Below are 144,179 nucleotides of genomic sequence, written 5' to 3' on the forward strand. Positions count from 1 at the left end.
CGGGTCGAGACCCTTCCTCATTTATAAATAGTTTGTACAAGTTAATTCTGAAGCTACCCTTATCTATCAGAAGCACATATATTCACCAAAAACAATAATGTGAATCGGACCAAAATATAGTACAAGAATCCTACCCACACATTAGAATGGGTATTTCAAATACAACCAGCATTCATGGCTTCCTTACTTCCATAGGAAGCACTCGAACGGATGTTCTCTGCGGATGTTACGAATTAAATCACATCTCTCCCGAAGTAATTAGTAATGTCAGCAATCTAAACAATATCACAAAGGAAACAGATATAATGTGTTGTTTAACTGCAATATTTTATTCGACATCAATTCCTGGACAACAGGAACAACAGAATACTCCGTTACGAAGTATACACCTTATTCATTGTAGCGAAAATTAAGGGGCTATTAAATAACAACGAACTTATTAACCCATTAAACCAGGTCCCAAACCCAACGACACGTCCTGTAAACAGTTCGCGGAATTCCTGATGTGGAGGGTCTAGAGTTCTTGGAATGCGGGTTCAGCTGCCATGTGGTATCCAGTCCACCAGTGATAAACAGTTTGGAGATCCAAACATCTGTGGAAACAGTCAGTCCAAAGAAAAAACACTGAGTCCAAAGGGAAAAAAATAATCAAGGGCAGCGTTGCAACGACCTTGCGGTGTCAGGCTCTTCCAAAACAAGCACCAGACGGCGTGATTTTCTCTTGTAAACATGTGTAACCACCGTTGAAATAAAACTGCAATCGTTAGACTGAAATAAACATCCAAAGGGTTACTCTTGGTTTTTGCATTGTTCGTTTAAAAAATAAACACTGTAGTCATTGGACTGGTGCAAAGATGGATCCCAATGGCTTCATTTAGAATACCATACAGTACGTTAAGACAGATCATTGTTTTTTTGTTGTTTTTTCGGGGGGGGGGGGGGGGTGAGGCTATTCGTTTCACAGCGATATCGGTGCAGTGGTGGTGAATGTTTCTCTCCATGATAAGCCACAAAACAGCCTGCAGTTAGTTTTCCACCGGTTACAGAACAAATAATAATAATAACGAGTGGCCCGTCTTTACTCACCGGCCGCCACTATCTTCTTCTCCACGTAGAAGGGCGAGTAGCCGTGATCGATGTGAAGGCGCCTCACCGCCTCTTTGATCAGGTTGCCCGAGGAGAGGAGCTGCTCCAGTTTCTGCTGGGCGCTCAGATGGTAAGCCGACGACCTCCTCGCCGTCTTGCCTCTGTTGGCCGGCGGTGCCGAAGCCTGGCCCGAGTTTTGCAAGCGGGCCGGCACTTGGTAGGGCTTGTTACGACCCGGTGCTTTCAACCGGTCCATGCAACATACGCCGCACTTGGCGGAGACATGAGGTGGCTGTTGCTGTTGTTGCTGCTGCTGCTGCTGGTGGTGGTTGCAATGCTGTTGTTGTTGTTGTTGTTGTGTTTGCTGGTTGCAATGCTGTTGGATGCAATATTGCTGGTTGCAATGTTGTTGGCTGCAATAGCTGCAGTGCTGCTGGTTGCAATACTGCTGCTGCGTTTTGCCGCCGGCTCCGTCGGACAACCGCTGAAACTGCAGCGTCTCCCCGATTTTCGCCACCAGAGCATCGATCTCCTTCGGGTCGACCGTGACGGCCTGTTCCAGCAGGAGGAAGCTCTCCCTCCGCGGCCGCGGCATCTTGTCCTCACGGCTTTTGTCTCGTCGTCGCTCTCCCTTCTCCCTCACTTCTGTCTCCGGCGAGCTGAGGAAACGCATTTATCGTCGAGTGCACATTGTTCTTTTTTGTTGTTGTTGTTGGTGTTGTTGTCAGGGTGTGCACTAGTTGGGAGTGGGGAGACGAAAGGAGAATTTTAGAGGGGGAAAAAAAGGGGAATCTACTTCTTCCTGATGAGAGGGGTGGGTGGGGGAAACAAAGAAAGATTCGTCTGGAGTGAGGTATGGACGGTGCTGAGGTGAATGTTGTTGTTGTGGTGGCGGCGGCGGCGGCAGCGGCAGCGAGCGGGCGAGGCGACACCGTGGACGACCCCGCGCGCTCTGCTCTGACTGTCTCATTCGCGCCCTCCCCCCTTCGGTTGTAAACAAAGGCCCACGTGATCGCGGGAGCGCCCATTCCACCGCCCGCCCGCCTGCAGAGAGGGAGGGGCCGGGGGGGGGGAATCGATCCACCCCCGACATTTTTACACTCAATCGGCCGGTGCGCTCGCCCGCCCGTGGAGGGAGAATGAATCAATGGTGCGTGACGTCACCGGCTTCTCCGGGGGCGCGCGGCCGGGAGGGATGTGCGCGTGGCCGCGCGCGGGGACTGTTGCTGCCGGGCGGGCGCGCGCGTGTGTTCATTCGAAGAGCGGCAGTTGGCGAGCATATGCGGGTGCGCTACCTTATATGGACACCGGCGCGTCCTTACAACTGCTCTTGCAATTCATATTTAATTTCCCCTCCCTCTCTCTAATATAATCATAATTGCACGTGTTTTTTTTTGCAAACAATGCAAAACGTCCCGTTTTCCCCCCTTTCGACATGTGCAAAGTTTAAATTTGACTGGGAGAAGTCCTGCTGCATGCAATTGTCCAGAGAGTGAAAGGAAAATAGTGTATATCTTGCCAAACAAGTAGATATAAATCTACAAGTAGATATACTTGTTTGGCTTGGTTGTAAAATAAGTTGTGAATGGGATTTTTTTTTTTACGGGAATAGTTTGTCCAAAATGTGAATTAACCGCAAGCAGATAGTCAGTTAAAGTTTATTATTCCTTTCTCCTTCCCGTAATTGGCCTACGTGACTCAAAGTTGACTTAAAACGAAAGTAGGGATTGTTTATTGCCATTAAACAAGATCAATCTAGATAAAAACAAGTCAGGAATCGTTAGTCATAATGATAAAGGATTGTTTTTCACCATTACGGTTTTTTTTTCAATAACCTTTGAAACCTCAAGATTTTATTTTTATTTTTTATTTCATTTCTGTTCAAGATCACCAATGCACAAACGTTGATGCTGTTCTAAGGCAAGAGTCCATCGGCTAATTTATGTACAGTAAGTTCTCAATAACTTCAGTTTTTTAATAATAAACAATTAAATTGAATTGTTTTAAAAACAATTTCAGGCATTTTGATTGAGAAGAGCTACTCGTCATATTAATTTTGCATATTCTTAATGCAAAAGTATATTCTTCATAAACTGCTGGAAGAACTCGGCAGATCAAGCAGCATCTGTGGAGGAGAAAGGATTGTCTTTGGATTGAGACCTTGCATCAGGGAAGACCACCAGAACAGGGGAAGGTGAGGCAGAGGCTGGCACGTGAAGTTGGGATCGGGGGCAGATAGGAGTAGGTTGAGGGTGTAGGAAGGAACTGCAGATGCTGGTTTAAACCGAAGATGGACGCAAAAAGCTGTAGTAACTCGGGGGGGAGAAATATTCTTGACCCGTAACGTCACCTATTCCTTCTCTCCAGAGATGCTGCCTGTCCTGTTAAGATACTCCAGCTTTTTGTGTCTATCTGAGGTGACAACAACCTACAGATGTGCCACTGTGCCAACCTCACTTGTTCATTCATATCATCCAGCTTCAATTGTTGTAGATGATAAGTCAGTCAGGATACTAAGAGAATTTCAGAGAGATAGGCACAAAATGCCGGGGGTAACTCAGAGGGGAAAGGCAACATCTCTGGAAAGAAGGAATGGGTGACGTTTCGGGCCGAGACCCTTCTTCAGACTGAGAGTCAGAGGAGAGGGAGACAATAGGTGCAGGAGTAGGCCATTTGGCCATACAAACCAGCACCGCCATTCAACTTGATCATGGCTGATCATCCCCAATCAGTACCCTGTTCCTGCCTTCTCCCCATATTCCCTGACTCCGCTATCTTTAAGAGCCCCATCTAGCTCTCTCTTGAGACATAGAGATATGGAAGGGTAAGGTGAGAAAACACAGATCAAATGGGACGACGATCAAGGAAAATGTAGAATGGTTCATTGTTGGCTATGGGGAAGGTAAGAATAAGGCACACAAACAGTTACATTTATTCAGGAAGACAGTGAAACTAGTTGGAGAACTAGGATGGGGGGGATGGAGAGAGAGGGAAAGCAAGGGTTACGTGAATTAGATAAATCAATATTCATCTGGTAGACACAAAATGCTGGAGTAACTCAGCAGGTGAGGCAGCATCTATGGAGAGAAGGAATGGGCGACATTTCGGGTCGAGACCTTTCTTCATACTGCTGGGTTGTAAGCTGCCCAACAAACCTCACAGAGATTGAGCCTGAATCTCCGATCATGTTAAAGATATTGTGCAGAAACTGGACAATTTATTTTGATCTGAAACTGTTAAAAATAGCTGACAGCTATAGTCTGGGACTAGAAGCCAGAGCAGTGTGAGAGAATGAGTAAGTACATAGTTTCACTTGGGACGTACCTTTTCATTAAAGCTTCGTGCTCTTCAGTCAATTACTATTGTTGCAATGACCATCAGACGCCACAGTTTTGTCATTTTAAAACAATCAAATATCTCAGTTGTCAAAAAAGACATATTTTGACACCCAAAGAGTTGCAGTAACTCAGCGGGTTAGGCAGCATGTGTGGAGGGAGAAACGAGGAACTACAACTGATGGTTTTAGACAATCGGTGGATCACCAGCTTCCTGACAGACGGGAAGCAGCATGTGAGGCTGGGAAAGCACATCTCGGACACGCAGACCCTCAGCATAGAAGCCCCGCAAGGCTACTTACTCTCCCCTCTCTACTCTCTCTACATCAATGACTGCACCTCCACTGACTCCTCTGTCAAGCTTCTCAAATTTGCAGACGACGCAATCCTGATTGGACTGATCCAGAATGGGGAGGAATCTGCCTACAGACAGGAAATTACACAGCTGGTGTCCTGGTGCCATCGCAGCAACCTGGAGCTCAATGCTCTTAAGACAGTGGAATTGATTGTAGACTTTAGGAGAGCTCCCCTTCCCCTCCCCCCACTCACCATCAACAACACCACAGTCACATCTGTGGAGTAATTTGAGTTCCTGGGAACCATCATTTCCAAGGACCTTAAATAGGGGTCCACCATCGACTCCACAGTCAAAAAGGCGCAACAGAGGCAGCTGAGGAAACACAAGACGCCACAGGCAATGATGGTCCAATTCTATACGGCCATCGTAGCGTCTATCCTCACCTTCTCCATCATGGTCTGGTTTGGCTCAGCCACCAAGCATGACATCCGGAGGCTGCAGCGAATCGTCCGATCAGCTGAGTAGGTTATTGGCTACAACCTTCCCTCCATTGACAAACTACACTGCAGAGGCCTGGAAGCGAGCGGGTAAGATCATCTCTGACCCCTCTCCGTAATCTTCTCAGGAAGTAGATGCGTTATAAACGGGACTGTGGGTCCCCATCCTACCCCTTCCGAAGTCCACAATCAGTTCCTTGGTTTTGCTGGTGTTGATAGCCAGGTTATTGTGCTGGCACCATATGGACAGTCGCTCGATCTCACTTCTATACTCTGACTCATCCCCATCAGTGATATGTCCCACAACAGTAGTGTTGTCAACGAACTTGATGATGGAGTTCGCACCATGTCCGGCTACGCAGTCATGAGTATAGAGTGAGTACAGCAGGGAGCTGAGCACACAGCCTTGAGGTGCTCCCGTGCTGATTGTTATCGAGGATGACACATTTCCACCAATACGGCCGGATTGTGGTCTGTGAATGAGGAAGTCGAGGATCCAATTGCAGAGGGATGCGCAGAGACCCAGTTCTGAGAGGTAACCAGTTTGGAGGGGATGATGGTATTAAATGCCAAGCTGTAGACAATGAATAACAGCCTGACATATGAGTTTTTGTTGTCCAAGTGGTCCAGAGTGGAGTGGAGAGCCAGTGAGATCACATCCACCATTGATCTGATGTGCGGTAAGTGAACTACAGCAGGTCCAGGTTTTTGTCGAGGTATGTTGATTTGCGCCATGATCAGCCTCTCAAAGCAGTTCATCACCACAGACATTACTGCCACTGGTCGATAGTCATTGAGGCACGTCACCTTCCTCTTCTTACCGGTATTATTGATGCCCTTTTAAAGCAGGTGGGAACCTCAGACCTCAAAAGTGAGAGGTTGAAAATGTCCATAAAAACTCCAGCCAGTTGGTCCGCACAGATTTTTAAAACACGCCCGGATATACCATCCGGTCCAGGCGCTTTCCGAGGGTTCACCTCTCTGAAGGATCTTCTGACGTCAGCCTCCGTGACTGTGACCGAAATACCATCATGGCGAATGGGGGCTCTGGAAGGCACATCAGTTTTCTGATTGAATGGCGGAGTAGACTCGATGGGACAAATGGCCTAATTCTACTCCTATAACTTGTGGGAAGTGTAAGGGATTTATGCACTGCATGGCAATGGTAAGGGCAGACAGATGTTTGAATAAAGATGAACCAGCACATTGACATGCGGGTCTGAAGAAGGGTTTTTGCCCGAAACGTTGCCTATTTCCTTCGCTCCATAGATGCTGCTGCACCTGCTGAGTTTCTCCAGCTTTTTTGTGTACCTTTGATTTTCCAGCATCTGCAGTTCCTTCTTGAACACATTGACATGCAAATTGATACTGCCTCCGACCGTTGGATAATGAGTCAGGTTCAGCTACAAGCTGTTTACGGAAAATACTGTCAAACTGAAATCTTATTTTGGTGAGATTTTTCGGGTGTTTGGGCGAACGGAATGAGTAATGCCACACCCACGGCAGCTCAAAACAAGGCACAGCCTCAGAATAAAAGGACGTTGAAGCACTCTATAACCTCATCCTTTATGAGGAGGAGTTTCTTTCTTTATATGTAGCAAGGTACTGCAGATGCCGGTTTTTAAACAAAGTGCTGGAGCAACTCAGCGGGTCAGCAGCATCTCTGGAGAAAAGGAATAGGTGTACGTTTTGGGGCAGAACCCTGTTCAGATTGAAAGATTGAGGTTGGGTGGGGGAGGGGAACTGGAGACGAGAAAAGGGCTGAAAAAATCATGGCTGGCAACAGGTGATTAAAAGTTAAGAATAAGGGGTAAGCCATTCAGAACGGAGATGAGGAAAAACTTTTTCACACAGCGAGTTGTGAATCTGTGGAATTCTCTGCCTCAGAAGGCAATGGAGACCAATTCTCTAGAGGCTTTCAAGAGAGAGATCTCAAAGATAGAGGAGTGAAGGGATATGGGGAGAAGGCAGGAACGGGGTACTGATTGGGGATGATCAGCCATGATCACAGTGAATGGCGGTGCTGGCTCGAAGCGCCGAATGGCCTACTCCTGCACCTATTGTGTATTGTCTATCTCAGCAGGGGTGGAGTCCATAATGGCCCATTGTTGGCTGGGGAAGATGTGCTTACGAGAGGGATAAAAGGATGCGAACAGTGGAACCTGTAGGATGGCGAGTGCGGAGTGGGGAGGGGGGGGGGTGTGAGGGAAGCGGTGGGAATGCAGCAGTAACTCGGAGGATGATGAATCTGTGGAATGCATTGCCGCAGCCGGCTGTGGAGGCCAAGTCAGTGTGCATTTTTAAAGCAGAGATTGATAGGTTCCTGATTAGTAACGGTGTCAAAAGTTACGGGGAGAATGGGATTGAGAGGAACAACTAGATCAGCCATGATCGAATGCGGAGCACACTTGATGGGCCAAATGATCTAATCCTGATTTCATACGTAATAGGAGCAGAATTAGTCCAGCAAGTCTACTCCACCATTCAGTCATGGCTGATCTATCTCTCCCTCCTAACCCCATTCTCCTGCCTTCTCCCCATAACCCCTGACACCCGTACTAATCCAGTAACTATCTACCTCTGCCTTAAAAATATCCATTGACTTGGCCTCAGACCATCAGCATAGGAGCACCGCTAGGCTGCATACTCTCCCCTCTCCTTTACTCTCTCTACACCAACGACAGCACCTCCACAGACACCTCTGTCAATCTTCTCAAGTTTGCAGACGACACAACCCTGATTGGACAGATCCAGGATGGGGAAGAATCTTCAGACAGTAAGTGACACAGCTGGCGTCCTGGTGCCATCGCAGCAACCTGGAGCTCAATGCTCTTAAGACGGTGCAATTAATTGTAGATTTTAGGAGAGCTCACCCTCCCCTCACCATCAACAACTCCACAGTCACATCTGTGGTGTCTTTTAAGTTCCTGGAACCATCATCTCTAGGGACATTAAATGGGAGGCCACCATCGACTCCACAGTCAAAAAGGCCCAACAGAGGATTTACTTCCTGCGGCAGCTGAGAAAACATAATCTGCCACAGGCAATGATGGTCCAGTTTTATACTGCCTTCATAGAGTCTGTCCTCACCTTCTCCATCATGGTCTGGTTTGGCTCAGCCACCAAGCACGACATCCGGAGGCTGCAGCGCATCATTTGATCAGCCGAGAAGGTTGTTGGCTGCAACCTTCCTCCCATCGATAAACTGTACACTGCAAGGGCCAGGAATTGAGTGGATAAGATCATCTTTGACCCCTCTTACCCTGACCACAAACTCTTTGAATCATTTCTCTCTGGAAGGCGACTCCGGACTGTCAAAGCTGCCACAGCCAGACATAAAAACAGCTTTTTTCCACGAGTAGTAGCTCTACCCTACAGCCAAACGTCTATAGTCTCCTTGTGCTTTGGTATTTGATTTCATTCTTCACATGTTTAAATTATAATGTTTTATTTTTAATTGTCTACTGTGTATCGTGTTGTTACTTGCGAGCAAAGCACCAAGGCAAATTCCTTGTATGTCTACATACTTGGCTAATAAAATGTATTAAATTCAATTCAATTCTCCACAACCTTCTGTGGCAAAGATTCTGAGACCTCTAATCCTAGACTCTCCCACCAGTGGAAACGTCCTCTCCACATCCACTCTATCCAAGCCTTTCACTATTCAGTACATTTCAATGAGAACCCCCCCTCACTCTTCTAATTCTTATGATCCTATAATTTCCATCTTATAAACTCTGCATTGGAGTATAGTGAATAAAGGATGATTTTGTTGGAAGGATCAGCTGATGCAACCCAACAAAGATGGGAGAAACACTTTCAGTACTTATTCTTCAAAGATGGACGTATGAAAGATGATGCAAGGAAATAGTTTTATATCTTTCATTTTGAGTCTTTGCATCATTTCCTGCCCTGGAGAAAACCCTAATAAGCGAGAATCAGGATGAGCAATAAGTGTAAAACACAAAGTGCTGGAGTTACTCAGCGTGTCAGGCAGGCAGGCAGTCATCATCTGTAGTTGTTTGACTAAAGCATGAGTATTAATGGTATAAGAGAACAATGATGTGAGATTCAAAGTGGAACAACTGTTGGAGCCGTAGCTTCATGTCATCAGTGACTCAGATTCAATCCTTATTTTTGGTGATGTCGGTGTGGATCTTACACATTCTCCATGTTGCCAAGTGGATCTCATGTGCTGCTGGAAGACCATCAGTTTGGTGAAAGACGCCTTTTGGTCTGCACGAACCTTGGTCTCCCAGCACAGCGAGATGTCCATCAGTGAATGTTGCCGACTGGTCTGCTCCAGACTGATGGAGTACATACTGAGGGACGCACTGAAGCTGGGCGCAGGCAATGCCACGGCTCTGTGGGGGAGAACCACAGCCTAGGATCCTTCCACTGCTGGATATTGAGTGGTTGTGTCCGATATGGACACTTAAACAAGGGAACGGATATCAACCCAGTAGGCTAGATAAGTGGCAAGGGTATTTTGTGTTAAGGCAGGTACTTATTGAAACATATAAGATTGTTAAGGGTTTGGACACGCTAGAGGCAGGAAACATGTTCCCGATGTTGGAGGAATCCAGAACCAGGGGCCACAGTTTAAGAATAAGGGGTCAGCCATTTAGAACGGAGATGAGGAAACACTTTTTCTCACAGAGAGTTGTGAGTCTGTGGAATTCTCTGCCTCAGAGGCCAGTTCTCTGGATACTTTCAAGAGAGAGCTAGATAGGGTTCTTAAAGATAGTGGAGTCAGGGGATATGGGGAGAAGGCAGGAACGGGGTACTGATTGGGGATGATCAGCCATGATCACATTGAATGGCGGTGCTGGCTCGAAGGGCTGAATGGCCTACTCCTGCACGTATTGCCTATTGTACTAAGACTACTGACTATGACACTGGCAATATTAAATATATAAGAATAGTCATAAAGTCATACAGCATGGAAACATGCCCTTCGGTCCAACTTGCCCACACCGATCAATATGTCCTATTTACAGTAACCCCACCTGCTTGTGTTTGGCCCATATCCATTCAAATCTGTCCTATCCATGCACCTGTCCAATGCTTTTTTAATGTGATGATAGTACCTGCAAGTACTATTTTTGTGATACGATAGATCTTTATTTATCCCAGGAGGGAAATTGATCTGCCAACAGTCATAAAACACAATGTACATGAAACGTGAACTTTAAGTGACGAGTGAAAAGGATTGGGGATGGGCAAAGATTTTGGGGGGGAGTCGGTCTCAGTCTAGCCCACGACAGAAGGGGGAGTAGTTGTACAGTTTGATAGCCACAGGAAAGAAGGATCTCCTGTGGCGTTTTGTCCTGCATCTTGATGGAACCACCCTGTTGCTGAAGGTGCTCCTCAGGTCACAATGATAGTAATTGTATCTTGTTTTTATTTTTCTTTTTTTATATTTAATTACAAATAAAGTTTGTTTTTGAAATAAATAAAAGGTCTTTCTCACGTTCCAAAACAAAAACCAAGTCAAAGAATGTTTTGTCGTCATATATGTCCCAGAACAGAAAAATTGAATTCTTATTTGCAGCAGCACATTAGATATATAAACTCAGTGGACCACACAATAAACGACAACAATAAATAATCAATATATAAAATCAAATAAACAACATAGTGCAACGAGAAAAACAAAGTTCCAAAATCCCTAGTGCATTCCAGGCAGTTTGTAGTTTGTTTAGTCGGAAGTCCCCAGTGTTCAATAGTTCAATAGTGATTTGTCACAAAAGCAACAGAAGAGTGAAATTAATTTTGCATACAGTACACATGCTGGCATTTTTCACAAGTTCACAAATTTATAGGAGTAGAATTAGGCCATTCGACCCATCGAGTCTACCCTGACATCTAATCATGTCTGATCTCTGCCTCCTAATCCCATTTTCCTGCCTTCTTCCCATAACCCTTGACACCCGTTCTAATCAAGAATTTCTCTATCTCTGCATGAAAAATATTCACTAACTTGGCCTCCTCACCTCCTTTCTAAAAGAGCGCCCTTTAATTCTGCGGCTATGACTTCTGGGCCTAGACTCTACCATCATCCTTTCCACATCCACTCTATGCCTTTCATTATTCTGTAAATTTCAATGAGGTCCCCCCCTCAACTTTCTAAACTATAGCGAATACAGGCCCAGTGCTGTCAAACACTCATCATATGCAAACCCACTCATTCTTGGGATCATTTATGTAAACCTCTGGACCCTCTCCAGAGCCAGCACATCCTTCCTCAGATATGAGGCCCATTTTTGGCGCCATTATTTTAAGTCCAAAGTCGAATTGGACCACGCGCTTCATGTACTGGAGCAGCTTCCGCGAACCAACGTCCCTCTCCTCTCCTCCCGCGGCCATCTTTGTGTCTTAGCGGCGCCTCCTGCAGCCGATCTTGAAGGCTCGCAGAACAGACACAGACCCCGCTCGCAGAACAGAACACAGCCCCCGCTCGCAAAACACAGATCCCGCTCGTACTTTGCTCACTGCGCTCCTTCAGCTTTATTCTCACGGCCGGTGATTGATAGCGGGTGCCGGAAGGGGCGTCACTGTCCTGGCGAATAACAGTCCAATAACTTTTCTAATATTTCACCGATCGGAACAAAACCTATTTCACTTGCAGCAGACGAGAATGGTGAGTAAGGTGGCGAAAAATCGTAGCGCTATGGGGGATCGTTTTTGCGCAAATTTAATTACATCGCAGACCGGAAGTGGTCAAGATGAGAGTTTTAGTAAAAGTATAGATAGATGGAACAAATAATATAATTTTAAAAAATCATTGGTAATAGGTAGTAAAACTGAATGACGTTTCAGCAGTGGCTTGGATCTAAACCAAAAGTTATTCACAATCTGGGTATTTCCAGAGACACCAACATTGAAGATATAGAGCTCTATATCTTGATTAATAAGGATGTCAAGGGTTGTGGGGAGAAGGCAGGAGAATGGGGTCAAGAGGGAAAGATAGAAAAAAGGTTCAAAGGTTTATTTATTGTCACATACACCAATTGGTGTAGTGAAATTCGAATTCGAGTCAACATTAAAGAAGAATTTAACATAAAAACATCCCCCCACAATGGTTTCCACTGTGGGGGAAGGCATAAAGTCCAGTCCTCGTCCTCTCGTTCACCCATGGTCGGGGCCTATTGAGGCCTCCGCAGTCACCGCTATGGCGGCTTGATGTTTCAGGCCCTCCCGCCAGATGATGGAGCTCCGGCGTAGGGAGAACTCTCTTCAGCGGCTTGGAATACCTGGTACGGCCGCTTCCTTACCGGAGACCGTGGCTCCCGAAGCCAACAGGCCGCGCTGGTCGGAGCTCCAACACTGGCGATCTTGCCGAGAGATCCCAGGCTCCGCGGTGTTAAAGTCAGCGGCGCCGCCCGCGGCTGGACGCTCCACAGACCCGCAGCTCCGCGATGTTCCATCGGCGGACTCCGCATTCCGGAGCTCCAGCACGGCGACCCGGGCAAGGCATCGCCCGCTCTGCGATTGTGCTCCAGCGCTGTGTCGCCATCGAAGCCAAGGTTCCCGACAGGAAAACGCCGCTCCAGTCCTGATGGTAGGCCGCTAGGACGGGGTGAAGATGCGGCCCGGAGAAAAGCCGCCTCTCCGACCAGGTAGGGACTGAGAAATGCAGTTTCCCACCCCCACCCCCCCAACTCCCCTCATAAAAAGAATAGACCTCCAAACAAAACACTTTTTAACATCTTAAAAATAAAAGGAGTGAAAGGACAGACCGCTGCAGGCAGGGCAGCTATACCCAACTAGACGGCGCCCCTTCATCAGCCATGATTGAATGGCGGAGTAGACTTGATGGGCAAAATGGCCTAATTATGCTCCTATCGCTTAGGAACCTATCATGGCTCCCAAACGGGATGACTCTCTGCGTGCTGGTCCCAGAAGTGTATCTGCAACCATTCATTACAATCACTCCACTCTTTTAAATCTCTACTCCTGTCACTGTGGATGGCTCGATTGTAATCATGTATAGTATTTCCACTGACTGGATAGCACGCAGCAAATGATCTTCACTGTACCTCTGTGCACGTGACATTAAATTAAACTAAATTTAAAAAAATACAATAATATTGTGTTTGATATCATGACCACATTGGATTTGAGAAAAGACTCTACATGAATTGGGCAGCACAGTTGCACAGCGGTGGAGTTGCTGCCTTACAGCGCCAGAGAATCGGGTTCGATCCTGACCACGGATGCTGTCAGTGTGGAATTTGTCCATTCTCCCTGTGACCGCGTGGGTTTTCCCCAGGTGCTCTGGTTTCCTCCCACACTCCAAAGACGTACAGGTTTTTTTGGTTAATTGGCTTTGGTAAAAATTGTAAATTGTCCCTGGTGTGTAGGATAGTGCTAGTGCTAGTGTACGGGGATTGTTGGTCGGTGCAGACTCGATGATCCGAAGGGCCTGTTTCCGCGCTGTATCTCTAAACTAAACTAAACTAAAAATGATGCTAAACTGTTCAATGATGAGGAAAAGCATCAGTAGAATCAAAAAGGGCATATATCTTTGGTAAATCAAGTTAGCGTGGCACGGGGAAGATCGACGGGGAGGGGACAAATCTGCTGCTACTTCACCGTCGCCGTCGCGGGGCTGGCCGAGTCCGTAGCGGTTGGAGCGGTGGAGGAGCGATGGAGGAGCGTATGCCGATGCGCTGCTGCTGCGGTGGTAGACTTGCTGCCTTACGGCGCCAGAGACCTGGGTTCCATCCTGACGACAGATGCTATCTGTACAGAGTTTGTACCTTCTCCCCATGACCTGTGTGAGTTTTCTCCGGGATTTACAGTTTTCATCCACACTATAAAGACGTGCAGGTTTGCAAGTTGATTGGCGGGGTATGAATATAAATGTTCCCTATTGTGTGTGGATTAGTGTTAATGTGCAGGATCACTGGTCGGCGCAGACTCGGTGGGCTGAAGAGCCTGTTTCCGTGCTGTATCTCTAAATTAAACTAAAAAGGATGCTAAACTGTGCCGTGATGAGAAAAAGCATCAGTAGAATGAAAAGGGGCAGAAATCTGTGTTAAGTCGAGCTATGAAGAGTATGGACGGAAAGTCTAGGGAGATCAGGAAACACGGTGAATTTTAGGCAGTGAAAGAGAAGAAGAGATGGAATTTGAAATTTTCATTTTGAAATGCTAAAAATGCTTCCAGGTGAATTTTAGAGCTAACAATCAAATGTTAGTTCACATAACATTTATATTACATAACCATAACATAGCAGAAGTTCGATAAGCAATCACAGGCATCTTAGCTGTATGATATCATACCATAAATAGCTCAAACTTCTATAGGATCTTTAATGCATTAGTTCATAAATTCTAGGAGCAGAATTAGGCCATTTTGCCCATCAAGTCCATTCAATCATGGCAGATCTATCTCTGCCTCCTAACCCCATTCTCCTACCTTCTCCCCATAACCTCTGACACCCTTAGTAATCAAGAATCTGTCAATCTCCACCTTAAAAATATCCATTGCCTTGGCCTCCACAGCTGCCTGTAGCAATGAATTCCACAGATTCCCCACCCTTTGACGAAATGAATTCCTTCTCATCTCCTTTCTAAAGGTATGTCCTTTCATTCAGAGGCTGTGGCCTCTAGTCCTGGACACTCCCATTTAGGGAAACATCCACTCCACATCCACTCTATCCAGGGTTAAAAAAAAAAGCTACTTAAGGAGGCTGATAAATTGTTGACAGCTATGACTCATTTTGTGCAAATGTATCAAAAATGTGCTTCAGAAATATGGTTGGATATGGTCCACTAGTTCTGTGCTAACTGTAACCACTCATTCATACTAATCATACAGTGAATCCCACATTTTAATTCTTCCCACCGTTCATCTGCACGCCAGGAGCAAGTTACGGTGGCCAATCAACCTGCCAATCCACGAGTCCTTAAAGATGCGGGAGGAAGATGGAGCACCTGGAGGAAACCCACACGGCCATAGAAAGCACGTGCAAACCACTAAGGCATCATTCAAGTTCAAGATTAAACACTGGTCTCTGGCGCTGTGAGGGTATGGTTCCACAAACTGCACCATTCTACAACCTCAATCTGGGCCATTGTTTGGTGATTCGGTGAATTAGGACACGTTAATCCTTTAGTTTAGTCTAGTTTAGAGGTACAGCGCGGAAACAGATCCTTCGGCCCACCGGGTCCGTGGCGACCAGCGATCCCCGCACATTAACACTAACCTACACCTACTAGGGACAATTTTTACATTTACCAAGCCAATTAACCTACATACCTGGACGTCTTTGGAGTGTGGGAGGAAGCCAAAGATCTCGGAGAAAACCCACGCAGGTCACGGGAAGAACGTACAAACTCCATACAGACAGCACCTGTAGTCAGGATCGAACCCAGGTCTCCCGCGCTGCATTCGCTGTAAGGCAGCAACTCTACCGCTGCGCCACCGTGACCACCCTGATGGGGAGAGAAGAGCTATTAAAAAAAATAATGATAAATTATTGTCACTAAGAGCTGGAGTAACTCAGCAGGTCAGGCAGCATCTCCAGAGAACATGGATAGGTGATGTTTTGGGTCAGTACCTTCTTCAGACTGAAAGGTGACCCGAAACGTTATCTATCCATGTTCTCCAGACCTACTGAGTTACTCCAGCACTTTGTGTCTTGTTTTGTAAGCCAGCATCTGCCGCTCCTTGTTTTTACATGATAAATCTTGGTCTGGCTTAGGATAAAGGATAAAGATTTCTTTGTTGAAACTGGTACACCAAACTGCTCACCTCTGTGTCAAGAAAGCTATACAGTCTGCATCCAAGTTATTGTTCAATTTGGAAAAACCCATGATTAAATAGGTTAGGCAAGACACAATTACTCACGTTAGAATGAAACAGGTCAGATGTGGTTACAGACAGTTTGCCTCTGATAATTATAATGTTCAGACAAGAAATGTGATAAAAACACTTCCGTAAACAGCATTCTTTTGAGAAGTTGCAGAGAGGGTTGATGAGGGAAGTTAAAAGTTCCTTGATTAAAAGTCATTAGCTAAGCTTTAAAACTATTTTTTTCCCCACAGATGCTGCTTTTTTTCCACAGATACCACCAGGGAAGCGTTACAATTGGCAGCCTCGCCAACAGTCTGTCAGTTTTCTCATCTTCTTTTTGTTATTTTTAGTGTGTTTTAAAAGTTTATGTGAATGTTCTCTGGTTTGTTTTATGTGGGGGGACAGGGGAGGGGGAAACTTATTTTCAATCTCTTACCTTGCCGGAGATGTGATTGTTTTCCGGATCGTATCTCCGGTCGCTCTGAGGCCTAGCATCATGGAGCTGGATGGAGGCCTTGCTCGGGACTGACTTTGAGCCCCACCGCGGGGCCGTGGACTTACCATCGGAGCCGATCCCTTGCCCGGGATCGCTCCAACCGCAGCTTGCGGACTTTGCCATCGAGAACTCGCAGTTTCGGGAGAGACCATAGATGACGGGAGCTCCAACGACGCAGAAGGCTCGACAAGCCCCGACCTGGGGGCCGATCGCCGGCGTGGAGGAGCTGAGATCCCCAGATGCAGGAGTGATCTGTTCTGTTGCTTTTTATTTGTATGACTGACTTGGCAAATGAAATTCCTCATATGTTGCAAAACGTAGTTGGCTAATAAAGTATTATTGTATTGTATTGTACCTGGCTACCTGGTATTACTGATTATTAAGACCATATAAGACATAGAAGCAGAATTAGGCCATTGGAGTCCAAAAGGTCCGACCTTTAGAATGGAGATGAGGGGGGAGTTTCCTCAGTCAGAGGGTGGTGAATCTGTGGAATTCACAGTCAGCTGCAGAGGCCAAGTCATTCAGTATTTTTAAAGCAGAGATCGATGGGTTCTTGATTTGCAAGGTCGTCAAAGCTTATGGGGAGAAGGCAGGAGAATGGGGTTGAGTGGGAAAGATAGATCAGCCATGATTGAATTCTGCTCCTATATCCTATGATGATCTTATGACCACAAATCAGTAAAGTTGTTTACCTCGGTGTATTGGGCTCCCTTTATCCCCGTAGTTAATGTAATTTAAAAAGGATTATGTTGATTATTATCACTTTGTTGTTCGTGAGAATGTAATGTGCAGGAATTAGACACAAGCGAAGGCAGACGCTGGTTTACAAAAGAAAGACACAAAGTGCTGGAGCAAAGTGCGGAAGTGAGTTGCCCCATCGAGGAACATTGGTGTAATGTCCTGGGCTGGGATGGTGGACCTCCAACAGCCCAAACCATCTTCCTTTGAGCAAGTTAAATCTCCTGCCATTTTAGTACTGAATTTTCAACTTGACGAATGATCCTTTAGAAGGATAGAAACATAACATAGAAAATAGGTGCAGGAGTAGGCCATTCGGCCCTTCGAGCCTGCACCGCCATTCAATATGATCATGGCTGATCATCCAACTCAGTATCCTGTACCTGCCTTCTCTCCATACCCCATGATCCCTTTAGCCACAAGGGCCACATCTAACTCCCTCTTAAATATAGCCAATGAACTGGCCTCAACTACATTCTGTGGCAGAGAATTCCACAGATTCACCACTCTGTGTGTGAAATTTCTAAAATACTTCCCCCTTATCCTTAAACTGTGACCCCTTGTTCTGGACTTCCCCAACATCGGGAACAATCTTCCGGCATCTAGCCTGTCCAACCCCTTAAGAATTTTGTAAGTTTCTATAAGATCCTTCCTCAATCTTCTAAATTCTAGCGAGTACAAGCCGAGTCTATCCAGTCTTTCTTCATATGAAAGTCCTGCCATCCCAGGAATCAGTCTGGTGAACCTTCTCTGTACTCCCTCTATGGCAAGAATGTCTTTCCTCAGATTAGAATACTGCAGGTGTGGTCTCACCAAGGCCTTGTACAACTGCAGTAGAACCTCCCTGCTCCTATACTCAAATCCTTTTGCTATGAATGCTAATATACCATTCGCTTTCTTCACTGCCTGCTGCACCTGCATGCCTACTTTCAATGACTGGTGTACCATGTCACCCAGGTCTCGCTGCATCTCCCCTTTTCCTAATAGGCCACCATTCAGATAATAGTCTACTTTCCTGTTCTTGCCACCAAAGTGGATAACCTCACATTTATCCACATTATACTGCATCTGCCATGCATTTGCCCACTCACCCAACCTATCCACCTTGCAGCCTCCTAGCATCCTCCTCACAGCTAACACTGCCCCCCAGCTTCGTGTCATCCCCAAACTTGGAGATGTTGCATTCAATTCCCTCGTCCAAATTATTAATATATATTGTAAATAGCTGGGGTCCCAGCACTGAGCCTTGCGGTACCCCACTAGTCACTGCCTGCCATTCTTAAAAGGACCTGTTTACTCCTACTCTTTGCTTCCTGTCTGCCAGCCAGTTCTCTATCCACATCAATGCTGAACCCCCAAATACCGTGTGCTTTAAGTTTGCATACTAATCTCTTATGTGGGACCTTGTCGAAAGCCTTCTGAAAGTCCAGATATAACACATCCACTGATTCTCCCTTATCCACTCTAATAGTTACATCCTCGAAAAATTCTATAAGATTCTATAAGATTGATAAGATAAGATGAGTGAGAACCTCATTGAAACTTACTGAAGACTAAAAGGCCAGGTTAGAGTGAATGTTGAGAAGATGTTTCCACGAGTGGAAGGGTCTAGGACCAGAGACCATAACCTCAGAAAAAAAGGACGTACCTTTAGAGAGGGGATGAAGGTAATTCCTTTAGTTAGAGGGTGGTGAATCTGTGGAATTAATTGCCCAATGAATATATTTATGGTGGAGATTGACAGATTCTTGATTAGTACGGGTGTCAGGGGTTATGGGGAGAAGGCAGGAGAATGGGTTGAGAGGGAAAGATTGATCAGCCATAGGTAGACTAAAATGCTGGAGAAACTCAGCGGGTCGAAACCCTTCTTCTGAAAAAGGGTTTCGACCCGAAACGTTGCCTATTTCCTTCGCTCCATAGATGCTGCCTCACCTGCTGAGTTTCTCCAGCATTTCTGTCTACCTTCGATTTTCCAGCATCTGCAGTTCCTTCTTAAACGATAGATCAGCCATGATTGAATGGATGGAGTAGACTTGATGGGCAGAATGGCCTAATTCTGCTCCTGGAACGATGCAAGTTGAACAGGGTTCCTTGCTAAGCCCACCTGTTATCCAGTCCTTCAGCCTTTGCTTTTAGTGACTGGAGATGACGTGTGTGGTTCTCGACTGGAGGGGCAACACTTGATCCTTTACTCCCTTCGATAAATATCCCCCTCAAAGTGAACCAAAGACTATATCAACAGGTGGAAATAAGCATTGGTTCTAGGAACCATGTTAAAAGGGCGCCAGTGTTTAACGGAGTCGGACAGCATTATGTGCAGCACTCGTGCGGGGGAAATTCCGGCTGGAGACAGGGGTTAGTTTGCAACTTGTTACTGTGTGACTGTTATGTTGCAGTTTGCACCTTGATTGTTTACCGCGGACGCGCTACCAGTCTTTTGTGAAGGGCGACGGGTTGCTTAGCGTGCGTTTGTTTACAAGGTTGCAATTGTGGTGTAGATTGATACAAGCTGCCGGCTGGAGTGTGCATTGGTTGTAGCAGGGCTGCTTTTGGCTTCTGCAACTTCAAGAAAGCCTATCTATTCACACACTGAATAACACCTGGTAGACATCTCTTCCCCGCACCCCACATAGGCTGCACCCACGCAATCTCGATTGAGTCTCATTGTAGGATTTCCCCCATGAATGTGAATGCAACCCATAAATTGAATCTCAGGTGTAACACAGGAAGACTGGGTGAGTACTGTCACTTTTTCGCTTCCTGTACTGGTGCAAGTACATAGAAACAAAGAAAATGGGTGCAGGAGTAGGCCATTCGGCCCTTTGAGCCAGCACTGCCATTCAATATGATCATGGCTGATCATCCACAATCAGTACCCCGTTCCTGCCTTCTCCCCATATCCTGTTAGCCATAAGAGCTACATCTAACTTGAATTCATCTTAATATATAGGTTTAAGGTGAAGGGGTAAAGATTTAATAGGAATCTGAGGGGTAACTTTTTCATACACAAGGGCTTCGTTCGCTCGTGTGTCAGACGACATGTAGCTCGCTGTCGGCTTCTGAAGTCGTCCAACATGTTGACAGAATTGGTCGTCTGTTTCTGGGGATTGCCACGAGGGGGCTTCTGTCATGACCCCCACATAAGGGGTGGTGGGTGTGGAACGAGCTGCCAGGGCATGTAGTGGAGGCAGGGACTATCCCAAAGTTCAAGAAACCTAGATAGGAGAGGTTTGGAGCGATATGGACCAAACGCAGGCAGATGGGACGGGTGTCGCTGGGACATGTTGGCCGGTATGGGCAAATTGGGCTGAAGGACCTGTTTCCACACTGGATCACTATGACTCTTCAAGTAAATCTAGGCTGTGCTGGCAATGTGTGTTGTCAATGGGTATTGCAATGTCTCGCCAATGTTGCAATATACCAATCTCAAGCTTGAATATTAGGAGGTAGACAAAAATGCTGGTGGAACTCAGCGGGTGAGGTAGCATCTATGGAGAGAAGTAATAGGCGCCGTCTTGGGTCGAGATCCGAAACATCGGTTCTCGACTCAAAACGGCGCCTATTTCTTCTCTCCGTAGGCGCTGCCTCACCCACTGAGTTCCAACAGCATTTTTGTCTACCTTTGAGTTTTCCAGCATCTGCAGTTCTTTCTCAAGTTTGAATATTGTTCTGTTAACACAAAACAAGTCATCCGATCTCTAATATTGTGAAGTATTATAATATCCCCCAGTCTGAAGAAAGGTCTTGACCCCGAAACGTCACCATTTCTCTCCAGAGATGCTGTCTGTCTCGATGAATAACTCCAGCATTTTGTGTCAATCCCCCTAATGTGTGCTGAGTTTTGTTTCTTGTCACGTGTACCGAGGTATGGTGAAAAGCGTTTGTTGCGTGCGAACCAGTCGGCGGAAAGACAATACATGATTACACAATCGAGCCGCCCACAGTGTTGGCCTTGTGTTTTGTAATATCTCCAATATGAGATTAGGGATATCTTGTATATTTACAATATTATGGAGATGTCAGTCATGCATCGTGGAAACGGGCCCTTTGGCCTAACTGGCCCACACCGACCAACATGCCTCATCTACACTAGTCCCATCTGCGTTTGGCCCATCCATGTACCTATCTAATTGTTTCTTAAACTTTGCGATAGTTACTGCTTCAACTACCTCCTCTGGCAGCATGTTCCATAAACCCACCATCCTTTATGTTTAAAAAAAAAAAAAACCAGTTACCTCACAGTTACTCTATTAAATCCTGCCGCCTTCACCTTAAACCTATGATGTCCTCTAGGTCCCCTATTCTGTGCAAGAGAATCTGTGTGCCTATCCGATCTATTTTCTCTCATGATTTTATAACCTCTATAAGATCAATTGTAGATATTGTATCTCCCTGATATAATACATGTGTATTGTCATTGAATACATTGGGCGGCACTGTGCTACAACTAGTCCAGTTGCTGCCATACAACACCAGAGATTCAGATTTGATCCTGATCTCGATTGTTGTCTGCATGGAGTTTGCACCTTCTCCCATTGACCCTGTGGGTTTCCTCCGGGTGCTCCAGTTTCCTGCCATATCCCAAAGATGTGTGGGTTTGTAGATTAATTAGCCTGTCCCTGCTATGTAGGGTGTCGATGTGAAAGTGGGATAATATAGAACTAGTGAATGAGCGATCAGTGATCAACACAGACTCGATGGGCCAAAGTTCCTATTTCCATGCCGTATCTCCAAACTAAACAATATTAGGAAGTTATTGCGAAAGTGAAGGGGGGGGGGTGGACAACAACATGGACATGTGTCCGTGCAGCTAACGGGAAAGAGAGTGTAGGAAAGGTTGAGCATTTAAACTAACAGGGCAGGCAGTTGGGACCCAATGCAAGGAGACAGAGGGCCATAAAAGGAGGACTGACGCAAAAGGTAGAAGGGAGATAGGAAAAAACTAACCTGAAAGCTTTGTGCCTTAATGCAAGGAGCATTCAAAATAAGGTGGATGAATTGAATGCGCAGTTAATAGTTGAGGGATATGATATTGTTGGAATTACGGAGACATGGCTCTAGGGTGACCAAGGCTGGGAGCTAAACTTGCAGGGGTATTCGATATTCAGGAAGGATAGACAGAAAGGAAGAGGAGGTGGGGTGGCATTGCTGGTTAAAGAGGAGATTAATGCAATAGCAAGGAGAGACATTAGCTTGGATGCTGTCGAATCGGTATGAGTAGATCTGCGAAATAGCCAAGGGCAGAAAACGCTTCCAATGTTCTCTTGACTCTGGATCAGTTCCTGTGGACTGGAGGGTAGCCAATTTCACATTTTAAGAAAGGAGGGAGAGAGGAAACAGGGAATTATAGACGAGTTAACCTTACATCGGAGGTGGGGAAGATTCTGGAGATGATTAATAAAGGTGTTATAGCAGTGCATTTGGAAAGCAGTGACGGGATTTGGTCAAATTCAGCATGGATTTATGAAAGGGAAATCATGCTTGACTAATCTACTGGAATTTTTTGAGGATGTAACAAGTAGAATGGATAAGGGCGAGCCAGTGGATGTGGTGTATCTGGACTTGCAGGAGTCAACGGAAAGACAATAGAGGATTACAATCGAGCCATCCACAGTGTACAGAGTAAACTTGCTGTAGACATGGAGATTGAATAGAGTGGAGTGATTGTAACGCGTGATTGCAGATCCACTTCTGTGACCGGCACCGAGTCGCTTGCGTTGGGCACCATCTTGATCTTGATGCTGTTGAGCTCAAAGTGGTACATGGTCATTTTATTTATGAAACTGCCTTTACATTGAAGGTGAAATGATAGAGACGAGGAAGAGAAGAAAACCGAAATGCCTGGAAGAATGTGCTGTTCGAGAGGAGGCAAAGCTGGAGGAATCAGCAGCAGATGCGTGCCATGAAGAGTCACCAGTGAAAGATGTGAGTGAACAAACCAGTGCCGAAGAAATCTCCTTGAGGGCTGAAGAAGTGACACCAAATGGCAAGAATGATACAGGAATCAAGGGTACAAAATGGAAGCGTAAGTATTTGTATTTCTTGCTCTAACTAATCCGGCACTGTGGCTTAGAGATTTGGTGCTAAAATATTGTCACAGTTACAGAATAAGTGCTGATAAGAGTGGCAAGGTGGCGCAGCGGCAGAGTTGCTGCCTTACAGCGCCAGGGGCCCAGGTTCGATCCCGACTATGGGTACTGTCTGTAAGGAGTTTGTACGGTCTCCCCGTGACCTGTATGGGTTTTCTCCGGGTCCTCCCACACTCCAAAGATGTGCAGGTTTGTAGGCTAATTGGCTCGGTATAATTTATAAATGGTTCCTTGTGTGTGTAGTAGAGTGTTAATGTGCGAGGATTGGTGGTCGGGGCAGACTTTGGTGGTCCAAAGGACCTATTTCCGCGCTGTATCTCTAAACTATAAGTGGAACTAAATTTTGGGAAGTCAAGTCAGGGCAGGACCTTCTCAATGAATGGCCGGGCTCCGGGGGTGTGTTGTAGACCAGAAGGATTTAGGAGTGCAGGCGTATAGTTCCTTGAAAGTGGCTTGAAAATAAGGTGCTCAAGAAGGCTGGACCACATGCGGTGAGGCCACATTTGGAGAATAGTGTTCAATTTTGGTCACCCAGCTCTTGGATTGATGCTGAGACTGACCTCCCAAACCCCCCCCCCCCCCCCCCCCTCCCCCCACAATCTTTGCATATCCCCCAAGCCTTTCCACTCGTCACTTTAATTTCATGCTTCATGTGTTTTGTGTTTTCATGACTGCTGGCAGATCCATTTCCCTCCTGGGATAAATAAAGTTATATTGTATTGTATTGGATAGGCGCTGTTAAGCCGGAAAGAGTGCAGAGAAGATTTATTAGGATGTTGCCAGGAGTTCAGAGCCTAAGCTAATGGGAGAAGTTGGGGAGACTGGGACTTCACTCCTTACAGTGCAGGATGATGGGTGACCTTAAGATCATGAGGGGAATAGGGTAGGGGAATCAAGAATCAGAGGATATAGGTTTAAGGTGAGCGGGAAAAGATTTAATAGGAACCTGACAATAGACAATAGGTGCAGGAATAGGCCATTGAACGTACAAACTCCCGAGGTCTAGTCGGAGGCTCAGAGGGGATAGAGCCTTCTCTGTTGCTGCTCCGGCACTCTGGAACACCCTGCCGTTGCACATCAGACAGGCCCCCTCACTGTCCATCTTCAAATCCAGTGTTAAAACGCATTTGTACTCCCTGGCTTTTGACCATGCCTGAGGCTTTGCTTCTGTTTGTGGTGTTTTTGATGTTTCTTTATTTTACATGTCTTTTCCTACTATTTCTTTTGATTGTTATTTTTGGTCTGTATTAACTTTTTTGTCAATGATTAGTGATGTACAGCACTTTGTTGCAGCTATGTTTGTTTTTAAAGTGCTCTATAAATACAATTATTATTATTATTATTTGGCCCTTCGAGCCAGCACCGCCATTCAATGTGATCATGGCTGATCATCCCCAATCAGTACCCCGTTCCTGCCTTCTCCCCATATCTCCTGACTCCACTATCTTTAAGAGCCCTATCTAGCTCTCTCTTGAAAGCATCCAGTGAACCTGCCTCCACCGCACTCTGAGGAAATTCCACAGATTCAACATTCACTGTGAGAAAAAGTGTTTCCTCGTCTCTGTTCTAAATGGTTTACTCCTTATTCTTAAACTGGGGCCCCTGGTTCTGGGCTCCCCCAACATCGGGAACATGTTTCCTGCCTCCAGCGTGTCTCAGCCCTTAACAATCTTATATGTTTCAATGAGATTCCCTCTCATCTTTCTAAACTCCAGAGTGTACAAGCCCAGCTGCTCCATTCTCTCAGCATATGACAGTCCCGCCATCCCGGGAACTAACCTTGTAACCCGAGGGGCAACTTTTTCACTCGGTGGGGGGTGGGTGAATGGAATAGGCTGCCAGCAAAGGTAGTTGAGGCTGGTACAATAACAACATTTATAAGACATTTGGACAGGTACATAGTTAGGAAAGGTTTAGAAGGATATGGGCCAAATGCCCATAGGTGGGACTGGTGTAGTTGGGGCATCTTGGTCAGCACGGGCAAGTTGGGCCGAAGGGCCTGTTTCCCTGTTGCATGACTCCAATAATTACCACATTTGATTTCCAAAGATATAATATTGGTTTTGTTCCAAGTGGATGCTTTTGTAAGAAGTGCAGGCTGTGTTTGGGGGGTGGGGGCGGAAGATGAATCTTCCTGTCACAGTCCTTTGCCCTAGAAAAACGACTTTTTGCAGCAACCTTGTATGTTTTGATGAGGTGACTAACATGGGCTGGAGTGCGTCCGAGAAATATCCACACATGCAAGAGCGGGATGTGTACGATGATCTGACCTTTGATCTGACCCACTTTTTTTTTTTGAAGATGAAAACTTCAATCCTCACACAAAAGCCATTGTCAACAAACAGCAATGATCCGTGCACTCTTGTATGCTTCTGATAGAATACTTTATGATCACAAGTGACAAGTCACACTGAAATTCTTTGCTTGCCTACCTTGCCAAGGTATGCAAACAGTCGCTCATAAGGGGCGCTTACAAGTTACAAATACCCGCGCATTGTTCTTACCCCCCACCCCCCCCCCCCCCCCCCCCCCCAGCGCAAGGCGAGGCTCGGGCCCGGCTTCAACAGCAGTTTGGAAGGTGCCGATATTCGGGACAGTGCTGGAGCGGTAGAGATCCAGGTTCGATCCTGATTCCGGAGTTTGTACGTTCTCCCTGTGACCGTGTGGCTTTTCTCCAGGTGCTCTGGTTTCCTCCCACATTCCCAAGTCGCGCAGGATGCAAAACTGGGTTAACCTAGAACTAGTGTGGGTGGGTGATGGATGATCCACGTGGACTCGGTGCGACTGTCTCCACATTGTATCTCTAAACTAAACTAGTGTACGGGTGATCGTTGGTCGGTGGGCCGAAGGGCCTGTTTCCATGCTGTTTCTCTAAAAAGTTAAATATTCGTGACATTGACCCAGTTGCAGGAAGATGAATGATACCCCTGATGTAACACTCCATTCTTAAACCTCTGTCCTCTGAAAATGTTGTCCACTGTTTAGTTTAGAGTCGGTCAGAGGTACAGCATCGTAACAAGCCCTTTGGCCCACTGAATATCGATCACCTGTTCGCACTATTCCTGCATCTATTGACTTTTGCATCCACTCCCTACACACTTGGAGTAATTTACAGAGGCCAATTAAGCTACAAACTGGCCCATCATTGGAGTGGGAGGAAACCAGGGCACCCGGAGGAAACCCACGCAGTCACAGCGAGAACGTGTAAACTCCACCCAGACAGCACCTGAGGACAGGATCGAACCCGGGTCTCTAGCACTATGAGGCAACGGCTCCACCACAGAGTCATTGATCCCATACAGTTTTAGTCCTGGTGTTCAACTCTCAAATATCTGGATAGATGTTCACCAGGGATGCTGCCTGACCCGCTGAATTACTCCAGCACTTTGTGCCTTTTTTTCGTGACGCAGCATGTGCAGTTTCTTGTCTCTCTGAGTTGTAACTTGAGGTGGACATGAATAATGAGTTAATTCACAAAGCTGGACTAAAGTGCATTTGTTTTTCAACATCCCTTGGAGAGAAAAGAAGGTGCCATTAATTGTAAGGTTCCTGTTTTTATAATTTGTATGAGATATTAATGTAAAAATATATAAACGTTGCCTCAGAATAAAAGGACGTGCATTTAGAAAGATGAGCAGGAATTTCTTTAGTCCGAGAGTGGTGAATCTGTGAAATTCATTGCCAAAGACGACTGTGGATATTTTTAAGGCTGAGATTGATTGACCCTTGTTTAGTTTAGTTTAGAGATACAGCGCAGAAACAGGCCCTTCGGCCCACCGAGTCCGTGCCGAGCAACGATTCCCACACGCTAACGCTATCCAACGCACACTCGGGGCAATTTACAATTTTTGCCAAAGCCAGTTAACCTACAAACCTGTATGTCTTTGGGGTACGTTTTATTACGGGCGTCAAGGGTTATGGAGGGAAGGCAGGAGAGTGGGGTTGAGGGGGGAAGATAGATCAGCCATGATTGAATGGCAGAGTAGACTTGGTGGGTCGACTTGCCTAATTCTGCTCCTATGAATAACTTATGAATTTATGAATGTTTTGTGTGAGATTTCTGTAATTTGTATTTGTGTGAGAATTTAAAAGTTTTTTTTTTATCAACTAAATTGTTTTGCAGCTGCCCTTCATCAGTGGGCAAAGGTTTTCTTTGGTAGCTGGGCAGCGATCGCGAGTGGAATGCTGTATGCTGTGTATCTTTCCACATTTCATGAAAGAAAATTCTGGTTTTCCAGCAAACAGGTGAGATTGTCAGTAAATCCGCAGGTTTGCTGTATATACTGATGATGATAATGCCCACTGATGATACAAATTCCACTTGGGTAGCCTACAATGGTGGTGCAGTGGTAGAGTTGCCACCTCACAGCGGCAGTGATCCGGGTTCGATCCTGACTACGGGTGCTGTCTGTATGGAGTTTGTACCTTCTCCCCGTGACCTGCGTGTGTTAATTGTCCCTAGTGTGTGGAGGATAGTGTTAAGGGCCTGTCCCACTTGGGTAGCATTTGCGCGTCACGCAGGTGGCGTGCGAGGATTTTGAGAATCCCAAAATCCTGGGGTGCCACGCGCTACCTTGCGTCACTGTCTTCGCCACCACGTCTCACCACGCGTCATGCGTCGTGATGCGTAAATGATGTCGCGTAAATGACACGTAAATAACGCCCAACTGGGACAGTGTGTGGAAATTGCTGGTCGGCATGGACTCAGTGGGCCCAAGGGTCTGTTTCCACATTTTACCAAAACTAAACTAGACTAAACCCAATGGTAGGAGCAGTGAATTCTCCCAACTTCAGGTAACCTCCACAAAACAAACTCCCCCCTCTACCCCTCCACCTCTCCCCTGAGCCCTGGCTGTCCTGGCCCTGGCTGTCCTGGTCTCTCCCCTCTCCACCTCTCCCCTGAGCCCTGGCTGTCCTGGTCTCTCCCCTCTCCACCTCTCCCCTGAGCCCTGGCTGTCCTGGTCTCTCCCCTCTCCACCTCTCCCCTGAGCCCTGGCTGTCCTGGTCTCTCCCCTCTCCTCCCTCTCCAACTACTCCCTCTCCAATCTCCAATCCACACATCATCAAACCTCAACAGTGGGCAGGTTCTATAGACCTGCACAGGAAGGTAGACGCTCCCACCCCCACCAGTCTCGGGTAGATGGGGCTCGTCAGCCTGGGAAGGCCGTCCACCTAGGAGAGGGAAAACTCTGATTTAAAACCTCCACTGCCTTGTGGCCATATCCAGTCATGGAAAAGGCTCCTGGAGTAAACCTCGAGAAAATCCGGAGTCTGAGCCCTTAAGGCAGTTTGTCGTTGTCTACAACCTCGCTCTGGCAGCTCCTGCGATGGCGCTGGTGCCAAACTGTAATGGCCCGGCTGTTCCTTTGGATCGATCAGCGACGTGGAGAGGGGGGGGGTTGTGCTGCGTGGGCAACAGCCTGTCCTCCATATGACATCGCCCAGGCTTGCATCCGACTAGGATGCATCACCCATGGTCAATCATGACCAAGAGGGGCCTACTACTACTACAATCCTCGACCTACACAATTCGCAACTCATCAATCCTACTGTCTCCCACCGTGCGTGTGTGTGTGTGTGTGTGTCGCGCGCGCGCATCTCTGGTCTTTGTCCAACCACCCAACTTCCCCCCCCTCCTTCTTCCCTGTGTTCACTGATGACCTGTCATGCTTTGATCTGCCTCTCCTCTCTTCCAGCTTTCTTTCCCCCCATCCCGATAATCAGCTCAAAATGTCACCTATCTGTGTGCTCCATTGATGCTGAGTTACACCAGCATTTTGTGTCTTTCCAAAGATTTTCTTTCTCCCACCCCTGGTCCTCAATGGGCCGAATGGCCTAATTCTGCTCCTATGACTCATGAACCAACATGGGGCATGGATAAAGTGGACGCTCAGGGACAGTTGCTTCCCAGCTGTTATCAGGCAACTGAATCATCCTACTAACAACTAGAGAGTAGTCCTAAACTGCTATCTACTTAATTGGTGACCCTCAGACTATCGTTGATTGGACTTTACTGGCTTTACCTTGCACCAAACGTCACGTACCTGTACATTGTAAATGTATCGATTGTAATCATGTATTGTCTTTCCGCTGGCTGGTTAGCGCGCAACAAAGGCTTTTCCCTGTTGCTCGGTACACATGACCATAAACTAAACTGAAAACTGAATCCAATCTAATGAAACTAGCCCAATATGTCAACGGTCTGCATGGACAAGGTGGGCTGAAGAGCCTGATCTGTGCAGTACTGCTAAAGGACACAAATATTTTTTTTGTTCTCTGAACTCTCCTAAAAGTTAGTCTTCCTGCTGTTTAATTTGTGTTTTTGTTGGTCTATGGAAATTCAGAACAAGATTTTATTGCAGATGTCACCTACCAGCTTCCCTGATATAAAGAAGTATGAAGTGATCAAGGAGAGATTTGTTTTATCTTACTTCCAGGTTGTAGTGAATATTAAAACCAAATGTTTGGGAACTCTTCCTGAAAAGGAAACTGGTTAGTTGGTGTAAAATGTCTGCTTCCTTTTTGTAGGCATGGGCTTAGTTTAGTTTAGAGATGCAGTGTGGAAATAGGCCCTTCTGCCCACTGAGTCCGTGCCGACCAGCAATCCCCGCGCACTAACGCTATCCTACACACGAGCGATACTTTTGAATTTTACCAAAGCCAATTAACCTACAAACCTGTGCGTCTTTGGAGGTGGGAGGAAACCGGAGCACTCGGAGAAAACCCACGCAGGTCAAGGGGAGAACGTACAAACTCTATACGGACAGCACCAGTAGTCAGGATCGAACCCGGGGATCTGGAGCTGTATGGCAGCAACCCTTCCGCTGTGTCACAGTGCCACCCCAACCCTTCAAACCCTTTATTTCTGAATATGAATGGTGTTATAAACCTTGCAATCATGAATTGTAATTTGTTGTACAATTATTCATTGTAATTATAAAATCAATAAACCTTGGATCAGAAAAGAACACAAAATGCTGGAGTAACTCAACAGGTCAGGCTGCATCAGGTCAGGCTGCATCTCAGACCCAACGTGGACAGGTGACGTTTCGGAATATATATTATATATATATATATCCTCTCCATAGCCATATCCTGAACACTCCTCTTTTTATTTTTATGCATCCTCCACACAAAGTTATGTAATAGTGTGCACCTTTTGGCTTTATTTGCTGGCCAGTGATTTATTTCCCCTTAAAAATCATTGAAACACACATTTTCAAGTTGTCATTATTAACATTGTTCCAGGAATGATGTCAAATCACGTACTGATCAACTTAATTCTGTGCATAAGGGATAGGAGTCGAATTAGGCCATTCGGCCCATCGACTATTCCGCCATTCAATCATGGCTGATATATCTCTTCCTCATAACCCCATTCTCCTGTCTTCTCCTCATAACCTGTCACCCGTATTAATCGAGAATCTATCTATCTTTGCCTTAAAAATATCCACTGACTTGGCCTCCACAACCTTCTGTGGCAAAGAATTTGACAGATTCACCACCCTCTGACTAAAAAAAATTCTCCTCATCTCCTTCATAAAAGAACGTCCCTCAATTTTCTGAGGCAATGACGAGTCCTACTAGTCACTCCCACTAGTGCAAACATCCTCTCCACATCCACTCTATCCAAGCCTTTCTCTACTTGGTATCATAAACAAGAAATCTCTTTCCAAATGGACTGTGGCTAGTCATAGTGATACAGCGAGGAAATAGACCCTTCAGCACAACCTGCTCACGCCGACCAACATGCCCCATCTACACTAGTCCCACCTGCCTGCATTTGGCTCGTATCCCTCCAAACCTGTCCTATCCTTGAGCCTGTCTAATGCTGCTTAAACATTGCGATAGTCCCTGCCCCAACAACCTCCTCTGGCAACAACCAAGCACCCACCCACGCAATGTTATATAATGGTGATAGTAATTACTATCAATTACTTACTGATCATTTTTGATTTCTCTCTTCTTTAGGAACTTGAACGAGAAATCTCTTTCCAAGCTGACAGTGGCTTGTACTACTATTATTATAAAAAGATGTTGCAGGCAACATCAATCCAAGAAGGTATTTAAAGTTATGCAATGTGCATTAATTTGTTATTTTTGGAGGTAAATCTGTAAATTGGTTGATGACACGTGTAACTTTTAGTAACACTTTTAGCTAGCTGTGAATGCAGTTTTGTTTTCCCCATTGAGAATTCAGCTTGGTATTTGCTCCTGACTGACATGTCTGTGTAAACGATGCTTCACGATCTACATTTTATTGCTGGCTTGCAACCCGTTGGCGTGGACCTTCCTTTGCATGCTTGAGGTAGGGTCCTGCTGGAGACCTTCTAGTGTGGTAGGTCCCTGCTAGAGACCTTCTCACCAAGCTCATCTGATGTGTGGCTGAATGCCTTGCATGGAGGAAGACAATCGGTCAAGGAACATGTGTAAAAGTGCAAGGTAAAGCCAGCAAAGTCCGGTCGAGGATAGTCCAAGGGTCACCAATGAGGTAGATGGTAGTCCACAACCAGAGAGTAGACCTGAACTACAATCTTCAATGCCCTCCATAATGTTTGGGACAAAGACCCGTCCTTTATTTATTTGCCTCTGTACTCCACAATTTGAGATTTGTCATAGAAAAAAAATCACATGCGGTTAAAGTGCACATTGTCAGATTTTATTAAAGGGTATTTTTATACATTTTGGTTTCATGTAGAAATTACAGCAGTATTTATACATAGTCCTCCCATTTCAGAGCACCATAATGTTTGGGACACATGGCTTCATAGGCGTTTGTAATTGCTCAGGTGTCTTTAAATACATCTTTAATGCAGGTATAAGAGAGCTCTCGGCACCTAGTCTTTCCTCCAGTATTTCAGGGCACCATAATGTTTAGGACACAGCAATGTCATGTAAATGAAAGTAGTCATGTTCAGTATTTTGTTGCATATCCTTTGCATGCAATGACTGCTTGAAGTCTGCGATTCATGGACATCACCAGTTGCTGGGTGTCTTCTCTGGTGATGCTCTGCCAGGCCTATATTGCAGCCATCTTTAGCATATGCTTGTTTTGGGGGCTAGTCCCCTTCCGTTTCCTCTTCAGCATATAAAAGGCATGCTCAATTGGGTTCAGATCGGGTGATTGGCTTGGCCACCATTTTTTAGCTTTGAAAAACACCTTTGTTGCTTTAGCAGTATGTTTCCGATCATTGTCTTGCTGTAGAATGAACCGCCGGCCAATGAGTTTTGAGGCATTGCTTGAACTTGAGCAGATAGGATGTGTCTATACACTTCAGAATTCATTATGCTACTACCATCAGCAGTATCATCAATGAAGATAAATGAGCCAATACCTTCAGCAGCCATACATGCCCAGGTCATAACACCCCCACCACCGTGTTTCACAGATGAGGTGGTATGCTTTGGATCTTGGGCAGTTACTTCCCTCCTCCATACTTTGCTCTTGCCATCAGTCTGATATGTTAATCTTTGTCTCATCTGTCCACAAGACCTTTTTCAAGAACTGTGGTTGCTCTTTTAAGTACTTCTTGGCAAACTGTAACCTGGCCATCCTATTTTTGCAGCTAACCAGTGGTCTGCATCTTGCAGTGTAGCCTCTGTATTTCTGTTCATGAAGTCTTTTGCAGACAGTGGCCATTGACAAATCCACACCTGACTCCTGAAGAGTGTTTCAGATCTGTCGGACAGGTGCTTGGGGATTTTTCTTTATTATAGAGATAATTTTTCTGTCATCAGCTGTGGAGGTCTTCCGTGGCCTGTCAGTCCCTTTGCGATTAGTAAGCTCACCAGTGCTCTCTTTATTCTCAATGATAGAAAATAGGTGCAGGAGTAGGCCATTCGGCCCTTCGAGCCTGCACCGCCATTCAATATGATCATGGCTGATCATCCAACTCAGTATCCTGTACCTGCCTTCTCTCCCTACCCCCTGATCCTTTTAGCCACAAGGGCCACATCTAACTCCCTCTTAAATATAGCCAATGAACTGGCCTCAACTACCTTCTGTGGCAGAGAATTGCACAGATTCACCATTCTCTGTGCAAAAAATGTTTTTCTCTTCTCGGTCCTAAAAGACTTCCCTCTTATCCTTAAACTGTGACCCTTTGTTCTGGACTTCCCCAACATCGGGAATAATCTTCCTGCATCTAGCCTGTCCAACCCCTTAAGAATTTTGTAAGTTTCTATAAGATCCCCCCCCCTCAATCCGAGTCTATCCAGTCTTTCTTCATATGAATGTCCTAACATCCAAGGAATCGGTCTGGTGAGCCTTCTCTGTACTCCCTCTATGGCAAGAATGTCTTTCCTCAGATTAGGAAACCAAAACTGTATGCAATACTCCAGGTGTGGTCTCACCAATACCCTGTACAACTGCAGTAGAACCTCCCTGCTCTTATACTCAAATCCTTTTGCTATGAAAAATGATGTTCCAAACAGTTGATTTTGGTAAACCTAAGGTTGGGCTGATGTCTCTAACAGTTTTATTCTAGTTTCTCAGTCTCATAATGGCTTCCTTGACTTTCATTGGCACAACTTTTGTCCTCATTGATAAAAAGCAATAAAAGTTTCCAAAGGTGATGGAAAGACTAGGTGCTGATATACACTGTAAAAGGCTCAATTGTAATCATGTATTGTCTTTCCGTTGACTGGGTAGCAGGCAACAAGAAGCTTCTCGCTGTACCTCGGTACACGTGACAATAATCTTAACTGTTAGTGACTTGCCCTCTTTAGTTAGTTTGGTTTAATTGATTGTGACATGTACTGAGGTACAGTGAAAAGCTTCTTGCTGCCTGCTCCCCAGTCAGTGGAAATACAATACATGTTTACAGTCGAGCCTTTCACAGTGTACAGATACAGGATAAAGCGAGTAATGTTTTGTGCAAGATAAAGTCTGATTAAAGATAGTCTTAGGGTATTCAATTAAGTAGATAGTATTCAGATTCAGATTCAATTTTAATTTCAATTAAGTACAGAGACAACGAAATGCAGTAGTTCACCACTGCTCTCTAGTTGGTGGTAGGATGGTTCAGTTGCCTGATAACAGCTGGGAAGAAACTGTCCCTGAATCTGGAGATGTGCTTTTTCAAACTTCTGTACCATTTGCCTGATGGGAGAGGGGAGAATAGGGAGTGACTGGGGTGCGACTCGACCTTGATTATGCTGCTGGTCTTGCTGAGGCAGAGGGAAGTATAAATGGAGTCAATGTAAGGGAGGCTGGTTTGTGCGATGGTCTGTGCTGTGTTCACAATTCTCTGCAATTTTTTGAGGACTTGGATGGAGCAAAAGCTTAGTTTAGGTTTAAGTTTATTATTGTTAGTATAATAAGGTACAGTGAAAAGATTTGTTTTGCATCCAAACAGATCAGATAATACTATACCTAAATACAATCAAGTCAAACTCGAGTACAATAGGTGCAGCAAAGAGGAAGATACAGAGTGCAGAATGTAGTTCTCAGCATTGTAGCGCATAGGTTCCAGAGACAAAGTCCAATGTCCGCAATGGGGTAGAGGTGAATCGGACAGTGCCCCAGCTTATGGAAGGGCCGTTCAGAAGCCCGATAACAGAGGGGAGAAACCTTTCCTGAGTCTGGTGGTATGCGCAATTTTAAGCTTTGTTCTGCATCTTTGAGTCTGGTGGTGTACAGTTTCAGTGTAAAATGTTATTTTCCATTTTTGGTATGTTGCATAATTTTTGTCTTCCTCTTTGATAGAAAATGATTTTCTTTGTTACCTTTTTTTTTAAATTAGGCTTTTTTGAACTGACACATGATAACAAGACATTATCATTAAGGACCCTTAATTCAGTACAGCAAATCAGTCTGTATCCAGAGGTCTTCACAGGCATCCTGTACCGTATCACTGGTAGTGGGGTATGTAATCTGCCTTGGTGTACTTTACCTTTCGGATACTTGAATGTAATTTATTTTCAATTTTGCATTACTAATTTCAATTAATCAAATGTAATCTCTGTGTATTTAATGGCATCAGAAGAATAATTGTTTGCATTAATGAGTGCATTGCATTAATGAGTGCATTGCATTAATGGGTGCAATGAAAGCTATTGATTACAGCTGTGTTCGATATAGCAAAACTGCGATGATGGGGGTGTCAGATAACAATGGTACACTTTGAATCATTCAGCTCCCTCCTATTCTCCTGCATTCAGGTCAAGAGTCGAGAGTGTTTTATTGTCAATTCTTACTTGCAGCAACACAGGAGATGTAGTTTAGTTTAGAGATAAGCATAGAAACAGGCCCTTCAGACGGAGTCCATGCGACCAGCGATCACCCACCCATACACTAGTTGGTCCCTACACACTAAAGTCAAAGTCAATTTTATTCATCACATGCACCCGAAGGTGCAGTGAAATGAATTTGCCAGCAGCAATACACTTAAAAAAATGAACGCACAATACACAATAGAATTTAACACAAACATCCACCACAGCATTCTTCAATGTGGTGGAAGGCAACAAAGTTCAGTCAGTCCTCCTCCTTTGTTCATCCGTGGTCGGGGACGTAAACCCTTCGTAGTCGCCGCTACGGACAGCCAGATGTACAGGCCCTGTCGTCGGGATGATCAAACTTCTGACGTCGGGACGGTCAAACACACACGCTTGGAGTGCCCGAATCGGCACTTTCCCTACCAGAGTCCGCGGCTTCAGGATGTTATAGGCCGGTGGTCGGCGCTCTTCTCCGGCGATCCCCGGCAAGGGATCCCAGACTCCAGAAGGTAAGTCCACACCACGCCTGCAGCTAGAAGCTCCGCAGACCGCAGCCCCACTGGGGGCGATTTACAGAAGCCAATTCACCTACATACCTGCACTGACTTTGGAATAGTAATGTAGTATCACTCTCTACGGCCCCCCCCCCCCCCCCCCTCCCCCCCCAACCCTAAAAAAGGTGTCTGGTACATTGTGAAAGAAGAATTTTGGTCAAGATAAGCAAAATGCTGGGTGCTGAAGGACAGGATATAGCTTACTGGCCTTGAACTAAAACAGAGTTGTGGAATTGCCACTGTGGTATCTTACACAGAATCTGCTTAACCATCTTGCTCTTGTCCATTTTCTATAACTATGTGGTGAATAACACCAATTATAATTAAGTTCAGTTCAGTTTATGTTCACGTGTACCGAGGTACAGTGAAATGTTTTTTGTTGCGTGCTATCCAGTCAGCAGAAAGTCAATGCATGATTATATTCAATCCATTTACAGTCTCTAGATACATGATAAGGTAACAACGTTTAGTGCAAGGTAAAGCCAGCAAAGTCCGGTCAAGGATAGCAAAGGTGTTTGGTGTTACTAAGTCCCTTTTTTTTTTCATTTTAGGAGGCAATTGAGCCTGTATATTTTTACATTGGTATTATATTTGGGTTGCAAGCAGTTTACGTGACTGCACTATACGTCACAAGCTGGATGCTGAGTGGGACCTGGATGGCAGGCATGCTGACGGTAGTTTGGTACATTATTAACCGGTAAGACTTAGTCCCATCTTGTCATAAAATCATGTGATAGCAGTAGAATTAGGCTATTCGGCCCAAGAAGTCTACTCCCCCATTCAATCATGGCTGATCTATCTCTCCCTCCTAAACCATTCCCCTGCCTTCTCCCCATAACCTCTGACACCCGTATCAAGAATCTATCTATCTCTGCCTGAAAAATATCCTGGCTTGGGCTCCACTGCCTTCTGTGGCAGAATTCCACAGATTCACCACCCTCTGACTAAAGAAATTTCTCCTCGTCTCCTTCCTAAATGCAAGTCCTATATTTCTGATGCTATGACCTCTCGTCCTAGACTCTCCCACTAGTGGAAACTATCCTCTCCACATTCGCTTTATCCAAGCCTTTCAATGAAGTCCCCCTTCATTCTTCGAAACTCAATAAAACATAAAATATAAACACACATGGGTGTAATATCTAGACACGGTGTCAAACAGTAAGTCAGGGCAGGCTGCAAATCCAGCAGTGGTCGTAAGGTCAAAAGTGAAAGGAGCAGAATTGGACCATTTGGCCCATCTAGTCTATGCCATTCAATGATGGCTGATCTATCTCTCCCTCCTAACCTCATTTTCCTGCCTTCTCCCTGTAACCCCTGACATGTAGGGCAGGCTCTGAGACAATGTGACCCGTTGTTTTACTTAATAAATATGAAATTTTAAAAAGTGAGAGGACAATATGAAGTCTGATGGTCATACATCGTCCAGATTAAAATCCAGATTTGTGATAAAGCACATGATCACATTCCAGATTAAAGCAATGACTGACAAAAGCTGGAGGATTGATTCATCAATGTCGAGCATAAAAACAAAATGCTGGAGGAATTTGGTGGGTTTGGTTTAGAGATGGAGCCCGGAAGCAGGCCCTCGGCCCACTGAGTCCGCGCCGACTAGCGACCCCTGCACATTAACACTATCCTACTCAAACACACACGAGACAATTTATATTTATGCCAAGCCAATTCACCTACAAACCTGTGCGCCTTTGGAGTGTGGGAGGAAACCGAAGATCTCGGAGAAAACCCACGCAGGTCACGGGGAGAACGTACAAACTCCGTACAGACAGCACCCGTAGTCGGGATCGTACCTGGGTCTCCGGCGCTGTAAGGCAGCAATTCCACCGCTGTGCCTGTTCAGACGGCATTAGTGGAGGAATGGGTAGATGATGCTCTGGGTTGAGACCCTACTTTGGACTGATTGTAAGGGGGTGGGAAGAGATAGCTGGAAAAGAGGTGTGGGGGCAGGATAAAGACTCCACCTTTTAAATTTATTCATTTTGACCTTGTGTGTAAATTATGCACCAAATGGGCGAGGTTTGTTTCGGCTTGTTTCCTAAATGTCTCGCCCATTGGATCAGCTCTGCCGGTTCAGGTTTATTGTCACATGTACAGTGAAAAAGCTATGTTTTGCATGCTATCCATAGAGATTAGTTAATTCTGTACATAAATACAATCGTCAAACTCAAATACAACAGATAAAGCAAAGAGTAGCCCCAAGGAATGAATGAATTATTATAATAATAATAATAATAATAATAATAATAAATGTTATTTATGGGCACCTTTCAGGACACTCAAGGACACCTTACAGTTAAAATAAGCAAATTACAAATATATAAATAAAATGAAACAAAAGCAATGATACATAATTTGGAGAGAATTTATTATCACGTGTGGCATGTCGTGGTGAAATTCTTTGTAGAACTGCAGATGCTGATTTATGAGAAAAAAACTGCAAAGTCCTGGAGTAACAGCGGGTCAGCCAGCATCTCTGGTGAAAAGTGGCGGATACAGAGTGTAGAATATAATTCTCAGCATTGTAAAGCAACTGTTCCAGAGACTTGTGATTCATCCTGGGACAGATTTCATTGCCATTAATGTTTCCCGTATACAAAATCTTGAGAGGAATACATCGGGTAAATGTACAGTCTTTACCCAAAACAGGGGAATTGAGAACTAGATGACGTAGGTTTAAGACGAGGGGGGGAAAGGACTTAATTGGAACCCGAGGGCCAACTTTTTTTACTCAAAGGATGGTGGGTGTATAGATCGAGCTGCCAGAGAAGGTGGTTGAGGCAGGTACTTTCATAACATTTAAGAGACATTTGGACATGTAAATGGATAGGACAGGTTTAGAGGGTTTAGAGGGTTATGGGCCAAGCACAGGCAGGTGGGACTAGTGTAGATGGGGCATGTTGGTCGGTGTGGGCAAGGTGGGCCGAAAGTCATGTTTCCAAGCTATATGATGACTATACCATAAATGCGTGTGGAGCATTTTTAAATGAACAACAGAAATTGGATCAGAAGGTGGTGATTTATGACTCGCAATGAAATGAGGTATTCAGTCAACTGTTCCACCCATCCTATTCACACGTTCCCAGGTATAGTTTTATGTTTGAAATAATTTGCCATGCATCTGTTCTTGGTAGCGACCTGAGGCTGTGCCCTCTTGTCCTAGACTCTCCCAATAGTGGAAACATGCTCTACGCATGAATGAATGAATAAGTTTATTGGCCAAGCATTCACATACAAGGAATTTGCCTTGGTGCTCCACCCGCAAGTGACAACATGACATACATTGACAGTTGGGAATGACACATAATACATTAAACATTAATAATAAAACATTATCGATTCAACATGTGAATTAAATAAAATACCAGAGCAAAAGGAGGCTACATGTTTTTGGTCATTGAGTAGAGCTACTACTCGTGGGGGAAAAAAAGCTGTTTTTATGTCTGGCTGTGGCAGCTTTTCACAGTCCGGAGTTGCCTTCTAGAGGGAAGTGATTCAAAGAGTTTGGGGCCAGGGTGACCACTCTATCCAGGCCTTTCACTGTTCGGTACGTTTCAATGAGGTCCCCCACTATACCCTGTGGTGAAATTGTCAGGAAGAGTTTCCGATTTACTGTTAGTTGAAGGCTATATGTTGGCTAGAACATATTCCCCGGCTTTAACATGTGTGGGTTCGTGAGAGCATAGTATTTGTCTCGTTTAGTTTAGAGATGCAGCGCGGCAGCAGACCCTTTGGTCCACGCCGACCAGCGATCCCCGCACACTAACACTATCCGACACACGAGGGACAATTTACAATTATACCAAGCCAATTAACCTACAAAGCTGTACGTCTTTGGAATGTGGGAGGAAACCGGAGATCCCGGACAAAAACCCACGCGGTCATGGGGAGAACGCATATACTACGTACAGACAGTAGCCGTAGTCGGGATGGAGCTCGGGGCTCTGGCGCTGTAAAGCAGCAACTCTACCGCTGCGCCACCTGCCCATACCTGCCTCAATCACCTCCTCCGGCAGCTCGTACCATACACCCACCACCTTTTGGTTTAACCACGAATCCTAAAGATGCCGCTTCCAATTCCTCGCTGTCCCGTCATCCTTGTTTACTTGCTCCAGTGTCTGGAGTAAGAGCTGAATCTGAATTGTTGGCTGGGATGCCAAGGCAAGCTTGAAACCAATAAATTGGACTTCACACCTACATGCGTGCCTAGCTAAGGAGGAGGAGGAGGCGCTGTCCTGAACGGCTGCCTGTCCTGCAGCTGTCCGTTTTTTTCCCTTCTTTTGTATTATTTTTAGTACGTTGAGTGTGCAGTCAGGGGGCCAAATTTTTTATGTGTGGAGGGTAGTGGGGGGGAAACTGTTTTTCAAGTCCCTACCTGGTCGGAGGGGTTGCCTTCCTCCGAGCAGCGTCTTCGACCTGTCCTTGCGGCCTACCAGCGGGTCCTGGAGCGACGTTTCCCTGAGGGGACCTGACCAGAACATCGGCTTTGGCGGCAGCGCAGCGCTGGAGCGCTGTCGTGGAGCGCTGTCGTGGAGCGGGCGATGCCTTGTCTGGGTCGCCGCGCTGGAACTCCAGTATGCTGGGACCGCCGATAAGAACATTGTGGAGTCGCAGTTCTGCGGAGCGGCCAGCTGCGACGCTGCACTTTACATCCCGGAGCCTGGGATCTCTCGTCGAGATCGCCAGTGTGTGGAGCTCCGTCCGGCGCGGTCTGTTGGCTTGGAAGCCGCGGTCTCCGGTGGAAAGGCGGCCGTTCCTGGCACCCCAAGCCGCTGGGGGTTCTCCCGACGCCGGAGCACCATCACCCGGCGAGAACATCGGGCGCCGTGGCGGCGACTGTGGAGGCCTCAATAGGCCCGACTTTGGGTGGACAAGAGGATGGGGACTGGACTTTGTGCCTTCCCCCACAGTGGGAACCACTGTGGGGGGATGTTTTGGTGTTGAATTTCTTCTTGAATGCTATGTTGTATTTTTAATAGTCTGCTGCAAGGACATCTGAATTTCCCCTGAATAAGGGGATTAATAAAGTCTAATCTAATCTAATGCCTATCTGCTTTCATTATCTTAGGACTGATACCACGAGGGTGGAACATACTGTTCCCCTGAGGGAAAATTGGGCGTTACCATATTTTGCACTACAGGTTGGAGCCCTCACTGGTTACCTGAAGACCAACATTAATTCTACAATGGAGGTGAGTGTGGAATACAGTAGACTACAAGGAGATCTAATTTGGGTGAGGCCCTTGTGCTATCTTTAATGGGACTTTACTAGACTTTATCTTGCACTAAACGTTATTCCCTTTATCGTGTATCTGCACACTGTGGACAGCTTGATTGTAATCATGTACTGACCGGATAACACAACAATTTTTTTTTACTGTACCTCAATAGACGTGACAGTAAACTAAAAATTTTATGCTGGAGTGACTCAGCAGGATTGGCAACATCTCTGGAGAGAAGGAATGGGTGATGTGTTGGGTCGAGACCCATCTTCACACTGAAGAAGACCGAGTCTGAAGAAGGGTCTCGACCCGACCCGAAACGTCACTCATTCCTTCTATCCAGAGATGCTGCCTGTCTCACTGAGTTACTCCAGTATTTTGTGTCTATCTTTGGTGTAAGCCAGCATCCAACAAACCAGTTGGGCACAAATAGCTGGAGTAACTCAGCGGGACAGACAGCATTTCTGGAGAGAAGGAATGGGTGACGTTTTGGGTCGAAACCCTTCTTCGGAGTGGTTTGGGATAAAGGAAACGAGAGGTATAGATGGTAATGTGGAGAGATAAAGAACAATGATAAAGGACAAAGGACATTTATTGGCACATACACCAATTGGTGCAGTGAAATTTGAGTTGCCATGCAGCACACAAATAATATAAATACAACACTGTAGAATTTGACATAAAACATAAAACATCCCCCCACAGCTAAATCAACGTTTCCCACTGTGAGGGAAGGCAACAAAGTTCAGTCCTATTCCTCTTGTTCACCCATGGTCGGGGCCGATTGAGGCCTCCGCAGTCGCCGCAACAGCGGCCTGATGTTTCAGGCCCTCTTGCCGGGATGATGGAGCTCCGGCGTCGGAAGAAGAACACTCTCAGCGGCCTGGAGTTCCGAAACAGCCGCTTGGTACCGGAGACCGTGGCTCCCGAGTCCACAGGCCGAGCTGGGCGGAGATTCAACACTGGCGATCCTCGGCGAAAGATCCCAGGGCTCCGCGGTGTTAGAGCCAGCGCCGCCCACGGCTGGAAGCTCCGCAGACCACAGCTCCACGGTGTTAAAGTCGGCAGGCACCCGGAGCTCCAACACGGCGATCCCGGTAAGGCATCGCTCGCTCCGCGATGGTAATTCAGTGCTGTGCAACCGCTGAAGCTCTGGCCGGTCTCCGGCAGGAAAGGCCACGCCAATCCAGATGGTAGGCCGCAAGGAGGGGGCGGTGATGCGGCTCGGAGGAAAGACACATCCTCGACCAGGTAGTGACTGAGAAAAGTAGTTTTCCCCCTTCCTCCCCCCCCCCCCCCCCCCACATAATAAAGACTAAAAGACCTCCAAAAACAAACTTTTTGACAGACTAAAAATAACAAAAAGGATGAAAGGACAGACAGCTGCTAGCGAGGCTGCCACACACGATGGCGCCACCACTCAATGAATGAAAGATATGCAAAAAAAGTAAAGGAAACGGGCCATTGTTAGCTGTTTGTAGGGTGAAAATAAGAGGCCTGGGTGGGGGAGGTATAGAGAGAGGGAATGCCGAGGCTACCTGACGTGAGATAAATCAATATTCATGCCACTGGGCTGTTCCCCAGTTCCTTCTTAAACTAAGAACTTGGTGTTCTTCCATCTGACCTCTTATCTTTTCCTACCTCATTTTTTCTGATCAAATCTCTTTCCCTTCTGCAAAGAGCTGCCCATTGCCAGTTCATCTCTGCCACCCTTGCCTCACACATGATGTCAATAGATAATAGGTGCAGGAGTAGGCCATTCGGCCCTTCGAGCCAGCGCCGCCATTCAATGTGATCATGGCTGATCATCCCCAATCCATAATCAAAGTCAGTTTGGCTTCCACTTTATTCAATGGTATTCTAAACATCCTTTTCCACGTCTTTTGAAATATTTCTCAAAGCATTTCACTCGTTTTCCTTTGGCTCCGTTCCCTAATTCTGCTTGCTTGTTCGGCTCCAACAATTGGTATCTTTTTCATTTACCTATTTTGAACTATTTTCTACGATGTTTTCCTCATAGAAGATGCAATATGAGTGTCGGTGTAGGAAGGAACTGCAGATGCTGGTTTAAACTGAAAATAGACACAAAATGCTGGAGTTACTCAGCGGGACAGGCAGCATCTCTGGCGTGAAGAAATGAGTGATGTTTCGGGTCGAAACCCTTCTACAGACTGCTGCCTACTGAGTTACTCCAGCTTTTAATATGAATGTGTAGTAAATCATGTTTTACCTTATATATAGAGATCTATGATCAGATTGTGGATTATAAAAGCTAATGTTTCTATGTTTTTTCACCCCTTGTCCTAGATGTTTTCATATCTCCTGATGTGCGCTTCTGCATTTGCCTTCATAATGATATGGGAGATTAGTCACTATGTGCTGTTTGTGCAAGCCTTCAGTCTTTTCCTGTTGGATTGCCTGGATCTCATTCCGAGTCATAAGGTACGTGGGGGTATGAAATCTTGCTAGGCAGAGGAATTGGAGGAGAGAGAGAGTAGTGCATTCGGCCCTTCGAGTCAGCACCGCCATTCACTGTGATCATGGCTGATCATCCACAATCAGTACCCCGTTCCTGCCTTCTCCCCATAATCCCTTGACTCCGCCCACCGTAAAGGGCCTGTCCCACTAGGTGATATTTATCGGCGACTGCCGGCATCATTGACTGACTTATCAGGCCACCGAAAAATATGCGGCATGACGTGGCGTGATGACGCATGACGCGCGGTGATTTTTCGAGTAGCGCAACATTTTTTTTTGTCGCCGCTGGATTTTGAAATGTTCAAAATCTTTTGGCGACATTGATATTTTCGCCGAGTAGCGCAACAGCTTTATTTTCTCTCTTGAAAGCATAGAATAACCTTTGGATCCTTTGAAATGTTCACAAATCTTTTGGCGACATTGATATGACACCGGTAGTCGCCGAAGAAAATCGCCAAGCGGGACAGTCCCTTTAAGAGCTCTATCTAGCTCTCTCTTGAAAGCATTCAGAGAATACCAGCCTCCACTGCCTTCTGAGGCTGAGAATTCCACAGATTCACAACTCTCTGGGTGAAAACGTTTTTCCTCATCTCTGTTCCAAATGGCCTACCCCTTATTCTTAAACTGTGGCCCCTGGTTCTGGGCCCCCAACATTGGGAACTTGGGGGAGTTCTGCCTCTAGTGTGTCCAATCCCTTAATAATCTTACATGTTTCAATAGGATATCCTCTCAACCTTCTAAATTCCAGTGTATACAAGCCCAGCCGCTCCATTCTTTCAACATATGAGAGACCCGCAGTTCTGGGAATTAACCTCGTAACCTCGGAGAGCACAGAGAAATTAATTGGAGCCTATCAAACCATTTTAACGGTTTAGTTTAATTTAGAGATACCGCGCAGAAACAGGCCAGTGATCACCACACATTAACACTATCCTACGCACACTAGGGGCAATATGACATTTATGCAAGCCAATTAAACTACAAACTTGTACGTCTTTGGAGAGCGGGAGTAAACCAAAGATCTTGGAGAAAACCCACGCACGTCACGGGGAGAACGTACAAACTCTGTAGTCGGGATCGAACCCGGGACTCTGGCGCTGTAAGGCAGCAACTCTACTGCAGTTTGGCAGTTCATAAGTTCCAGGAGCAGAATTGGGCTATTCCATCATTCAATCATGGCAGATATATATTTCCCTCTCAATCCCATCCTCCTGCCTTCTCCCAATAACCCCTGATCCAGGTGGTGGTGGATCGATGGTCAAGTTTGCCTTGAGTTTGGGAGGGTCTACTATCTGAGTAATTGTGGTGTAGTGAATCAGACGCCGTTCCAAAATAACACCAGGAAATGCTCTGCAGATCTGGTAGCATCAATGGAAAGTGAATCAGTTTTATTTAAGATTTTCAGCATCTGCGTTTTGTTTTCATTCATACAGTTTGGAACGGATGAAACTTTGCTGGATCCAGTATAATGATTGGTACTGGTTCAGGCACCTTGTGTTTTACAGTTCGGTTTAGTTTATTGTCACATGTACTGAGGTACAGTGAGCAGCTTTAGTTGCAAGATGACCAGCCAACGGAAATACAATACATGATTACAATTGAGGCATTTACTGTGTACAGATTCATGATATGGAAATAGCTTTTAGTGCAAGGTAAAGCCAGTAAAGTCCGACCAAAGGTAGTCGGAGAGTCCCCGATGAGGTAGATAGTAGTTCAGCACCGCTCTCTAGTTGTGGTAGGATGGTTCGGTGGCCTGATAACAGCTGGGAAGAAACTGTCCCTGAATCTGGAGATGTGCCTTTTCACACTTCTATACGTTTTGCCTGATGGGAGAGGGGAGAAGAGGGAGTGGCAGGGTGCGACTCGTCCTTGATTATGCAGCTGGCCTTGGCCAGGCTGCGTGCGGTGTAAATCGAGTCAATGGAAAGTAGGATGGTTCGTTTGATGGTCTGGGCTGCGTCCACAATTACTTGAGGGGGTTATGTGCTTGAAAAGTGGCGTGTGATTCAAATATACCTAAATTAAACAGATGCTGTCAACAGTAAATTTGAGCGTGTTATTTAAAAAAATACCAGCGTATAAATCATACTTTAGTATGAAATGGAACAAGCACATTATTTCAAAAATGCATAAATCAAACGCATGTAAAACATGAGGTGTCTATTTGGTTTCAGAACATTGTCACGTGTAAAAACTGCCTCATTTAGTAGGTCAATCTAATCCTTCACATTCCAGGAATGAGTGGGTTAGCATAAGATGAGCGTTTGACAGCACTGGGCCTCTACTCGCTGGAGTTTAGAAGGTTGAGGGGGGACCTCATTGAAACTTACAGAATAATGAAAGGCATCGATAGAGTGGATGTGGAAAGGATGTTTCCACTGGTGGGAGAGTCTAGGACCAGAGGTCACAGCCTCAGAATTAAAGGGCGCTCTTTTAGAAAGGGGGTGAGGAAGAACTTCTTTAGTCAGAGGGTAGTTAATCTGTGGAACTCATTGCCACAGAGGGCTGTGGAGGCCAAGTCAATGGATATTTTTAAGGCAGAGATGGACAAAGAGTTCTTGATTGGAACGGGTGTCAAGGGTTATGGGGAGAAGGCAGAAAAATTGGATTAGTAGGCAAAGATCAGCCATGATTGAATGGCAGAGTAGACTCGATGGGCCGAATGGCCTAATTCTACTCCTAGAACTTGTGAACTTGTGAACATCATTGTCACTCTGGCCTGTCCCTCAAAATAAGTTGCGTTTCGCCCCGTCCATCACTATTGCAAGGTTTTGTCACAAAGTAGGTTGAGTAGGATGCATGTGATGTCTGTTTTCTTCCCCCTGGTTTAACCCAAAACTCTAAGCCCTTCAGTCCACAATGTCCTAGCCAAACACGATACCAAGTTAAATGAAACTCATTTGCCTGCACATGACGTACGTCCCTTCACTCCTTTCATATCCACGTGCCGATACAAAAGCCTCTTCAGCACCACTATCTTATCTGCCTCCATCCTCACCCCTGGCAGAGCGATCCATGCAACCACTGTGTAAAAACAAACTTGCCCCGCACATCTCCTTTAATGTATGTCCTTGAAGGAATAGTTATTTGATTGCAATTTGAAATCTTTTGTAATGAAAACCCACTAAAACCATATTCATTCTGGCTTTTGTGGTCTTCAGTGGATCATAATTACTTTGAATATGAATAGGAAAACGTTCAAAACTGAACAATGTAATTTATTACTGGGTGCTGTACATCAATCTAATTCTATAAAATGCGTCATTTATCAATCTGGTCTATCACTCAAGATAAGTAGCGAATCAATCCAGTCCATTACTATTGAGAGGCTTATGTCCCACATGTCTAACAATCAGCCTGAAGAAGGGTCCTGACCCAAAACATCACCTATCTATTTTCTCCAGAGATGCTGCCTGATCCGCTGAGTTACTCCAGTATGTCTGTGTCTTTCCTTTGGTAAACCAGCATCTGCAGTTCCTTGTTTCTACAATGAGTTATTTCAACTTCTCTATTCTGTTTGTTGCTCTTCGTTGTTTAGTTTAGAGATACAGCGTGAAAACGTGCCCTTCGGCCCACCGAACCCGTGCTGACCAACGATCTCCGTACACTATCTACACACTAAGAACAATTTACAATCTTTCCCGAACCCAATTCATCTACAAACATGTACGTCTTTGGAGTGTGGGAGGAGACCGGAGCTCATGGGGAGGGCATCAAACTCCGTACAGACAGCGACCATAGTCGGGATTGAACCTGGGTCTCTGGCGCTGTGAGGCAGCAACTCTACCGCTGTGCCACTGTGCCGCCACAAATAAATTGCTTATTTGAGATATTCTGTTGTTGATGTGAAACAGCTCCCCGTCCCCTCACCCCACTCACCATAAACAACACCACAGTCACATTTGCGAAGTGTTTTAAGTTCCTGGGAACCATCATCTCCAAGGACCTTAAGTGGGGGGCTACCATCGACTCCACAGTCAAAAAGGCACAACAGAGGACGTACTTCCTACGGCAGCTGAGGAATCGTAGAGTCTGTCCTCACCTTCTCCATCATGGTCTGGTTTGGCTCAGCCACCAAGCACGACACCCGGAGGCTGCAGCAAATCGTCTGATCAGCTGAGAAGGTTATTGGCTGCAACCTTCCCTTCATTGATGAACTGTACACTGCAAGGGCCAGGAAGCGAGCGGATAAGATCATCTCTGACCCCTCTCACCCTGGCCATAAACTCTTTGAATCACTTCTCTCTGGAAGGCGACTCCGGACTGTCAAAGCTGCTACAGCCAGATATAAAAACAGCTTTTTCCCCCACAAGTAGTAGCTCTACTCAGTAAGCAAAAATCTGTAGCCTCCTTTTGCTTTGGTTTTTTGTTTGGTTCTCATGTTTGATCAATGGTGTTTTATTATTAATGTTTAGTGTTTTATGTGTCATTCGTAACTGTCACTGTATGTCATGTTGTCACTTGCGAGCGGAGCACCAAGGCAAATTCCTTGTATGTGAATACTTAGCCAATAAACGTAATCATTCATTCTGAACGTTGTTCTCTGTTTTGTTTTGCAGGTAACAGAGGTGTACAGGATGTACTTGGTGTGCCTTGCACTGGGGTATTTTACGCAGTTCAGAAACTCCGCTTTGCTCGCTTCCCCACTTCTAAGTTTCATTTGCGGTTCACATCTTGCAAAATATATTCAGGTAGTGGAACATGTACTTGAAACTTCATCAGCATTTAATGTTTATCATTATAGACAATAGGTGCAGGAGTAGGCCATTCGGCCGTTCGAGCCACCACCGCCAGTCAATGTGATCATGGCTGATCATCCCCAGTCAGTACCCCCCCCCCCCCCCCCCCCCCCCCCCCCCCCCGTTCCTGCCTTCTCCCCATATCCCCTGACTCTGCTATCTTTAAGAGCCTGATCTAGCTCTCTCCTGAAAACATCCAGAGAACCGGCCTCCACCGCCCTCTGAGGCAGAGAATTCCACAGACTCGCAACTCTCTGTGAGAAAAAGTGTTTCCTCGTCTCCGTTCTAAATGGCTTACTCCATATTCTTAAACTGTGGCCCCTGGTTCTGGACTCCCCCAACATCGGGAACATCATTGGAGTAAGCATGTTGTAGTTCACTTCTTAATTAATAATGTATCGCAAAATCGGTTTTATTGATGGGACAACCGTAGGTTTAAATTTTACTCTTATTATTTATTCTCTTTATTCTCTTTATCCGCTCGACCCACACCTTTCTCCTCATCTCTAGCGTTTGTCCAACAATCTGCCTATCAAATAACCCCTCGCCTCCAAGGGGTAGGCCATTTAGAACGGAGATGAGGAAAAACCTTTTCACCCAGAGGGTTGTGAATCTGTGGAATTCTCTGCCTCAAAGAGAATTGGCCTCCACTGCCTTCTGATGCTTTCAAGAGAGAGTTAGATAGAGCTTTTAAAGATAGCGGATATGGTGCAAAGGCAGGAACGGGGTACTGATTGGGGATGATCAGCCATGCTCACAGTGAATGGCGGTGCTAGCTCGAAGTTTTCCAGAGATGCTGCCTGCCTCATTGAAACTTACAGAATAATGAGTGGGTGCTGAAAGCATATTCCCATTGGCGGGAGAGTCTAGGACCACAGGTCACAGCCTCAGAATTAAAAACGAGGTGAAAAGGAACTTCTTTAGTCAGAGGGTCATCAATCTGTGGAACTCATTGCCACAGAGGGCTGTGGTGGCCAAGTCGGTGGATATTTTTAAGGCAGAGATAGAGACATTTATGATGCTATACAAACAGATCAGATGATATGATACACAAATACAATCGGGCCAATCTCAAGTATAATAGGTAGACAAGAAATCTGACAGAGCAGAGCACTTGGAGTCATAGAGTGTGACACAGTGTGGAAACAGGCCCTTCGGCCCAACTTGCCCATACATGTCCCAGCGACACTAGTCCCATCTGCCTGCATTTGCTCCATATCCCTACAAACCTGTCCTGTCCATGTACCTGTCCAGATTACGCTAGATCCTCCTCTGAGATCATCACCCAGAGAGTTGTGAATCTGTGGAATTCACCCAGAGGTTTGTGAATCTGGAATTCTCTGCCACAGAAGGCAGTGGAGGCAAATTCACTGGATGTACTCCAGAACCAGGGGCCACAGTTTAAGAATAAGGAGTAAGCCATTTAGAACTGAGACGAGGAAACACTTTTTCTCACAGAGAGTGGTGAGTCTGTGGAATTCTCTGCCTCAGAGGTGGGTAGAGGCAGGTTCTCTGGATGCTTTCATGAGAGAGCTAGATAGGGCTCTTAAAAATAGCGGAGTCGGAGGATATGGGGAGAAGGCAGGAACGGGTTACTGATTGGGGATGATCAGCCATGATCACATTGAATGGCGGTGCTGGCTCGGAAGGTTGAATGGCCTACTCCTGCACCTATTGTCTATAGTCCATTGTCTATAAGAGGGGGTAAGATTTAGCTCTTGGGCTAAAGGAATCAAGAGATATGGGTAGAAAGCAGGAAAGGGGTACCGATTTTAGATGATCAACCATGATCGTATTGAATGGCGGTGCTGGTTCATAGGGCCGAATGGCCTACTCCTGTACCTATATTTTTTATGTTTCTGTTTTCTAAATTTTATTTGTGGTGTGATTAGTTTAAAATGTTCTATGAGAGTAATTAATACTTTATTATCACATGTAGCGTGTCACAACAAAATATTTTGTTTTGCACACCATACACGAGGTATGCAAAGAGTCGCCTCATATAGGGCACCGACTGAGTTACAGAGTGTTCATTACAGTCTTTGTTCTCAGTGGACACCCCCTCCCCCACACCAAGTCCCTCTTTGTTCTCAGCGGCACCCGCACGCTGGGTCCTAGGAAGCTACTGTAACCCTACATCTCCACCAAGACTACGGGCCTTCATGGTCAGGTTAGATTAGATTAGATTAGATCCTTTATTTGTCATTCGGACCTTTTGGTCTGAACGAAATGTCGTTGCCTGCAGCCACACATGTAATAATAAGCAACAAAACACACATTAAACACAAATTAACATCCACCACAGTGAGTTCACCAGGCACCTCCTCACTGTGATGGTGGCAAAAGTCTTAAAGTTACTGTCTCTTCTCTCCTCATTCTCCCTCTGTGCTGAGGCGATATGTTGTTACCCCACCGGGCGATGGTAAGTCAGTCCCGCGGCTCAACCGAGCTCCGCGAATGGGCCGGTTCAAGCTCCGCAGCCCGGGGGTGGTCGAAGCTGCCGCCCTCCAGTCCAGCGGACGCAGCTGTTGCCGCGGGAGCTCCGGAAAACAGGCACCAACCTGTGACCTGCGAGCTCCAGACGATGTCGTCCACTGGCCCGCGGCCGAGCCCCGGATTCAGGTCGCCGCCGCCGGAACGCCGCCCCAGCCAGTTAAGAACTCTACATCTTTAATGACTGGGACTTGAAAATGTTGCCAAAGCTGGCTATCCAATTGTACTTATCTAAGATGTATCTAAGTGCTAATGTATAGTGGTACATGGACAACTGTAAAAATAAAAGTGATTGTCACTGTGTCTCAGTACAGGTGACAAATAAAGTACCATTGAAGCATTGTTAGTGTCAATCCTAATCTGTTCTTTACTTTTACAGCAAAACTTGAAGAAAGGTCACCTTGTTGCAAGGCTTATGAAGTTGCTCCTTCATTTCTACTTGGTTTTCACCATCTCAATCATTTTAAATCTTGTCATAAAAGTAAGTATAAATCTAGGAGCTTGGTTTGTATATTTTAGAATATTTGTATTTCAAGAGTCACAGAGTGATACAGCGTAGAAACATGCCCTTCGGCCCAACTTGCCCACACCGGCCAACTTGTCCCAGCTACACTAGAGGCTCCTGCCTGCATTTGGTCCTTATCCCTCCAAACCTGTCCTATCCATGTACCTGTCTAACTGTTTCTTATACGTTGGGATAGTCCCAGCCTCAACTACCTCTTCCGGCAGCTTGTTTCATTCACCCAACACCCTTTGTGTGGAAAAAGTTCCTCTCCCAGATTCCAATTAAATTTTTCCCCCTTCACCTTAAACCAATGTCCTCTGGCCCTCAATTCACTTACTCTGGACATCAGATTATGTGCATCCACCTCGCTCCTTCATAGTGAGAAGATTTGAGTAAAGGAGCAAAAGTTGTACTACAGTTGTACAGGGCCCTGGTGAGACCACACCTGGACTATTGTGTGCAGTTTTGGTCTCTTTATTTGAGGAAGGACATTCTTGCTATTGAGGAAGTGCAGCGTAAGTTCACCAGGTTAATTCCCGGGATGGCGGGGCTAACATATGATGAAAGAATGGATCGACTGGCCTTATATTCACTGGAATTTAGAAGGACGGGAGGGGATCTTGTAGAAATATATACAATTCTTAAGGGATTGGACAGGCTAGGTGCAGGAAAAATGTTCTGGATGTTGGGGGAGTCCAGAACCAGGGGTCACAGTTTAAGAATAAGGAGTCGGCCATTTAGGACTCGGATGAGGAAAAACTTTCTCAGCCAGAGAGTTGTGAATCTGTGGAATTGTCTGCCACAGAAGGCAGTGGTGATCACAGGATGTTTTCGAGAGAGAGTTAGATATGGCTCTTGGGGCTAACGGAATCCAGGGGTATGGGGAAAAAGCAGGAACGGGGTACTGATTGTGGATGATCAGCCATGATAAATTGAATGGTGGCGCTGGCTCGATGGGCCGAATGGCCTACTCCTGCACCTTCTTTCTATGTTTCTAAACATTCTTGATGCAAAAACCCCATATAACCTGGGTCAACCAAAGACAAAAACACTGCCCCCAGAGTGTATATAGTTCAGAACTTTGTTGAAGGTTGTCGTGTTTCATAGCCTTTGGTTGTAGAGAAGAAGCTGCTCCTGAATCTGGACGTTACAGTTTTAAGGCCCTCAACACCTGTTCTAATCAATAATTTGCTAATCTCTGCCTTCAAAATTATCCACTGATTTGGCCTCCACAACCGACTGTGGCAATGAGTTCCACAGATTGCCTATCTCACTAAAGAAGTTCTTCTTCACGTCCTTTATAAAAGAGCGCCCTTTAATTCTGAGGCTATGACCTCTGATCCTAGACTCTCCCACCAGTGGAAACATCCTTTCCACATCCACTCTATCTATGCCTTTCATTATTCTGTAAGTTTCAATGAGGTCCCCCCTCAACCTCCTAAACTCCAGCGAGTAGAGGCCCAGTGCAGTCAAACGCTCATCATATGCTAAACCACTCATTCCTGGAATCATTCTTGTAAACCTCCTCTGGACCCTCGCCAGTACCAGCACATCCTCAGATATTGGGCCCACATTTTCCCACAGTACTCCAAATGCAGCCTGAACAGTGCCTTGTAGAGCCTCAGCATTACATCTCTGTAAGTGTCAGCTAATTCTTCCGAAGATGGGAAGAATGGTACTCGATACCAACAAAGCCCTTTCACGCATTGGGAAGAATGTGTCATCATTAGGCAACTCCAGCCCATGAAACAGCTTAAAAAAAATGCCAGGCAGCTAAGCCATATACTCAGGCTTAGCTGACTCTCAAGTCAAACAAGAATTCAAAGTGTCCCTGTGTGCCACTTATATTCAGACACATTTGCCAACTAAATAAAAAATCAACAAAACAAACTTGCAAATTAGGAGAAATTATTAGAGTAAATCAGCTGATTTTTGTAAACTGAACTTGTTCTTCGTTGAGTTTAGTTCATTGTCACGTGTACCGAGATACAGTGAACAACTTTTGTTGCATGCTAACCAGTCAGCGGAGAGACTATTCATGATTACAATTGAGCTGTCCACAGTGATAACCTGAATAAGAAATGTTGCCTTTTTTTTTTTACAAATTCTTTATTCCAAAAACAAAATCAACATACAAAGTAGGAGAGCATTCATATCAAAAGCTGCCTGTATCAGCAGTTTACAAACAAGGCAAAAATTCAAATAAAAATCCCGCCGTCCTTGTCTACAATACAATCGACCTCCCGCGCGCGGCGACCAGCATTCACGGAAGGCCTCCAGCGTCACTGTGGACATGGCGTGTTCCCATCTCCAGGGACATGTTGCATGAGATTTATGAGTGATGCGTGATTGCAGATCCACTTCTGTGACTAACACACAAAAGGTTTGCCTGGGTTGGGCACCATCTTGCCTACATAACTTTTTGCCTACTTGCTTATTAAATATCTACCTTAGTAGTAGACGTACGCTGGGACAGTATACAAAGTCTTACACTGGCCCACACCGACAAACATGTCCCATCTACACTAGTCCCACCTGCCTGCGTTTGCCCCATATGCTTCTAACCCTGTCCTATCCATGTAACTCTAAATTTTCTTCAACGCTGTGATAGTACCTGCCCTAACTACCTCCTCTGGTAGCTCGTTCCTGACACCCACTACCCTTTGTCACCTTATTGCTGTCTTGATGGCCCCTCTTCCCAACACTTCCACTGGATCTGACGTGTTTTTATTCAGGGTACACAAAAATGCTGGAGAAACTCAGATGGGTGCAGCAGCATCTATGGAGCGAAGGAAATGGGTAACGTTTCGGGCCGAAACCCTTCTTCAGACTGATAGGGGGTGGCGGGGAGAAGGAAGATTTTATTCAGATTGTCCGCAGCCTTGGAATTAAGAGTTTCTATTTATTTACATGTTTCCAGAAAATCCTCCCTCAAGAAGAAAATGAACTCATATTGAAGTTTTTTGAAGCAAAATTTGACTTGAATACTACAAGGTAAAGTTTGATGAGGTGTTGTGCAGGGGGAAGCCTCTCATTCCTGTTATCTGTCAGCCCTACTCTGCATGTGTGGATACATTGAGTCAAGTTCCACCTCTGCTTGACCACAATGCCCCCATTGTTAAACAACTTGCGACCATCGTAGAACACAGAAAAGTACAGGTGGACACACAATGCTGGAGTAACTCAGCAGGACAGGCAGCATCTCTGGAGAGAAGGAATGAGTGACGTTTCGGGTCGAGACCCTTCTTCAGTCCCAACATTTTGTGTTACCTTCGATTTAAATCAGCATCTGCAGTTCTGTCCAAAATATTGCAAAGTACAGCACGGGAACAGGCCCTTCATCCCACCATGTTTGTGCCGAACATGATGCCAAGATAACCTAAACATATTTCCCTGCACGTGATCCATATCTCGCTATCTAAAAGCCTCTTAAACACCACTATAGTGTCTTCTTCAACCACCACCACCTGGCAGTGCATTCCAGGCACCCACCACTCTCTTTAAAATTTTGCCCCTCTAGCTTTAAAGTTCTGCCCTCCAGATCTTGAGATTTCCTCCCTGGTGTAAAAGGTTCTGGTTGTCTACCCTATCTATACCTCTCATCATTTTATGTACTTCTCTCGGGAACCTCTGGCATTCCAAAGAAAACAATCCAAGTTTGTCAAACCACTCCTTGTACCTCAAGTCAAGTCAAGTCGACTTTATTTGCCACATACACATACAAGATGTGCAATGAAATGAAAGTGGCAATGCCTGCGGATTGTGCAAAAACTACGGAACAGAATAGAGCAGAATCAGTATTTACATATTAGAAAAAAAACAACAATTTTAAAAAGACACAACACAACAGTAAATTAGTCCCTGGTGAGATAAGAGTTTACAGTCCTGATGGCCTGTGGGATGAAACTCCGTCTCATCCTCTCTGTTTTCACGGCATGACAGCGGAGGCGCTTGCCTGGCCGTAGCAGCTGCAACAGTCCGTTGCTGGGGTGGTAGAGGTCCCCCATAATGTTGCTGACTCTGGATCTGCACCTACTGGTGTATAGTCCCTGCAGTGGGGGGGTGGCGAGTGTAGTTACCATAATGCGTTCAGCCGAATGCACTACTCTCTGCAGAGCCTAACAATCCCTAATCAAGGCAGTATTCTGGTAAAACCCTCCAAAGCCAACACATCCTTCCTGTGTAAGAAAGAACTGCAGATGCTGGTAAAATCGAAGGTAGTTATATGGATAGTTATATGGATGGGAAGGGAATGGAGGGTTATGGTCTGAGCGCAGGTATATGGGACTAGGGGAGATTATGTGTTCGGCACGGGCTAGAAGGGTCGAGATGGCCTGTTTCCGTGCTGTAATTGTTATATGGTTATATAGACACAAAATGCTGGAGTAACTCAGCGGACGATGCAGCATCTCTGGAGAGAAGGACTGGGCGAAGTTTTGGGTCGTGACCCTTGAGATCCTTCCTGTAATGGGGTGGCCAGAACTGCACGCATTGCTCCAAATGTGGCCTAACCGCAATCTGTTAGAGCTACGTCATGACTTCCTGATATACTCAATGCTTTGCCCAATGAAGGCGAGCATACCATTTGCATGATTTACCACTCTAGATCAACGGGTGGACCTTGTCCCCAAGATCCATCTGCACATCAATGCTATTAGGGATCAATCAATCAGTTTTATTCGTCACTTGCACATAAAGTGCAAGTGAAATGAATTTGCCAGCAGCGATACAATGAAAAAGAACACACAAAAACACGATAAAAATTTAACACAAACATCCACCACAGCATTCGTCACTGCGGTGGAAGGCACAAAATTTGGCCAGTCCTCCTCCATACTATTAACTCTATGCAGGCATTGGACCCCCCAATTCTATAATTTACTGGTCAATTAACCTATAAACATGTACGTCTTTGGAGCATGGGAGGAAACCGGAGCATCCGGAGAAAATGCTTGTAGTCACAGGGAGAACTTGCATTGGACTGCCCAAAGTTCAACACTTTGCACTTGCTTGGATTACAATCCATCTGCTATTTCTCCACCCATTTCCCAAAGTTGGTCTATATCCCACTGTATACTTTGACAGCCTCCTTCAGCAGTCTTGACAACTTTTAAAGCTGAGCATGTAGATATATGCAAAGCGGTGATATGATGAATGCAGCTGTATTGTAATACTTGAAATGCAATCTGGTAATGCTCTTTTTTGTAATTGTAAATATTATCTACCAGAAAGAGGTATACCAGATTACCACTGTATTGTAAATAGAGCTAATGTATTACAACACTTGAATCCATGTATCTCGCAGTGACAGCGGCAGAAGTGCCGCCTCGCAGCTCCAGAGACTCAAGTTCAATCCTGATCTCATGTGCACTCTGTGTGGAGTTTGCACGTTCTCCCTGTGATTGCGTGGGTTTTCTCCAGGTGTTCCTGTTTCCTTCTGCATCCCAAAGATGTCCAGGTTTGTAGCTTTATTGGCCCTCTGAAAATAGGCCTTGCCGTATAGGATGCAAATGTGGGATAACGTAGATAACATGTGCCCTCTGTGTGGAGTTTGCACGTTCTCCCCTTGACTGCGTGTGTTTAATTGCCTTTAATAAAATTGTAAATTTTCCCAAGTGTGTAGGATAGTGCTAGTGTACGCGGGTTGGTGGTTGGTGTGGACTCGGAAGGCCCTGTTTCCATGCTGTTTCTCTAAACACTTAAATCCATTTTTATTGAAACATATAAAGAGTAAAGTATATCATTAATAAAAATAGAAGTTTTTACATTTCCAAAAATAAGCAGATTTAGTTTTGTTTAGAGATACAGCACGGAAACAGGCCCTTCGGCCCACCGAGTCCGCGCCGACCAGCGGTCCCCGCTCATTAACACTACCCTACACACACTAGGAACAATTTTACATTCATACCAAGCCAATTAACCTACATTCCTATACCTTTTTGGAGTGTGGGAGTAAACCGAAGATCTCAGAGAAAACCCACGCAGGTCACGGGGCGAACGTACAAACTCCGTACAGACAAGCACCCGTAGTCGGGGTCAAACCCGGGTCTCTTGCGCCGGGAGGCAGCAACTCTACCGCTGCACCAGCATGCCGCGGTTGTGTGGGCAGACGGACTTGGTCTTTTGGCTGTGACCGTTATTGCTTCCACTAATAATGTTTTTGTTTTCTGTTCCCACTCAGAGATTTCAGCACAAATCTGTTGCTTTGTCAGGAAACTTTCCAGACGCCGTCGCAAGAGTTCTTCATTCGACTGACCCAGACCTGTCTCCTCCCCTTCTGTATGTCTGTCATGCTGATCTGCCTGCTCTCAACTCTGGAAGTCGTTGCCAAGAAGTTTCGGTAAAGAAGAAACTAGAAGTTGTCGAAGTGGATTATTGCAATTCACAGCCAAATATCCCGGCTTGGTTGCTAATGAATATTTCAATACCCACTGTCATCTGTGTGAAAAACCTATCCATCAGATCCCTTAAAAATCTCTCTCCTCTCTCCTCTCACCTTAAACCTGTATGGTCTAGTTGTAGACTTCCCAGTCCCTGGTAAAAGACAGTCACTATCTATCCCATCTGTGCAGATCAGGGGAGAAGACAGGTACGGGGTACTGATTGGGGATGATCAGCCATGATCACATTGAATGGCAGTACTGGCTCGAAGGGCCGAATGGTCTATGTCCCAAAGAATGGTCTCCTATTGTCTATGTCCCCCATAATTTTATAAACCTTTTCTGTAATTCATCCCTCAGCCCCGTTCTCTGGAGTAAATAGTCTCCGCCTGTCCAATCTGTCCTACGGAGGCACAGCGGTAGAGTTGCTGCCTTGCAGCGAATGCAGCGCTGGAGACCCGGGTTCGATCCCGACTACGGGTGCTGTCTGTACGGAGTTTGTACGTTCTCCCTGTGACCTGCGTGGGTTTTCTCCGAGATCTTCGGTTTACTCCCACACTCCAAAGACGTACAGGTTTGTAGGTTAATTGGTTTAGTAAATGTAGAAAAGAATTGTCCCTAGTGGGTGTAGCATAGTGTTAATGTGTGGGGATTGGTGGCCGGCGCGGGCCCAGTGGGTCGAAGGGTATGTTTCCGTGCTGTATCTCTAAACTAAACTAAAGTCAAGCCATTCAGTCCAAAGAAGTGACCTAATGTGTTTACAGAAAACCTTGACACAAAACCGTTCCAAAATCAATAACTTGAATTGATATGTGTAGGAAGGAACTGTAGCTGCTGGTTTAAACCGAAGATAGACATAAAAATGCTTGAGTAACTCAGTGGGACAGGCAGCATCTCTGGAGAGAAGGAATGGGTGACATGTCGGGTCGAGACCCTTCTTAGATATTATGCTGTGACATATGCAACTCACTGGAACACTATTAAACACAACAGTGAGCTGCATGAAATGCCATGACAATGGTCTAAAGCCCAATCACAGAGCTTGATTGTAAGGTAAAACTTTGAGTAATGAAATGCAGGGAGGTTGAGACAGCAATTGCAAAAATCTGGGCACAAGCAGCTGATGATTAAAGTAGGGAAATGTTGACAGAGGCCAGAATTACGCGTGGGTTGTAAGTAGGGTTGCCAACTTTCCCACTCCCAAATAAGGGACGAAAGGTCAAAACAAGGGACAAATTCCCGACCGACTTGGCCATGGCTGGGTGAATGATGAGTTGGCCCGGGTGCTGGACTGCACACAAAGCCCCAGCCAGCGGGCCAACGGAGGAGTTTTGACCCAGGAGCGATGCCGCGCGCAAAGTCCGTCACCCCATCCAACTCGTGAACCGATGATCGGCCCTGAGATGGAGCACTGGTGGTGTCGGCGGTAAGCGAAGGTTCGAAGGTCGGACAGCTGGCTGGGCTGCTGACCGATGGGGCCACGGGCGAGGCGCTGCTGCTGCTGCTGCACTCCATGGGCTGCACTACGTCGGGACCAGTGAAGCGGGGCTGGACACGGCGCTCAAACACGAGTAGTAGCAGTCAAATACGGGACAAGGCCGGTCCCATATGGGACAAATCAATTCAGCCCAATATACGGGATGTCCCGGATAATACGGGACGGTTGGCAACCCTAGTTGTAAGGCCGGAGAGGACGCACAGATTTGGGAGGGCCGTTACCAGAGAGGGCTTTGAGGACAAAGATCATCACCTTTAAATCAGGGTATAACTTAACCGTACCAGTGTAAGTCAGGAAGCAAAGAGGTCACAAGTTAACACAATTTACTGTAAATTAAAACAGAGGCAGTGAGGGCTTAGATGATCTTGAAGTTGCAAAGGGAAGCTGGGCAGGATTGTGTGGGAATAATTCAATTTGTCTGTTCGTTTAATTTGGTGATACAGCATGGAACCAGGCCCTTCAGCCCACAGAGTCCGCGCCAACCAGCGATCACTCATACGCTAATTTTATCCCACACACTAGAGTCAATTGACAGAAGCCAATTATCCTAGAAACCTGCACGTGCTGTCTGTACGGAGTTTGTACGTTTTTACCTGTGACCATATGAGTTTTCTCTGCGTGCTCCGGTTTCCTCCCGCATTTCAAAGACGTGCGGGTTTGCAGGTTAATTGGCTTCTGTTAATAGTCGCTAATGTGGAGGATAGAAATAGTGTGAATGGGTGATTGGCGGTCAGTGTTGACAAGGTGGGCCGAAGGCTTATTTCTACTCTTGTTTCTCTAAATTAAAAAGACTTATTGTCCTTCTGTTGACCGAGTAGCGCGCAACAAAAGCTTTTCCCTATACCTCGGTACACATGACAATAAATAATACTGTACCTATCAACTAAATTAAATCCATATTGATTTTAATGTCTAGGAATGAAATTAAACCGAAGATAGACACAAAAAGCTGGAGTAACTCAGCGGGACAGGCAGCATCTCTGGAGAGAAGGAATGGGTGACGTCACTGAGTTACTCCAGCTTTTTGTGTCCGTCTTGATTTTAATGTCGCAGTTTACCTTTGGACTTTGTTTTGTTTTAGTAATGTGCCACAAAAAAGTGATGGTGTGCCAGATATTGTGGTGATCGGTGAGAGGCCGGAGGTGGCCTACCACATGCTGCATATAGTGCTGTTCGGCTCACTGGCACTGATGTTCCAAGGGTACGTGTGTTCATGGTGATCCTCGGACTACCTTTTCAGTGCATAGTAATGAGAATCAAGCTCTTAATAAAAGTGAGTACAGAGGTTGGGAGGTCATGTTGCAGTCTGTATAAGACGTTGGTGAGACCGCGTTTAGAATATTGTGTTCAGTTCTGGGCACCATGTTATAGGAAAAATATTGTCAAGCTGGAAAGGGTTCAGACAAGATTTACGAGGATGTTGCCAGGACTAGAGGGTGTGAGCTATAGGGGGAGGTTGAGTAGGCTGGGTCTCTATTCCATGGAGTGTAGAAGGATGAGGGATGATCTTATAGAGGTGTACAAAATCATGAGAGGAATAGTTCGGGAAGATGCACAGAGTCTTTCACCCTGAGTAGGGGAATCGAGGACTATAGGACATAGGTTCAAGGTGAAGGGGAAAAGATTTAATAGGAATCTGAGGGGTAACTTTTTCACAAAGAGAGTGTGGTGTATGGAACAAGCTGCCAGAGGAGGTAGTTGAGGCTGGGACTGTCCCATCGTTTAAGAAACAGTTGGACAGGTACATGGATAGGACCGGTTTGGAGGGTTATGGACCAAGTGCAGGCAAGTGGGACTAGTGTAGCTGGGACATTGTTGGCTGGTGTGGGCAAGTTAGGCTGAAGGGCCTGTTTCCACAATGTATCACTCTATGACTCTATGGAGGAATTTGAGCAGTTCAGGCCAGGCCTTTTAAATTAAAAAAAAACAAACCTATCTCTTTCCCAGAGTAGGGGAAATGAGGACTAGAGGACATAGGTTTAAGGTGAAGTCCAACATATGTCTATTAGAGCGTGTTAAATATAATTTCCAACAGAGGGTATTATTTCCATTTGTGGACATGTGGTGGTGCTATTGAGCTACATTTCCCCAAATGTAAAATGTTGTTCACAGTAAGGGGCGTATACTGCTAAGTTTATTGTAAAGTATCTGTTAATGAAGCTTGATCCTGCAGTTAATATAAAACAAGGATGTAATGAGAATGTTGCCAGGACTAGAGAGCCTGAGCTATAGAGAGAGATTGGGCAAGGAAGGACTTTATTCCCTGGAGCACAGGAAGCTACGGGGTGCCCCAATAGAGGTGTGTAAAATCATGAGGGGATTAAATAGGGTGAATGCAGTCTTTTGTCCAGAGCTGGGAATCCAGAACTAGAAGGCATAGGTTTAAGGTGAGGGGGAGGGGGGGGAAGATTAAATAGGAACCTGACGGGCAACGTTTTCACACAAAGGGTGGTGGATGTATGTAACGAAGGTAGACAAAAGTACTGGAGAAACTCAGCGGGTGCGGCAGCATCTATGGAGCGAAGGGAATAGGCAACGTTTGCCAGAGGAGGTAGATGAGGCAGGTACTATAACAACATTCAAAAGATATTTGGACAGGTACATGGATAGGAAAGGTTTAGAGGGATAAGGGCCAAGCGTGGGGAAATGGGACTCGCGTAGATGGGACATCTTGATTTGATCGGCATGGATAAGTTAGGGCCGAAGGGCCTGTTTCCGTGCTGTATGACTCTTTAATTCATGAATAACGCTTGCTGCATTTTGTACCTTCACAGCCTGAAGTATTTATGGACCCCGTATGCCTGCATGTTTGCAGCCTTTGGTGTATGTTCCCCTGAGCTATGGATGACTGTGTTTAAGTGGTTGCGGCTGAGAACAGTGCCTCCATTGCTTCTGGTGAGTTCACAACGTCCCTCGAGATCACTGCACCTCACACGCTCTTAATATGTGTCTACTAAAGTACTTTTTTTCCCCCCAATTTTAGGCTCTTGTATTGAGCACTGCAGTTCCAACAATAATAGCATTCAGCATTTGGAAGGATGTGAGTATTTTATTATTTTTATTTAATTCTTTATTTCGAACAAAATAAAAGAATAAAAAGCAAGTGTGAAACAGCATACAAAAAACAAAACAAGAATATTTATAAAGTATCATGAACAATATCTATAAATAAATTAAATCGTATGTGTCCGAAAAGGGAGCAGGAAGAAGCCAAAGCTTATTAATTCCCACCCCTTATTCAACTGCTTATAATTATCTTATACAGCTTTAGCAGCTATATGTACACCATATGGACACCAGCCACAATATGTACACAAAATTATTTACATTTATACACTAATCAAATATTTACAGCCATACAAAAAAGAGAGAAAGAAAAAAGATAAGATAAACCCCTCCTATACTATACAGTATCTTAGTCACATATAATAATAATAATAATAATAATAATAATAATAATAAATTTTATTTTCAGGCGCCTTTCAAATCTCAAGGTCACCTTACAAATATTAAACAGAAGAGAAAAAAAAACATGCAGTCGGAGAAAAATAAATAATAAGGACATCATCAATACACAAATTAAAGATAGAAATCACTCCAAAGACACAAAATCAAAAAATCAAAAAAAGCACAACGTGAAAAGAGAGCAGCGGCAGCTAAAGCGCGCCAGCGTCCAATCTCCCTTCCGACAGCCATCTTGGACACAGACTAACAAAGTACCTTACACACAGAAAAATCATCCCCCCACAGTGGTTACCACTGTGGGGGAAGGCACAAAAGTCCAGTCCCCAACCCCAGTTCTCCCAAAAGTCAGGCCTATTAAGGCCACCGCTGTTGCCTCAACGGAGGCCCGATGTTCCTGGCCGTTCTAGCCGGGTGGTCTTATATATACAACCCATCACCCGATAATCACCCTTCCCAATACAATCAGTATAACAAATGTTAGCACATTTCTAACTCGGTGCTTTAACTATGTTGATAAGATTGTTTTGAAATTATAGTTTTGATTATTGTCAAGTGTATCGAGGCTCAGCAAAAAGCTTTTTTGTTGTATGACATCCATTCAGCAGAAAGACTATAGATACATGATTACAAACAAGCCGTCCAAGCTGTGCAGATACAGGGCAAAGGGAATAAAGTTTAGTACAAGATAAAGTCCAGTAAAGCCCGATTAAAGATAGTCCGAGGGTCTCCAATGAGCTATCCTACCCCTTATGACCTTATGATCAAGAGACCCGAACTTTTATAATTCTCATGTCATAAGGGATAGGAGCAGAAATAGGTCATTCGGCCCATCAAGTCTACTCTGCCTTTCGATCATGGCTGATCTATCTCTCTCCCCATCTAACCCATTTTTCCTCCCCATGACCCCTGGCACCTGCACTAATCAATCTCATCCTTATTTTTCATATTCCTTACACAATATTTGCCTCTCCCTCTAATTTCTTTCAATTTTAGATATTTGCTGTCCTCCACTGGGGAGAAGGAATGGGTGACGTTTCAGGTCGAGACCCTGGGCTGAAGAAGGGTCTCAACCCGAAACGTCACCCATTCCTTCTCTCCAGAGATGCTGCCTGTCCCGCTGAGTTACTCCAGCATTTTGTTTCTATCTTCAGTGCAAACCAGCACCTGTAGTTCCTTCCCACACACCCCTCCATTGGAACTGGAAGAATGCAGGTATCTAAATTTGAAGGAATTGATAGCGAGAGGCAAATATTGTCTTAAGGACTTTGAAAACAAGGGCTATAATGCAAACCAACCTCCCTTCCATTGACCCCCATCTCCACTTCCTGCTGCCTCAGCAATACCACCAGCATAATCAAGGACCAATCTCATCCACTGCCACTCCGTCTTCTCCCCTCTCCCATCCGGCAAGAGGTGCAAAAGTGTGAAAATGCACACCTCCAGACACAGAGACAGTTTCTTCCCAGCTGTTATCAACTGAACCATCCACTCAGCAACTAGAGAGTGGCGGTCCTAACAAACAGTAATAGTAGAGTGAGGCTATTCGGCCCATCAAGTGTACTACACCCTTCAATCATGGCTGATCTATGATCATCTCCAAATTTCATTGCTCACCTCTCGGCAGCTCCCATTTGTCATGCTCTTGGTTTCCTTCCCCCAAAATCTTCACCCTTCCACTTTTTGTCTTGTTTTAAGGAGAGGCATTTTGTGAGTGGAATTTGAGAAATGTGGAAACCTTTTGACCGGTGTACGATTTTAAACTGAATAGCCAAACGGGTCAGAAGCGTTCCCGAAGAATGCACAGGAAAACAATCAAGTTATTACATATTATTTAAAAACTAGGATGGCACTGGTTGCTTTTGAAAGCACTGGGCCTGCACTCACTGGAGTTTAGAAGGATGAGGGGGTACCTCATTGAAACATACTGTTGTGAGATAAATGAAACTTTCACTACTTGTAATTAACTTAACTTTATTTAAGCTTTAAGCAACTTATTTCTGCAATACACAAACTCAGAAACGTCTGGCAAACATGGCTGATTCTGCAGGCTTTTCCCGCCCGAAATACTTTGCACATGCGCACACTCCCGAAATGTCCTGTGCATGCGCACTCCTGAAACGTCCCGCGCATGCGCACACTCTAGAAATGTCCTGCGCATGCGCACACACTAGAAGAGCTCCGCACATGCGCACATGCGCCCACTTCACATACCGAATAGTTAAAGGTTTGGATAGAGTGGACGTGGAGAGGATGTTTCCACTAGTGGGAGAGTCTAGGACTAGAGGGTGCAGCCTCATAATAAAAGGACATGAGGAGGTGAGGAGGAATTTCTTTAGTCACAAAGTGGTGAATCTGTGGCATTCATTACCATGAACGGCTGTGGAGGCCATTTTACCTAAGTTCACATCTTCTCGGAGCAGAATTCGGCCATTCGGCCTATTAAGTCTACACCATTCAATCATGGCTGGTCTATCTTTCCCTCTTAACCCCATTCTCCTGCCTTTTCTCCAGAAACCCTGACACCCGTACTAGTTAAAAAAAAAGTGTTAGTCAGAGAATGACAGATTGTTTATTAGTAAGGGTGGCAAGGGTTATAGGGAGAAGGCAGAATGGCCTAATTCTGCTCCTAAGACTTATGAACTATGATTTTATTTTCTATTTAAAAACAATACATAAAACATAAAAAGTGTTCACAGTGCCCCGATATAGTTGCTTCAGAGGTGATACTACTTTGCATTATATAAGGCATTGTACAGCATTACTAGTCACTCAGTGTGGATTCAGGGCCTTTTATGCAATTTTTTTATCCGGCGACTTGCCTGCACCCGTCATAGTCGCAGCAGGTCGCCAAAAATGTTCAACATGTTGAAAATCCAGCGGCGTCCAGAACAAGGTAAGACTCTTTGGGCGACTATTCACGACCATACAGGCATCACCCTGCGACATGAAGCGCAAGTGGGACAGGCCCTTTAGGACTTGGGTCTATGTCCAAGTACAGGTTTCCCACAGCTTCCAGCCATACCTTGTCCAGGTACTGGATGGGTATGGACATAGTACGGGTGGCACGGTGGCACAGCGGTAGAGTTGCTGCCTTACAGCGCCGGAGTCCCAGGTGCAATCCTGACTATGGGTGCTGTATGTACGGAGTTTGCATGTTCTTCCCCCGGCCTGCGTGTGTTTTCTCCGGGATCTCCGGTTTCCTCCCACACTCCAAAGACGCACAAGTTTGTAGGCTAATTGGTTTCAGTAAAGATTGTAAATTGTCCCTAGTTTGGCTTTAGTTTAGAGATACAGCAGGGAAACAGGCCCTTCGGCCTTCCGAGACCGCACCGGCCAGCGATTCCTCGCACGCTAACACTATCCTACACACACAGGAGACAATTTCACATTTATACCAAGCCAATTAACCTACAAACATGTACATCTTTGGAGTGTGGGAGGAAACCGAAGATCTCTGAGAAAACACACACAGATCATGGGGAGAACGTACAAATGAGGGAACGTAGTGTGGAGGATCGTGCGAGTGTATGGGGATCGCCGGGCCCAAGAGCCAAACTCGGTGGGCCAAAGGGCCTGTTTCTGTGCTGTATCTCCAAACTAAACTAAACTAACCAGGCTTTCAGATGAGTAATGTGGCATCCTGTATTAATGTAAGAGTAATGTACGGATGTCAGGGGTTATGGGGAAAAAGCAGGAGAATGGTGTTAGGAGGGAGCGATAGATCAGCCATGATTGAATGGCGGAGTTGACTTGATGGGCCGGATGGCCTAATTCTGTTCCTATCACTTATTACCGTCGGATTTTTGACCACATTTTCCACACTTCTCTCGACGGCCGTTCCAAAGGTAGGATCTCGACAAGAAAATGACCAAGTATCCCTGTCAGTTGTAGCACACTCTTGGACTTTGGTAGCAGCCCTGATGTTCTGTTAAATTAATTATTTAAGGAGCAGATGCACTTTACAAGAATCGCAGCCAATTAGTGCCTGGTCTAATTTCACGATTGACATGACTTCACCTGGAAGAATCACAAGCTTGATCTCCTCTGTGTGAAATTGAATTTTGTTCAATTCATCTTTTTTTCTTTTCTATAATAAAAGGCCATTGCATGCTCCATCTTCCAGGCACATTCTTACAGAGATACACAGAGGTACAGTGCGGCCCTTCGGCCCACTGAGTCCGCGCCGACCTGCGATCCCTGCATATTAACACTACCCTACACACACACACTCACACGGGACAATTTACATTTATGCCAAGCCAATTAACCTACATACCTAGTACGTCTTTGGAGTGTGGGAGGAAACTGGAGTTCTCGGAGAAAATCCACGCGGGTCACGGGGAGAACGTACAAACGCCGTGCAGACAAGCACCCGTAGTCGGGATCGCCACATTCTTGCCACAGATTTCTTTACATCCTGTAAATAAACCTTCCTCCAAAGCCGGTGGCAAGCGTTCCTATTTTACCGCTGGCTGAATATTCCAGGGCTTTTGAGATTATTGTGTTGTATGAGAATAGCGTTTTAGTTTTGCCGATACAGCATGGTAACACTGCCGAGTCCACCCTGACCATTGAGCGGCGCGGTGGCACAGCCGGCAGAGCCGCTGCCTCGCAGCACCACAGACCCGGGTTCTGTCTGTGTGGAGTGTGCACGTTCTCCCCGTGACCATGTGGGTTTCCTCCGAGTGCTCCGGTTTCCTCCCACTTCACAAAGACCTGCAGTTTTTAGGTTAATTGGCCCCCTGTAAATAGCCCCTCCTGTAGGGAACGGACATAGAACTAGTGTGAATGGGTGATCGGTGGCTGGTGTGGACCCGGTGGGCCAATGGACATTTTTCCATTCTCCATATTCCAATCGATTGATCACCCGTTCACACTAGTTCTACGATGCACTATTTTCTCATCCATTTCCTACGTACCTACGAATCCACATGTCTTGAAGACGGCGCAGAGGAAGAGTTGCTGCCTTACAGCACTCGCAGCACCAGAGACCCAGGTTCGGTCCTGACTACGGGTGCTGTCTGTACGGAGTTTGTAGGGATGTAGGTTAATTGGCTCGATGTATGTGTAAAATTAATTGACCCTCGCATTTGTAGATAGTGTTAATGTGCGGAGATCGCTGGTCGGCGTGGACCTAGTGGGCCGAAGGGCCTGTTTCTGCGCTGTATCTCTAAACTAAACCCAAATGGTCAAAGGGAAAACATGCAAACTCCACACAAATAGAACCCAAGATCAAGATCGAACCTGGGGCTCTAGCACTGTTAGGCAGCAGCTCTACCAGCTGCAATGTGTTATATAGCAATATATAATCCTGTTGAAAGTACATTGCAGATTGGGAAACTGCGGATGGAGACAGTGGGCTTGCTTAAGATTGCAAGAAAACCTGCATTGCTTTTAGCAATGGACAGCTTTGGATCGGATGCACCCAATTACTTACAAAAAGGAGATGTTTCTATTTGCATTAGTCACGTATTCTTGCCTGAACTCCCCAATTGTTTGAGTTATAGTTTAGTTTGTTGTCACGTGTACTGAGGTACAGTGAAAAGCTTTTATTGCGTGCTAACCAGTCAGTGGAAAGATCATACGTGATTACAATTGAGCCATTTACAGTGTGCAGGTACATGACTGCGTGGGCAACAACTATTTTTTGACCTCCACTGCCTTCTGATGTTCCACAGATTCACAGATGGGAAAAAAAATTTCACCCAGAGAGTTGTGAATCTGTGGAATTCACCCAGAGAGTTGTGAATCTGTGGAATTCTCTGCCACAGAAGGCAGTGGAGGCCAATTCACTGGATGCTTTCAAGAGAAAGTTGATTTAGCTCTTGGGGCTAACGGAATTGAGGGATGTGGGGGAAAAAGCAGGAATGGGGTACTGCTTTTGGATGATCAGCCATGATCTTATTTAATGGCGGTGCTGGCTTGAAGGGCCGAATGGCCTACTCCTGCACCTATTTTCCATGTTTCTGTGATAAAGGGTATAATATTTAGTGCAAGATAAAGTCCAGTTAAAGATAGTTTGGTCTCCAGTGGGGTGGATGGTAGAGAGGAGATGAACAAGTTAAAGCTCGAAATGCTGCTGTGGGAGTAGAGATGTAATATAGTGGAGCGACTGTAAAGAGTGATTACAGATCCACTTCTATGACTCGCGCACAGAGCCGCCTGGTTTGGGCACCACCTTGGACTCTTTGGTGGACACAAAATGCTGGAGTAACTCAGCGGGACAGGCAGCATCTCTGGAGAGAAGGAATGGATGACGTTTCATGTCGGACCCTTCTTTGGACAGAAGGTTCTCGACCCGAAACGTCACCCATTCCTTCTCTCTAGAGATGCTGCCTGTCCAATTGAGTCACTCCAGCATTTTGTGTCTACCTTCGATTTAAACCAGCATCTGCAGTTTTTTCCTACACACCTTGGAATCTTTGTCCCTCTGCTGTGATACAGTTGAATAACCTGTCTAGGGAGATGGCAGGAGAATGGGGTTGAGAGGGAGAGATAGATCAGCCATGATTGAACGGCGGAGTAGAATCGATGGGGCGAATGGCCTAATTCTTCTCCCATCACCTATGACCTTAACCACATCCACTTTATCCAAGCCTTTCACTATTCAGTGCGTTTCAATGGGGACCCCCCTCATTCTGTATTAAGATTTTTGGCCACATTTGGACTAGTTCTGCTCCTATGACATGACCTAATGAACTACACATTTTTTAGTGTCTTGTACCTGCTCTCTTTAAAGAAATTCTGATGCCTTTGTTACACCATTGCCTTCTGGAGAAGGTTAACTATGCTAAAATCATGCCTCTATGCCAGAGTCGTATCCACAGAAGGACAAAGGGCATTTATTGTCCAACTGGTGCAGTGAAATTTGAGTTACCATGCAGCACACAAATAAGATAAACACAACACTTTATAATTTAACATAAAACGTAAAACACATCCCCCCCCACAGCGGAATCAACGTTTCCCACTGTGAGGGAAGGCACCAAAGTTTAGTCCTCTTCCTCTGTTCACCCGTGTTCGGGGCCTATTGACGCCTCCGCAGTCGCCGTTACAGGCCCGATGTTTCAGGCCCTCGAACACTCTCAGCGGCCCAGAGCCTCCGAATCTGCCGCTTTCTACCGGAAACCGCGGCTTCCAAAGTCCACAGGCTGAGCTGGGCCTGTGGAGGCCAAGTCAGTGGATATTTTTAAGGCAGAGATAGATATATTTGTGATTAGTACAGGTGTCAGGGGTTATGGAGAGAAGGCAGGAGAATGGGGTTGAGAGGGAAAGATGGATCGGGTATGATTGAATGGCGGAGTAGACTTGATGGGCTGAATGACCTAATTTTGCTCCTATTATGAGCATGAACTTTACACTTGCTTCTGTTTGTTTTGCTGAACTCTATATGTTTAAGTTGTAATATTACTTGAACTTCAGTTCTTTCCAGATGTAATGAGCGAGCTGTCTGAGCTGCAGGAGTTTTATGATTCAGATACTGTCGAGCTGATGAACTGGATCAAGTAAGTTGTTACATTCCTACAATTTTATTTTTTAAAGTCTGTGCTGGGGAGCTTGGATTCGCACTGTCCACCAAGCTCCAATGGGCAAGTGTCAGTGACAATGGTATCGTGAATCTCAGAGCGGCACGGTGGCGCAGCAGTAGAGTTGCTGCCTCACAGTGCCAGAGACATGGGTTCAATCCTGACTACAGGTGCTGTCTGCATGGAGCTTGTTCGTTCTCCCTGAGACCGCGTGGATTTTCTCCGGGTGCTCCAGTTTCCTCCCACACGTGCAAGTTTGTAGGTTAATTGGCTTCTGTAAATTGTCCCCAGTGTGTAGATATAACTAGTGTTCAGGTGGACTCGGTGGGCCGAAGGGCCTGTTTCCAAGCTGTATCTCTAAAACTAACAACTAATTAATTTGTTAACAAATTCAAAATTTTAAGATATTGCAAATTATGGTATTCTTGAACAGGGGCATACTATTTGAGCCATTCAGTCAGGGCATGGTTTAACTGTGGCCTATTCCACATGTGTAGGAGCTAACTGCAGATGCTTGTTTAAATCAAAGATAGACACAAAAAGCTGGAGTAAATCAACGGGACAGGCAGCATCTCTGGAGAGAAGGAATGGGTGACGTTTCAGGTCGAGACCCTTCTTCAGACTAATGTCTGAAGATTGAAGGGTCTCTCGAACTTCTACAGGTGCACAGTAGAGAGCATACTGATTGGCTGCATTGTGGCCTGGTTCGGCAACTTGAACGTCCAGCAGCGATAAAGACTACAAAAAGTAGTAAACACTGCCCAGTCCATCACCGGCTCTGACCTCCCCACCATCGAAGGGATCTATCGCAGTCGCTGCCTCAAAAAGGCTGCCAACATCATCAAGGACCCACACCATCCTGGCCACTCACTCATTTCGCCGTTGCCTTTGGGAAGAAGGTACAGGAGCTTGAAATCTGTAACATCCAGATCAGGAACAACTTCTTCCCCACAGCCATCAGGCTATTAAACACAACATTAAATAAGCTTGGAACAATATCAATCTATTATTATTATTATTATTGCACTATATCTGTTAATTTATTGTGTATATATGGTCTATAGACACACTGAACTTGTATCTTCTGGTTTGTATTATGTTTACATATTTTGCTGTGCTGCAGCAAGTAAGAATTTCATTATTCTATCTGGGACACATGACAATATAACTCTCTTGACTTGACTCTTCCTGCCTGTCCCACCTAATTCCACATGTCTGCAGTTGCTCTGTACCTCCTGAGGTGTTTGGTTATGAAGATCCATCAGTCTAGATTAAAAATTGACCTTGCATTAGTTGCTGTTTGTGGATAAAGTGTTTCACATCTCTAGCACCCTTTGAATGTAGATGTGTTTCTCAATTTCATTTAAATATTAGCCTCTAGTCTCACAACTCTACCACCCACCAAATGGAGCTCAGGGCCTGGCAGACATTGACGCTGAGACAACAACCTGGCTGCTCAACACCCGGCTTGAGATCTAACTATTCCTTTGGCTTATGTTTCATTCGCAAGAAGAAGACGAAGTTTGTGCTTCTGGGCTTCTGAATTTTAGATTGCAAAAACCAATTAAAAATGCTTTCCCTTTTCTCCAGAGATGCTGGTTGTCCTGCTGAGTTACTTCAGCACTTTGTGTCTATCTTCGTTATAAACCAACATCTGCAGTTCCTTCCTGCACATAAAAATTGAATGATGTTAGATCACAGATTTTTGCATTCCATTCATCCAGTTCAATGCTTGTATCCTTCAAGCCTTTATTATCTTGGATGCTTCGTTGAAATCACCCATCAACTCCCAAATTGTCGGGGATAGAACCCTACAATGTCTGTTTTCTTCCCTCAAAAGTCATTTAGTCTTATTCTGCTGAGAAATTTGATTATGTGGCCTTGTATATTATTATCTAAATTATTTCTAGAACGTAGAACAGTACAGTGTGTAGTGTGTCCCAGTTTCCAAACACTTTAAAGGGACTGTCCCACTGTGGCGACCTAATTGGCGAGTTTAGAAGAGTTTGCCCTCGACTCGTACCCACAGCATGGTCAACACGAGGTCCTAGGAGGTCTTTGTTACTCTCCTTCATGCTCGAGAGTAGTCCCCGCGTACTCGAGGCCTCAGCTAGGTCGCGGCGTATTTTTCAACATGTTGAAAAATGCCCGCGAGTAAAAATATATCGCCATGGAAAAAATCGATACTTTTTTTTACTCGTAGGTTTAGTCGTAGTAGGTCGGCATGTCAGTCGTAGGTAATCGAGGGTAGTCGAAGGTAGTCGTAGATAGTCATCATTATAGTCGAAGGGAGGTGGAAGGAGGTCGTCTTCACTCTCCACTATTCGGTGTCCAATTTTCCCGTAGCTAGTCGAAGCTAGTCTTCAACATAGTCGAAGGAGGTCTTCTACATAACATTTTTTCAAACTCTCCTAAACTCCTCTAAATTCGCCAACTGGGTCACCGCAGTGGGACAGCCCCTTAACTCCCCTTCCCATTCCCACACTGACCTTTCTGTCCTGGGCCTCCTCCACTGTCAGAGTGAGGCCCAGCGCAAATTGGAGGAACAACACCTCATATTTTGCTTGGGTAGCACACAGCCTGTACATCTTTGTAGTGTGGGAGGAAACCGGAGCACCCAGAGGGAACCCACGCAGGTCACGGGGAGAACGTACAAACTCCATACGGACAGCACCCGTAGTCAGGATCGAACCCGGATATCTGGCGCTGTAAAGCAGCATCTCTACTGCTGTGCCACCGTGCCATCCAAGTGAAGGGGGGGGGAAACGAGCAAACCATATTTGTAAGGAATAATTTCTACTGTAGCTGATTTCTATCATATGTGGAGACTAAATACTTTCAAGAACACTATGGTTTGCAAGCCAATAACAGGACATATTAAGGGAATTTGGATTAATAAGTCAATGCAAGTTTAAGTAATTTATTTACGGGCAGCGCAGCGGGTGAGTTGCTGCCTTACAGCGATTACAGTGCCAGATATCCGGGATCGATCCTGGCTACAAGCGCTGTCTGTACGAAGTTTGTACGTTCTCCCCGTGACCCATGTGGGTTTTTACTCTGAGAACTTCGGTTTCCTCCCAAAGTTCGCTGGTCGCTGGTCGGTGCGGCCACGAGGTTTGTTTCCACGCGATATCTTTAAACTAAATGTAAATGTGAGTCATTTGTTTGCTACTCTTAGAGTTAGATTTAGCTGTTAGGGCTAAGGGAATCGAGGGATATGGGGGAGAAAGCTGGAATGGGGTACTGATTTTGGATGATCAGCCATGATCATATTGAATGGCGGTGCTGACATTTAAATGGCCTACTCCTGCACCTATTTTCTATGTTTCTCTGTTACTAATGCGGATATAATTACCACTTTTTGAATGCAACATGGATTTAACCCAATCTTTTGTGGCAGACGGTAAACTTTCACTTGTTACCGAAGTCAGATGGAGAGCTGTACACTGTGTATTAAGTATAAGCTGCTTGTTCAGGTAGACAAAGGGATTATCTGTCACAGTTCTCTGGCACGTGCCCTGCTTGGAGCGACGAGGCCACTGGGCACAATTGTACCTCTTCACCAGATCCTACTCTCCATACAGCTGGATTCGGCAACTTTCACTTGAATGCTTCCAGCTTTGGTGTATAGTTGTTTTAATTTGCTGCCTGCCTTTCCACTTTGTCATGAAAGCAGCACATTACTAAGCATTTACACCATGTTATCTCGCCTTGTCTAAGAGCCAAAATAATTGCATTATCTACCCACTGTGACTGCTAACAGCTGGACAGACCAGTGAAAGGTTTTCAATTCAAGTCATTTCAGTCACTTGGAATATTAATCTTGAAACCTGAAATAACTTGCAGGGAATATTGAATCGCTTATTTTGAACTACTTTTGAACGGGGGTGGCTCAGTGATGCAGCGGTAGATTTGGTGCCTTACAGCGGCAGAGACCTGGGTGTGATCCTGAATACGGGTGCTGTCAAGTCAAGAGTGTTCTATTGTCATATGTCCGGGATGGGACAATGAAATTCTTACTTGCTGCAGCACAACAGAATATGTGAATATGTAAACATAGTACATAACGGGGGAAGAGAAAAAAAAGAAAAAGTTCAATAAATAACAAATATAGTGCAATAATAATATAGTCTTTTGCAGTTCAGAGCTCAGAGCTTATTCATGGTGTTTAATAGCCTGATGGCTGTAGGGAAGAAGATGTTCCTGAACCTGGACGTTACAGTTTTCAAGCTTCTATACCTTCTTCCTGATGGCAGTGGTGAGATGAGTGTGTGGCCAGGATGGTGTGGGTCTTTGATGATTTTGGCTGCCCTTTTGAGGCAGCGACTATGATAGATCCCTTCGACAGTGGGGTGGTCAAAGTCGGTGATGGACTGGGCAGTGGTCACAACTTCTTGTTGTCTATTTCGCACCTGGCCGTTCAAGTTGCCGAACCAGGCCACGATGCAACCAGTCAGAATGTTCTCTACCTGTCTGTACGGCGTTTGTACATTCTCCCCGTGACCGCATTGGTTTTCTTCGGTTTCCTCCCACACTCCAAAGGCCTCCAGGTTTGTAGGCTAATTGGCTTGATAAAATTGTAAATTGTCCCTAGTATGTGTAGGATGGTATTAGTGTGTGGGGATCTCTGGTCAGCACGGACTCAGTAGGCCGAATGTTTCCGCGCAGTATCTGAGTTTAGTTTATTGTCACGTGCCACCGAGGTATAGTGAAAAGCTTTTGTTGCGTGCTAACCAGTCAGCGGACAATACATGATACCTCTAAACTAAACGAAAGTAAATTAATGAACTGATTTCAAAAATTATTTTTCTGATTTTATTTTCAGATAGCCTATATGAGTGACAAACTCTTTTTATGTTTTGGAGCCATTTAGCATAATGTTTGCATAAGCAATTTGTTATGCTGTTAATTGAATCTAACTTTTATTTAAGGGCACCATCCCTCTGCTAAAATGTTTTCTCTGAGGATTGGCTGGGAGGCAGAGGATTTTAAATAGGATTCCAACTTATTTCCATAATTTTGATCTTCATGCTAATGGAAGACTATCCTTTTTGAAAATGCCTGGATGGTGCATTTTGCCTTTCTCTTTCTCTCTCTCTCTTTCTCTCCTTTTAACATGCGACCTGTCTGATGTTACGGGGATACGAACGTCTATTATGTAAGGGGATAAGCAAGTGGCAGAATGCTTTGCTACATTGCACTTTGAGTTGCATGTGAACCACTTTAAGCTATCCCCAAGAGAAATTTTAAGCCGTTCAACCAATACAGATTTGTGTATTTGTTCCTTACTGAAACGTATGAGCTTTGTTGTTTTTCTCCTCGGCCACTGACTGGAGTTTTCTTGAAAATCTTATCAATTTTCTGGAAATTGAATTGGTGGCAAAGGAAGCAGGTGTCAGTTTCGTTTTCTATGAGGGACATCCTTGTGATTGAGACAATGCAGTGTAGGTTCACGAGATTGATCCCTGGGATGGCAGGACTGTCATATGAGGAAAGACTGAAAAGGCTAGGCTTGTGTTCACTGGATTTTAGAAGGATGAGGGGGGGGGGGATCTTATAGAAACGTATAAAATTATAAAAGGACTGGACAAGCTAGATGCAGGAAAAATGTTCCCAATGTTGGGCGAGTCCAGAACCAGGGGCCACAGTCTTAGAATAAAGGGGAGGCCATTTAAGACTGAGGTGAGAAAAAAAAATTTCACCCAGAGAGTTGTGAATTTGTGGGATTCCCTGCCACAGGGGGCAGTTGAGGCCAAGTCACTGGATGGATTGAAGAGAGAGTTAGATAGAGCTTTAGGGAATCTAGGGATATGGGGAGAAGGCAGGCACGGGTTATTGATTGGGGACCATCAGCCATGATCACAATGAATCGAGGGGCCGAATGGCCTCCTCCTGCACCTATTTTCTATGTTTATGTTTCTATGAGACACAGCGTGGAAACATGCCCTTCCTCCCACGGGGTCCATGCTGACCGTCGATCACCCTTTCATGCTGGTTTTATGTTCTCCCATTTTCTCATCTGCCCCCTGAACGCGCGAGGGTCAGTTTACAGAAGCTAATTGACATTCAAGCCCAGACGTCTTTGGGGATGTGGGAAGAAAGTGGAGGATCGGAGAGATCCCACGTGGCTACAAGGACTTTACTTTAGACTCCAGAGATCCAGAGCGTGGAAACGGCCCCTTTGGCCCACCGAGTCAGTACCAACCAGTGATCACCCCATACACCAACACAATCCCACACGCTAGGGACAATATACAATTTTGCAGAAGCCTAGTAGCCTACAAGCTTGTCGGTCTTTGGAGTGGGGCAGCACCCAGAGAATGCCCACATGGTCACAGCGAGAACGTACTAACACAACAGACAGCAGCTGTAGTCGGAATCGAGCCCAGGTCTCTGGCGCTGTAAAGCAGCAACTCTACCAGTTTGCCGACACAAGGTGCTGGTTTATGAAAGGTTACGGTTGGCTTTGCTTCTATTTTGGGAGAGTCCAGAACCAGGGGTCACAGTTTAAGAGTAAGGGGTGGGCCATTATTCACTGAGAAGAGGAAAAACTTTTTTACCCAGAGAGTTGTTACTCTGTGTAATTCTCTGCCACAGAATGCAGTGGAGGCCAATTCACTGGATGTTTTCAAGAGAGTGTTGGGAGAGCACTTGAGGCTAATGGAATCAAGGGATATGGGGGCAAAAGCAGGAACAGTGTACTGAATTTGGATGATCAGTCATGACCATATTGAATGGTGGTACTGGGTCAAAGGGCCGAATGGCCTACTACACCAATATTCAATGTTTGTATGTTTGAACACTTCTGTACTTGAAGTTCAGTTTAGTTTATCGTCACGTACAGTGAAAAGCTTTGGTTGCAAGCTAACCGGTCAGCGGAAAGACAAAATAAAATCCTGATCATGACCTTTTCACCTAGAAGACAAACTCCGACGGCCGCAGTATTTGCGGGCAGTATGCAGCTTATGGGCACGGTGAAGCTGTGCACCGGGCGAACGGTGACCACGCACCCTCTCTATTCAGATAAAGATATGAGGAAGCGGACAGAGGAGGTGAGTGTTTCATTGAGGCTCGTCACGCTGCACCTCACTTCACGCGGGACTCTTTTACCCTGTTACCGAGCCACCAGATGAACCCATGTTTGCCTCACCCTTTTGCCCCCGTGCAGACTAACATCACTATTCGGCAGGGTGGAGTTGCTGCCTTACAGCGCTGGCAGCACCGGAGACCCGGGTTCCATCCCGACTACGGGTGCGTGCTGTCTGTACGGAGTTTGGGAGCAAACCCACGCCGTCACGGGGAGGACGTACAGATCTTCGGGTTTCCTCCCTCGCTCGAAAGCCGTACAGGTTTGCAGGTTAATTGGCTTGGTGGATGTGTAAATTGCCCCTAGTGTGTGTAGGATAGTGTTCTTCTTCTTGCGTATGGCATGCACAATCTAAAGTTGTAAGACAACTTATTCTATTTGATCTTATTTGACTGTGCACGCCAGGTTGATTGCAACCTTCACATGGTCCGCCCTGTTTCAACGAATGCAATCTCCCACCCCAGGATAGTGTTAATGTGCAGGGATCGCTGGTCGGCATGGACTCGGTGGTCCGAAGGGCCTGTTTCTGCACTGTATCTCTAAACTAAACTAAACTATTCAATGCTAAAGTGAGGAGCATTGATCAAGTATAGTTTATGTTCTCGGTTAGAATACAACTGAGATTCAGCAGTCCCGCTGAGTTACTCCAGCATTTTGTGTCTATCTTCGATGTTCCTACACTCTCCTTATAACTAATGCCTTCTAATCCAGGCAGCGTTCTGGTAAACATCCTATGCACCCTCTCCACCCCCACCTTTATAAGGTGGGTTTAGTTTAAAGATACAGCATGGAAACAGGCCATTCAACCCACTGGGTCCAATCTGACCTGTGATGCTCATACACTCGCACTTACTAGTAAGTAAGTAGGTTTATTGGCCAAGTATTCACATACAAGGAATTTGCTTTGGTGCTCCGCCCACAAGTAACAACATGACATACAGTGACAGCTATGAATCTCAGAAAACACTAAACATTAATAATAATAAAACATTAATGATAAAACACCATTGATCAAGCATGTGAAACAACAAAATACCATCACAATACTATCCTACACAATAGGGGGTCCTTTGGTTTGCGTTTTATCCAGTCAAAAGAAATATACAAGAATACAATCAAGCCATCCACAGTGCACAGATAAAGGATACATTATTTAGTGCAAAGATATAACATTGAAGTCCGATTAAAGATAGTTGAAAGGTCTCCAATGGCCATGGCCGTATCTGGTTACGATGCAGTAAATCTGACTGAACAGGGAAACGCAGAGTGCTGCATCCCCGCATATTAACACTACCCTACACACTAGGGACAATTTACATTTCCACCAAGCCAATTAACCTATAAACCCGTATGACTTTGGAGTGTGGGAGGAAACCGAAAACATCTCACTGGGGGAATGTACAAACTCCGTACAGACAGCACCCATAGTCGGGATTGAACCCGGTTCTGTGGCGCTGTAATGGATAGAAAACTGACATGGATAGAAAATTGGTTGGCAGACAGGAAACAAAGAATAGGGATTAACGGGTCCCTTTCAGAATGGCAGGCAGTGACTAGTGGGGTACCACAAGGCTCGGTGCTGGGACCGCAGCTATTTACAATATACATCAATTATTTAAATGAGGGGATTCAAAGTAGCATTAGCAAATTTGCAGATGACACAAAGCTGGGTGGCAGTGTGAACTGTGAGGAGGATGCTGTGAGAATGCAGGGTGACCTGGACACGTTGGGTGAGTGGGAAGATGCAGTTTAATGTGGATAAAGAGGGGATCTTATTGAAACAAGTCAAGTCAAGTTTATTTGTCACATACACATACGAGATGTGCAGTGAAATGAAAGTGGCAATGCTCGCGGACTTTTGTGCAAAAGACAAACAACCAAACAACCAAACAAATTATAAACACAATCATAACACACATTATCTTTTACATAATAAATAATGGAAGGAAAAACGTTCAGTAGAGTTAGTCCATGGTGAGATAGGCGTTTACAGTCCGAATGGCCTCTGGGAAGAAACTCCTTCTCAACCTCTCCGTTCTCACCGCATGGCAATGGAGGCGTTTGCCTGACCGTAGCAGCTGGAACAGTCCGTTGCAGGGGTGGAAGGGGTCTCCCATGATTTTATTTGCTCTCGAGTTGCACCTCCTGTTGTATAGTTCCTGCAGGGGGGCGAGTGAAGTTCCCATAGTGCGTTCGGCCGAACGCACTACTCTCTGCAGAGCCTTCTTGTCCTTGGCAGAGCAATTCCCAAACCAGATGGTAATGTTCCCGGACAAGATTATTACATATAAGATTATTAAGGGTTTGGACATGCTAGAGGCAGGAAACATGTTCTCGATGTTGGGACCAGGGGCCACAGTTTAAGAATAGGGCCATTTAGAAAGGAGATGAGGAAACACTTTTTCACACGAAGACTTGTGAGTCTGTGGAATTCTCTGCCTCAGAGGGCGGTGGAGGCCAGTTCTCTGGATACTTTCAAGTGAGAGCTTGATAGGGCTCTTAAAGATAGCGGAGTCAGGGGATATGGGGAGAAGGCAGGAACGGGGTACTGATTGTGGATGAACAGCCTTGATCACATTGAATGGCGTGAAGGGCCAAATAGCCTACTCCTGCACCTATTGTCTATTGTAAGGCAGTAGCCCTCCTGCTACGCACCTGTGCCGACCTGATGGATGGAACAAAGGCTAGCGATAAGAACAGTAGGTGTGACAGGTTTGTTAGATGATCACAATACCTCACTGTGACACTGGTCTTCAATAATATAACAATACATTTTCTACAGTCATTTATCAACAGCTGCCAGTTGGATGAAATACTGAGAGTCGAGAGCCCGTTAGAAAGTTCTCCCTAAAGGAATTGCCATTGTCCGAATTGAAGGTGGAAAGATTGTAGTTTTGCTTGAAAGTATAATGGCGTGAATTGAAATGAAGACATTTCCAAAAACAAAATGTATTGTTTTGTCACTAGATTTACCAGGTCTATTCCAGGAGATCTGCAGAAGATATCTACATGATCCTCGTGTCCTACAAAGCCGATTATGTGATTATTGAAGAAGGAATTTGTAATGATATGGGTCCAGTGAAAGGCTGCCGCGTTAAGGATCTGGTGGACGTTGCAAATGGCCATGTAAGTTTATTTCATATCTATTTCTCAACTCTTTGCTTCGTTAAGAGGATTGAGTGATTCAGTGTGGAAACAGGTCCTTCGGCCCACACCGACCATCTACACTAGTCCCATCTGCCCGCGTTTGGCCAACAACCCTCCAAACCTGTCCTATCCATGTACCAGTCTAAATGTTTCTTAAACATTGCAATAGTACCTGCCTCAACGACCACCTTTTTCAGATACAGGGCGGAAACTAGCCCCTTCGGCCCAGCAGGTCCGCGCCGACCAGCGATCCCCGCACACTGACATTATTGTACACAAACTGGGGACAATTTTTACATTTACCAAACCAATTAACCCACAAACCTGTACGTCTTTGGAGTGTGGGAGGAAACCGAAGATCTCGGAGAAGACAGAGAAGTAGTAAACACTGCCCAGTCCATCAACGGCTCTGACCTTCCTTCCTTCGAGGAGATTTATCGCAGTCGCTGCCTCAAAAAGGCTGGCAGTATCATCAAAGACCCACACCATCCTGGCCACACACTCATCTCCCTGATACCTTCAGGTAGAAGGTACAGGAGCCTGAAGACTGCAACAACCAGGTTCAGGAATAGCTACTTCCCCACAGCCGTCAGGCTATTAAACCTGGCTCGGACAAAACTCTGATTATTAATGTGTGTATATATTTATATTATGGTGATCTGTTTTGTAGTAAATGCCCACTATGTTCTGTTGTGCTGAAGCGAAGCAAGAATTTCATTGTCCTATCAGGGACACATGACAATAAACTCACTTGAACTTGAACTTGAAGACCCATGCAGGTCACGGGGAGAACGTACAAATTCCGTACAGACAGCACCCGTAGTCGGATCGAAACCGGGTCTCTGGCGCTGCATTCGCTGTAAGGCAGCAACTCTACCGCTGTGCCACCGTGCCACACACCCACCACCCTTTGTGTGACTATGTTGCGTCAGTCGAGCCAGCCGCAGTCGAGGCGATCGAAGCTCCCGCGTTGGGGCGGTTGAAGCTCCTGCGGCTTGGTGCTCCCGAAGTCGGTCTCCCACCAGGAACCGCGAGCTCCACGATGTTAATGCCCGCAGGCTCCGTGATGTTAAGTCCTGCAGGTTCCCGCTGTTGGAGCTCCCGGTCGGTCTCCAGCAGAGGCCTCATCTCCACGATGTTAGGCCGCAGTGCGGACGGAGATACGATACAGAAAAAAATTGCATCTCCGCTGCGGTAAGAGATTTTTTTTTTTAAGTCCCCGCCCCCACATAAAACACACTAAAGAACACTAAAACGTACATTTAACACGCACTAAAAAACAACAAAGTAGGAAGTGACAGGCAGACTGTTGGCGAGGCAACCATTGCTGGCGCCACCCGGTGGAAGATCTTGTGTCTACCTTCGGTCTAAACCAGCATCTGCAGTTCCTTCCTACACTGGACATCCAATATTTCTATAGTCACTACTGTCATAACCCTAAACCTTCTTGTCACTTTATTCAAGGCTTCCATGTTTACAAAGTAAGAAGGCAACATTTTGTGTGGCATTTTGTGGTTTAGTGCGGCATTCATAAAACATCATCACTATTCAATTTCAAATCTCTGGAAATAAATTCCAGTATTTACCTTCACTATTGATTCAATTATATTTGATTGTCACGTGTACCGAGGTACAGTGAAATGTTTTATATTGCATACAACGTGGTAAAATCATACAGCAGACCTCCTCGAGGCTGTGTCGTCATGTTTCTGGCGCCGACAATGTTACAAAAAGCGAATCGAGCTGTTCTATCTTCTGCACGCAGCGGCGATCCGGGCCTGCCATCACACAGCCCCCCCGCCGGGCCCCTCTTTGTTCTCTGTGGCCCCTGCTGGGTCCCTCCCCTCTACTCTTGGCGGCCCCCACGCTGGGCCCCCCTTTGCTCTTTGCGGACCCCACCAGGTCCTTCCTTGATCTTGGTGCCCCCGTGTTCTTGTACCCCCCCCCCCCCCCCCCCCCCCGCTTTGTTCTTGGTGCTCCCTCCCATGCTGCGCCCCCCACCCCCCCCCCCCCCCCCCCTCCCATGCTGGGGCCCCCCTTTGCTCTTGGCGGACCCCACCAGGTCCTTCCTTGATCTTGGTGCCCCCCTTTGTTCTTGACAGCCCCCACCCGGTCCTTCCGCGTTCTTGGTGCCCCCCCCCCCCCCCACTGAATCCCCCTTTGTTCCCCCCCCCCCCCACTGACCCCCCCTTTGTTTTCAGCAACACGCCCCCCCCCCCCCCTTTGTTGGCAACCCCCCCCCCCCCATGGGTCCCTCTATTCTTGGCCCCCTATGCCGGGTCCCGCCTTTCGCTCTCGAAAGACCAGAAAGGGGATGCAAGATGCAAGATGTCCGAAGAAGAGTCTCAACCCGAAATGTCACCCGTTACCCTCCTCCAGAGATGCTGTGTTACCCCAGCTTTTTGTGTATATCTCTGTTATGAACAAGGACAGATTGTTTCCTGTTAGGGTTGGAGGTTGTAAGGATGAAGCACAAATTTATAATCCACAAACCATTAAACGCAAGACAAATGAAATGTGAAACTATCTGCTTCAAAAAAAAGCTTGCAAGAGCGGAGCTTATGGTGATTTCTAAAGCAAAATGAATAATGTTTTGTAAATATGTTGTCTTTAATTCAAAAATGGTATGAAATGTGTTTGGCGCGGGGGGTGGGAATAAATAAATTAGACCTAATTTGAAGTTTACAATAAAATATCTCTTTTTGGTGCATTTAATGAAAATAATTTGCGTGCAAATAGTTTTGGTCTTTTGCATAATTGTTTTTTGGAGATTTGGGATTTATTTATTGTCATGTGTACCGAGGTGAGGTGAAAAGCTTTTGTTGCTTGCTAGACATTCAGCGGAAAGGCAATACATGATGTAAGTTTATTTAATATCTGTTTATTTGGTTTGTTTCTGGCTGTTCTGCTCTTCCCTCTTTGTTCAGTAGTGTTGGTAACTGAGGTTTTGGTGTTTTGTGTCTCCTGTTGCAGATACTCCATAACGAAGATGACAGTGACACAAACTATGCCTTCTCACTCTATGGACGATTCTGCCATGAGATTGAGCTGGACTATTCCCCCTACATCAACTATTTCACGCGTGTCTATTGGAACCGGTCTTACCGTGTGTACAGAATCAACACCCTAATATCATTTCAATATCGATGAAGATTTGAAGCCTTTTGAATCGACACCTTATTTTTGCTGCATATATTTAATTTTTGGTGTTCCTTTGGCATCGGGAACCTTTGTGGGGGAAAAAAAAACCTTTATTTTCTTTTTAACTTTAAAAAAAAAAAAAATCAGCCCATCTTATTTTTTTTTTTCTCCCCTAAAATCTGCTTGCACTGTTAGCCAGAATGAAAGTCTAAAATATAAACATCAATTCAATTAAAGCAAGTTTGGGTGGCAAGGTGGCGCAGAGATAGAATTGCTGCTTTCCACCGCCAGAAACCCAGGTTTGAACCCGACCGCGGGCACTGTCTGTACGGAGTTTGCACGTTCTCCCAGTGACATGCGTGGGTTTTCTCCGAGATCTTCTGTTTCCGCCCACACTCCAAAGACGTACAGGTTTGTAGGTCAATTGTTTTGGTATAAATATAAATTTGTCCCTAGTGTGTGTGTGTGTGTAGGATAATGTTAGGCTGCGGGGATCACTGGTCGGCACGGACTCGGTGGGCTGAAGGGCCTGTTTCCGTGCTGTATCTCTAAACTAAACAAAACAAAAAGTTAACTGGAAACCCGTTAAATCTGCTGCTAAGATTAACGGTACGGTTTGGATAAATAACAGGCCTTACCGACCAGCACGTGGTCTTGAGCCACTGCACTTTGAACACTTGCGCATGGTGTACATGTACTCTGTGCCTGAGCTCAGCCCAAAGCTCAAGTCATCTTTGAATCCATAATAAACATTATTAAAGAGTAGTATTGCTGTGGGTATTACAAAAGTACTTTCTTTGATTCCAATCACACAGAGGAGCTGGGCCATACTGCTGAGTATCTGATGCCTCAACAGGTTGGTTTTGAGCATTGCTATGCCTTGTAGTTTTGTTTTAATTCGTTGATGGAGTAGCACATTTTGGTAAGTTCTAGGAGCAGAATTAGGCCATTCGGCCCATCAAGTCTACTATCGTGGCTGATCTATCTTTCCCGCCCAACCCCATTCTCCTGCCTTCTCCCCGAAACCCCCGACACCCTTACTAATCAAGAACCCGTGAATCTGCCTTAAAAATATCCATTGAATTGGCCTCCACAGCCGTCTGTGACACTACAGGAGCACTCCACTTTAAATATCCATGCAATTCAGATGCGCAGTAAAATATACCAATCCCATTTGGTACAATTGTAGATGACATGTGCATGTACCTTTACATGTAAAGAAGAGTCATTTACACTCTGCGGCTTTACTCCAGTTTATTCATACTGTACATACATTACTGCACTAGCTGTACGTGGTCTGTCACGGGAACTAGAGAGAGATCAGTGGGTGGGGAGGTTGTAATTATACTTGTGATATGGGGAGTGGTTAGTAGTGGTGAGGTCACTATGTTAAAGGTACTTGCACATGTCATCTACAGTACAATCGATTATTAGTAAATGCCTTTGTGTAATGAATTATTAGGACCAGGTTTTAATTCTGCAGAGGATGTTGTTTTCAAGTTGACAGAAAGCCGTGATTTCCAAGGAATGGTTTTGTCAGATTAGATTCTTTGTTTGGGAGAAAATACTTTGAGGGTTTCACTTTTAATTAGGTGCCATCTTCCGAAACACTGGGTGCTGAGAAGGATCAAGGACACCCTGTAGATGGGCTGTTGGGACATTCAGCCAAGGCGGTGGCTTCTGCTGATCATTGAGGTGCCTCATGTTGGTTTAGTTTAGTTTGGAGAAACAGCGCGGAAACAGGCCATACGGCCCACCGAGTCCGCGCCGACCAGCAATCCCCGCACATTAACGCTGTCCTACACGCATGCGCACACACACACACGCCAGCGCACATGCACACACACACGCACACACTAAGAACAATTTACATTTTTATACAAAGCCAATTAACTTACAAACTTGTCATTCTTTGGAGTGTGGGAGGAAACCGAAGATCATGGAGAAAACCCACGCAGGTCATGGGGTAACAGTCATCGGGATCGAACCCGGGTCTCTGGTGCTGTAAGGCAGCAACTCAACTGCTGTGCTGCCCGTTAGCTTGCGACTTAACTTATCACATCCCTCTTGCGAAGATTTATCTGACGGTTCGTGGATTGAAGGCAGTTGATCATCGACGAAAAAGATTAAGCTGTAGATATTAGGAAGTGTAAACATAGAAACGTAGGCAATAGGTGCAGGAGTAGGCCATTTGTCCCTTGGAGCCAGCACCGCCATTCAATATGATCATGGCTGATCATCCAGAATCAGTACCCCGTTCCTGCTCTCTCCCCATATTCCTTGATTCCGTTAGCCCTAAGAGCTAAATCTAACTCGCTCTTGAATACATCGGTGAATTGGCCTCCACTGTCTTCTGTGGCAGAGAATTCCACAGATTCACACCTCTCTGGGTGAAAAAGTTTTTCCTCATCTTTATCAAGTCAAGTTTATTTGTCACATACACATACGAGATGTGCAGTGAAATGAAAGTGGCAATGCTCGCGGACTTTGTGCAAAAGACAAACAACCAAACAAACTATAAACACAATCATAACACACATATTCTTTTACATAATAAATAATGGAAGGAAAAACGTTCAGTAGAGTTAGTCCCTGGTGAGATAGGCGTTTACAGTCCGAATGGCCTCTGGGAAGAAACTCCTCAACCTCTCCGTTCTCACCGTATGGCAACGGAGGTGTTTGCCTGACCGGAGCAGCTGGAACAGTCCGTTGCAGGGGTGGAAGGAGTCTCTCATGATATTGTTGGCTCTGGAGTTGCACCTCCTGATGTATAGTTCCTGCAGGGGGGCAAGTGAAGTTCCCATAATACGTTCGGCCGAACACACTACTCTCTGCAGAGCCTTCTTGTCCTTGACGGAGTAATTCCCAAACCAGATGGTAATATTTCTGGACAAGATGCTTTCCACCGCCGCTGCGTAGAAGCACTGGAGGATCCTCAGAGACACTCTGAATTTCCTCAATTGCCTGAGGTGGTAAAGGCGCTGCCTTGCCTTACGAGTGCTGAGGCGTGTGATGCCCATGTCATATCCTCAGAGATGTGGACTCCCAGATATTTAAAACAGTTCACCCTATCCACAGGATCCCCATTTATCCTCAAAGGAGTGTACGTCCTCGGATGATGTGCCCTCCTAAAGTCCATGATCAGCTCCTTCGTTTTTTTGATGTTCAAGCGGAGGCTGTTATCCTGGCACCAGTGCTAGATCAGTCACCTCCTCCCGGTAGGCCTTCTCATCGTTGTCTGAGATCAGGCCCACCACCACAGTGTCATCAGCAAACTTAATTATTGAGTTGGAGCTGAACCTAGCCACACGGTCATGTGTGTACAGGGAGTACAATAGGGGGCTGAGGACGCAACCCTGGGGCAATCCTGTGCTCAGGGTGAGGGACTTCGATGTATTCCCTCCCATCTTGACTACCTGGGGCCTGGCGGTGAGAAAGTCCAGGACCCAGGCACACAGGGAGGTGTTGAGCCCCAATTCCATTAGCTTCCCGGCCAGTCTGGTGGGGACTATCATGTTGAAGGCTGAATTGTAGTCTATGAACAGCATCCTCACGTAGCCCCCCTTCTGGCCCACACGTTATTCTTAAACTGTGACCCCTGGTTCTGGACTCCTCCAACATGGGGAACATTTTTCCTGCATCTAGCCTGTCCAATCCCTTAAGAATTTTATATGTTTCTACCAGATTCCCTCCAGTGAAGATAAGCCCAGTCGATCGCAAATAGTATGTGTGGTTCCTGGCAGATAGTAGAAAACCATAGAAGAATGGAGAGTACAGCACAGGCACTGGCCCTTCGGCCCACAATGTCTGTGCTGAACTCGGTGCCAAGTTTGTTCAGTATAGTTTATTGTCATGTGTAGGGCCTGTTTCTGCAAACTAAACTAAATCAACATGAGGCACTTCAATGTCACAGTGTACAGTGAAATGGTTTTGTTGCATGTTATCCAATCAGCAGAAAGACAATACATGATTACAATCGAGCCATTTACAATGTACAGATACATGATAAAGGAATAACGTTTAGTGCAAGGCAAACTAATCTCTGATGCATGCGAATGAATGATGTGTGATCAATATCCTTCTAATTCCCTGCATAACCATGTGTCTATCTAAATGCCTCTTAAACACCACCAAAGTGTGTTACAGGCACCCACTACTCTCTGTTTAAAAAAAAAAAAACTTGCCCCGAACATCTTTAAACTTTCCCTGCCTGCCCTTAAAGTTATGTCCTCTAGTCAAACCATTTCCACCCTGTGGGGAAAAATGGTTCTGACTATCTACGAGTCTTATAATTTTATATAATTTTATCAGGTCTCCCCTCAACCTCCGATTCTCCAGCGAATCCAATCTAAGTTTCTCCAAAGGTAGACAAAAATGCTGGAGAAATTCAGCGGGTGAGGCAGCATCTATGGGGCGAAGGAAATAGGCAACGTTTTGGGCAGTTCCTTCTTAAACATAAGTTTCTCCAAAGATGGACACAAAATGCCAGAGTAACTTAGCAGGACAGGCAGCATCTCTTGATAGAAGGAAGGCCCAAAACGTCACCCATTCCTTCTATCCAGAGATGCTGCCTGTGTTTAATAGCCTGATGGCTGGAGGGAAGAAGATGTTCCTGAACCTGGACGTTACAGTTTTCAGGCTCCTGTACCTTCTTCCTGACGGCAGTGATGAGATGAGTGAGTGGCCAGGATGGTGTGGGTCTTTGATGATTTTGCTGCCTTTTTGAGGCAGCGACTGCGATAGATCCCTTCGACGGTGGGGAGGTCAAAGCCGGTGATGGACTGGGCAGTGGTCACAACTTTTTGTAGTCTATTTTGACCCACTCCACCATCAAACACATCAATTCCTGGGCGTGCATATTTCCGAAGATCTTTCCTGGGCCCAGCACACCGACGCAATTATATAGAAGGCACATCAGCGACTCTACTTCCTGAGAAGATTATGGAGATTCAGCATGTCAAAGAGGATTCTCCTAAAATTCTACAGGTGCACGGTAGAGAGCATTCTGACTGGTTGCATCGTGGCCTGGTTCGGCAACTTGAACGTCCGGGAGCGAAATAGACAACAAAAAGTTGTGAACAGGATTGTGGGTCCTCATCCTTCCCCTACCAAAGTCCACAATCAGTTCCTTGATTTTACTGATGTTGAGGGCCAGGTTATTGGTGCTGGCACCATTTGGTCAGTCGGTTGATCTCACTTCTATACTCTGACTCGTCCCCATCAGCGATACGTCCCACAACAATGGTGTCATCGGTGAACTTGATAATGGAGTTCGCACTATGACCGGCTACGCAGTCATGGGTATAGAGTGAGTACAGCAGGAGGCTGAGCACGCAGCCTTGAGGTGCTCCCGTACTAATTGTTACTGAGGATGAAGTATTTCCTCCAATTCGAACAGACTGTGGTCTGTGGATGAGGAAGTCGAGGATCCAATTGCAGAGGGATGCGCAGAGACCCAGTTCCGTGAGCTTGGTAACCAGCTTGGAATGGATGATGGTATTAAACGCCGAGCTGTAGTCTATAAACAACAGCCTGACGTAAATGCTTTTATTGTCCAAGTGGTCCAATGCAGAGTGGAGAGTCAGTGAAATTGCATCCTCCGTTGACCTGTTGTGGCGATATGCGAACTGCAGTGGGTCGAGGTTCTGGTGGAGGTAGGAGTTGATGCGCACCAGAACAAAGTACTTCATCACCACAGCTACCGTTAGTGCCACTGATCGATAGTCATTGAGGCACGTGACATTATTCTTCTTGGGCACCGGTATTATTTATGCTCTCTTAAATCAGGTGGGAACCTCAGACCTCAGAAGTGAGAGGTTGAAAATGTCCGCAAAAAAACTCCCGCCAGTTGGTCTGCACAGGTCTTCAGAACTCGACCGGATATACCATCAGGTCCAGGCGCTTTACGAGGGTTTGCCCTCCTGAAGGGTCTTCTGACATTGGCCACTGTGACTGTAATACCATCACGGCGAATGGGAGCTCGGGAATGCACATCAGTGTTCTCCCTATCAAAGCGTGCGTAGAACGCATTGAGCTCGTCGGGGAGTGATGCTTCGCTGTCGTTTGAGCTGCCTCCTGATCTTGCCTTGTACGAGGTGATGGCATTCAAGCCCTGCCACAGTTGGGCAGGGCTTGAATCTGGAGACATCCGTCTCATCCTCCAGCTTAGAGCAGAAGTCCCTTTTGGTCTTTTTGATGGCCGTATCGGGACTTCTTATAGACCTCTGCATCGCCAGACCTGAATGCCTGGGATCTGGTCCTCAGAAGAATGCGGATCTGATGGTTCATCCAAAGCTTCTGGTTAGGAAACACTCGGAAGGTTTTTGTTGGAACGCTGTCCTCCACACATTTCCTTATGAAGTCTGTAACCTCTGTGGCGTATTCATTCAGGTCCGTTGCCGAGTCCTCGAACATTGCCCAGTCTACAGACTCCAAGCAGTCCTGGAGTTGTTCCTCTGCCCACCCCTCTGGGGGTGCGTTCTTCAATTGCTACCTGTGTATGCAGGAAGAAGCAGATGAAAATATCTTGAATATTGCCCCTTTTTTAATTTCTTGATTTTTATTTTGTCATTCTAGCATTTCTAAAAAGTATCCATTTTATTAAATAGATGAAAGTGGGGGCTGTTAAGATTTAAAAAAAAATAATGCCTGAGTTTGTACAACTTTGTGTCGTGTTGGCTTGAGCTTTAGAGATGCAACATGGAAACAGGTCTAGTATCCCACCAACTATAAATCACCCGTTCACACTAATTGTATGTTGTCCCACTCTCCTCGGTTCCGACCCAAGACATTGCATTCGTGGAATTCCCTGCCACAGAGGGCAGTGGAGGCCAAGTCACTGGATGAATTTACGAGAGAGTTAGATAGAGCTCTAGGGGCTGGTGGAATCAAGGGATATGGGGAGAAGGCAGGCATGGGTTATTCATTGGGGAAGATCAGCCATGATTACAATGAATGGCTGTGCTGGCTCGAAGGGCCGAATGGCCTCCTCCTGCACCTATTTTCTATGTTTCTAACACCCATCAACATTTTCCAGAGATGCTGCCTGAGTTAGTCCAGCACCTTGTGCCTATCCTTGATGTTCTACTGCACCCTAGTTTAGGTGGCACTGTGGTGCAGCGGTAGAGCTGTTGTCTTGCAGCACAAGAGACCCCTGTTCCATCCTGACTACGAGCGCTGTCTGTACGGAGTTTGTACCTTTACCCCGTGACCGCGTGGGTTTTCTTCGGGTGCTCCGATTCCTCCCACACTCCAAAGACGCACGAGATTGTAGGTTAATTGGTTTGGTAAAATTGTAAATGTTCCCTAGTGTTTAGGATAGTGCTCGTGTACAGGTGGTCGTCGGTCGATGTGTGCTGAAGGGCCTGTTTCCACGCTGTATCTCTAAACTAAACGAATAAACGAAAAACTATGCGTTTACCTCCTCCTACTCGAGTCTATATCTCTTGGTATGAATGATACGTAGTAATTTGTGCAAACTTGGATATCTAATGTTATTCCTTCAGCTAAATCAGTAGTTTTAGGCTGCAAAACATGGGCCTCCTAAGGACGGGCAATGTATTCAATCCAACAGTACTCCGTATATCCACACTGTCTCCTGTCTCTCATTCAATTACCAACCTAAATCACAAGGTCAGTGTGCCTTCATTTTTGCTTCGAATGTCTTTGGCAGCCTGTTAGGAAATCCTATTAGCCAATTTGCTATAGACAGTTCCTTTATCTGCCTTGGTAAATGGCCCTGTCAAATAGATTTAATATACATGATTTTCCATTGTAATTCTAATATTTGTCGGAGTAATCGAATAACTGGTCTTTGATTGGAATAAGAAATGTGTGGATACATTAGTTATAATTTTGTTTCTGGTTGTGTCTTTCCTTACAAACTTTCCGTGGTGTGCGGAGAGAAACTAGGTATGCAGAGATCCATCATTTTGACATAAGGTTTGTTAAATTACTGTTGGTCGCTCAGCGGCACGGTGGCGCAGCGGTAGAGTTGCTGCTTCACCAGCACCAGAGACCAGGGTCCGATCCTGACTGCAGGTGCTATGTCTATGGAGTTTCAACGTTCTCCCCGTGAACTGCGTGGGTTTTCGCTGGGATCACCTGTTTACTTCCACACTCCAAAGACGTACCGGTTTGTAGGTTAATTGGCTCAGTAAAATTGTAAAAATGTCCCCAGTGTTAGTGTGCGGGGATCGCTGGTTGGCGCCGATTTGCTGGGCCGAAGAGCCTGTTTCCACGTTGTACCTCTAAACTAAACTAAACATTCTGCCTCGATCAATCTGCCCCGGTAACTTTCCACTAATTTGCCTCAAATTGTCAATAGACAACAGGTGCAGGAGTAGCCCTTTGAGCCAGCACCACCATTCAATGTGATCATGACTGATCATCCCCAATCAGTACCCCATTCCTGCCTTCTCCCCATATCCCCTGACTCTGCTATCTTTAAGAGCCCTATCCAGCTCTCTCTTGAAAGCATCCTGAGAACCTGCCTCCACCGCCCTCTGAGGCAGAGAATTCCACAGACTCACAACTCTCAGTGAGAAAAAGTGTTTCCTCATCTCCGTTCTAAATGGCTTACCCCTTATTCTTAAACTGTGGCCCCTGGTTCTGGACTCCCCCAACATCGGTAACATGTTTCCTGCCTCCAGCATGTCCAAACCCTTAACAATCTTATACGTTTCAATAAGATATCCTCTCATCCTTCTAAACTCCAGAGTGTATAAGCCCAGCTGCTTCATTCTCTCAGCATATGGCAGTCCACCATCCTGGGAATTAACCTTGTAAACCTACGCTGCACTCCCTCAATAGCAAGAATATTGACTGTACTGTGGTTTCCCTTATCTTATATTGTCTGAATGTGATCTGAATTTTGTACTAAACCACAATAATGTCTCCCTTCTTAACTAACCGAGTGATATTTGCCATTTTCCAACCAAAATATGCAACGGCATAATTGGGAGAATTTTGGGAAGATTGTAACTGATTAGAGGAGTTTGCAGATTCATTTCTTACTCCACTCTGAAAGTGCTCAACAGGTTTGGGATATTTGTCTATCTTGAGGAGGACCACATGTAGGAAATATCAAATATTATGATGATACAGATAGATGTTAGACTTGGATAAGGACGATTGGGGAAAAAAATAAAATGGAGGGTACTGAGGTCATCTATGATCATGTTACATGCTTGTAAGGTAGACACAAAATGCTGGAGTAACTCAGCGGGTGAGGCAGCGTCTATGGAGAGAAGGAATGGGCCACGTTTCGGGTTGAGACACTTCTTCAGAAACATCACCTATTTCTTTTCTCCAGAGATGTTGTCTGACCCTTCAGAAGGATCTCGACCCGAAGCTTCGGCCATTCCTTCTCTCCATAGACGCTGCCTCACCCGCTGAGTTAAGGGCCTGTTCCACTTTCACGACCTAATTCACGACCTCTGCCGAGTTTGCCCTTGACTCATACTTGCAGCATGGTCGTCACAAGGTCGTAGATAGGTCGTAACAAGTTGTGATGCTAGTCGTGGGTTCTTGCGGCATCAAGTGGGTCGGGGCGTTTTTTCTAGCCTGATGAAAAATGCCCACGAGTAAAAATGGTCGTGAATTGGGTCGTGAAAGTGGGACAGGCCCTTTACTCCAGCATTTTGTGCCTACCTTTGATTTTACCTGCATCTGCAGTTCTTTCTTACATGCTAGTAATCTCCATATTTAATACTGGGAACCATTACAAAAGGTGCCTTGTTCCATAAGGTCAACATTTTTAGATTTAGTGCTTTATTTCACTGCACATCTCGTATGTGTATGTGACAAATAAACTTGACTTGACTTGACTTGACTTGACTTATTTTGTTCTGTTTACAGAATATCATTCTAACTTGAGTACTGAATCATTTCAGCAATAAATATAGACCCAACGTGAGTCTTGCGGGTCAGACAGCATCTCTGGAGAAAAGGAATAGGTGATATTTCGGGTCGAGACCCTTCTTTCTCCTCCTTCTGAAGTAGGGTCACCAATTCCTTTTCTCCAGAGATGCTGCCTGACCCGCTGAGTTACTCCAGCACTCTGTGTCTATTTTCGGTGTAACCCAGCATCTGCAGTTCCTTCCTGCACATAAGTCTTGTGGTACTTTTGGAACTGGATAAATCATGAACAAATCTTCTCACATCCTGCCTTCCAGCAATGCATTCATTCCTCCCACAGTATTATGACATTGCTATTTTAATTCTTGAGCCTTTTTGTGGGTTGGATAGCATAGTTTGTGACCATCATCAGTGTTGCGTTATATGTCCTATAGTTTGAGTTTAGTTTATTGCCACGTGTTCCGAGGTACAATAGACAATAGGTGCAGGAGTAGGCCATTTGGCCCTTCGAGCCAGCACCGCCATTCAATGTGATCCTGGCTGATCATCCCCAATCAGTACCCCGTTCCTGCCTTCTCCCCATATCCCCTGACTCCACTATTTTTAAGAGCCCTATCTTGCTCTCTCTTGAAAACAGCCAGAGAACCCGCCTCCACCGCCCTCTGAGGCAGAGAATTCCACAGACTCACTGTGAGAAAAATTGTTTCCTCGTCTCTGTTCTAAATGGCTTACTCCTTATTCTTAAACTGTGGCCTCTGGTTCTGGACTCCCCCAACATCGGGAACATGTTTCCTGCCTCTAGTGTGTCCAAGCCCTTAACAATCTTATATGTTTCAACATACAGTGAAAAGCTTTTGTTGCGTGTTAACCAATCCACACAGAGTCGCCTGGATCGGATGCCATCTTGAATATAGATACCTAACATTGTGTTACCACTCATTAAGCTGCCCTGAATAAACTAAGATTGTGTTTTAGAAATAATCCCTACATTGGCAGGCACGGTGGCGCGGCAGTCAAGTTGCTGCCTTACCACGCTAGAGACCCCGGTTCGATCCTGACTACGGGTGCTGTCTGTGCCAAGTTTGTACGTTCTCCCTGTGACCTGCGTGGGTTTTCTCAGAGATCTTCGGTTTCCTCCCACATTCCAAAGACGTACAGGTTTGTAGGTTAATTGTAAATGTAAATTGTCCCTAATGTAGGATAGCATTAATGTGCGGGGATCGCTGGTCGGCGCGGACTCGGTGGGCCAAAGGGCCTGTATAGGGTCATAAGGAATAGGGGTAGAATTAGGCCATTCAGGCCATCAAGCCTACTCCGCCATTCAATCATGACTGAGCTACCTCTCCCTCCTAACCCCATTCTCCTGCTTTCTCCCCATAACCTAAAAAATATATGGCACTACAATGACAATATTCAATATATAATTTGAAACCAAGGCCCGAGATAATCTATACCATACCCAAGAGAATCCATAACAATCTGGTCTATCTATGCATAATACCCAGATTGCCCTGAGACTACTTGTATAAAGACCAAAGCTGTACCTTTGAGGCATTGCCACGAGAACCTATTTACACTGCGATTTATTTTAACTTTGTTCTGATCAATCTTTGTGTTCATAGAATTTCGGGATCCTGTCAAACAATTGTCTTTGAAAAAATATTTGCAATTTGATTCAAGTCTTGATCAAACAAGAAAGCGTGTCTATGCAGTACAGTGGTAACATTGAAAAAAAAGTTAACAGACAACAGTTGATTAACCCAATTATAAAATATTATACCTTTTTATCTGGCTTCAGATGAATAATGTTCTTATGTATATATTTTTGATCATTATTTCTCTAACTTCAAGTAACCCCCGTTGCATTCCTCTCTCTCCTCCATCCCCCCCCCTCCCCCCCCCCCCCCCCCCCCCCCCCCCCATCAAAGTTGTACCAGCTTCAAAGCCGTCTTGTTGAGACATTGCCTGTACTCGTTCTCACCTCGCTATCAATGGCCCGTTTCCTTTATCATCGTAACTTTTTTGCATATCTTTCATTCATTTGTTCTGTACCTCTCTGCATCAGTGTCTATATCTCCCCGTTTCCCTTTTAGGCTTGTGGGCCGAGGAGTTTTTTCGTTCAAGTTCGTGACCCAACTCACAGAACTACCTGAATTTTTAACATATTGTGTAAAAATATTATATAAATCATACCTGAAATGCATCAAGACCAAAACCTGCACATTTTTTAAAAATATAAGAAAAAAATTTCCGATTACTCATTGTCCAATCAATGCACGTTTGACATTGAGGTCGAAGGCAAATTGACCAAGCCCGAGCTTTGTTTACCTGGTCGCTAGGTAGCGAGGACCCTGGGATCATGGCTGCCTCCTCATTACATCAAAACAATAACAAGGTTTCGAAGGAATAAAGGTAATGCTAACCTTGCTGATCATTTTGTTTTTCAATTAATTTATCTTTATAAAGTTATGATGTGAACTTAAAAATAAAAATGATAAATGACAAATGTAGAGCTAGGATTAGGGTTAACGTCAGTCAGTTATTCAGTCGGTCGGTCAGTCTGTCAGCCGGGCTTGTCGGTCGGCCGATGGGTGCTGTGGAGGATCGGTCGGGCTGTCGGGCCACCAGTGGGTGGTGAGAGTGGCCGGGCTGCCGGTGGATGCTGCGAGGGTTCGGTCAGGCTGTCGGTGGGCCAGTGTTGCAGCGAGCGAGCGCGCAGTCTGATGGAGCCGGCGCTATGGGGGTGTTGATGACAGCCCGGGCAGCGTGCAGGGCAGTGCTGCTCCCCACCATCATCACTACGATGATCCAGAAGAGCATGCTGGCTGCGGTGGACATGCTGCGGGGCCACACGTACGGAGCCCGCAGTCGGTCCCAAAGCTGCTCCAGCTCCAGCCGTGGGCAGCTCTGGAAGGGGGGCGTGTTAGGGTTAGGCATTTTCCTGTCAGTGGAAGATGCCTTCCCCCAGCCTGGCACTGCCCCAGTCCCACTATGGCCGTGACCCCCACTCTGCACACTGGCAGTCAGTGCGGTTCAGTAAACGGGGGAACCCACAGGAACTGCCCTCACCCATTAATTAGGCTGGTTCAGGAGTGACTGCCAGTACCTCTGCGGCAGTCTCATTCAAAATACACACTCACAATTATATTATATTATATACATAATTATATATGATTACAGTCATATTCACAAGATATATATATGTATATATGGTTTAAATAGACTGCAACACGGAAATAGGCTCCACATGGTGTAATATGGGCATTGGACACTAGATGGCGCTTACTTTTTCGATCTCATTTTCTAATTAGTTTTATTAATGAATGTACAACTTTGACATAGAAACATAGAAAATAGGTGCAGGAGTAGGCCATTCAATATGATCATGGCTGATCATCCAACTCAGTATCCTGTACCTGCCTTCTTCTGATTCTCTCCATACCACCTGGTCCCTTTAGCCACAAGGGCCACATCTATCTCCCTCTTAAATATAGCCAATGAACTGGCCTCAACTACCTTCTGCGGCAGAGAATTCCACAGATTTACCACTCTCCAAGAAGGAGTTAGATGTGTCCCTTGTGGCTAAAGGGATCAGGGGGTATGGAGAGAAGGCAGGTACAGGATACTGAGTTGGATGATCCGCCATGATCATATTGAATGGCGGTGCAGGCTCGAAGGGCCGAATGGCCTACTCCTGCACCTATTGTCTATGTTTCTATGTTTCTATCTCCTCAAGACAGCAAGAAGGTTTATTGTCGTATGAACCGGGAAAAATTAAATTCTTACTTGCTGCAGCTTTACAGATGCATTAGATGAAACGACATCAGTAAATATGCAATGTTATTAGTTATTGTAAAGTAAACTTGACCTTCATAGTACATAGTGGTTTGGTGCTGAGGTAGGATTGTGGTTAAACATAGAAAATAGGTGCAGGAGTAGGCCATTTGGTCTTTTGAGCCAGCACCACCATTTAATATGATCATGGCTGATCATCCAAAATCAGTACCCCGTTCCTGCTTTCTTCCCCATATCCCTTGATTCTGTTAGCCCTGAGAGCTCTATCTAACTCTCTCTTGAAAACATCCAGTGAATTGGCCTCCACTGCCTTCTATGGCAGAGAATTCCACAGATTCACAACTCTCTGGGTGAAAAAGATTTTCCTCATCTCAGTCCTAAATGGCCTACCCCTTATTCTTAAACTGTGACCCCTGGTTCTGGACTCCCCCAACATGGGGAACATTTTTCCTGCAATCCAGACTTGATGGTTGATGGTGTGAAACTATTCTTGAGCCTGGGATTAATAGTTATTGGTCTCCCATCTTCCCAATAGTAGCAGTGAAAAAGTAATCGAGGGCCAGGGTGGTGTGAGTCTTTGATGGTAGCTGCCTTCCTGAGACAGTGCTTCCTATATCTATAACGATGAGAAGTTCTGTACGGGCAGCATCTATGGAGAGAAAGAATAGGTGACATTTAGACAATAGACAACAGGTGCAGGAGTAGGCCATTTGGCCCTTCGAGCCAGCACCGCCATTCACTGTGATCATGGCTGATCATCCACAATCGGTACCCCGTTCCTGCCTTCTCAACCATATCCCTTGACCCTGCTATCTTTAAGAGCACGATCTAACTCTCTGGAAAGCATCCAGAGAATTGGCCTCCACCACCTCCTGAGGCAGAGAATTCCACAGACTCACAACTCTTTGTGTGAAAAAGTTTTTCCTCATCTCCGTTCTAAATGGCTTACCCCTCGTACTTAAGTTTGTAAAAATTTAGTTTGCGAACAGCTATTTATGTACCTCGATACACGTGACTATAATAAACTAAACCAAACTAAACCTATGACAGCACCCGTGCCAAAACAGGGGCCACAGTCTTAGAATAAAGGGGAGGCCTTTATTTAGGACAGAGGAGAGAAAAAACTTTTTCACTCAGAGTTGTGAAATTGTGGAATTCCCTGCCACAGAGGGCAGTGGAGGCCAAGTCACTGGATGGATTTAAGAGAGAGTTAGATAGAGCTCTAGGGCCTGGTGGAATCAAGGGATATGGGGAGAAGGCAGGCACGGGTTATTGATTGGAGACGATCAACCATGATCACAATGAATGGCGGTGCTGGCTCGAAGGGCCGAATGGCCTCCTCCTGCACCTGTTTTCTATGTTTCTAAAATAAGCCATAACACAGCTCAAATGAACAGCATTTTATCATTTCTGTGCTTGGTTGAACTGGCGTGAACATTTAAAGAATGCCATACATGAATTGTACATAAACATTGAATTGAGTTGAACGTTCTTTTATGTTGCCTATATTATGCTGATTGATGAATTCTGATTTTTTTATTTAAAAGAAAAAGCATTGATAATTCTGGGAGTAAAAGCCTATATGGAATGATCAAGCACATATTGTTGAATTTAGTGGTGGAAATCTTCAAGATTTGGTTTACTCACAATTCTATTTGATGTGTCAGATATAATTTTATGAAGAGAAAAAAACCTTGTTTAGTTTAGAGTCAGAGCGCGGAAACAGGCCCTTCGGTCCACCGAGTCCCTGCCGACCAGCGATCCCCGCACACTAACACCACCCTACACACACTGGGGACAATTCATACATTTATACCAAGCCAATTAACCTACAAACCAGTACGTCTTTGGAGTGTGGGAGGAAACTGAAGATCTTTGAGAAAACCCACGCAGGTCGCAGGGAGAACGTACAAACTCCATCCGTTGACGGGATTGAACCCGGGTCTCTGGCGCTGAAGGCGTTGTAAGGCAGCAACTCTACCACTACGCCACCATATCACCTATTGTATCTTGTTACGCACTGTATTTTTCTATATTTCTCTAACATGAACTATCAGACATTTTTATGATTAAAATACCAAAGGGAAATTTTAATATCGATACTCGCCAGATCTATTTTCTGCTGCTACCCCATCACAAAAGGGTGAAACAGTGGCGCAGCAGTAGAGTTGCTGCTCTACAGCACCAGAGACCCGAGTTCGATCCTGACTACGGGTGCTGTCTGTACAGAGTTTGTACGTTCTCCCCATGACTGCATGGGTTTCCTCCCACACACCAAAGACGTACAGGTTTGTAGGTTAACTGGCTTGGTATAAATGTAAATTGTCCCTAATGTTAGTAAATACATCTGTTTGTACAATCGGGCAACACAGGCTGGGGAAAGGCTAGACATTTTGATCCGTGCTGGCTCCAGGTATAGACAATCGATAATAGGTGCAGGAATAGGCCATTCTGCCCTTCGTGCCAGCACCGCATGGCTTTGTTGCCTTCACGAATCGCATAATGTGTGAGAGTTTAAGTCCCTCATAACTGCCCAATAATCTTTTTAATCAATATTTATTAGTACTTAAATACCAAATTAATATAAGCGATGATATAGGATTAGCAAATGAATTTTACCAATCTCACAAACTGCTATATGTGTATTCTGTTAATCCTGAACACAACTGGGTACGTTTTCACCTTAAAATGTCAATACTGTATTGCTGAATAGCACCTAACTTGTGCATCATCTGAACGTATGTATCTCATTCTATCTTATGAAGATGTTTGATTTGGGAAATATTGAGTATGCACCGTATAAATATGCGCACATGGTGTCTCAAAAAAAGGTTGTGGAAAATTAACATTGTACTTGGAACTATTTGTTTTCCCAAAGTAATAGGCTGAAAGATACATGGATTGATCAGGTTGAAAGAAATGCAAGAAACTCTGATATTACATCATTCAATTTTTATGTGTAGGAAGGAACTGCAGATGCTGGTTGATACCGAAGATAGACACAGAGTGCTGGAGTCAGGCAGCATCTCTGGTGAAAAAGGATGGGTGATGTTTCGGGTCGGAACCCTTTTTCAGACTGCCCAATTATTGACTAGTTAAATAGCCTGATGAAAAAAAGCAAGAAAAGCAGTGATGAGGCAAAGGAAGTGGAAGATAACAAAGGCAGGGTTGCAAAGGGAGGTTGTTGAAGGTTTAGAAGTTTAGTTTAGGGATTCAGCGCGGAAACAGGCCTTTCGGCCCTCCGAGTCCGCACCGACCAGTGATCCCCACACATTAACACTATCCTACGCATGCGCACACACGCGCACACACACACATCAAATTTGCATTTACACCAAGCCAATTAACCTACAAACCTGTGCGTCTTTGGAGTGTGGGAGGAAACCAAAGATCTCGGAGAAAACCCACGCGGGTCACGGGGACAACGTACAAACTCCGTACAGACAGCACCTGTAGTTGAGAGCGAACACGGGTCTCCGGCGCTGTAAGGCAGCGACTGTACCTCACTGTGCGCCGCCGCCCCCCCCCCCCCCCCCCGACGGTAGATGGTGGATCCAGGTTTACAAAAAATAGACACAAGGTGCGGAGGGTCTTGGGGGCAGCATCCTTGAGAACATCGATAGTGACGTTTCAGGTCGGGACCCTTCTTCAGACTCCTCTGGAAGCTTGTTCCATACAATCACCACAATCGGAGAGGCAGAGGATATGGGGAGAAGGCAGGAACGGGGTACTGATTGGGGATGATCAGCCATGGTCACTTTGAATGGCGGTGCTGGCTCGAAAGGCCAAATGGCCTCTACTCCTGCACGTATTGTCTATTGTAAAGCCAGCAAAGTACATCCAAGGATAGTCCGAGGGTCACTGACGTGGTCAATGGTAGCTCGCACTGCTCTCTGGTTGCGGTAGGATGGTTCAGTCGCCTGAAAGGGTCCAGAACAAATCAGAGCCGGCACCGATGACCAAGAGAATCCGACCATGTTCTCCAGCGATGCTGCCTGACCCGTTGAGATACTCCAGCACTCTGTGTCCAGCACAGTGCCCGGTGAAGCTGTACTCACCCTGGTCCAGGGCGAAAACGCACAGCTTTTAGGCGGAAGACAGACACAAAAATCTGGAGTAACTCAGGCAACATCTCTGGAGAGAAGGAATGGGTGACATTTCCGGTCGAGACCCTGTCCCACTGTACGAGGTAATTCAAGAGTTCTCCTGAGTTCTCCCCTGATTCGAGCTCGTGTAATGTACGTAGCGGGTATGTAGCGGCTCATACGAGTAAAAAGTAACAATTTTTTTCATCACAAGTATTTTTTTCACTCGTGGACATTTTTTGCAGTTTGATAAAACGTCACGAGTTTACCAGATTTCCCGAGTACCTACCGTTACTCGTACGAGCCGCTACTTGACATCCACGAGCTCCTACGTGCCCACTACAGACATTACATGAGCTCGAATCAGGGGAGAACACGGGAGAACTCTTGAATTACCTCGTACAGTGGGACAGGCCCTTTCAAGTCAAGTCAAGAGAGTTTATTGTCATGTGTCCTACATAAGACAATGAAATTCTTGCTTTGTTTCAGCACAACAGAATATAGAAGGCGTGAATACAGAACAGATCAGTGTGTCCATATACCATTATATAAATATATACACACATCAATAAATATGCAGATAAAGTGCACATAGACAGATAATGGTCTATTAATGTTCAGAGATTTGTTTCAGTTGAGTTTAATGGCTGTAAAAAGCAGCAATTTCTAAACCTGGACATTGCAGTCTTCAGACTCCTGTACCTTCTACCTGAAGGTAGCGGGGAGATGAGCGTGTGGCCAGGATGGTGTGGGTCCTTGATGATGCTGCCAGCCTTTTTGAGGCAGCGACTGTGATAGATCCCCTCGATGGTAGGGAGGTCAGATGGACTAGGCAGTGTTTACTACTTTTTGTAGTCTTTTCCGCTCCAGGGCGCTCAAGTTGCCGAACCAAGCCACGATGCAACCGGTCAGCATGCTCTCTACTGTGCACCTGTAGAAGTTAGAGAGGGTCCTCCTTGACATACTGACTCTCCGTAATCTTCTCAGGAAATAGAGGCACTGATGAGTTTTCTTAATAATTGTATTAGTGTTCTCGGACCAGGAGAGATCTTCAGAAATATGCACGCCCAGGAATTTGAAACTCTTAACCCTTTCCACCATCAACCCGTTGATATAAATGGGACTGTGGGTCCCCATCCTCCCCCTTCCAAAGTCCACAATCAGTTCCTTGGTTTTGCTGATGTTGAGGGCCAGGTTATTGTGCTGGCACCATTTGGTCAGTCAGTCGATCTCACTTCTATACTCTGACTCGTCCCCATCAGTGATACGTCCCACAACAGTGGTGTCATCGGCGAACTTGGTGATGGAGTTCGCACTATGACCGGCTACGCAGTCATGAGTATAGAGTGAGTACAGCAGGGGGCTGAGCACACAGCCTTGAGGTGCTCCCGTGCTGATTGTTATCGAGGCTGACACATTTTCACCAATACGAACCCAATAAGAGTGGGGGGGGGGGGGGGGGGGGGGGGGGAAGGGACCTGTTTGCATACCTTTCATTAATTTGTTCGATATATCTCTATACCGCTGCTCCATCTCTTGCGAGCAGTGCACCAAGACAAATTCCTTGTATGTGTAAATATACAAATGTGCCAATAAACATATTTATTTATTTATTCAGTCCGAAGAAGGGTCTCGACCCCCAAACGTCACCTATTCCTTCGCTCCATAGATGCTGCCTCACCCGCTGAGTTTCTCCAGCATTTTTGTCTACCTTCGATCTGCAGTTCTCTCTTAAATATTTAATCATTCATTCATTCTCTCCACTGGCTCTCAGTCTGAAGAAGGGTCCCGACTCTAAAACATCAGCCACTCATGATTTTTCCTCCAGCGACGCTGCCTGTCCCCGCTGAGTTAATGGCCTGTCCCATTTACGCGACTGACTGTCGGCACCCGGGCGACCAGAAAGATGTCACGACTCTTTGGAGACCTCCACAACCACGGTCGTGAGAGGTCTCCTATGGTCGTGAGAGGTCTCCAAAAGAGTCGTGGCGTCTTTCTGGTCGCCGCTGAATTTTCAACCTGTTGAAAATTCCGGCAACCTATCGCGGGTGCCGGCAGTCGCCTGTAAAGGTCGCGCAAGTGGGACAGGCCCTTTATACTACTCCAGCAATTGTGAGCGTCCACCTTCGTGTGTCTGCGGTCCCTTCCTCCTGCACTGTTTTAGTATTACACGCCCTTGTCGGTGGGGCTTCACGGTGTGGGCGGAAACCTCGGTCAGCTGTGGCTCTCGAGTAGATTGGTCGCAACCCTGCGAAAGGTGGAGCCGCCCCGCGATTGAAAGTGGGGATTGAGCGGTGGAGTTGCGCGAATTGGCCACCACACACACACACGTTGCTTTTCCCCTGCAAGAGTGGGGTCGCGAAGCCGGAGAATCCGAAGCTTTTTTTGTTTTACTGAAGACAGGAGTTTGTGTTTCAAATATAATATATATATATATATATCTCTGTTCTCCCACCAGTCGACCCACAGGTATTTTTGAGCGTCTGGTGCTGGATAATTGCAAGTTGCTTTTCCTTCGACAACAACTGAAGCTGAAGCTGAATTTCTAGCGGAGTTTTCTGCTGCTCCTTCGCTCGGCAGAGATGCGCCTCTCGCCCGGCGCCGGCTCCAGCTCCAGCTCCTGTTTCTGGGCTTCGGCTTTGCTGTTTCATCCTCTGTGGCTTGTGGCCGTGGCCGGGGGGATCTCCGGGACCCCGGCGGCTTCTCATGGACACTTGCGGCCGGGGAGAGGAGGGGAGAAGGGGGCAGCGAGGCTGGGCTGGGGACACGGGTTGACTGTGAGCCGAGCCGGGGCTGGAGGTGAGGACAGGGGTCGGGACCAGCATGAGGATGAGGAGGAGGAGGAGGTGGTGGTGGAGGTGGGTGAGATGGTGGCTCTGGGCTCCGAGATAGCCAGGGTGAGATGGCCAGAGCAAGGCAGGCAGAGCCACCTCGTCTACCGCGCCCGCCCGGAGATCCCACAACTGTTCGTGGTGCCGGCCAGCGGGCAGATCGTGGCTGTCGGCTCTCGCTGATGGGGCTGCAGGACGTCCGGCTGACTGTGCAAGGGCTGGAGAGGGCAGGGCGGTCCCTGTCCGTGCGGGTGAAGGTGAAGGTGAGACGGGGCAGCGCGGCTGCAGCGGCCGGGAGAGGCGAGGGAAGAGTCGGCAGCAGGGCAGCCCGCTCGGCTCCACAGCCTCTCAGCCACACGGTTACAGTCTCCCGGGACAGCGAGGTGGGCAGCATCATCTACACCCTCCCCGACCCCGGCCGCTGGTTCCAACTCGTCTCCCCGGTGGACGCGCCGGTACAAGTGGAGCGGGACTCGGGCAAAGTTTACTTATCCCGCAGACTGCTCGCAGAGTCGCCCGTCCACGTATCCATCCGTGTCAACAGTGAGACAGGTAAGAGAACCCGCCGCCACTTGTGTTTCAGTGGCACTCGATATTGTTACACTGTGCTTTGTTACACTGTAATGATTGCTACTTTGTAGAATGTTACATTGTAATCGTCGTTACACTCTCACGATTGTTACATTGTATTTTGTTCCATTTTAATGGTTGTCACGTTGCAATTGTTTGTTACATTGTAGTTTGTTACATTGTATTCTTCTTCTTCAATGGAGGGAAGATTATTGGCTGCAACCTTCCCTCCATTGATGAACTGTACACTGCAAGGGCCAGGAAGTGAGCGGGCAAGATCATCTCTGACCCCTCTCACCCTGGCCACAAACTCTTTGAATCACTTCCCTCTGGAAGGCGACTCCGGACTGTCAAAACTGCTACAGCCTGACATAAAAACAGCTTTTATCCATGAATAGTTGCTCTACTCAACAGCCAAAAATCTGTAGCCTCCTTTTGATCTGGTATTTTGTTGGTTCACATGCTTGATCAATGGTGTTTTATCATTAATCTTTTATTATTATTATTATTAATGTTTAGTGTTTTCTGAGCCATTCGTAACTGTCACTAGATGTCATGTTGTTACTTGTGGGCAGAGCACCAAGGCAAATTCCTTGTATGTGAATACATGGCCAATAAACTTAATTGCTTACTTCTTGCCTAAAGTTGTAGATCAAGGGTAGACATCCAGGCCAGGACAGCATCAGTTACTGGGTGGATGGCTTTGGGGAAAAGCCTCAGTGAGCAGTCATTCACGATGCGCCGGGTGGTTTGGGCTGGATGTCCGCAGTCACAAGCAGGGCTGTCTGTCATCCCCCACTGATGCAGGTGATGGGCTGTTCTTGCACGGAGCGTGCGGATTCTGTTCAGGGTTTAGCCATTGACTTGTGATGGAGGTCACAACCCGGTGGTTTCACTGTAGGGTCTGTGATGATCTCTCCGTTGTTGGTGTTGGCATCTTTCCAGGCTCTGCCGCCACTCAGTCTTGGAGTCAAAGTCTTCCAGGGATTTAACGGAAGACCAGAAGGGTTTGCGGGACTCCAGGCACACGTTGGGCAGATTGGCCAAGTCAGCATGGATGGGAAGGTCAGGGGTTAGCCTCGATGGTGCAGCAATCTGTCAACATCCTCTCCCGTCTGCGTATGCTGGGAGGGGGCGATATGAGAGAGAGGACAGGGAGCCGCTGCAGAGATGTTGACTTAAGAGTCCCTGTGATGACCCGCGTTGCAGAGTTAAGGGCCTGTCCCACTTGGTGATTTTTTTCAGTGACTACCGACATCATTGACTGACGTATCAGGTCACCGAAAAATACGCGGCGTGACACGGCGTGATGACATATAACACGGTGGCGGCGCGACGCGATGGCGTATTGACGAGCGATGTTTTTTCAAGCATCGCAACATTTTTTGTGTCTCCGCTGGATTTTGAAATGTTCATAATCTTTTGGCAACGCTGATATGATGCCGACAAACTCGCCCAGTGGCTCAGGCCCTTAAAGGACAGTGTCAACTCGTTTGGTGTGGCAGCTACTATCCCAAGCTGCTGAGCAAAACTCGGCTGGTGAATAGACTAGGGCTAAGCTTGCGGTACGGAGGGTGTGTGTGCATTGGATCCCCAGCCGTTGCCTGCAAGTTTCCTGATGGTGTTGAACCTTGCTTTCAGTTTATCAGCCACCCTCTTCAGGTGTTCACGACAGGTGAGGGTGCGATCCAGGGTGGCTCCGAGCTACCAGGGGAATTCTTCATTCTTGCATCATTATGTTGTAATGAGTACAATGTAACAATCATTACAATCAGGGGGAGGCCATTTAGAATGGAGATGAGGAAGAACTTTTTCCACACAGAGAGTTGTGAATCTGTGGAATTCTCTGCCTCAGTGGACGCCGATTCTCTGGAGGCTTTCAAGAGAGAGTTAGATAGAGCTCTTAAAGATAGAGGAGGGATATGGAGAGGCAGGAACGGGGTACTGATTGTGGATGATCATCCATGATCACATTGAATGGCGGTGCTGGCTTGAAGGGCCGAATGGCCTACTCCTGCATCTATTGTCTATTGTAATTATTGTTACATTGTAATGATTGTTACCTTGTAGTATGTTACATTGGAATTGTAATTACATTGAGGAGACACTGAGACATTGAGGAGACACATTATATTACATTGAACATACAGGAGAAGGCAGGAACGGGGTATTGATTGGGGATGATCAGTCATGATCACATTGAATGGTGGTGCTGGCTCGAAGGGCCGAATGGCCTACTCCTGCACCTATTGTCTATTGTGTTTTGAGAATTGTAATGAGTGTTACTTTGTGATTATTGTTACGTATGTTGTAACATTGTGATTATTGTTACATTGTACTTTTTTGTTACATTGTACTTCATTACATTGTAATTATTGTCACATTATACAGTGAAATGTTCACACACAGTTCAGTAAAAGGATTACTTAGCACAGTTTGTGTTCAGTTCTGGGCACCAATTAATAGGATAGACGTTATCAAGCTGAAAAGGGTGTAAAGAAGATTTACGACGATGTTGCCAGGACTAGAGGGTGTGAGCTATAGGGAGAGTTTGAGTAGGCTAGGACTATTCCCTGGAGCGCAGGAGGATGAGGGGTGATCTTATAAAATCATGACAGGAATAGATTGGGTAGATGCACAGAGTCTCCTGCCCAGTGCAGGTGAATCGAGGACCAGAGGACATAGGTTCATGGTGACGGAGAAAAGATTTAATAGGAATCTGAGGGGTAACTTTTTCACACAATGGGTGGTTGGTGTATGGAATGAGCTGCCAGAGAAGGTAGTTGAGGCCGGGACTATGCCAACATTTAAGCAACAATTAGACAGGTACATGGATAGAACAGGTTTGGAGAGACACAGACTAAGCACAGGCAGGTGGGGTTAGTGTAGCTGGGACCTTGTTGGCCGGTGTGGGCAAGTTGGGCCAAAGGGCCTGTTTCCACACTGTATTACTCTATGACATCATGAGCATTTGACGGCACAGGACCCACACTCGTTGGAGTTTAGAAGGATGAGGGGGCACCTCATTGAAACTTACCGAAGAGTGAAAAGCCTGGATAGAATGGATGTGGAGAGGATGTTTCCACTAGTGGGAGAGTCCCGGGCCAGAGACCATAGCTTAGAATAAAAGGACATTCCTTTAGGAAGAAGATGAGGAGGAATTTCTTTAGCCCGAGGATAGTGAATCTGTGGAATTCATTGCCACAGAAGACTGTGGCGGTGGTAAATGGGTATACAGGGTCGCCAGGTTGTGGCAACACACACACATGCACACACAGACACGCGCACACAGACACGCGCACACAGACACACGCACACAGACACACGCACACAGAGACACACGCACACAGAGACACACACGCACAGACACACGCACACAGAGACACACACACACACACACACACACACAGACACACACACACACACACACACACACACACACACACACACACACACACACACACACACACACACACACACAGACACACAGACACACAGACACACAGACACACAGACACACACACACACAGACACACAGACACACACGCACACAGACACACACAGACACACACACACAGACAGACAGACACACACACACACACACACAGACACACACACACACACTACTGCCATACTGGGTACACATGATAATAACCCAAACCTGGTGCATGCGACAATTAAGCACAGTAGCACAGTGTGACTGACCCTCCCCCTCCTCCCTGCCCCTCCCCAATCTTTGCACATCCCCAATCCTTTCCACTCATCACTATAATTTCACGTTTCATGTACCTTGTGTAATTTGATGCTGTTGGCAGATCATATATTTCCCTCCTGGGATAAATAAAGTTCTATTGTATCATATCGTAGAGTTGCTGCCTTACAGCGCCAGGGAGCTGGGTTTGATCCTGACAACGGGTGCTGTCTTTACGGAGTTTGCACGTTCTCCCTGTGACTGTGTGGGCTTCCTCCGGATGCTCCGGTTTCCTCCCACAGCTCAAAGCCATGCGGGTTTGTAAGCTAATTGGGTGCTGTAAACTGCCATGTGGGTGTGTGCAGGGAGTGGATGCGAAAGCTTTGCATTTCGCTCCTCTCTGAGAAACTCAGCGGGTGAGGCAGCATCTATGGAGCGAAGGAATAGGCGACGTTTTGGGTCGAGACCCTTCTTCAGACTGATGTGGGGCTGGGGGGGGGGGGGGGGGGGCAAGAAGAAGAAAGGAAGAGGCAGAGACAGTGGGCTGAGGGAGAGCTGGGAAGGGGAGGGGAAAGAGGGACAAAGCAGGGACTACCTGAAATTGGAGAAGTCAATGTTCATACCGCTGGGGTGTAAACTACCCAAGCGAAATATGAGACTCACTCTGGCCATGGAGTAGGCCCAGGACAGAGAGGTCGGATTCGGAATGGGAGGGGGAGTTGAAGTGCTGAGCCACCGGGAGATCAGGTTGGTTAGTGCGAACCGAGCGGAGGTGTTGGGCGAAGCGATCGCCAAGCCTGCACGCACTCGGGACATTTGATGGGAGGGCAAGATTAGCAAGTTTACTGATGATACAAAAGTGAGCGGTTTTGCAGATAGTGAAGATGGTTGTGAAAGATTGCAGCAGCATGTGGATCGGTTCGCCAGGTGGGCTGAGGAATGGTTTATAGAATTTAATACAGAGAAGTGTGAGGTGTTGCATTTTGGGACGTCTAACAACGGCACCCGTAGTTAGGATGGAACCCGGGTCTCTGGTGCTGTGAGGCAGCAACTCTACCGCTGCGCCACCATGCTGCCCCCCCCCCATGCAGTTCCTCGTATATCGCAGCTTTATTGAGCAAGCTGGATTTGGCCAAACCCACAGAACGATGAAACATAACGCCCACCGAACGAGTTGCCAACAGAAATGTTTTCTCACTCTCTGTTTACTACAAATCAATTCCATGTCGATGCCACAACCAACATTGCAGGTTGCTTGCTTCACACATTAAATTGGCAAATAGCCCCCCCGTCAAATCCCAGAGGAAGCAGAGAGAAGGGGGAAATGGCAGATATTCGTAGGGTTGATCAAAACAAAAATGATGGGATGTAATGTGTGTTTCAGATGAGAGGAACAAAGAGGTGAAACAAATTCCTCGATGGCTGAATGAAGATATAGTTGTTTAGCTTCTTACTGTCACATGTACCGAGGTAAAGCGAAAAGCTTTTTGTTGCGTGCTATCGAGTCAGCAAAAAGACTATACACGATTACAATCGAGCCGTACTCAGCGAACATGTACAGGATAAAGAGAATAACATATCATGCAAGATAAAGGCCAGTTAAGTCCGTTTAAAGATAGTCCGAGGCTCTCCAATGAGATAGATGTTACTAGGATGGTTCAGTTGCCTGATAATAGGAGAGGATGTTTCCACTAGTGGGAGAGTCTGGGACCAGAGGTCATAACCCCAGATTAAAGAACGTTCTTTTAGGAAGAATTTCTTTAGTCAGAGGGTGGTGAATGTATGGAATTCTTTGCCACAGAAGGCTGTGGAGGCCAAGTCAGTGGATATATTTAAGGCAGTGATAGATAGATAGATTCTTGATTAGTACAGGTGTTGGAGGTTGTGGGGAAAAGGCAGGAGAATGGGGTTAGGAGGGAGAGACAGATCAGCCATGATTGAATGGTGGAGTAGACTTGATGGGCCGAATGGACTAATTCTGCTCCCATCACTTGTGATCTCATGATAACAGCTGGGAAGAAACTGTCCCTGAATCTAGAGGTGTGTGTTTCCACACATCGGTACCTCTTACCTGATGGGAGAGGCGAGAAGAGGGATGGACCAGGGTGAGACTGGTCACTGGTTGTGCTGAGGAAGGAAAATCAGTTTAATAGCCTCGAACAAAATGTGATGCGATTCTCAACGTAATACATGGAATTGGCCATTCTGAAGGTAGCAGCACCTGGAAGCGAAGGGTGGAGAAGAGACTGTAAATAAGATAGAAATTTGACAATTTGTTCAGGATACTTTCTTTAAGGGGCCTGACCCATTCAATATGATTGGTGATCATCCAACTTTTTTTCCCGTACCTGCCCCATCCATTACCCCCTGATCCCCTTCGCCACAAGGGCCACATCTAACTCCCTCTTAAAGAAGCCAATGAAGTGGCGTGACCCTCTGTGGTGAGAGTATTGACGCACGGTGTGCGTCCTCAAGTGTCTTCAACATTTTATTTCCCCTTTTTTGCCGCCCCGCTAGACTTTTCGGAAAATGTTCTTAAGAATTTTCTCTATTCCCCTCGAATCCTAAATCTAGAGAGTATAAACCAGTCTATCCAGTCTTTCTTCATAAGACAGTCCTGACATCCCGGACTGTCTTACGCCGATAGACTTGGTTTATACTCGCTAGAATTTAAGGGGGAGACCCACCGTGATTTTTTTTTCGCGACTGCCGGCATCATTGACTGACGTATCAGGTCACCGAGGAAGTCGCGGCGTGACGCGGTGGTGACGTATTGACGCACGGTGTTTCCTCAAGTGTCACAACATTTTTATTTGTCGCCGCTGGATTTTGAAATGTTCGAAATTTTTGGGCGACCCTACAGGCGACGCCTGCCGCCAAAATTTCAACATGTTTCAAATTTTTCGGTGACGGTAGCGACAATTTTTGCTTTTGGAGGTTGCCGTAGGTGCTGTCCTAAGTTGTCGCCAGGTGTCGTAGGTGAATTCCATTAAAACTAGTCCCTGGCAGTCGCCTAAGTGGCAGAAATAAGGGTAGATGGAAGAGGTGAAATTGGGTCCTCAACCCTGCTTACCATAGTCATCGAAAACATAGAAAATAGGTGCAGGAGGAGGCCATTCGGCCCTTCGAGCCAGCACCGCCATTCATTGTGATCATTGTTGATCATCCCCAATCAATAACCCGTGCCTGCCTTCTCCCCATATCCCTTGATTCCACAGCATGGAAACAGGCCCTTCGGCCCAACCTGCCCATGCCAACCAAGTTTCTACCTTAAATAGAACTGTTTGCCTGTGTTTGAACCGTGTACCTTTAGATCTTATCGAAACAATAACCCCTTATCGGGGATCTTATAGAAACATATACAATTCTTAAGGGACTGGCAGGCCTGGTGCAAGAGAAATGTTCCCTATGTCGGTGTCCAGAACCAAGGGGTCACAGGTTAAGAATAAGGGGTCGGCCATTGAGGACTGAGATGAGGAAAAATCTGGTTTTCACCCAGAGAGTTGTGAATCTGTGGAATTCTCTGAAACACGAAGGCAGTGGAGGCCGATTCACTGGATGTATTCAAGAGAGAACAATTACAAAAAATATTTTATTGAATTTGTTGAGCACCACAATGGTTGAACACAAATTGGAAACTGATTGCAGGGCTGGGTGAGCAGGTGCAGGGGTGAGTCGAGGGATATATCTCCTCACTTTTCTTCTTTCTCTTTTCTCTCTCTTCTCTGTCTTCTCTTTTTAATTTAATGTTCTGTTTGGAAAATGTTAAAATCAAAGCTGATCACTAAGCTGTAACATTGTCAAGTTTTTTGTACAATTGCTTCCAATAAAATAAATATTTAAAACAAATATATATATATATGTATTCAAGAGAGTTAGATTTAGCTCTTGGGGCTAACGGAATCAAAGGATATGTGGAGAAAGCAGGCATGGGTTATTGATTGGGGACGATCAGCCATGATCGTGTTGAAGGGCAGTGCTGGGTCGAAGGGCCGAATGGCCTACTCCTGCACCTATTTTCTATGTTCCGATCTTTCCTATTGTGTAAGTTCTCCCTTTGCAGATATCTAGTATGTACATCACCCTGAGAATGTCGGGCATTTCCATGGCTACTCTGAAATTCTGCTGTGTGTTCAGATCAAGGTTCACCTGTTGGGAAGAGGGGCAGCGTGGTGGTGCAGCGGTAGAGTTGCTGCCTTGCAGCGCCGGAGACCCGGGTTCGATCCCAACTACGGGGGTGCTGTCTGTACGGAGTCTGTACCTTCTCCCCGTGACCTGCGCGGGTTTTCTCCGAGATCTTCGGTTTCCTCCCACACTCCAAAGATGTACAGGTTTGTAGGTAAATTGTATTAAATGGAAAAAATTGTCCCCAGTGTGTGGGAATCGCCGGTCGGCATGGACTCGGTGGGCCGAAGGGCCTGTTTCCACGCTGTTTCTCTAAACTAAATAAATTAAACTAAAGTCAGAAATTAAGTGCTCGTTGCTGTCTTACAAGCAATGAATCATACCTTGGCTGAAATTGTAGCACTTTTGTCAAGGGATATGGGGTGAAGGCAGGAACGGGGTACTGATTGTGGATGATCAGCCATGGTCACATTGAATGGCGGTGCTGGCCGAATGGCCTACTCCTGCATCTATTGTCTATTGCATCTGTCTTGGAAGGTTGTGTGCCCATTCCTGTGACTTAAGTGAAATCTAGGTTGGCTGAGGGAACAGTGTGCGTGCGTGCGTGAGTGTGCGTGTGCACGTACGTAGAAATGCCAAATCTTGAATGAAATGCTCAAGCGAGCAAACATCTGACCTCTGGATTCAAACATTTCTTTGATATTATTCTGAGAAGAGCAGCAAGTTCTCATACGTTTTCGGAGCAGAATCAGGCCATTCGGCCCATCACGTCTACTCCGCCATTCAAACACGGCTGATCTATCTCTCCCTCTCAACTCCTGCATTTGCCCCATAACCACTCACGCCCGTACTAATCAAGATATTCTCCTGTATTTCTTGGCCACTAATTATATTTAGCACGACGAAATGACCCGATTAGTCGGCCATTCCTCTTTGTCAGATCATCCAGTGAGAAGATTAGGCCTTGCCTTCCCGCTCTCACACCTGTGACTACTCTCCAAGAAGAGTGGGCTTTGTAGTTTAGTTTGGAGATACAGCATGGAAACAGGCCCGTCGGCCCCACTGGTGAACACACTGGTCATCGATCACCCCTTCACACTCGTTCCATGTTGTCCACAACCTCCCCGTCCACTCCCCACACAACTGGGCAATTAATCTACAAACCCGCACGTGTCTGGGATGTGGGAGGGAACCGCAGCTCCCGACGGGGACCAATGTGGTCACGAGTTCACAAGTTGTAGGACCATTCGGCCCATTGAGCCCCCTCCGCCATTCAATCACAGCTGATCTCTGCCCAATAATCCCATTTTCTGAAGAAGGGTTTCGGCCCGAAACGTTGCCTATTTCCTTCGCTCCATAGATGCTGCTGCCTCGCCCGCTGAGTTTCTCCAGCACTTTTGTCTACCTCTAATCCCATTTTCAAGCCTTCTCCCCGTAACCCTTGACTCCCGTTCTAATCAATAAATTGTCTAACTCTGCCTTAAAAATATCCACTGACTTGGCCTCCACAGCCTCCTGTGGCAATGAGTTCCACAGAGTCACCACCCTCTGACTAAAGTTCCTCCCCACCTCCTTTCTAAAAGAGCGCCCTTTAATTCTGAGGCTGTGACCTCTGGTCCTAGACTCTCCCACCAGTGGAAACATCCTCTCTGCATCTGCTCTGGAGTCTGCGTGGACATGTTACTGACTAAACTCAATGGTTTTTGAGAATGCATTTTTTTTAATTTGGATGAAAGGCAAGTTATCTAGTGTGCTTTTACTGTATGTTGTTGAAATATTTACCGCCACCCACAGTAACATCTTATTGCTGAACAAGTTTGTATATTAAATCAGTTTAATTAGACACGGTAATGAAGAACATTATAAGAACCCAGAGGTTTTTTTTTTTGAAAAGATATACTGTAATAGGTACATTTCTGAGCTCGTGGAGTGCTAAAATCTTTACAACTACCTCTGGAGCTGCACAGACCATAAACTGAAGTCTGATTCGCCATTTTATCAGTTAGTTCCATTGCTAAAGATCTTAAAGATAGTGGAGTTAGGGGATATGGGGAGAAGGCAGGAACGGGATACTGATTGGGGATGATCAGCCATGATCACATTGAATGGCTGGCTCGAAGGGCCGAATGGCCTACTCCTGCACCTATTGTCTATTGCTATAATCACCCATGTCATGTGACATTGACAAACCCTGGTGCTGCTGACTTTTTCACCCAGAGAGTTGTGAATCTGTGGAATTCTCTGGCACAGAAGGCAGTGGAGGCTAAATCACCGGATGTTTTCAAGAGAGAGTTAGCTCTTGGGTCTAAGCAAATTGAGGAATTTGGGGAGAAAGCAGGAACGGGATACTGATTGGGGATGATCAGCCATGATCACATTGAAGCTGGCTCGAAGGGCCGAATGGCCTACTCCTGCACCTATTGTCTATGTTTAACCCTTCGTACAATGCCTCTTTCCATTGTCGATCCACCTGCTGATTGCAAGGATGGATCCAGCCCTTGGCACAGTTTCTGGTCAATTAAAAATAATCTTTATTTAAAATTCAAGATTAAGCGACCCCTGTATATTCTTTTAGATTAGATTCGAGATACAACGCGGAAACAGGCCCTTCCACGCCAACCAGCGATCCCCGCACAGTAACACTATCCTACACACACCTGGGGACAATTTATAACTGTACTCGGCCAATTAAAACCGACAAACCCTCTTTGTCTTAGGAGTGTGGGAGGAAACCGGGGATCCTGGAGAAAACCCACCCAGGTCATGGGGAGAACATACAAACTCCGTACAGACAGCACCCGTAGTCGGGATCGAACCCGGGTCTCTGGCGCTGTAAGGCAGCAACTCTACCGCTGCGCCACCGTGCTGCCCAAACCTGTATGCAAATATCACATTGGGGAACAATTATTTCTCCTGTGACAGGTGGCTATAATAAATTGCTTTCTTGTTTAGTTTTTTTTATATTACATTGTGAAATAAACTTAGTGTTTGTCTGTGGACCTTAGTCATCTTCTGATGATCTTTCCTGGTGCTGCATGTAAGAATTTACAGACAGAGTCTTAGACCGACCAAGATGCCCCATCTAAACTATGGGGTTAGACAACAGTGCTGGGTTAGATTCGACTTGATGGGCCGAATGGCCAAATTCTACTCCCATCACATGTCAGGTGTCTCCTCCCCCCCCCTCCCCCGGCCATGGGTAACTCCGTGTTACCTGCTCCATGGTCAGATAGTCGGCGACTAAACCGTCTCCCCCACCAGCATCTGAGGAGGGGGCTGTGGACCCCCAGCAGGACCAAAAACAAGACCAGATGAGCTTCTAGCGAGCCGACGGCCATCCACACTTCAATAGAAGTTGCGAGAGAGGCAGCATCTATGGAGCGAAGGAATAGGAGACGTTTCGGTTCGAGACCTTTCAGGTCTCGACCCGAAACGTCACCTATTCCTTTGCTCCATAGATGCTGCCTCACCCGCTGAGTTTCTCCAGCATTTCTGTCTACCTTCGATTTTTCCAGCATCTGCAGTTCCTTCTTAAACATCAGTAGAAGTTGCGATCACTGTCGTACACAGCATCGTAAGGAAGATGATAAAGCACACGCACGCCAAAATAAAACACCTCCAGCGGCGGTAAGTCGGCAGGAACTGGAGGACAGAGACGTGTGGTGCGTCCGTCACCGTTCCCGTCGGAAACCAGCGCCACTGCGTCGCTAATGTTTTCAACGATGATGAACTGACGACCGTCGCTAGGCTTCCACCACGAAACATCTCCATCCAAAACGTCACCTGTTCATAGAAGCATTGAAACATAGAAAATAGGTGCAGGAGGAGGCCATTCGGCCCTTCGCGCCAGCACCGCCATTCAATGTGAACATGGCTGATCATCCCCAATCAATAACCCGTGCCTGCCGTCTCCCCATATCCCCTGATTCCACTCGCCCCGAGAGCTCTATCTAACTCTCTCTTAAATCCATCCAGTGATTTGTCCTCCACTGCCCTCTGTGGCATGGAATTCCCCCCCTCCCTCCCCTCCCCCCCCCCCCCCCTCCCCTCCCCCCCCCCCCCCCCTTCCCCCCCCCCCCCCTCCCCCCCCCCCCCCCTCCCCCCCCCCCCCCCCTCTCTCCCCCCTCCCCCTCTCCCCCCTCCCTCTCCCCTTTCTCTGCCCTCCCCCTCCCCCCCCCCCTCCTCCTCTCCCCTCCCTCCCCCCCCTCCCTCTCTCCCCCCTCCCTCTCTCCCCCCTCCCTCTCTCCCCCCCCCTCTCTCCCCCCTCCCTCTCTCTCCCCCCCTCCCCCTCCCTCTCCCTCTCTCTCCCCCCCTCCCTCTCTCCCCCCTCCCCCTCTCCCCCCCTCCCTCTCTCCTCCCCTCCCCTCCCCTCCCCTCTCTCTCCCCCCCTCCCTCTCTCCCCCCCCCCCCCCCCTCCCCCCCCCCCCCCTCTCCCCCCCCCCCCCTCCCCCCCCCCTCCTCCCCCCTCCCTCTCTCTCCCCCCCTCCCTCCCTCCCCCTCCCTCTCTCCCCCCCCCCTCCCTCTCCCCCCCTCCCTCTCTCCCCCCCTCCCCTCTCTCCCCCCCCTCCCTCTCTCCCCCCTCCCCCTCTCCCCCCTCCCTCTCTCCCCCCCCTCCCCCCCTCCCCTCCCCCCCTCCTCTCTCCCCCCCTCCCTCTCTCCCCCTCCCCCCCCCCCCCTCCCTCTCCCCCCCTCCCTCTCCCCCGCTCCCCCCCCCCTCCCTCTCCCCCCCCCTCCCTCTCTCCCCCCCTCCTCCCTCTCTCCCTCCCTCCCTCTCTCCCCCCTCCCTCCCTCCCTCTCCCTCCCTCTCTCCCCCCCCTCCCTCTCTCCCCCCCTCCCTCTCTCCCCCTCCCTCCCTCCCCCCCCCCCCCCCCTCCCTCTCCCCCCCCCCCTCCCTCTCTCCCCCTCCTCCCTCTCTCCCCCCCTCCCTCTCTCCCCCCCTCCCTCTCTCCCCCCCTCCCTCTCTCCCCCCCTCCCCTCTCTCCCCCCCTCCCTCTCTCCCCCCCTCCCTCTCTCCCCCCTCCTCCCTCCAATCTCTCTCCTCCCCCCCCCTGATCTCCCCCTCCCCCTCTCCCCCCCCCCCCTGCCGTTTGATGTTGCCGAGATGATTTCATCTCCATTCAAGCAGTCTGCTGAATTCACAAACACACTCCAAGCCAACAGACACACTTCACATTCAATCCCGCTGTTAGTCTTTCCGCACCAACTAAATATTTGCATGTTCACGCTGGCAGATATTCCCCGGAGCGGGAATGTCTACGGTGTGGTTCGGCGACACCGGGAAGGCAGGGGCCGCCTCTGGAAATGTAAAACAAATATTGATACACGTTGCTGCTTATCTTAATAAAAAAAAAACTGGCCGAGAATGCTTTCGATTCCCAGATGGGAATGATTGAAATTCGGAACATGATCCGGGATGGGATTAGAATTGAAAGAGATACCTGGCGCGATTCTCCAAAAGGAGAAAGGGGGGGGGGAGGGTGGCGAAGGTTTGCTCACAATTAAAGTGAAGATAGACACAGAAATGCTGGAGTAACTCAGCGGTTCAGGCAGCAACTCTGCAGAGAAGGAATGGGTGATGTTTTTCAAGAGAGAGCTAGATAGGGCTCTTAAAGATAGCGGAGCCTGACAAAATATGGGGAGAAGGCAGGAACGGGTACTGATTGGGGATGATCCGCCATGATCCCATTGAATACTCCTGCACCTATTGTCTATTGTCTATTGAATGTGAAGGGGGGTTAAAGTGTTTGGCAACCGGGAGATCAGGTAGGTTTAGGCGGACTGAGCGGAGGTTTTCAGTGAAACGATCAACGAGCCTCGACCCGAAAAGTCACCCATTCCTTCTGCAATATTGTTCTGGGTGTTTCCATTCCCCAGAAAACTCCTACAATTCACGCCCTCTCGTCACAATAGACAACAGGTGCAGGAGTAGGCCATTCGGCCCTTCGAGCCAGCACCGCCATTCAATGTGATCATGGCTGATCATCCTCAATCAGTACCCCGTTCCTGCCTTCTCCCCATATCCCCTGACTCCGCTATCTTTAAGAGCCCTATCATGAAAGTATCCAGAGAACCTGCCTCCACCGCCCTCTGAGGCAGAGAATTCCACAGACTCACAACTCTGTGTGAAAAAGTGTTTCCTCGTCTCCGTTCTAAATGGCTTACCCCTTATTCTTAAACTGTGGCCCCTGGTTCTGGACTCCCCCAACATCGGGAACATGTTTCCTGCCTCCAGGGTGTCCAAACCCTGTTTCAATAAGATACCCTGTCATCCTTCTAAACTCCAGAGTGTACAAGCCCAGCCGTTCCATTCTCTCAGCATATGACAGTCCCGCCATCCCAGGAATTAACTTTCATATCCACACACCTCTCCTCATTCCCATATCCCTTTCTGTTTCCAAACCCTTTCCTCACAAGCCTTTCCCTTCCCACCTGCCTCCCTTGCCCATTCCCATGTCCCCCCCCCAACTTCACCCCAACAGCCAAGTCAAGTGTAGACTCTAAAAGCCGGAGTAACTCAGCGAGACAGGCAGCATCGGGAACATGTTTGGGTGACTTTTCGGGTTCAGACCTCTCTTCAGCCAAGTCGAGTGCGTTTAATTGCTCTATGGCCCCGAGCTGTTCAGTGAAGAAAGAAAGGTCTATACATTTGATAATCACTATCACAATAACACTTTATTAGCCAAGTATGTTTTGCAACATACAAGGAATTAGATTTGCCATACAGTCGCACCAATAAAAAGCAACAGAACACACAAAATATATTTTAACATGAACATCCACCACAGTGACTCCTCCACATTCCTCACTGTGGTGGAAGGTGAAAAAACGTTCAATCTCTACACTTCTTTGTCCTCCTGCAGTCGGGGGCCTCGAGCCTTCCGTTGTCGGGGCGATCAAGCTCCTGCATCGGGGGTGGAGGGGGGGGAAATCTCACTTTCCCAGCGCCAGGCGATCGGACCCCGGGTCAGGGCTGGTCGAAACCTTCAGCGTCGTTTGGAGCTTCCCGACATCGGTCTCTACTCGAGACTGTGAGCTCCTCGATGGTGGAATCCGCAGGCCGTGTTTGGTGCGTCGATCCCAGCCGTGGGTCTCAAAGTCAGTCCCGAGCAAGGCCTCCATCCAGCTCCATCATGTTAGGCCGCAGAGCGACCGGAGATACGATCCAGAAAACAGATGGACCTCACCGAGGCCGTTACACAAGTGTCGCCACTTCCTGGCAAAGTCAGTCCCGACGTGAGAGCGTGGCCTGCGGCATCTCTGACCCTACCTCCCATCATGTCACCCCTCCCGCAGACCGACCTAAATCTCAGCCCTCTCCCTACCGTTTATCTCCCAGCCCCCTCCTCCCCCACCACCAGGACTAGACTCTCAAGTGAGACATGGATCTGGTTTAATTATTTGGCTGCTTGCAACGGGGAGGCAGTTGACACTCCGTGTTAGTCTCCACTTTAGTCCTTTTAAGTTTAGAGATACAGCGGGGATACAGGCCCTTCGGCAGGCCGAGTCCGCGCCGACCAGCGATCCCCGCACACTAACACCATCCTACACACGAGGGACAATCTTATTGCTCATTATAAGGAGGTGGGACTGGTGTAGCTGGGATATAGTTGGTCGGCGTGGGCAAGTTGGGCCAAAGGGCCTGTTTACACACTGTATCACTCTATGACTCTATCTAAGCCAATTAACCTGCAAATCTGTACGTCTTTGGCGTGTGGGAGGAAACCGGAGCACCCGGAGAAAATCCACGCAGGTCACGGGGAGAACGTACACACTCAACACTGACAGCATCCGTGGTCAGGATCGAACCCAGGTCTCTGATGCTGTAAGGCAGCAACTCTACCGCTGCGCCACTGTGCCGAATCTAGTTTGGAGATACAGAATAGAAACAGGCCCTTTGGCCGACTGAAGAGATGCTGCCTGTCCCGCTGAGTTACCCCAGCGTTTTGTGTCTTTCTTTGGTGTAAACCAGCATCTGCAGTTCCTTCCTGCACATTCCAAGTTTGTCCAATCTCTCCTTATACTGTAGGCAATGCCCTCTAATCCAGGCAGCATCCTGGCGAACCTCTTCTGCACCCTTTGCCAAAAGTGACGCAAACTTCACTCAAAAAAGCTGTAGGATACAAAGTGTGGAAACGGAGGGGAGGTGTCATGTTGATACACAAGAGGTTTTGTTTGCAATTGAAACTGTTTGGAAAGAATTTTAGTTCACACCTTAAATACCTGATTATCACAGTGGAAAACTCAGTTTGAAAACGTTCCTTTTCACAGCTTGTCTTTCCTCATGTTGATAATTAGATTAAAAATATCTCAAATATTGTCCCTTTTAAAATTTCTTGCCATCTGCAGTTCCTTCCTACACGTGTAAGAAAGAACTCCAGAAGCTGGTTGAAATCGAAGGTAGACACAAAATGCTGGAGTAATGCCCCTGTCCCACTACAGGTGACTAGGCTGTCGCCACATGGTCGTCGGGGAGTCGACTGTATGGTCGTGAGTCGGCTGCTCATTCGCCCAAAGAGTCGTAGCGTTTTTCTGGCTCTGGCCGCTGGCTTTTGAAATGTTCAACATTTTTTCGCCGACGGTGGGTTTGAAGCTTGCTTGACTTCTCCTGACGTAGGTGCTGTCGTAGGTTGTCGACAGGATGACGTAGGTTGTCGCCAGTGCTGACTTCAGTGAATTCAATTGGCGACTACCTACGTCAACCGGCGACAGGTACCGGCGACTGAATTGTCGTAGCTTGTTGTAGCTTGTCGCAGGTGGACGTAGGTTGCCGTAGGTGTGGTCGTAGGTGGACGTCCTTACAGGTCGCCGGTTGTCGGTAGCTTGCCGTAGCTTGACGTCGACTGGATGGTAGTTGGTCGTGGACATTGTCATGGGGGGGTTGGAAGGGGGTTCAGTCACCATTTTTTTGGTGACCTGCTACAACTATGACAGTCGCCCCAAAAGGGCTTAAGTGGGACAGGCCGTTAACGCAGCGGGTCAGGCAGCATCTCTGAAGAAGGGTCTCGACCCAAAACGTCACCCATTCCTTCTTTCCGGAGATGCTGCCTATCCCGCTGAGTTACTCCAGCATTTTGTGCCTATCTTTGTGTTCCTCCCCACACCTTTGGCCCAGCACGTGCACTCCAACTGTGGCGGCTCAACACACTGGACTTCGTACCTACTTTTGAGACCCACACACCACACAACCATCGACCACCCATTCGCTCCAGTTCTATGCCACCTTCTCACCTACTAATGCACTAGGGATTGTCATTTTACCCAGGGCCAATTGATCTACAAACCCACACGTCTTTGGAATGTGGAAGGAAACTGGAACACCCAGAGGAAATGATCACATTGAATGGCGGTGCTGGCTCGAAGGGCCGAATGGCCTACTCCTGCACCTATTGTCTATTGTCTATAGGAACCCCACGCAGTTAGTTTAGTTTAGTTTATTGTCATGTGTACCGAGGTACAGTGTAGGCTTTCGTTGCACGCTATTCCAGTCAGACTTCTTCTTATCGAGTCCATATCACAAGATTAGAACTTGTTCAGCCAGAGCTGGACACACGCGTCCCTGCATCTGTATACGGTTGCGTCTTGCGCTTCACGTGCTTCTTGTGCGTGGTGGGGGAAAGATTGGCGGAAACAGGGCCGCGACGTGAACGCTCTTTCCTTGACCCCATCCAGTCAGTGGAAAGACAATACATGATTACAATCGAGACATTTACAGCATACAGATACACGATAAGGGTATAACGTTTAGTGCAAGGTAAAGGCAGTGAAGTCCCATCAAAGATAGTCCAATGGGTCTCCATTGAGGCAGATTGTACGTCAGGACTGCTCTCTGGTTGTGGTAGGATGGTTCTGTTGCCTGATAACAGCTGGGGAAGAAACTGTCCCTGAATCTGGAGTTGTCACATAGGGAGGATGTACAAACTCCACAAGGACAGCACCCGGCGTCAGGATCGAACCTGCGTCCCCGATGCTGTGAGGCAGGAGTTCAACCCACTGCACCGCTGTGTTATTTTGATAGGAATAGCTGGAATCACAGGCCAAAGTTCAAAGTAAACTTTATTGTCAATTCAATTATGCAACAGTAGTTACACAGAGGATTGAAATTACGTTTCCCCATACTCCAAATGTGCAAGTAATATTAAAAACACAGACAGACAACATACCAATAAAAATAGACAATAAAGAATGCTGAGAAATCTTCTGAGAAATCTGAGAAAAGATGTTGTCAAGCTGGAAAGGGTGCAGAGAAGAATTATGAGGATGTTGCCAGGACTAGAGGGTGTGATCTATAGGGATAGGTTGAGTAGGCTGGGTCTCTATTCCTTGGAGCGCAGGAGGATGAGGGGTGATCTTATAGAGGTGTGCAAAATCATGAGAGGAATAGATCGGGTGGATGCACAGAATCTCTTGCCCAGAGTAGGGGAATCGAGGACCAGAGGACATAGGTTCAAGGTGAAGGGGAAAAGATTTAATAGGAATCTGAGGGGTAACTTTTTCACACAAAGGATGGTGGGTGTATGGAACAAACTGCCAGAGGAGGTAGTTGAGGCCGGGACTATCCCAATGTTTAAGAAACAGTTAGACAGGTACATGGATAGGGCAGGTTTGGAGGGAAATGAGCCCTGTACAACTGCAATAGGACCTCCTTGCTCCTACACTCAAATCCTTTCGCTATGAAGGCCAACATGCCATTAGCTTTCTTCACTGCATGTTTACTTTCAGTGACTAGGGAGAAGGCAGGAACGGGGTACTGATTGTGGATGATCAGCCAAGGACAGGCAGGCAGGTGGGATTAGTGTGGCTGGGACATGTTGGCCAGTGTGCGCAAGTTGAGTCTAATGGGCCTGTCTCACTAAGGCGATTCTTAAGGCGACTGTCAAGTCGTAGCAGGTCGCTGAAAAACCAGCGACTGGAACGGCGACTGTCAGAGTGTAACACACTCGCACGCACGCACACATCGCTTCCTTCACCAGCCTGTTATGCAGGCGGGGGGCAGGGCAAGCGGGGGGAGCGCTGTCTGAATGAAATTCACACGGTGCAAAGCCAATGTGATACAGACACACACTGTGATGAACAGGAAGGTTGGCACTGTAATTAAGATGGTGAAAGCACAGTGTACGGGAAGAGTCACTTAAGTCCTTTAAAAGAGGAGTGAAGGTGGGGGAGAAGGAGTGGAGACAACTTTTAAGAATCCAGAGATACGCGGCTGTGAAGCTCGGCGGACATTTAACATTACCGGTCGGTTATCCTTGGTTCTGAAAACTACTGTTTACGTTTTTTCCCCCCATTGAGCCAATGAAATTCTCCGTTCAGCACCGGCTACAACATATGACCTCCTGACGACCCGCTATCACTCCACCAACGGCACGAGAATCCTCGCTGCTCTCCATGGCGTCGAAATTCTGGTCGCTGCTAATTTTGAATAACGTTGAAATGTTGTAAAATTAGCGGCGACCAGAATGAAGCCGCGACTAGTTACGAGAATGCGGGAACTACTTGCCACCCATGCAGGCGACACCCCGGCAACCTCCGGCGAACATGTGGCGACCTCATAGTCTCCTGTAGACAAAAAAGCTGGAGAAACTCAGCGGGTGAGGCAGCATGTATGGAGCGAAGGAATAGGCCACGTTTAGACCTGAAACGTCGCCTATTCCATCGCTCCATAGATGCTGCCTCACCCGCTGAGTTTTTCCAGCTTTTTTTTCTACCTTCAATTTTTCCAGCAATTGCAGTTAGACAATAGACAATAGGTGCAGTAGTAGGCCATTTGGCCATTCACTGTGATCATGGCTGATCGTCCCCAATCAGTACCCCGTTCCTGCCTTCACCCCATATCCCCTGACTCCGCTATTTTTAAGAGCCCTCTCTTGCTCTCTCTGGAAAGCATCCAGAGAACCGGCCTCACCGCCCTCTGAGGCAGAGAATTTCACAGACTCGCCTCTCTCTGTGAGAAAAAGTGTTTCCTCACCTCCGTTCTAAATGGCTTACTCCTTATTCTTAAACTGTGGCCCCTGGTTCTGGACTCCCCCAACATCGGGAACATGTTTCCTGCTACTAGGGCGTCCAAACCCTTAATAATCTTATATGTTTCAATAAGATATCCTCTCATCCTTCTAAACTCCAGTGTATACAAGCCCAGCCACTCCATTCTCTCAGCATAGGGCATTCCCGCCATCCCGGGAATTAACCCTGTAAACCTATGCTGCACTTCCTCAATAGCAAGAATGTCCTTTCTCAAATTAGGGGGCCAAAACTGCACACAATACTGCAGGTGTGGTCTCACTCGGGCCCTTCTTTCTTTCTTTCTTAAACAACTCGGAGCGGAGTCAGGGGATATGGGGAGAAGGCAGGAACGGGGTACTGATTGGGGATGATCAGCAATGATCAAATTGAATGGCGGTGCAGCTCAAAGGGCCAAATGATCCTACTCCTGCACCTATTGTCTATTGTTTAACTCATTGTTGTTAAACACATTTTTGTAGTCGTATTATTCACCTTCTCATTCCCACATTGTCCTGGGCCTCCTCCATTGCCAGAGTGTTTCCAACACGCAAACTGGAGGAACAGCACCTCGTACACATCCCATCCCATTGTCCCTGTCCTGTGCCCCCCAAACACCCCCCCCCCCCCTCCCCCCTCTCCACCCCCTCCCCACACCCATCCAGTAAGCACCCATTTCTCTCACTGTCATAGACAATAGGTGCAGGAGTAGGCCATTCAGCCCTTCGAGCCAACACCGCCATTCAATTTGATCACCCAGAATCAGTACCCCGTTCCTGCTTTTTCCCCCATATCCCTTGATTCTGTTAGCCACGAGAGCTAAATCTAAAGGGCCTGTCCCACTTGGGCGCTATTTGCGCGTCATTTACACGACAGGCCATGTGCAAGAAGAAGATATGAACATGGCTGATCATCCAGAATCAGTACCCCATTCCTGCTTTTTCCCCCATATCCCTTGATTCCGTTAGCCCTAAGAGCTAGATCTAACTCTCTCTTGAAACCATCCAGTGAATTGGCCTCCACTGCCTTCTGTGGCAGAGAATTCTAGATTCTCAACTCTCTGGGTGAAAAAGTTTTTCCTCATCTCCGTTCTAAATGGCTTACCCCTTATTCTTAAACTGTGGCCTCCTGGTTCTGGACTCCCCCAACATTGGGAAAAATGTTCCTGCATCTAGTCTGTCATGTTCCTGCATCTGGGTGATGTTTGGGGCGAGACCCTTCTTCAGACTCAACTATCCTCAACATCTCCCACTATCCTGCACCACTCTGCTTTCCCTGCCACCTCTCCCTGTCCAGTGCTGGCTGGAAGGGCCGAATGGCCCCCCTCCTGCACCTACTATCTATTGTCCCCTCTCACCTAAATCCCTCCTTCTGACTTTATATTTCCCTTCATCTGACATCCTTTTGCCACTTATTCCACCAACTTTCATAAGTGATAGAAGCACAGTGATCAGTGGTGTGCCTCAGGGTTCGGTGCTGGACCCGTTACTGTTTGTCATCTACATCAATGATTTAGATGGGAACATAAAGGGCAAGATTAGCAAGTTTGCTGATGATACAAAAGTGAGTGGTTTTGCAGATAGTGAAGATGGTTGTGAACGATTGCAGCAGGATCTGGATCGATTGGCCAGGTGGGCTGAGGAATGGTTGATGGAATTTAATACAGGGAAGTGTGAGGTGTTGCATTTTGGGACGTCCAACAACGCCAGGACCTACACAGTAAATGGTAGGCCTCTGGGGAGTGTTGTAGAGCAGTGGGATCTAGGAGTACAGGTGCATGGTTCCTTGAAGGTCAAGTCACAGGTTGATGAGGTAGTCAAAAAGGCTTTTGGCACATTGGCCTTCATCAGTCAGAGTATTGAGTATAGAAGTTGGGAGGTCATGTTGCAGTTGTATAAGATGTTGGTGAGACCGCATTTAGAATATTGTGTTCAGTTCTGGGCACCATGTTATAGGAAAGATATTGTCAAGCTTGAAAGGGATCAGAAAAGATTTACGAGGATGTTGCCAGGACTAGAGAGTGTGAGCTATAGGGAGAGGTTGAGTAGGCTGGGTCTCTATTCCTTGGAGCGCAGGAGGATGAGGGGTGATCTCATAGAGATGTACAAAATCATGAGAGGAATAGATCGGGTAGATGCACAGAATCGTGTTCAAGAAGGAACTGCAGATGCTGGAAGATCGAAGCTACACAAAAATGCTGGAGAAACTCAGCGGGTGCAGCAGCATCTATGGAGCGAAGGAAATAGGCGACGTTTCGGGCCAAAACCCTTCTTCAGACTGATGGGGGGTGGGGGGAGAAGGAAAGAAAAAGGGAGGAGGAGGAGCCCGAGGGCGGGGGGATGGGAGGAGACAGCTCGAGGGTTAAGGAAGGGGAGGAGACAGCAAGGGCTAGCAAAATTGGGAGAATTCAATGTTCATGCCAACCGGACACAAGCAACCCAGGCGGAATATGAGGTGCTGTTCCTCCAATTTCCGGTGTTGCTCACTCTGGCAATGGAGGAGACCCAGGACAGAGAGGTCAGATTGGGAATGGGAGGGGGAGTTGAAGTGCTGAGTCACCGGGAGTTCAGGTAGGTTATTGCGGACTGAGCGGAGGTGTTCGGCGAAACGATCGCCCAACCTCCGCTTAGTCTCCCCGACGTAAATCAGCTGACATCTTGAGCAGCGGATGCAGTAGATGAGGTTGGAGATGCATAGAATCTCTTGCCCAGAGTAGGGGAATCGAGGACCAGAGGACATAGGTTCTAGGTGAAGGGGAAAAGATTTAATAGGAATCTGAGGGGTAACTTTTTCACACACAGATGTGGGTGTATGGAACAAGCTGCCAGCGGAGGTAGCTGAGGTTGCAACTATCCCAACATTTAAGAAACAGTTAGACAGGTACATGGATAGGACAGATTTGGAGGGACATGGACCAAATGCAGGCAGGTGGGACTAGTGTAGCTGGGATATGTATGTTGGTCGGTGTGGGCAAGTTGGGCCTAAGGGCCTGTTTCCATATTCTATCACTCTATGACTCTATGGATAAGTGACATTTTGTAGCAATGTTACAACATTTTGAGATTTTAAAAATCAAGTCTGTAATTTATCCCATCTGATAAAGCATAAAAAGAGGTTTAATTTGACACCTAATTCACTTTCATATCTTCAGTATTAAAAGAGTTATGGCCATTTTCATACTTGGAAATTGGCATCTTGTTCCCTATTGCTTTTTCATTGACTTAACACAAAAGCTGTGATCGAGAACATTTTAAAGCCCATAACTTTCTTAAAATTTAAGAGAACTGAAAGAATTTTTCAGTTAATGTAGATTGAAGCATTCTGAAGCAAATATGAAACAATCTTACTTAGATGACTTGAAATTAAAGCATATAATTAGTTAGTTACCTAATTGTAGCTAATTACAAAATTCAATTACTAGATCTAAACATCTATCCAATATCTTAAGAATAGATTAACATTTTTAAATAGCCTAAGTGTCCAAATAACATTAACACAAGAATATAACATAATTTTTCAATCTCATTGTCATGGGTTTATAGGCCAAATGGAAGGAATTTAATGTTTAATACCTGTAAATTAATGGCCATTTAAATCAACTTGCCTGTCGGATTTTCTGGAACGGGACCATTTGGAACGTTGAGGGTGCTGTGATTTTAGTCCCCCATATCTGCAGCAAATACACTGCCGGTTCTTCGGCGAAAAAAATCACCGTTTCGCAACTTAAAATGTGAATTTAATGCATCTTAAGGACCACTTTTATACATAAAAATAAACTACTTTCTTTTACCTGTCCCCTACATAAAATCCGGCCCCGTTGTCGGCATTGACGGCTTCAGAAGCTGATTTTAAAATCACTGCAGCGATTAACTTGTCGGGCGAATTTTTTTTTAAAACACACAGAACGATCGTCGGAATGAGTCTTTAGCAACATCTTGCACTCCAACAAAATATAATTCAGGACCAGGTCGGAAAAAAAATGCGTTTTAACCCCCCCTCAAACGTGCCAAAATTGCGCACACGGCCAGTGGCAGAATTGCAGCGCCGCTGAAGGTAAGTATTGTAACATACCTACATTTTGGGTCGGGGCACTTTGTCATGTGTTCAGGTCCTGACCCAAGCATTGCCTATTCATTCCCTCCACCAATGCTGCCTGACCTGTTGAGTATAAAGTATGGGTCGACAGCTTGTATTCACTGGAATTTAGAAGGATGAGAGGTTACCTTATTGAAACAGTTAAAATTCTTAAGGGATTGGACAGGCTAGATGCAGGAAACGTGTTGGGGGGAGTCCAGAACCAGGGGTCACAGTTTCAGAATAAGGGGTAAGCCATTTAGGACTGAGATGAGGAAAAACAATTTCACCCAGAGAGTTGTAAATCTGTGGAATTATCTGCCGCAGAAGGCGGTGGAGGCCAATTCTCTGGATGCTTTCAAGAGAGAGTTAGATAGAGCTCTTAAAGATAGCGGAGTCAGGGGATATGGGGAGAAGGCAGGAACAGAGTGTTGAATGTGGATGATCAGCCATGTTCACAGTGAATGGCTCAAAAGGGCTGAATGGCCTTCTCCTGCACCTATTGTCTATTATCTTTTCACTGGATGTTTTCAGGAGAGAGTTAAAGGTTTCAAAGGCTTTTTATTGTCACATGTTCCAATTAACGAAAAATGATGTGCGAAATACCATATAGCCATACGAAATGAAGACACACAACTACATAAAAGTTAATCAAGGTTTGGTGGGGTGGCACAGCGGTAGAGTTGCTGCCTTACAGCGCCAGAGACCCGAGTTCGATCCTGACTACGGGTGCTGTCTGTACGGAGTTTGTACGTTCTCCCCGTGACCGTGTGGGTTTTCTCCGGGTGCTCCAGTTTCCTCCCACACTCCAAAGACGTGCAGGCTTGTAAATTGTAAATTGTCTCTAGTGTGTAGGATAGAGCTAGTGTGCGGGGCGGTCACTGGTCAGAGCGGACCTGATGGGACAAAGGGCCAGTTTCCGCACTGTATCTCTGGACGAAACTAAGTTAAAATAAAGTTTTATAGCGATATGTGGCAAATGTGGGCATAGGTTTAAGGTGAGAGGGATAAGATTTAGTAGGAACCTGATGGGCAATTTATTCATGCAGTGGCCGGTGGGTATATGAAGTGAGGTGCCAGAGGCAGGTTCTATAACATTTAAAAGACATTCGGACAGGAAAGGTTTATAGGTATCTGGGCCAATCGCAGGCAGGTGGAGCTAGTATCGATGGGGCATCTTGGTCAGCAAGGGCAAGTTGGGCTGAAGGGCCTGATTCTGTGCTGAATGACTCGATAACTGTTTGAAACGTACAGAATAATGAAAGGCATAGATAGAGTGGATGTGGGAAGGATGTTTCCACTGGTGGGAGAGTCTAGGACCAGAGGTCACAGCCTCAGAATTAAAGGGCGCTCTTTTAGAAAGAAGGCTGAGGAGGAACTTCTTTAGTCAGAGTGTAGTTAATCTGTGGAACTCATTGCTACAGAGGGCTGTGGAGGCCAAGTCAGTGGATATGTTTAAGGCAGAGATGGAGAAATTCTCGATTAGAACGGTTGTCAAGGGTTATGGGGAGAAGGCAGGAAAATTAGATTAGGAGGCAGCGATCAGCCATGATTGAATGGCGGAGTGGACTCATAGAAACATAGAAATTAGGTGCAGGAGCAGGCCATTCGGCCCTTCGAGCCTGCACCGCCATTCAATATGATCATGGCTGATCATCCAACTCAGTATCCCATACCTGCCTTCTCTCCATACCCCCTGATCCCCTTGGCCACAAGGGCCACATCTAACTCCCTCTTAAATATAGCCAATGAACTGGCGTCAACTACCCTCTGTGGCAGAGAGTTCCAGAGATTCACCACTCTCTGTGTGAAAAAGGTTCTTCTCATCTCGGTTTTAAAGGATTTCCCCCTTATCCTTAAGCTGTGACCCCTTGTCCTGGACTTCCCCAACATCGGGAGCAATCTTCCTGCATCTGTCCAACCCCTTAAGAATTTTGTACGTTTCTATAAGATCCCCTCTCAATCTCCTAAATTCTAGAGAGTATAAACCAAGTCTATCCAGTCTTTCTTCATAAGACAGTCCTGACATCCCAGGAATCAGTCTGGTGAACCTTCTCTGCACTTCCTCTATGGCAATAATGTCCTTCCTCAGATTTGGAGACCAAAACTGTACGCAATACTCCAGGTGTGGTCTCACCAAGACTCGATGGGCCGAATGGCCTAATTCCCCTCCTATAACTCGTGAACTCGACTCTCTGTGAATTTAAGAACATTTTTTTTTCTCTCTAAAGAGCCATCTCTAATGGGTTGAAAACATCTGAATAAATCTCTCTCCTTCAAAGGAGAGATTAGCTGGGGGAGGCAGACAGTTTCTGTGTTTGCTCAGTCTCCCCTAAAAGGGATTCCTGTGTCAGACAAAGTTTCTTGGACTTTACAAAAATAATTGAAAGGTTTTTCTCACCAGCTATTTCTGATTTCCCAGCAATGTCAGCTCCCCCACTGTCTGCTTTTTTTAAATCTAAATTATGTACCATCTTGGAGTTTCATTGTCTTTGGTAATTTATTGGATGTTATAATCTTCAGTTCACAGATCCAATAAAAACATCTTGTGTTCGAGTACAACTTGCCTTTTCTAAACAGCGGTTCCACACTATCAATTTTTATTGTCAGCAAACTTTAATCCTGAAAGCTGAGGTTTGGATCTTATTAATGTTGCCGTGACGCTGTTTCACAGTGCCAGTCTAGATATAGTGACTGTGGACAAGCTAATTATACATACACAGACAATAGGTGCAGAAGTATTGTCTATTCGGCCCTTCGAGCCAGCACTGATCATCCACAATCAGTGCCCCGTTCCTGCCTTCTCCCCATATCCCTTGACTCCACTATCTTTAAGAGCTCTATCTAACTCTCTCTTGAAGGCATCCAGAGAATCGGCCTCCACTGCCCTCTGAGTCAGAGAATTCCACAGATTCACAACCATCTGGGTGAAAATGTTTTTGATGATCAGCCATGATCATATTGAATGGCTGTGCTGGCTCAAAGGGCCGAATGGCCTACTCCTGCACCTATTGTCTAGTCTATTGATGACCCTCGGACTATCTTTGATCGGACTTTACTGGCGTTACCTTGCACTAAACGTTATTCCCTTATCATGTATCTGTATCACTGGAAATGGCTCGATTTCTAATCATGTATTGTCTTTGTGCTGACAGGATAGCACGCAACAAAAGCTTTTCACTGTACCTCGGTACACCTGACAATAAACTAAACTGAACTGATCTGACCAGCGATCACAAGGCTGGAGACCCCGGTTCGATCCTGACCTAGGGCACGGTCTCGATGCGTGGAGTTTGCACTTTCGCTCATTGTGGACATAACATTGATACTGCGAATTTGACGGACTGACCAGCACGCCAAGAGCTATGCATTTCTTAGAGGAACCCACCACATCCAGGTTACCCAATCCAATATGTGTGTAGGAAGGAACTGCAGATGCTGGTTTAAACAGGAGATAGACACAAAATGGTGGAGCAACTCAGCGGGACAGGCAGCATCTCTGGACAAAAAGGAATAGGAGATGTTTCAGGTCGAGATCTTTCTTCAGACCCCAAAATTCACCCGTTCCTTTCCTCCAGAGTTGCATCAGCTTTTTTTTGTGTCTACCCAACCCAATGGTTTAAGTTTAGTTTAGTTTAGAGATACAGCGTGACAACAGGCCCTTTGGCCCACCGAGTCCTTGTCGACCAGCGATCCCCGCACATCAACACCGTCCTACACACCTACAGGCACAATTTACAATTGTTCCAAAGCCAATTAACCTGCAAACCTGCGCGTGTTTGGAGTGTGGGAGGAAACCGGGGCAAGTGGGGAAAAGATTCAAGAGAGTTTATTGTCATGTGTCCCAGATAGGACAATGAAATTCTTGCTTTGCTTCAGCACAACAGAATATTGTAAGCATAAGTATATATATATATATATATATATATATATACACATAAGTAAACAGATAGAGTGCAATGGGCTATTAATGGTCAGTTTTGTTTGAGTTGAGTTTAATGGCTGATATCTGTGGGAAGAAGTTATTTCAGAACCAGAACCAGAGGCCTCAGTTTAAGAATAAGGAGTAAGCCATTTTGGAACAGAGACGAGGAAACACTTTTTCTCACAGAGAGGGGTGAGCCTGTGGAATTCTCTGCCTCAGAGGGCGGTGGAGGCAGGTTCTCTGGATGCTTTCAAGCGAGAGCAAGATGGGGCTCTTAAAAATAGCTGAGTCAGGGGATATGGGGAGAAGGCAGGAACGGGGTACTGATTGGGGATGATCAGCCATGATCACATTGAATTGCGGTGCTGGCTCGAAGGGCCGAATGGCCTACTCCTACACCTAGTGTTTATTGACTATTCCTGAACCTGGATGTTGCAGATTTCAGGCTCCTGTACCTTCTACGTGAGAGAGTGGCCAGGATGGTGTGGGGTCCTCGATGATGCTGCCAGCCTTTTTGAAGCAGACCAAAAAACCCACGCAGGTCACGGGGAGAACGTACAAACTCCGTGCGGGCAGCACCCGCGGTGGGGATGGAACCCGGGTCTCTGGCGCCGTGAGGCACCAGCTCTACACGCTGCGCCACACTGAACTTTTAAAATATGGAAAATGAGTTGTTACTTTCAAAATCTTACATCTGACAAAGGAGAGAAAGGTCTGATGAGAGAAAACGTTTGCACAGTATTCCCATCTCTTTAAACATAAATAATAAATCAATGCTTTGAATTTAATTTTCTGTGTAGGTGGGAATGGAGCCCACAGATATCTGACTTTCTTGTGCATTAATAATTGTCACTGTAAGATGTGGGGAACAATTGTGGTTTGCATGCGGATAATGGAACACCCTCATCAAATACAATATTCCAAACACTGATGATTAAAAACAGATGATTAAAGTCAATCCCTCACACAGTAACATCCCTTTCAAATGTTGAATACTAATGGGTTGTTAATTAAAACTAGTATTCAAACATCTGTTTCTGAACAACAAACGCCAGCCCGTGTAGGAAATGTTAATGTTGGAACATGTCCCAAGTGCTTTGCTGAAGCTGGAGACGAGGGAAAAAAACCACACGCCAACAGCGTTATGAGGTTGTCCACATGCACTGATTCCCATTTGATTGGGTTATACTAAATCCAAGCGCAGTTGTGGAGTTGAAGCCTCGCAGCGCCGGAGACCAAGAGTTCGATCCCGACTACGGGCGCTGTCTGCATGGAGCCTGTACGTTCTCCCCGTGACCTGCGTGGGTTTACCCACAGATCTTCGCTTTCCTCCCACAATACAAAGGCGTACGGTTATGCGTAGGTTAATTGGCTTGGTGTATGTGTAAATTGTCGCTCGTGTGTGTAGGATAGTGTTAGTCTGCTGGTCGGCGTGGACTCGCTGGGCCAAAGGGCCTGTTTCCGCTGAATCTCTAAACTAAGCTGAGTCAATGGCAGCACTAGTCATAGCTGAGTGGCATAGTGTACCGTGCAGCTTACTCCAGAGACCCGGGTTCCATCCCGACTACGGGTGCTGTCCATACGGAGTTTGTACGTTCTCCCCGTGACAAATTCATTTCACTTGCACTTTATGTGCCATGTGACGAACAAAACTTATTGTATTGTATTGTATTGCATGGGTTTTCTCCAGTTTCATAAGCGAAAGGAGCAGAATTAGAGGCCATTCAGCCCATCGACTCTACTCTAAAGACTCCAAAGACGTACAGGTTTGCAGGTTGATTTACCAAGCCTACAAGCCTGCATGTCTTTGGAGTGTGGGAGGAAACCTTGAGCACCCTGAGAAAACCCACGCGGGTCATGGGGAGAACGTACAAACTCTGTACAGACAGCACCCGGGTCTCCGGCGCTGTGAGGCAGCAACTCTACCGCTGCTGCGACCCCCCACCCCCCACACCCACCCCCCCCCCCCCCCCTCGGCACCCCACCCCCCCCCACCGTCTCTATTTCCTCCAATTCAATTTGTTGGTCCTGAAGTCTACTCAACTTCTCTGACCATATCCCAGGGACAGACAGCTGGAAGAGAGGAGTTGGTCTCATGGACTCGTTGCTCCCCTCACCACAGACACAGGCCATTCAGCCCCACCGTACATGCTAGCATCAATTACCAATCTATGTAAATCGCACTGACCATCACTTGGTTGTGAAGGCAAACTTGCCTTGGACATTGAGAATACTCAGTCCGATCCATCTTCAATGTGGGCCGATACCTTCATGTGCCATCTCCTCAAGCAGCACTTTCCAGATTTCACTCATCTTCAGGGTAAAAAGATCCTTCTTCTGATTCCCTCGAAAGCTCCCACTCCTTACTTGAACCCATTGCTCTTTAGTCTTAGCCACGTTAGTTTAGTTATTTTAGTTCCATTTAGTGAATTGTTGTCATGTGTATCGAGGTATAGTGAAAAGCCTTTTGTTACACATTCTCCAGTCAGCGGAAAGACGGGCGGGGGCGGGGGAGGGGCAGTGCTGAACTACTATCTACCTCCTCAGTGACCCTCGGACTATCCTCAGTTCGCAATACCCAAACTGATCTCCCGGTGGCCCAGCACTTCAACTCCCCCTCCCATTCCGAATCCGACCTTTCTGTCCTGGGCCTCCTCCTCCTCAGAGTGAGTCCCATCGCAAATTGGAGGAGCAGCACCTTATATTTTGCTTGGGCAGTTTACACCATAGGGGTTTGAACATTGACCTCCAATTTCAGGTAGTCCTTGCTTTCTCCCTCCTGTTGCAGCTCTCCCACAGCCCAGTGTCTCCGCCTCTTCCTTTCTTTTTCCAAATAGACCTATTGTCTATTGATGACCCTCAGACTATCTTTGATCGGACTTTGTGGGCTTTACCTTGCACTAAACGTTATTCCCTTATCATGTATCTATACACTGGAAATGGCTCGATTGTAAACATGTATTGTCTTTCTGCTGACTGGTTGGCACGCAACAAATGCTTTTCACTGTACCTCGGTACACGTGAGAATATAATAAACTGAGCTGAACAGTACATGATTACAATCAAGCCGTCCACAGTGCACAGATGTAGGATAAAGTCCAGTTTAGGAGATTGAGAGGGGATCTTATAGAAACTTACAAAATTCTTAAGGGGTTGGACAGGCTAGATGCAGGAAGATTGCTCCCGATGTTGGGGAAGTCCAGGACAAGGGGTCACAGCTTAAGGATAAAGGGGAAATCCTTTAAAACCGAGATGAGAAGAACTTTTTTCACACAGAGACTGGTGAATCTCTGGAACTCTCTGCCACAGAGGGTAGTTGAGGCCAGTTCATTGGCTATATTTAAGAGGGAGTTAGATGTGGCCCTTGTGGCTAAGGGGATCAGAGGGTATGGAGAGAAGGCAGGTACGGGATACTGAGTTGGATGATCAGCCATGATCATATTGAATGGCGGTGTAGGCTCGAAGGGCCGAATGGCCTACTCCTGCACCTAATTTCTATGTTTCTATGTTTCTATGTAAAGGCTGAATAATGACAGTTCTAAGGTCTCCAATGAGATAGATGGGAGGTAGGGTTGTCAACTTTCTCACTCCCAAATAAGGGACAAAAGGTAAAAATGAGGGACAAATTCCAGACGGCAATTCGTTGACCGACTCGGCCGTGGCTGGGTGAATGATGAGTTGGCCCGGGTGCGGGACTGCAGACAAAGCCCAGCCGGTGGGACTGCTGAGGAGTTTTGGCCCGCTCGACGTCGCACGCAAAGTCCGGCGCCCCATCCAACTCGTGAACCGATGATCGGCCATGAGAAGTGGTGTCGGCGGTAAGCGAAGGTCGGACAGCTGACCGGGCTGCCGATCGACGGGGCCACGGGCGAGGCGCTGCTGCTGCACTCCATGGGCTGCACTACGTCGGGACGGGCGAGGCGGGGTCGGACACGGCGCTCCGACCCGACAGTCCCCTCAACCCGAGTAGTAGCGGTCAAATACGGGACAAGGGCGGCCCCGTATGGGACAAACCAATTTAGCCCAATATACGGGATGTCCCGGCTAATACGGGACAGTTGGCAACGCTAATGGGAGGTCAGGACTGCTCTCAAGTTGGTGAGAGGACGGTTCAGTTGCCTGATAGCATAGTTAGTTAGTGTAAGAAATGCTGCTGTTTTAAATAAAGATTTAAACGAGTGGAGCGGTTGTAATGGATGGTAGTTTTGGAGAACATGCAAACTCCACACAGATATCGCCCAAGGTCAGGATCGAACCCAGGTGTCTGACGTTGTAAGGTAACAGCTCTACCAGCTGTGTCTGTGTTAGTTGGTGTTCTTGAAACATATACAAGTGTGAGGGGTCTTCATAAGGAAACCATGTTACAAGTTCATGAGTTCACAGGTTATTGGAGTAGAATTAAGCCATTCAGCCCATCAAATCTACTCTACCATTCAATCATGGCTGTCTCCTAATCCCAATTTCCTGTGTTCTCCTCATAACCCTTGACACCCATTCTAATCAAGAATTTGTCTATCTCTGCCTTAAAAATATCCACCGACTTGGCCTCCACAGCCCTCTGTGGCAATGAGGTCCACAGATTAACTACCCTCTGACTAAAGAAGTTAATCCTCGCCTCCTTTCTAAAAGAGCACCCTTTCATTCTGAGGCTGTGACCTCTGGTCCTAGACTCTCCCACCAGTGGAAACATCCTTTCCACATCCACTCTATCGATGCCTTTCGTTATTCTGTAAGTTTCAATGAGGTCCCCCCCTCAACCTTCTGAACTCCAGCGTGTAGAGGCCCAGTGCTGTCAAACATTAGCAGCAGCAGCGATCAAATCTATTTCTGTAATATTAAGGGGTAGCACGGTGGCACAGCGGTAGAGTTGCTGCCTCACAGCGCCAGAGACCCGGGTTCGATCCTGACTACGGGCGCTGTCTGTACGGAGTTTGTACGTTCTCCCCGTGACCTGCGTGGGTTTTCTCCGAGATCTTCGGATTCCCCCAACAATCCGAAGGCGTACAGGTCTGTCGGTTAATTGGCTTTAGTATGCATAAATTGTCCCTCGTCTGTGTTGGATGGCGTTAGTGTTGTGGGGATCGCTGGTCGGCACAGACTCTATGGGTCGAAGGGCCTGTCTGCATGGCGTCTGTACTGTATGTTCTTCCCATGACCTGCGTGGGTTTTTCCCCCGAATTCTTCGGTTTCCTCCCACACTCCAAAGACGTACGTACAGGTTTGTAGGTTAATTTGCTTTGGTTAAAACAAATTGTCGCTAGTGTGTGTGTGTAGGATAGTGTTAGTGCACGAGGAGATCGCTGGTCGGCACAGACCCGGTGGGCCGAAGGGCCTGTATCTCTATGGTCTAAAGTCTAATACTCTGGCTGGACTTCAGTATCAATTCTTTATTCTTATCTAAGCTATTTTTTTTTTTGCCTGCTACTTCAGAACTTCCACAGGCCCATTCTAGTTCAAACGACTCCCCTGGCTTAGTGGTTCAGCTAAGATTGAAGATCGCTGGAGAGACATCGTAGTCTGCAAATGTCAGTTTTGAAAAACATAACAAACGTGAAATATGGAATTAATCCAACGGAAAACTCTTTGTGCAGTGCTGATCAATTATCTCGGTCTATTGAGGACATGAAAACCATCTTTATATTTTATGGCCTGTTATTGCTTGCAAAGCTGAGATGGTGGCATGGATCACCACAGCTCATCTTTCCACCCCCGATGCAGGACAGAACGCCACAGGAGATCCTTCTTCCCTGTGGCTATCAAACTGTACAACTCCTCCCCCTTCTGTCGTGGGGTAGACTGAGACTGACTCCTCCCAACCCCCTCCCAAATTTTCATACCCCCAAACCTTTCCACTCGTCAGTTTAATTTAATCTTTCATGTATTTTGTGTGTTTTTTTTAAATCCCAGGTCAATTTCCCTCCTGGGATAAATAAAGTTCTATCGCATCGCATCGTATCAGAGACGGAGACAATAGGCAATAGACAATAGGTGCAGGAGTAGGCCATTCGGCCCTTCAAGCCAGCACCGCCATTCATTGTGATCATGGCTGATCATCCCCAATCAGTGCCCCGTTCCTGCCTTCTCCACATATCCCCTGACTCCGATATTTTTAAGAGCCCTATCTAGCTCTCTCTTCAAAGCATCCAGAGAACCTGCCTCCACCGCCCTCTGAGGCAGAGAATTCCATAGACTCACCACTCTCTGTGAGAAAAAGTGTTTCCTCGTCTCCGTTCTAAATGGCTTACTCCTTATTCTTAAACTGTGGCCTCTGGTTCTGGACTCCCCTAACATCCCCCAAGAGAATCTTCCATCAAATATTTTAACCTGTTTAGTTTAGTCTAGTCTAGAGATACAGTGCAGAAACAGGCCCTTCGGCCCACCGAGTCCGCGCCGGCCAGCGATCCCCGCACATTTAACACTATCCCTGCGCAAACACGCACACACTAGGGACATAACCTACAGTACATCGTTGGAGTGTGGGAAGAAACCAGAGGACTCGGAGAAAACCCACGCAGGTCACGGGTGGGAAAGCGTACAAACTCCATACAGACAGCACCCGTAGTCGATCGGGAACTCTACTGCTGCGCCACCGTGCCGCCCTATTGCACCAGATCTTCTTCACAATGCAACCAGTAAAGGGCGATTCATCCTGGTGGGCAACTTTATATAACAAAGCACAAGTCTGTTCTTGTGCAGCACAGTGGCGCAGTGGTAGAGTTGCCGCCTTGCGATGCCAGAGATCCGGGTTCGATCCTGACTACGGGTACTGTCTGTGCGGAGTTTATGGGTGACAATGGACAATAGGTGCAGGAGTAGGCCATTCGGCCCTTCGAGCCAGCACCGCCATTCACTGTGATCATAGCTGATCATCCCCAATCAGTACCCCATTCCTGCCTTCACCCCATATCCCCTGACTCCGCTATTTTTAAGAGCCCTCTCTTGCTCTCTCTTGAAAGCATCCAGAGAACCGGACTCCACCGCCCTCTGAGGCAGAGAATTCTACACACTCACCACTCTCTGTGAGAAAAAATGTTTCCTCATCTCCGTTCTAAATGGCTTGCCCCTTATTCTTAAACTGTGGCCCCCTGGTTCTGGACTCCCCCAACATCGGGAACATGTTTCCTGCCTCTAGTGTGTCCAGGCCCTTAACAATCTTATATGTTTCAATGAGATATCCTCTCATCCTTCTAAACTCCAGAGTGTACAAGCCCAGCTGCTCCATTCTCTCAGCATATGACAGTCCCGCCATCCCGGGAATTAACCTTGTAAACCTACGCTGCACTCCCTCAATAGCAAGAATGTCATTCCTCAAATTAGGCTTATTAAGCTCCAAACCTGTACGCCTTTGGAGTGTGGGAGGAAACCGGGGCACCCGGAGAAAACCCACGCAGGTCTCGGGGGGGGCGGGGGGGGGGGAATCGTACAAACTCCATACAGACGGCACCCGAGGTCAGGATCGAACTCTGGCGCCGTGAGGCAGCAACTCTGCCACTGCCGCCTGATATTGGACCGGAGGTTGTTCACTGTTCTTCTGTTGTTACTATTGTTGAGTGTCCCGATGGTGACGCTCCCAAAGAGGTCAATGAGATGGGGGACTTGATGTGTGAATGGCCTGTCCTTAGAGGCTGCTGATCAAATTGCCAGAACTCCCGGTGTGTGAAGATGTAATGCAGTCGGGCAATTAAAAGCATTAATAGCTTGAACCCGAGATGTTTTGTCAATTTAAAGCAGATACGACAGCCGCATACCATTGTAACAATTATTTTGTGTTGTTTCTCACGGAACATTACGGAATATTTAGGACAGCAGGACGTCGAGAGCGGTTAAAAGGTTTCTCTTTGTAGCACGGTGGCGCAGCGGTAGAGTCGCTGTTTTACAACACCAGAGACCCGGGTTCGATCCTGACCTCGGGTGCTGCCTGTGCAGAGTTTGCACGTTCTCTTTGTGACCGCGTTGGTTTTCTCCGGGTGCTCCGGTTTCCTCCCGCACTCCAAAGACGTGCAGGTTTGTAGGTTAATAAGCTTCTGTGAAACGCCCCTGGTGTGTAGGATGGAACCAGTGTGCCGGGATCGATGTTCGGCACAGACTCAGTGGGCCGAAGGGCCTGTTTCCATGATGTATCTCTGAATTCAGTTTAGTATATTGTCACGTGTACCGAGGTACGGTGAAAAGCTTTTGTTGCGTGCTATCCTGCCAGCAGGACAGGACGTCAGTGTATGATTACAATTGAGCCATTTACAGTGTACAGATACATGACAAGGGAATAACGTTTAGTGCAAGGTAAAGCCATCAAAGTCCGATCAAGGTAGCTAGTAGTTCTAAACGGCTATCTAACTAAACCAGAACTAAACTAGATTAACTGGGCATATATATTCACTAAATTTAGAAGGATGTGATGGGATCTTATAGAAACATATAAGATTATTAAGGGATTAGACACGCTAGATGCAGGAAAAATGTTCCCGTTGTTGGGGGAGTCCAGAACCTGGGGTCACAGTTTAAGAATAAGGGGTAGGCCATTTAGTACCGAGATGAGGAAAATCCTTTTCACCCAGAGTTGTGAATCTGTGGAATTCACTGCCACAGGAGGCAGTGGAGGTCAATTCACTGGATGTTTTCAAGAAAGAGTTAAGGGCCTGTCCCACTTGGTGCCATTTACGTGACATCCTACAAATTAGTTGCCGCGTGGGGAGGCGTGGGTGGCGTATACAGTGATGCGCGGTAACGCGCGGTGCCCCAGGATTTTGTGGCTCAAAATCCTCGCACGGCACCTGTGTGACGTGTCCCTTGCGCATGCTGCGTACTGATGGCGTACGCTAATGTACTGACGGCGTACGTGCAGCGCGTGGTTATGCACGGTGACACGATCGTTCCCTATGCTAATTTATTGTGCGTCAACGTTCGTTACCATGCGCCACCCGTTCACCCTCGGTGCGCCATTTGTGCATCATTTGAGCGCCGCGCCACGTGACCACCCGGGTATAAAGCGCGCCGAGTTTTGAAACATTTTCACCCATAGTATCTTTGATTTTCACTGGGAAAATCCTTGCCACGGAGATCGGACTTGGTACGAACCACATCACAAAGGGGGCAGGGCCCTCAGGGGCACGGCGCGCGACTGTCGTACTGCTAGGCGATTATCGCGCGTCAATCATTACCGGCCTGTCGCGTAAATGCCGCACAAATAGCGCCAAAGTGGAACAGGCCCTTTAAAGATTTAGCTCAGGGCTAACGGAATCAAGGGATATGGGGAGAAAGCAGGAATTAATTGTGGATGATCAGCCATGATCATATTGAATGGCGGTGCTGGCTCGAAGGGCCAAATGGCCTACTCCGGCACCTATTTTCTTTTTTTCTAAAACTAAGACACTAGATGGTTCATCACGGATTAGGAATGCAAAGTACGACTGCTCAATTTAATGAGCACACAAATGGCTGTCAATGCAAGGGATATGTCTTGGTCTGCTCCGTAGGAGAGCAGTGTCTGTGGTGTAGCCTGATACGTGGTGGTGGGAGTGGGGGAGTGTGGGGGATGAAGAGAGGTGGTGCCGTCTGGGTGGTCAGTAGATGAATGATTCTCGCCCTGGAATGCAGGGTCAGTGGTGGCTTAACCCCCACGGAACACTGTGGTGAAAGTCTGACACTTTATCCCTGCAAAATGGAAGTCATTCATTGAGGAGGCTTGTTATTCTGCGGGTTGTAATGCTACCACGGGGAACAACGATGACCAGAGATGAACGACATTAAAAATAAAATTATGAAAGATTTTGTCCGCCTGGAAGTAAAATCTGGTCAAGGTTTTATTGACGATTTTCAGTCAGAGATTTAGTTTAGTTTAGTTTAGAGGTACAGAGCGGAAAAACAGGCCCTTCGGCCTACCGAGTCCGCGCCAACCACCGCACACTAGCACGATCCAACACGCACTCGGGATAATTTACAATTTGTACCGAAGCCAATTAGCTTATAAACCTGTACATCTTTGGAATGTGGGAGGAAACCGAAGCACCCGGAGAAAACCCACGGGCAGAACGTACAAACTCCGTACAGACAGCGCCCGTAGTCGGGTATCGAACCCGGGTCCCTGGTGCTGTAAAGGGGCTGTCCCACTGCGGCGACCTACTCCGCGAGTTCAGACGAGTTTGCCCTCGACTCGTACTCGTAGCATGGTCGACACGAGGTCCTAGGAGGTCTTTGTAACTCTCCTTCCTGCTCGAGAGTAGGCCCCGCGTACTCGAGGCCTCGGCTAGGTCGCGGCGTTTTTTTCAACATGTTGAAAAATGCCCACGAGTAAAAAAAAAAGTTCGCCATGGAAAAAATCGATACTTTTTTTACACGTAGGTTTAGTCGTAGTAGGTCGTAGTAGGTCGGCATGTTAGTCGTAGGTAATCAAGGGTAGTCAAAGGTAATCGAAGGTAGTCGTAGATAGTGTTCATCATAGTCGAAGGGAGGTCGAAGGAGGTCGTCTTCACTCTCCACTATTCTGTGTCCAATTTTCCCGTAGCTAGTCGAAGCTAGTTGTAGCTAGTCTTCAACATAGTCGAAGGAGGTCTTCAACATGACATTTTTTACAAACTCTCCCAAACTCTTCTAAACTCGCCAATTAGGTCGCCACAGTGGGACAGCCCCTTTAGGCAGCAACTCTACTGCTCTGCCACCGTGCCAACCTCAAATACTGAAAATACTTAATGATGGAATTATCCTCCTAGGATAAATGTTGTTGTAGGTTCTCTGTATTTATGTAGCGAATGACATTAACAGCTACCAGAGAGTGGGATAATTGCGTGTTCTATAATTAAACAGCAAAACTAAAACATGGGATATTGAAGATTACTTACTTGAACGTGAAAAATGCTTGTGTGAGTGCAGAAGATGTGTAAATCCCACTGATGGAGATGTACGTTCTGGGCAATTGCATGCACTATCAGAGCTAAATAACATTGCAAATTGATGTAAACTCTGGAGCGCTCAAGGAGATAAGAACCCTCTGAAATTGAATCTGTGTTCAATCAGGAAGCCTTCATACATCGCACTTTAATACACCAATCAGCCCCGTCGCTCTGATTCATTTGTTAAGATGCAGCCTGAAATCTGTCTCTCTATTTGTGGACTTTAATGAGATTCTGCTGTTTCGGGGGAGCGGGGAGGGAAGTGGAGAGTGGGGGGGGGGGGGGGGGGGGGGGGGGGGGGAGAGTGGGGGGGGGGGGGTTGGGCGTAGGAAGGTGGGGGGGGGGTGGTGGTGGGGTGGGGGAGGGCTGGGGGGGAGCAGGGGGGAAGAAGAGAGAGTCATTGCTGCAAGGGGAACAGTCAGGGCTGCAGCATCAAAGTGCCTTGGTCTTTCTATTGCACACTGTCTTTGGACAACACAGCAGTGCGAGAAAAACAGAGCAGAGACTTTGACCCAGGTGTCTGGCTGG

At 46.6% G+C, this 144,179-nt stretch overlaps 3 protein-coding genes and 1 long non-coding RNA gene across 5 annotated transcripts in view; 2 read left to right on the forward strand and 2 right to left on the reverse strand.

The window, feature by feature from the left end:
* Nucleotides 1-308: 308 nt before the first annotated feature.
* gbp (glycogen synthase kinase binding protein) lies at nucleotides 309-2,025 on the reverse strand. Its single transcript, XM_055633684.1, has one exon. The coding sequence runs from the start codon at nucleotides 1,757-1,759 to the stop codon at nucleotides 1,079-1,081; it is 681 nt and encodes a 226-aa protein (XP_055489659.1). The 5' UTR covers nucleotides 1,760-2,025; the 3' UTR covers nucleotides 309-1,078.
* Nucleotides 2,026-19,462: 17,437 nt separating this feature from the next.
* LOC129696154 (probable C-mannosyltransferase DPY19L4) lies at nucleotides 19,463-84,592 on the forward strand. Of its 2 annotated transcripts, none has more exons than XM_055633685.1 (19): nucleotides 19,463-19,614; nucleotides 23,060-23,284; nucleotides 27,472-27,593; nucleotides 31,320-31,410; nucleotides 35,093-35,214; nucleotides 36,673-36,818; nucleotides 41,202-41,325; nucleotides 43,663-43,797; nucleotides 48,393-48,524; nucleotides 51,445-51,546; nucleotides 54,491-54,564; nucleotides 57,752-57,910; nucleotides 60,530-60,649; nucleotides 62,223-62,343; nucleotides 62,432-62,488; nucleotides 70,336-70,418; nucleotides 77,359-77,491; nucleotides 80,494-80,652; nucleotides 83,647-84,592. In XM_055633685.1, the coding sequence occupies exons 1-19, from the start codon at nucleotides 19,530-19,532 to the stop codon at nucleotides 83,821-83,823; spliced, it is 2,367 nt and encodes a 788-aa protein (XP_055489660.1). In that variant the 5' UTR covers nucleotides 19,463-19,529; the 3' UTR covers nucleotides 83,824-84,592. The 2 variants fall into 2 exon arrangements, with proteins under 2 accessions (XP_055489660.1, XP_055489661.1); XM_055633686.1 differs by lacking the exon at nucleotides 19,463-19,614 and adding an exon at nucleotides 19,628-19,994.
* Nucleotides 84,593-103,686: 19,094 nt separating this feature from the next.
* Nucleotides 103,687-144,179, forward strand: part of si:dkey-22o22.2 (neural-cadherin) — a 354,455-nt gene continuing 313,962 nt past the window's right edge. Inside the window, 1 exon segment of the mRNA XM_055633687.1 lies at nucleotides 103,687-104,935. Coding sequence (XP_055489662.1) covers nucleotides 104,455-104,935 — 481 coding nt within the window. The 5' untranslated portion in view covers nucleotides 103,687-104,454.
* LOC129696157 (uncharacterized) lies at nucleotides 112,218-118,122 on the reverse strand. The gene is made up of 3 exons (XR_008723280.1): nucleotides 117,970-118,122; nucleotides 116,270-116,552; nucleotides 112,218-112,395 (listed from the first exon to the last, which is right to left on the reverse strand). It is a non-coding gene; the product is annotated as an uncharacterized LOC129696157 (long non-coding RNA).

The sequence above is a fragment of the Leucoraja erinacea genome, chromosome 4 (assembly GCF_028641065.1).
Source record: "Leucoraja erinacea ecotype New England chromosome 4, Leri_hhj_1, whole genome shotgun sequence".
NCBI classification, from domain to species: domain Eukaryota; kingdom Metazoa; phylum Chordata; class Chondrichthyes; order Rajiformes; family Rajidae; genus Leucoraja; species Leucoraja erinaceus.

Coding starts and splice junctions, on each gene's coding strand:
- gbp (XM_055633684.1), bottom strand. CDS start 1,759: ATGCGTTTCCTCAGCTCGCCGGAGACAGAAGTGAGGGAGAAGGGAGAG.
- LOC129696154 (XM_055633685.1), top strand. CDS start 19,530: ATGTTAAAAGGGCGCCAGTGTTTAACGGAGTCGGACAGCATTATGTGC. Junction 27,594..31,319: donor TCTGGTTTTCCAGCAAACAG/GTGAGATTGTCA, acceptor TCTCTTCTTTAG/GAACTTGAACGAGAAATCTC. Junction 43,798..48,392: donor ATCTCATTCCGAGTCATAAG/GTACGTGGGGGT, acceptor TTTGTTTTGCAG/GTAACAGAGGTGTACAGGAT.